General features: G+C 37.8%; 7 protein-coding genes, 1 long non-coding RNA gene and 1 other non-coding gene across 14 annotated transcripts; 2 read left to right on the forward strand and 7 right to left on the reverse strand.

The window, feature by feature from the left end:
* Nucleotides 1-4,884: 4,884 nt before the first annotated feature.
* On the reverse strand, nt 4,885-10,806 carry LOC5579108 (galectin-9). 2 transcript variants are annotated; one of them, XM_021849076.1, is made up of 8 exons: nt 10,602-10,806; nt 10,439-10,527; nt 9,802-10,169; nt 6,979-7,134; nt 6,025-6,098; nt 5,455-5,712; nt 5,214-5,387; nt 4,885-5,069 (listed from the first exon to the last, which is right to left on the reverse strand). In XM_021849076.1, exons 1-8 carry the CDS (start codon nt 10,626-10,628, stop codon nt 4,932-4,934), a joined length of 1,284 nt encoding a protein of 427 aa, XP_021704768.1. In that variant the 5' UTR covers nt 10,629-10,806; the 3' UTR covers nt 4,885-4,931. The 2 variants fall into 2 exon arrangements, with proteins under 2 accessions (XP_021704768.1, XP_001657305.2); XM_001657255.3 differs by having other exon boundaries at nt 5,053-5,069; nt 5,145-5,387; nt 10,602-10,804.
* An 8,788-nt stretch (nt 10,807-19,594) lies between these two features.
* LOC5579109 (dynamin-like 120 kDa protein, mitochondrial) lies at nt 19,595-35,187 on the reverse strand. 2 transcript variants are annotated; one of them, XM_001657256.2, is made up of 11 exons: nt 35,015-35,187; nt 32,700-33,127; nt 32,518-32,634; nt 28,560-28,604; nt 27,630-28,399; nt 27,301-27,575; nt 27,077-27,238; nt 26,829-27,016; nt 20,565-21,156; nt 20,222-20,511; nt 19,595-20,163 (listed from the first exon to the last, which is right to left on the reverse strand). In XM_001657256.2, the coding sequence occupies exons 1-11, from the start codon at nt 35,041-35,043 to the stop codon at nt 20,099-20,101; spliced, it is 2,961 nt and encodes a 986-aa protein (XP_001657306.2). In that variant the 5' UTR covers nt 35,044-35,187; the 3' UTR covers nt 19,595-20,098. The 2 variants fall into 2 exon arrangements, with proteins under 2 accessions (XP_001657306.2, XP_021709973.1); XM_021854281.1 differs by lacking the exon at nt 28,560-28,604.
* LOC110679495 lies at nt 31,049-32,020 on the reverse strand. Its single transcript, XR_002502529.1, has 2 exons — nt 31,270-32,020; nt 31,049-31,211 (listed from the first exon to the last, which is right to left on the reverse strand). It is a non-coding gene; the product is annotated as an uncharacterized LOC110679495 (long non-coding RNA).
* A 4,209-nt stretch (nt 35,188-39,396) lies between the features above and the next one.
* LOC5579110 (nucleolar MIF4G domain-containing protein 1 homolog) lies at nt 39,397-42,564 on the forward strand. The gene is made up of 3 exons (XM_001657257.2): nt 39,397-39,519; nt 39,588-41,483; nt 41,549-42,564. The coding sequence occupies exons 1-3, from the start codon at nt 39,509-39,511 to the stop codon at nt 42,501-42,503; spliced, it is 2,862 nt and encodes a 953-aa protein (XP_001657307.2). The 5' UTR covers nt 39,397-39,508; the 3' UTR covers nt 42,504-42,564.
* Nucleotides 42,565-56,450: 13,886 nt separating this feature from the next.
* Nucleotides 56,451-75,208, reverse strand: LOC5579111 (eukaryotic translation initiation factor 5A). Of its 3 annotated transcripts, none has more exons than XM_001657260.2 (4): nt 75,136-75,204; nt 62,368-62,755; nt 57,312-57,510; nt 56,451-57,190 (listed from the first exon to the last, which is right to left on the reverse strand). In XM_001657260.2, exons 2-4 carry the CDS (start codon nt 62,574-62,576, stop codon nt 57,116-57,118), a joined length of 483 nt encoding a protein of 160 aa, XP_001657310.1. In that variant the 5' UTR covers nt 62,577-62,755; nt 75,136-75,204; the 3' UTR covers nt 56,451-57,115. The 3 variants fall into 3 exon arrangements, with proteins under 3 accessions (XP_001657310.1, XP_001657309.1, XP_021709409.1); XM_001657259.2 differs by having other exon boundaries at nt 56,472-57,190; nt 75,074-75,208; XM_021853717.1 differs by lacking the exon at nt 75,136-75,204 and adding an exon at nt 75,099-75,134 and having other exon boundaries at nt 56,472-57,190.
* A 7,324-nt stretch (nt 75,209-82,532) lies between these two features.
* Nucleotides 82,533-85,624, forward strand: LOC5579113 (NF-kappa-B inhibitor-interacting Ras-like protein). Its single transcript, XM_021855581.1, has 3 exons — nt 82,533-82,805; nt 82,993-83,229; nt 84,668-85,624. The coding sequence occupies exons 1-3, from the start codon at nt 82,692-82,694 to the stop codon at nt 84,968-84,970; spliced, it is 654 nt and encodes a 217-aa protein (XP_021711273.1). The 5' UTR covers nt 82,533-82,691; the 3' UTR covers nt 84,971-85,624.
* LOC5579114 (dihydroceramide fatty acyl 2-hydroxylase FAH2) lies at nt 85,579-115,307 on the reverse strand. Of its 2 annotated transcripts, none has more exons than XM_001657263.2 (5): nt 115,147-115,307; nt 101,422-101,787; nt 95,473-96,001; nt 95,287-95,403; nt 85,579-85,841 (listed from the first exon to the last, which is right to left on the reverse strand). In XM_001657263.2, exons 2-5 carry the CDS (start codon nt 101,722-101,724, stop codon nt 85,756-85,758), a joined length of 1,035 nt encoding a protein of 344 aa, XP_001657313.2. In that variant the 5' UTR covers nt 101,725-101,787; nt 115,147-115,307; the 3' UTR covers nt 85,579-85,755. The 2 variants fall into 2 exon arrangements, with proteins under 2 accessions (XP_001657313.2, XP_021711272.1); XM_021855580.1 differs by lacking the exon at nt 115,147-115,307 and adding an exon at nt 114,739-114,880.
* Nucleotides 115,308-124,740: 9,433 nt separating this feature from the next.
* Nucleotides 124,741-126,623, reverse strand: LOC5579115. Its single transcript, XM_001657264.2, has 3 exons — nt 126,408-126,623; nt 125,463-125,643; nt 124,741-125,403 (listed from the first exon to the last, which is right to left on the reverse strand). The coding sequence occupies exons 1-3, from the start codon at nt 126,547-126,549 to the stop codon at nt 124,806-124,808; spliced, it is 921 nt and encodes a 306-aa protein (XP_001657314.2). The 5' UTR covers nt 126,550-126,623; the 3' UTR covers nt 124,741-124,805.
* Nucleotides 126,624-128,493: 1,870 nt separating this feature from the next.
* On the reverse strand, nt 128,494-128,565 carry Trnae-uuc. Its single transcript has one exon. It is a non-coding gene; the product is annotated as a tRNA-Glu (tRNA).
* Nucleotides 128,566-143,029: the final 14,464 nt, after the last annotated feature.

A 143,029-nucleotide genomic window follows, 5' to 3' on the forward strand; every position in this document is an offset into this window, starting at 1 on the left:
AATTCTAAAAAAACTACATAATTAACTCATTACTAATCACTGTTCCCATATTCTCTTTTTCTCTCCTTCTTATCTGTTGCATGAGTATGAGCATCACTTATATAATGCATAGAGTGTCTTGTTTCCCGGACTCAAAAAATCCCGGGATAAAAATCAAATGCTTCCAAAACGACAATAGAACGTCCGGAGCGGGTATTGAAGCTATGTTTAATTTCATAGAGCAGGTTCATAATAACCGAATCTGTTTTTAAAGGTTAAGTTGAATTATAATAGACAAAAACAATGCTGTCTTAGATTTCGTTCATCAATATTTCAGTGATCTTCAGTTGAAGTCAATGGGCATTAATTATAGTTAATTTGAAACGAAAATTAATCGTGATGCAAAAGGTATGAGCATAGGTGATACCAATCACTCTCAAATTTTACCATATCTTGTAAAATCTCCTTTTATAATCATGTAACTCTTTACATTGTTGTGTCATATGGAATCTTCATGCTTTTAAGTTATTGTAAGGACATCCACAGGAATGTAAATCCTGAAAAAGTGTAAGATACACCGGGTAAACTAAAACGGTTACCGGAAGATAAAATGGCGTCGATAAAATTTCAATATGATGAAAAATTCAACCACCAAAGCATTTGTTGCAAAAGAAACGCACCGTATAGAACTCTGCTATAATTTATTGAAAATTACAATACTGACAAACCCGAAAAAAAAAACAACTTCTAGCATAAGTGGCCTTAAACCTCAATGAAAACGCTTATTGAGTAAGTTGCAATAACAAAAATACATTATCAACAGTCACAAGAAAAACATGATGCTTGTTTTGCGCCATTTTTTGGAAATAATACAACAATATTTTCTAGTTCAACATGCTATTTCGGGATATCCCGGGATTTTTGAAAGTATCCCGCGATTCTGGAGTTTTTAGATCCCGGGATGTCCCTGGATTTTTGTCCCGAGATTCCCGCGACAAGACCCTCTAATAATGCATGAGCATGCACAATAAGAATAATTTCAGGATTGAAAGCAGTACACCCGATTCTGTTTTTGCACGGATTTTTTTTACACGGCCGTGCAAAAAAAGTTGCCAAACATTTTTTTCCGCCAAAACCTTATTTTTGCATGAAACGTCGAGAAATGTGATTACTTTTTTTGCACGGTTTTTGAAATTTTGAACTGAAAACTTTTTTTGCACGGTACGCATCCCCCGTGCAAAAACAGAATCGGGTGTACATGGATACCTGGATAGAATAGCTTCGAAAAGGGTGCTCAAAATATAATATTTCTGGTCAGGGAGGTATTGTCATCAAGGGTATGTAAAATTTTTCCATTATTAACACCTAGATCACACAAACAAATGAACTAATAATATCAAATATTTTTAAAATATTTTTATATAAATCAGCATCGTCAATCAGTGCAAAAACAGATAAAGTTTGTAAAGTTATCACCATCGATTGAATTGCGCTCTGTATAGTAATGTTCAATCATTCTCAAAATCTCCTAAAGCGTCGCATTGTGCCAATAGCAGCCCTTAGCATCACTCTCATATTGTTATTATTTTGTTGTTTATAAAATTTCTAGAAAGCGATCAGCATATTCTTTCTTACTTGTACAATGGCCGATCTATTTGGAATTTTAATAAGTCAAATCAAACTTCAAAACTCAAATTAAATTGCTTTCAGCACATTTACATTTTGCAGCATTAATCGCATTACTGTGTCAAGTCTTCTCCATTCCCTATACCCTACCCCAACCCTTCTTATCCTTTCCGATGGTGTTCAAGTGGTCCACATAGACTATTACGGCCTATACCTATCCCTTCCCCCGGCTTTGGACTGACTTGCGCTCTCATTGCCCCACCAAACGCAGCAAAATGAAAATTACAGAAAGTAGCAGTTCTAAGAACTTTATCGCTTGAGTTACTGATGCAGCAAATCAACAATCAGGAACACCGGTGATATATTTGGAAGTCCACCAAATACGTGGCTATGGTAGAACAAAATTTTCTGGTCTAACCCTTATTTCAATGGAAACAATGTAAATAAAGTTTGAGAGCAAAAGCCGATAAATTGTAAATCAAAGAGTTTTGAAATTCAAATATTTTGTATGTTAGATTCAGTGAAACAAAACAAAAAAAAAGTTTATTTAAAAATTATTATAATATCACATGGAAATCATTAACCAAATCAATTATTGTCATCTGAATTTCACATGAAATTCATCGACAGAATCCCATAATTCATATATATTTATCACATCAAAATCCAATCAATACCATCTCGACACTGTTTATCTGATATATTGATGAACGTCATGTGAAAAACTACATGGAAAAAAAACTATAGGTGTTTTCAGATAAATCGGATATGATTCTTTTGTTCAGTGTACATGTTTGTTACACGTCTCTCTCTACGTGCAGTCCGCGTGATGTTAGCCGTCTCATCTGCTGGTGTGGTTAGCCGCCGCACGACGCTCATCAGCCGCCAGCCAATACATAATCATAGGCCTTTTCATGTGACAGATCCGTCTATGCATTTGTTTACATCGGTGGAGGACCGGTGCTAACACGGGCCTGTCATTTTCATAGAAGAACTGTCAAAGTGCTTCCCGATCAGCTGATTTGAGACGTCATGTGAATAGGCCTATTGCCAATCGGGTGGGTAATGCGTGTTACAATAATACACGCAGAGAAATATATTGTAAATGCAAACGAAATCTGTATAGATTCAACAAATTTTATTGTTGACTCACGGCTTATCGGCATTTTTTGTTGACTCAATGATAACTTCCATTTATTCCTACAAAATAAATTGTTGTTTCTAAAATTGTCTCAAATTAGCCAGCTGTCAGAAACAAAAAGAAATGCAATTGAAACAAAAATATAATTTGTTGATTCTAAAAACACCCCATATTGAAGTAACAAAGAATGTGTGTTGAAAGAAAAACCAACTATTGTTGTTTCTACAATTCTGTTCATTGATATTAACAAAGTATTTCATTGATTTAAAAATAATTTTTTATTAACATTCCTACTAATTCAATGCGCAAGCTTTACAGATTATATTTGATCATTGAGTTTGTGTTTCGAATTAATAGGTGTAAGATGATATAGTCCGGTACCAACGCCGCTGCACAACCGACCGGTCGAAACAAATTTAGGAAATTCTGAAATAAACTAAATTAAAATAATCAACTTGTCGATTGTTGTTTCATTAATCGATTGTTTTTCATTACCTATAGCTTTCCTTCCTTTCGCATTTACACCAACAGTGGATAGTAAAATCATTTTTTTTTCATATGATTACTAAAATAATATTGTATTTAAATTAAACTACGACGGAAAATGTATACTCACCAAAGGTATTAAAATTGACATCTACCGAATATCCCATCAACACTTCTTTTTCAACTTTAAACAAAATTTAATTTTTGCCTCTAACTTCTCTGTTTATTTCTCAAATACAAAATGGCGACAAGAAAAAAAAAATTGATTCAACAAAATGATATTGTTGAAACAACAATTGTCATTTGTTGAAATGAAAATCGAGCATCAATATTTCATTCGGCACAGAGTTTTGTTGTTTCAAAAATATGCCGGATTAGAAACAATCCACCAGATGGGTTGATTCAATTCAAACAAGAATTGTTGGTTCTAATAGGCGCGTTCTTAGATTCAACCCTGCAATATTGTTCTGCGTGTAGGGTGTACGGCGATAGGGTGATGACCGTTAAGATATTCTCAAACGTTCGCTCTGTGCGCGAACAGTTCTTTCATTTTATCCGTACTGAAAGAAAATACTCGCTTTAAGCATCGCTATCTCGATGCCTTCTTTTTAGTCGAATATTACAAATATGCAGTTGCAGGCATTAAAGTTGTATCACAGACAATACCTACACTGAGATTAAATCTCCATTATATTTTATGTGCGAAGATCAGATAGAACGACTTCTAGTGTCTCTAATTTTGATCTATGTGCAACATTTGAATACTATTAGCTTCCAATAAAATTTACTGCCTCTTCTTATATTATCCACATGCTCTGCAGTGTAATGTCAATGTCACACATTTCAGATTTGAATGCATACAATTATATTTCAACACGTGGGACGAACGTGGATCAACGCGTTGCAACTATCGGTTTTCAGTTTCCAAAGATCTTGTACTTAAAATGTTATTTTATGAATTTTGATCATATAAACAGGAAGTGGATGCAGAACATCGTCTAAAATGGCAACGACGCATGGATATTCATAAAGCTGTAAGTTCACATTTACAACTGAAAACAAAACTCTAAAAAATCTTTCTTCTGGTTAGCGGCCAGCGGAAGGTTTCGGGAAACGAACGCTATAACCACAACTGGCCCACACCCGGATGCAAGCGATATTTTCGGGCAGACAGCAAATCGACAACGAAAACTACAAACCTGAAAATGACGCCACAAAAACGGATTCCATTGATCGTTGGTTCAGCAGTAGACATCTTTTTCAGATTTGAAGTCAAACTAATATTTAAATACACTTTAGTCAACAATATATAAATCGTTTCAAAGAAAACTTAATATTTTTGTTTATTTTTCTTTTTTTGATTATTAGAAAAGGCTAAACAAAACAAAACAGTTCAAAAGCGCGTCATTTGTTTACCATTTGTGAACGCACATAAAATATAAATGCAAGATCATATAAATTAAACTGCATCTACCCTTCTCTTGTAGTTGCATTGCACATAAAAATTAAGGGTAACAGATTTCCTGGTTCTATCTGCGATATCAATATAATTTATGTGCAAAGCTTGATTGCAAAAATCTATGTGTGCTGCACATAAAAACTAGAGTGGGATTATTCTCAGTGTACTGTAAAAAATAATCAAAGATACCTAATACGATACTATCCATCTCCATAGTTTTATTAAATAATCATAATTCCTTTAATCACTATCACTGCTGCTACTACTACTACTGCTTCCACGGCGGCGGAGTCCCTTGCCGATTGCATATCCACCGAGGCCCAGCATTCCAGCTCCAGCTGCATATTTCATTAATTTTTTAGACTTTTTGGCCTTTTTCTGTAAGCAAAATGCAGAGAGAAAACATGTGAAAAAAAATCTCTTTCGTACTAAAATAAGCCTCATCTACACTACAGAAGCTTAGTTCGAATTACAAAGCGCTTAGCCAAACTTTGAAGCTTTTTCCTTTTTGACGTCACGTACGGGAAGCTTATGCATCAGAACGGCGGTCGTTCCAGCTGCCAAAGCTGTGGCTGCAATCCCTGTACCGGGCCCGAGAATGCCACCTGAAGGCGGTCTCTGCTGCTGTGGAGGGTTGTTATACTGTTGACCGGATAGCTGAGGGTAAGCTACAGAAGTAAACTGCGAACCATAAGGCTGTGGAAATGGTTTCAATGGATGAATAGGCACTACACGATGCAATGTGGACTATGTAGGATCATACCTGTTGCGATGGATAAGCAGCTGGTTGAGATGGATAGGATGGAAGGTTGCTGGGCACTTGCTGCATCGGTGGTTGCTGTGGATAGGACGGCGTGGTGGTTGTCTTACCGTAGATAGCATCATGCAAGAAGTTTTTCGTTTGCTGTATTCCACTGATGACCGAATCTTTCACAGTGGTTTTCGGTTGATTGATAGAAGTCGTCGTGGCCTGCATACTACTGACCATCGATGATGTAGGGGGCGCTGTCGGTTGCGATGACTAGGCGGTAGATAGGAGGAGGTATACATGGAAAGCGATTAGGACAAATACGAACATTGCAAAAGCGATTCTACTTCCACCATGTGCGAGTTTCTATTCCACGGTACACATGAGCATGCATTTAAGAATTTTGAATTTCGTGCCGATTTAACATAAATTGTACGCAGATTTGGGTTATAGCAAACTATTATATTAACACGTTAGTGAATAGGATACACAATAGTTAGATTATAGTGCAGATGGTAATTAGTCACATCAGTGCTAGAAGGATTACATTTTCTCTAGCTTGGCTTTTAGTTCTTCAGTAAATACCGAGTAAGGGGTTGCTGGTGGGTAGCTTGGTTGATGCGGATAGCCCCCGAATGGTGGAACATAAGGTGGAGCTCCTAATTTGGAAACGGAAGATATTAAAAAAAAAACTTCTCTGAATTTTCTTGTTCAGATTTTGTGAAAATGGATACTACTGGCAGATGTGAATATTTTATTTTATTCCATTTATTTTATCCATACGCAAAATACTGTTTATATACCATCTAGCTTTCCTCAAGACTTCCATTTCTGAGGATGATAATAAATATATTGCGCATTTCTTTCACCACTGGACTATCGCAGAAGTTTTTACAATCGCGGAAATGCTAATAGAAGTGCGCAATTGCATCAAATCGGGTAGGTGTCTTCGGGGGACTTATTCTTCGTAAATCAAAGAATAAGTGCTCTGAAGACACCAACAGGTTTCAATGCAATCCCGTACATTTATTCACACTTTCGCACTTATGAGGCCGCACTTTGCAGTCCAGTGGTGAAAAAAATACACAATATAACCTAGTTTATCCAAATGGGTAAACGTAGTATACGCCTTAAGAGAAGGCCCTTATGCCTTCTATTTCTAGTTCAACCATTTGGATAAACGTTGTTTAGGGTTTAAGGGCCGATTTCTTCACCTACGCTTAAGTCGTAAACCACGTTTCCCAATATAGTTAAACTATGTTCCAGGCTTAAGCGTTATATAAGAAACCGCTTATAAGTGGAGGTTAAGAAATCGACCGATGCATTTGTCCCAAAAAAAAAAAAAAAAAACATTGTAAAATATTCACATCCGTGACTTATAAGGAATCTTTTTTTTCATATATCGTCTGAGCAGTACCTAGACGACGTTTCAGCTGGATGTTGTTTTTGATTGTGTAATTACGTGTACATATGTGTGTGTGCTGCGCATCGTAGGTACCTACTAGAACAGTTTCATGAACAGAGTTCGTCTGATTCTACCTGGATAGTGGCCGGTGTTGCCAATGGGATAGCCTGGTGTCGGAGTGTACGGCGGAGGCGGGGGCATTGGTGGCGGTGTCGGTACGAATCCAATCTGACTTCCTGACAAGTTCGGTGGATAGGCTGGGGGTACATATGGTGGCGGTTGAGGACCCACTGGAAAGAAGGAGCACAATATTGTGAACATTTGTGCTTATTCTGCGCGGCGTGTGAGGTGAGACGAGTCGAATGAGGTGACAATTGTCGACTAGCTCCCATTTGATTAACATTAGTCTTCTCACGTCATTCGCGGTGAGAGCGACTCGTCTCGACTCACACGCCGCGCAGAATAAGCATAATTTTGTATTTTGTATACTAAATTTTTACTTTACAACTACATTAAAAAAAAAAACACTGAAAAAACATGACTAATTTCCTCAGCTTTGGGTCGACCAAAATTTTAAATCAATCAATACATACGAATCAAGAATAACTCTTTGCATTTCAAATGAAACATAGAGAGCTCCAATTGGACGTGTAGTCACAGAGATATGGACAGAACACTTTTGTATGTTTTTAGGGGGTGAACCCAAACTATTGCACGGGAGTGTACGATGATAATTTATGCCCAGGAAAGCCAAGGAAATTTTCCATTATGGAAAGATACTAGGCCGATCGGGAATCGAACCCAAACACCTTCAGCATGGCTTTGCTTTGTAGCTGCGGACTCTAATCACCCGGCTAAGGAAAGCCCCACTATTCATGGTTCCATTGATCAAACTTTGTGGTTTCAGCTTAATTTATCATAACTAGATTATGACTTCCTGATCTTAGAATAATTTCTGACAAAATTGAACAATGCGTTGAAAGAAAACTTGTCAAAAATTTAGCATGAAGATTTGTACAGTTATGACTAAATAAAAGAGACCTTCCAATGGAGATGTGTGTCGACTACCTTCCAATGGAGATGGGTGTCGACTACCTGGAAAAACCTGGAAAGTCAGGGAATTCGATTTTTGACCGGGAAAGTCAGGGAATTTCACTAAAGGTCAGGGAAAAATATTCAATACTACAACATCATCACAAGTTGATTGAGAAGATGCTTTTATGCATATGAGAGTGAGCTGTATTTTACTAGGGAAAGTGTACCAGTTATGGCCATAGTGGTTCCCTAATTGGCCATATGCAAAATTTGGATAACTTTTACATTTTTAATTTTTTCGAATGTTTTAACATCAAGCTTTATCCTTTATTTTACTGCAAAAACACAAAAGATTTCTCAAAATGTGAAGGTATTCAAAATATCACGTATGGCGAAATAGGAAACCCACTATGGCCATAACTGGTACACCTACCCTGCCTATACTTATTCTTAGAATCCAAAATTTTCTGTAATGAAAAGCATCAACAGTGCTCTCAGAACAATATCTTCAAAGTTGGCGTAGCTTGCTTTATTAATATTTAGTTCTAAAGTTTGCTAGATCAAATCATTGTCTCCTGTTCAAAATCTTGTGGAAAAAAAGGAATCCACTTCATCAAATCATGTAAACCTTTACAAGTTTGCCCAAAACATCCAAGTTAAACTGATATAACGAAACATAGAGAACAACCAATGAAGATTCTCGTATTTAGGTGAAGATGAAAACTGTATATCAAAATTTCAAGAGCACAAATCTGCAAGACATAATTCCTGATTTTTTTTATCATGTCGTTTCTGGAAACAATAAAAATAATACCGCAACGTGCTCTAATATTAATATTTGTCCCATCCAGGGAGACTTACGGCTTCGGCACCATTCGACTATTATCGGCAACCAAATTTCAAACGCCAAATACACAGTATTTTTCAATCAAAACACATCAGAGAAAAGTTCAGATGATTCTTTGTTCTGCCCGCTTCCCGCTGGCGAGATTTCCGAGGTTAAACAAACGATATCGCCGGAGATGTCATCAATTCAAATGAGCACGCCTCAAAATGCGACTGATTTGGAGCTGCCGAAGAGATTCACCAGCAGTTGTTATGGGAAAGTTGCCGAAGAGAGTGAGGCTGCCGACAATAGTCACACTGACAAGGGATGTTCGTAGAGTTGTAAAAACGTTTCCAAAATCATTTTGACAAGTCTTTCGGTGTGAATCGATAGAGGATTGAGCAACGCATAAATGTAAATAGACAAACACGGAATTTGTCTGCTGATGTCCGAGAAAATTCCAAAAGAAGCACGGCATCGGCTTAAGCTGCCGAGAATACGTAAGTTCCCCTATTTCAATTTTGATTTTTCAATTTCAATTTTCCAGGATTTTATGTGAATATCGTGAATTCCAAGCGTTACTTCAGGATTTTTTTTTTCAGGAGTATACTTACAAATATGCCCAGTTTGTTTTTTGTTCTGAAAATATACAGGAAATTCTCCAAAAAATATGAAGATCGTCCAAGATATCTGGAATGTGGTGATAGATTTTTTGAAGATGTCTTTAAATTTTAACGATAAAACTGGGTTATCGTTTTGGATGGTTGCTAATAAATGAATGATGAATTCTTGAGGCTTAATTTGTATAATTGAACCTTAATTTATATGCAAGTTACAAGAACAAGACTAATATTATTAGTAATATTTTCATTTTTCATCATTGTTCATATGGACTACATGGCCCAGATATGCGTCTGTGTAATTCTAGGCAACAATATAGCTGCCTGTTTTCAATGGCAATGATGCACATGGGATGATTCATCGAGGCAAGTTCAAGGTTTATTTTGTGCAATGAGTGATTAAAAGCACTATTGCGTAACTAAAAGCGCAATTTCAAAATAACTGTCTATCAATCTAATATTATATAGGCACTTACCCGATCCGGCAGTCCCTGGATACGGTGGCACGGATCCAGCCGTGTCCATTTCCGTCGTAATCGAATGGATCACACAGCCACCGCTGATCGAAACGTATCTGGCCGAATGCACCGGCAGACGATGATTGAACATACAGAAATGCACTCCGTTGATTGCGATCTTGTACTGATTCACCTCGACCAGCACCAACACGTCGAACGACTGGCCATAGCTGATGGGGCAGCCGCCGTAACGTTCCTCAGCGCCCCACACCTGGTTTTGGAGCGTGTTACGAACGATCGCCGCCTCATTGGGCCGAATGCTGATGTGCAACGTGACGTCATCGCGTGGATTCAGGGCAGCTCCAGTTTGTATATTGATCTGGCACCTGTAGGAAGATACAAGTTTAGACGACAACGGAAGAAGTCAGAGCCGATGAACGAATGCAATATCAGTTGTCTATATCATTAACTGATACGTTATCAATTTAAAGCTTGAGATAAGCATCGTTTTTCACGATAAAATGGCAAAAATACCCTTTAAAGAAAATTTACGTTGTGCAAATATGAGACATGATTCATAGCACTATTTTCGCATCAGTTAAAAGTTTATGACGTGTTCTCTATCGCATGGATCATATAATGCATTAGTTCTCACCGTTCTCCATGATTGTTGATAATGCCTTTGATCCGCACCATCGATCCATGACGGAGGCCACCCGGTACAAGGCCCAAAAATGGAACTACCTACAAAACGAGATGCGTTCAATATAGTGCCTTTAGAAGGCAAGCCGTCACGATCAATAAACGATTGCACTTACGGGTGAATAGACTGGTACTGTTGCCATTGCGAGTCTTGCCGCTAGTTGATCGACCAAGAAAAAATTCCAACGGTTTCGGGGGGCCACGGTTGTCTGGATTGTTGTTACTGAAGTCCACCTACCACCACCTAATTGGTGCGTGCTCTAAAACTGTACTGCCGAGCAGAGTGTTCAGCGCTACGTAGGTATAGGAACCTGTCGATACCAGATATGCTATGCACACACAGCTGCTATCAGTCGATGAATGTTGTAATGATAACGATGAACGTAAAGTTCATGAGCTGTGTCAGCCATAATGTATCTAATGTATAGCTCTAGTCTAGGGTATGTGGCCTTATCCAGGCCTTGCTTACATTTTATATTTATTAAAAAAGTTGCCTTTTTTATGTTTAGGTTTTTAGGAAGGAAGATGCAGTCAGTGACAAAAGTTGTATTTCCATACAAAAAGCCTAAGATCGGAGCTCTGTATCTCAATTACTGGTAGTCCGAATTGGTTGAAATTTGAATGTAAAAACTTAAATAAAATATCTTCATTGAATTTATTACATTGCATTTATTTTTCGGTTCCAGAGGGTTGTTCAAAACGAAAAGTAAGCAACCCAAAGCTATTTTATTTTAACTTCTGAAAGCTAACAACTCTGCCATCCATAACTTACCCTTTTCGAATTGATTAAAAAAATCTCTTAGTAACTTACTTTTGTCTTAGAACAACCATTTTACATTCTTTGAAAAATGATTGCAATGAAATTAAATCACTTCAGAAAAAATCAGGTTATTTGTAGTTTGTCATCTCAGACTATTCGAACTGAGATACAGTGCTCCAGACTTGGGCATTTTGTATGGAAAATACTAGTAATCCTTTATAAGAGAGATTCGCGGAAGTTGACATTTCTGTCAAAGTGTGAGCCAATCGAGCAGCGAGAGCTGTCAAAATGTGAGCCAAACGAACATGCGTTATGTTTGTTTTGAACTTTTCTTGAAGAGTAATGTAATCCGCTTGAAATTATTTCGATAAAGGTAATTTTGCATGAAGCAAAAAAATGAAATATTTTTATTTTTAAAATTATTCTCAATGCGATTTTTAGTTGTTGATTTTTTCGGCTGTTTATTAGGTTGGATGTGGCTCAAAGATCTATAACGAAACAAAATACACTTTTTAGCAATAAGGAAGTCATGTCCGTGTTACAATATTATTCTCGACGCCAAGCAAAATTAGCACTGCTGGTCTGTTGCCAAATCATTCCATTTTACTTCCGCTTATCTCTCTATAAAGGATCACTAGGAAATACATACATTTCGGAAAAATATGGTAAAACTTTAAGGCCTTTTGGTGCGTCATCACAAAATGGCTTTTTCTAAAATCATTAACATATCGTTATGATAGTATTGGTATTTGCAGCATCGATGAAATATAACTGCTCATCACCTGATTTTATGAATAATTTATACGAAAAATGCTTCAGGTGGTATTTCAATATTTAATAAACACAATCAGATACAGAATTATCAATTTAGCGACAATACTGTGCATTGCGCGGTTATTTATCGCGACGGCGATCTTGAAAACTTCTTAAAACGCATGTAGATCGCCGCAGGTACTTCAAATCGTTTTGGTGTTTTCTGCGCGATTACTCCTGATTGTGCAAGGCATGATCGCGCAGAGGACACCAAAACGATTTAAAGTACCTGCGACGATCTACACGCCTTTTTTAAGACAGTCGGCGCGAGAATTGTTCGCGCCACGCATAATAAGGTGTGGCCCACTTGGAATTGAAACAAAAATCTTTGGTTCTTACAACGACTCTAGTGGACCAATTTAGAAGCTGAACCGTCCATAACATTAATAACATCACACGATTTTTTTCGCAGCTTTACTGAGAAATTCAACATGGAAGAAGAGAGAAGAGAAATAATTGTGCACAAAAATTTGAAAAAAAAACCGCTTGATCAGGACTAGACATTGTAAAAGAGTTAGGTTTTTCAATAAATACTGTGTGGCTCGTACTGAATAAGTACGAAGTAACTATTTTGATAGATCGCAAGCCACGAAGGTAGCGTTGGGCAGTTACTGTGCACCGTCAGCTGTGGATTAAAGTCAGGACCATTGATTTAAATTCAAACATTTCAGACCGCGATTCGCCAAAAAAGTTTGGTGCTGCTGTGCAGTGCCGTGCAATGGATTCGACTTCAGATATTGAAGCTCAGATCATACCATGTCTTCAGACAACCAAATAGGGAACAAAATTGAAGAAATGTGGCAAAATTCCGTGCCATGAAGTTGTTTGATGAAATGTTGACGAAATTTAAGGATTTTTTCATGATAGGTGATACCCACGTAATTGACCCCAACTCAGGCTAATTAAGATATTTTGGGCTATTACGGCGGAAGCTAAGAGCGAATTAAAGTATCACCAAAACATCGACGAACTGGGATGAACTTGTCAAAAATATTTATGAAAATAGTGTACGCAAAATAATTAACCTATTCCGGGAAAAGTCCGACTATTTCATGTAAAAGGGGATGAATTTTTTTTGTTATTTTTCCTTTGAAGCTTACAATAAATGCAACATTTGAGTTAAATAGAATTCATTTTTGTTGAATTATATCCAAATTATTCCAATTGGGTATGTTTCAATTCTAAACGGGCCACACCGTATACAGTGCTGTTCTGAATTATAGCAGCGCATGTCGATTTTCATACAAAATGCTCAACTTTAACATGCTGTTGTTTTGTTCCCTTTCAAGCAATCGAGTTGAAATTTTCTCCACAGAACTACAAATATGCCCAATTTTGTAAACACAAAATTTAAAAATTTTCTAAGCCCCTGCCGGAAAGTGAGATACTAGGTGAAATTGTTCGAAAAAATAGCAGTTTTAAAAATTTGAATTTCGGCTTGACATTATAGTTTTAAATTGTATATCACTTACCATTGGAACAATCTCCTCCTACTTATCAAACCTACACCTAAACCGAAAATCTTTAAAATATTTGTAGAAGAAAAATTTTTAAATGAAAAACTGCTATTTTTTCGAAAAATTTCACCTAGTGTCTCACTTTTCGGCAGGGACTTAGAAAAAACTGAAAATTTTGTAGTTACAAAATTGATCATATATGTAGTTCTGTGGAGAAAATTTCAGCTCGATTGCTTGAAAGGGAACAAAACTACAGCATGTCAAAGTTGAGCATTTTGTATGATAATCGACATGCGCTGCTATTATTCAGAACAGCACTGTACATGAGGTTTATATTCTCAAAAGAATCTCCGATCTTATGCCGCATTTCATTGCCTCACACAACCACACTTGTAAATAGAAGGTGCTTATCTTTTCCATTGTAATTTAGCAGCAAGCATTTGTGTTTTACATGTCATATTGCGTTCCTTAAAGGAACGCATTTCAAACGGGAATCAAATATTTATAAAGTTTTATTAATCGCAACACTGAAAACTATTATGGCGGTGATTTTCACTTGCTGCAAATCGACCCCGCCGCACACTGAGACATGTCTGTGTTCATAGTCTAAATTTTTTTTCCGTTCGGCCTAGAAAGGTTGGGCAATGCATAGAAACTTGAAACTCATACGCTATTTGTTTGCGATTGTCTCAAATCACAAAAACCATCTCTACGAAGCATAAAATCATACCAAGTGTTTATCAATTTGGACCACCCAAAATCATGAAAAACTCTACAGTGCGATGCGTCGGGACGCGTTTATCGTGTGTGCACAATCATCGCGATCGTTGAGCACAGTGATGTCAAAGTTGCTATCTGTAAAATCATGTGAATCATGTGAATTGATCACAAAAATCATTAAAATTTTATTAAATCAGTGATCTTGTGATGAACAACTATTTCCAAAATGATAAGTTTCTATAATATGCAGCAAATGTTCCGAAAACATTCATATAACAACTGGTAGAAAAATCTGTCACCTGGCAACACCGTCATCTCCTGCAAACATGAAACGTGCCGGTGCATAACAAAAATATGTGATAAATCCAATAAAAAACAGAGAAATTCTGTTGCCCTTCATTAAATCACAATGTTTTCTTTTAATATGTACGGTTGAAGAGTAGATTTTGATTTCCAATACTCGTCAATCTACCAATTTTCCCATGTGTTTACATAAAAATATGCTTAACACAAATGTTCTTCTTCTTTCTGGCGTTACGTCCCGACTGGGACAAAGCCTGTTTCTCATGAGCACTTCCACAGTTATTAACTGAGAGCTTTCTTTGCCGACAACACAAATGTTATATTTTTTGTTTGTTTGTTTGGAAAATGCACATGGAAAGGCAACACTACGACTATTACATCAATGATGATTCTGATGAGTTACACGCCGCTTCACCTTAACTGAGAGCTTTCTTTGCCAAAGTTGCCATTTTCGCATCCGTACATAGTGTGGTAGATACGATGATACTCTATGGCCAAGGAAGTCAAGGAAATTTCCATTACGGACGGATCCTGGACCGACCGGGAATCGAACCCAGACACTTTCAGCATGGCTTTGCTTTGTAGCCGTGGACTCTACTTAACCACTCGGCACGCTATGTCTAAACCAGCAGATTATGTAGATCGAATACCTCGGATTTTTTCACGCTACAGATCCGTGTTTGGTTTATTATTTCATAATCGGAAGGTTTTAAAATATTCCACCGGAGAAATTTTTTCCATACATTTTGTATGGGCTGAAATGCGTAAGAAAACGTGATTTTTATGGGCTGTATATGGAAAAATAGCTTATAAGTAACCCCAATACTGAACTCTAACGGAAAAAAATCCGAGGTACAATTTACAATTAACAAATCTTGATGTTTTAAGTGTGCTGTCCTTAGTGCTATTGCCTGAAAATGTCTCCTCGGGACCAACGGCTTTACTTCCCTTTATCGACGCGCCGGTTCATGGTCGTGTAAGATAAAAACTACATAATGTCGTGGATTATCGATTCTAATCCGCATATTTTAACGTGGCCGAGGATTCATACAATAGTTGACCTCTTTATTTGGTGCACTATTCATGCATTAAAGCCCAAGAAACAAATGTCGAAATTGAAAAAGCAGATTTCTCCATAGTTATTGGCAAACGAATAAAAATAATTAATACACAGCTCCAAATAAAATTGCTGTTTCTTTTCATGTCTATTTTCGTTTGACGAATATTACGGACAAACTGCTTTTTCAGTTTTGAAATTTGCTCGATTTTCAGTTGGACCTTAAGGTAAAGATGAATCGTATCCAAAATGCCAATATTAAAGAGTACCTGTTGAGGCTGAAAACTTGCTGGTGGTGTTTAATCGATTAAGTTTTCAGTTCAAACGGATGTTCGGTTCTCCAGATTTGTGCTCTTGAAAATTTGAGGTTTGGCTTCAATTCAGCTTCAGCTTTAAGTCTCTAGCTATACATAGCGAATTGTGTGAAACTGAAGAGTAGAGGGCGGTGCGGAATAACTCAACCAAAGCTCGAGGTTGAAGAACAGCGCGCTTCGACGGTGAGATATTCATTGCAAGTGTTTAAATGAAACCCGACTTTAGTACTATACCATTGATTTCCGCTAGAGTTTGTATCCTGATAGATACGCGTATTTCAACTTCAATTGAAATACCATCTTCAGTGTTGTGTACTAGACTAGAGTTCAACGTTGGGGACCCATAATTAAAAATCAGCAAACATCTTATGTTACATTCCCAAAATTGTGACCCTTAAAACCTACGATGAAAGTTTGACCCTTCAGACAGGAGTATGGTTTAACATAGTCATACAGTCTTGAACAAAGTGTTTTGTTAGAAAAGACCATTACTAGCGGTGGAAACTTTGCTTCAATAGATGGCAGCTCATATCATCCTACCCTAACCCCGAGCACGTAACAGCTGCCGTTAATCGAGGCTATTCTACGAGTCGAGTAATGTGAGAAATCCCGGTCTCGTACAGCGATTGACACTACACGAGACCAAGTCGGGTTCACTTCACTTTACTCTGGCTACAGAGTACAATGTACACACCTTGCACGAGACCAAGTTCACTCACCTTACTCCACTCGTACTGCCACTATTTGCTTCGCTCTTCAATGATTAATGCGAAGCATAGAATAAACCTAAATGTATGTTTTCTGGAGGTTATATTTGGGCTTGTTCCATGAGTGGTCTTGTATACTATCCATAATCGCATAACTTTCCCATGTATTATATAGAAAATCTTTTAGAACATGGGGCAATCATGCGTACATGAGCAGTATAATGAGGAGACAATTTCGACTTCACTGAATCTACAAACAGTGTTGTGAAAAACTCAATTTCTCACAACTCACGCTTGAGATTTTTCATGTGTGAGTAGTCAATCATGCAACTCAGCAGTCAAAAAATCATGGATGAGTTGGCTCACCTTTTTAACTCATTGTCTCGTATTTCTACAGTTTACTCACACACGGCAATAATTTCTTGTTAGTCTGCTAAAATTATGTTAATCCTTTCTAACGTAAACAACAACATTCGGGTTTCACGAGTTTTTGCCGGGTTTTGCGACTGAATCATTTTTTACGGTTTGAGTTCATTGAGTTGATTTTGCATCAAAATCTCAGATTTGCGAAGCAGATCTCTAATGAGTTTGCTCTCGCGGGAGAGCGTATTGATTGAGATTTTGAGTGTGAGTCTATCAACACTGTCTACAAATATCATAAAAGTTATTAAAAACGTCACATATCCTTTGATTAATTGAAATCATATCAATGCTATATGCATCCATTGAAATGTATGTGAAAAATACATAATACTCATCAAAATACTCTGTCACATTCATTGGTCAATACTATAAATTGAATATGAACAGAAGCCATGTATGTTATCCGATAATGGTTATGTGATGTGCAGATGTGAAAATTTTGTTTTCTTGTACATCATTTTATTAAGATGGCGTATTTGATTAGTTGTTGGGGATCCTCGAAAGAATAGTTATAATCTTTTAGTGTTTTTGTACAAAGTTCATTATTAACAGAAGAAAAATGTACACTCTGAGAAGTAATCATGTTCAAGTCATTACCAAAAACATATAGCTTTTTCACATAACTCTTATTTACAAATCGCTTTTCACATAACTCTTATTTACAAATCGTATAGATAGAGTTCATTATGGATATCACATACCTTTCAAGCATAAAGACGATGGATATGGAATCCAATGGAAGTTGGTATCATAGACAAAATCATATACATTTCGTCCAAAACTAATATAGATAATAATTGATTCTTTAATAAAACTGAAATGGTTTTCAAATGGCATTTACTACAAGATTATTTGAAATAAATTTTCAAAAATAAAAATACGTTCACGTACTACATTTTAAAATTATTTATTTAAGATAATATTAGAATAACCGAAAAAGATTTATTAGTTGGAATGGTTTTAGAAGGGCCAAGTACTTCTCCAGTCTTCAATTTTTTTATCATTCGGGTATTTGGATCCACTACCTGTAAAGCCATCTCACAGTAACTACTGGAACTTGAATAAAAGGGATTTTTGTTGTAGCATGGTCGGTATATAAATCTAAAACAATAAAACCATGTTAACACAATTTAAGCTCAAAACTAACTGCCGAATAAAATAACTCACCTATATCTATAGATATCGTCGAGCAGAACTTCATCAAGTTCTCAGTTGTATAGAATTAGAAGCTCAATTCTTCAACGAGAAGTAAATAATGGTTCCACATTCTAAAATATATACATAAAACTATATAATTATTGAAAAACTGATATTTACCCGCTTACCTTAAAAAACTTACCTTTCGTCGCAAATCCTTTATCTGCTAGCGAAATGAATGCAGTGGCCGCCATCGTGTCACTAAATATAAACACAGATTTTTTCACAATAGAAAATCATATACCATGTATCTGATTTTTCGATGATTTAATGGATAAACGATGTCCAATAAGTTATATGTGAAATTCCAACGATTTCCATATTGTTATTATTTAAACCTCATTGTACCTTCATATAGTCTTTATTGGGTGTTAATGAAACCTATCAAATATGAATTCTGATGCGTGTATATGATTTCCCAGATAAATATAATCGGATTAATTGGCTCAGTGTAAGTTTAATGTATATATTCAAAATAATCAAATGTTAATTCATTGTTTGAATTTAAAATTTGCAGGAGGAACATCATCAGATAATCTCAGTCTTCTTCAAGATAATGAATCATGGGAGAAAGAAGCAGAGTTGTAATCGGTACACGATACAAAACAATATTTTGTTGTTAATATGTGGAAGTCGAGCTCATCGGACAATAGACGAAGCGATATTTCAAGTTAAAATAATATTTAATGATGCATTGAGCTATCACACAATGAAATTATATAGAGCATATTATTACTTTCGATTAATGCGTCTGGAGCCGGCCTTCTGATACCCATCTTCGTTATCATTTGCAAAAAGATGAATGAACGCAGATAATGTATTGAATAAATAATTTAAAAAGGAAATTTTATGTTTCGTCTATTTCAGTAGAATAAAACCCTCAATGTAAACTATACCCCATTAAAATTCATTAAACGATCATATAAAAGTCGCGAAGAAAATTAATAAGTTTCATCTGAATTTCGCATGGGATTCATTAACAAAATCCAATAACTCACATATGTATTTCTAATCAATGATATGTGTTTTGTCTGATGAATCTGATCATAATCAAATAGCGAATATTCATGTCGTAAACTGATGAACGTTATGTGAAAAACCACATGGAAAAAAACTATATGTGTTTGCAAATAAATCTGACATGAAAACTTGGCTCAATTAATTGAATTAAGGGAATCATCGGGTAAATCAAACGGGTACTTATCACATTCGGATCGAGTTCTGTCATCTCGCTACGAGACGAGATTCCTCTTCACTCGCATCGAAGATTACCAGAAACCTAAATTTTAGGTTTTAAAAACCGTTACAGAATTCGACCAATAAAAAGATTTTTCGGAAAAAGTAATCACTGGCTAACATTTTCGATTCAATGCAAATTTTATTCCAATTCAGCCTAACGGTTTGAAATACCTCGCTCGTTACACTAGCTTAAATCACAAGACAAAATGTTACGATCTAATAAGGAGTCTGATTCGTGTCTAACAGGACTATGCTGCTGCACCAATTCGAAGTAAAAGGAAATAAAAGATACAATTCAAATCAAATACATTTTGAAGGAACATTTCGAAAACAATTTGAAGCTACAATAATGATAAATAGCTTAGGCTGGAATCGCATGCTAGCAGTAATGGACAACATTATTAGGGATGCATTTGGATGTAGGTGATCTAATTAAGTAGTTTTAGAGAATTTTTCCTCACGATGAAACTAAGGGTACTTTGGAAGGTACTTTGTTTCCTAATAAACGATTCGCTTCTTTTTCGTTTGTGTAGGATGAATGCTTCTAAAGCAGCGTGCGTTCTTATTCCGGTATCCGTCTCCGCGATGGACTAGATGCATTTTTTACGATTTGGCTCTCGTGATTACTTTTCTTGGTTAAGCGCATTGATAAACTCTTCCAGTTTCTCCTGAATATGTCGTACTCGAACTGAAAAGAGGAAATTATTAGAATTAAAATCATCGAATCGAAACGAGAGATTACTCACTAAGTTCCTCTGCTAACGTGACACGCTTTCCAGTTAGCAGCTGTTGCTTCTTCTCGTCGTCTTCGCCATATTCGTCCAACACTTCCTTGATTTCTTTGTCCAACCGGCGGGCTTCTCGATTGATCACCTGCTGCCGCAGGGCATTGGCAGTCACTTTGATCACCTGTTGGATGCGCCAGAACAGCACCACATCGCTGCAGTTTATTTCGCAATCGGAACCCTGCTGGGTGTAAAGGTAGTATGCTTTACGGCAGTCGTACGCTCGGTTGAGGGCTTGCTTGAGGAAGTGCCTGCGATGGTAAATATGTTAAAAGGTGAAGAATTCAAAAATTCACAGACTTACCTTCTATAGATGGGATACCAGGTTTCACGGATATAGTCCGTCTCGACTTCAACGTTGTTACGTTGAAGGTTTTTCCGCACCGTCGTCAGTTCGTCGTAGCTAAGTGTGGGCGAATGTTTTGAGTCACTACCGAGAATTTTGTCGAGTTCACTTTTAACGTGTTTCCGCTTGTTCTGATCTTCAGTGGACGAGCGCCAATGGAGCCACTTTTGAGTCGTTGTCGGTCCGAACATTTCACTAATTGTTTGCTCTGTGTGCTGAAGCTTCTCCTTGACAGAGCTCTCGAAGAACCGCACGGCCTGGTCCCACTCGTTCTTATCGTGCACGCTTCGGTCTTCTAGAGTATTTAGTTGAATGACTCGCAGCATATCAATGGCTTTGTCTTCCCAAGAGTGGCGGCGAATGGCTTCATCGATGACTGCGCTCTTCAGATTGTCGTACAGATCATCGTGATCGGGCGTTTTTCGAGCCACCTCCATCAGGTGCTGGAACTCTTTCTGTAGGGCTTCCCATCCGGCTTCTACAGACTTGGCGGGTAGAGCTTGTTCGGCCCACTGGCGCAACTTGATGTCCACCATAGTGTTGAAGGAATCTGAGTAAAACAATACATTCGTAAATTATTTTTCATTCTTAAGAATGTGTTTCTGGCAGTGAATCAAATTGTCATCAAAGGAGACGAAAAACAAACAACAAAGCAAGTCGCTCACAACCCGTTTATCCATACTTTTGCGGATTGGGATACAATTAGAAGCAAAATTGTCATGACAATCACAGGGCACAACATTGTTGCAACCTTTTCAACTCGTGATTAATCAATTATTTTAAACACAAAATCAAATTTTTGTTATGCATGCTGTTTGATAGTGTGCCAATGTTTACCAACGCAGAGAAAGTTCTCGAAAACTGCAATTCGAAGCCCAGAAAATCGCTGCACACGTGGAGATCGATCTTCGTCATATTCTGTTCAAGTGGTGATAAACTGATGTTGCGGAATAAAATTGTTGCAACAAGAATAGGAGATGACAATTTCTTAGTTGCTGGGTGTTGTGTGACAATTTATTCACTGGTTTCTGGTATACTGAATATAAGAATATTTTTGTTGACAGTTTACGATAATGACTTTATTTTTGCTGCTCTTTCTCCCAGCGATCATGTATTTTGTCTTGCTGGTAAATCCAATACACGCAATTTTGATCACATTATTCGTATATGTTAGGTCTGTTTAACTATGGTCAATCTGATTTCCGATGCAATCATGTTCTCTTCATTCAACAAGATCTCGAAATGCTCTTTCTACCCTATCTTTTACCTGTCAACAAGTTACCTTCACAATCAAAGCAGATGACATTTCGTAAAATTGTCGCATGTCTTCCTTCATTCATTTATTAAGTTACAATTAAACAGATAACACTGAATCAAAAATTTCACGCTACAATACTCGGTTCGTGGCCGTATACCTCCATCCTCGGCTCTGGCCTACGCTCGCCAAACCGCTGTGCGCTATATCCGCTCACCTAGCTGGCTGCGCTCCACGCCTTCTTGTACCAACCGGATCCGAAGCGAACACCATCTTTGCAGGGTCGCTGTCCGCAAGAATGGGGAAATTTACTCACTCACCCGAACGCCACCGATAAAAAATAGCAAAAAATCTGCTGCTACCGAACATTCAGTGATAGCTGAACCGTACTGGGTGGAGTGTAGCATGGAAGCGTAGAAACCGATTGTTTTTTTTTTCCTTATATTTATTTGAAAGGCACTCTATGCTCGTGGCCACACAGATACAGATCTATTTTCAACTAATTTATATTTAGGGGAATGTGGGGCAAGATGAGCACCCGGGGCAAGATGGAGACCCCCAGTTTGTGTCGTTCCTGCCGATTTTTTTCAATAAATTATTTGCGGTTCTGATGAATATCATTAAGTTGATATGATGGCCATAAATTTCTGCTAATAAATCAACAGCACAACGTAAATATTGTTAAAAATACATAGAAGTCCAAAAATTTACCTTGTCATATAGGATTTGTTCATTTAAAAGTGATATTTTTGTTGCGTAAACAAATTAATTCACACGTTTTTGGCCGTATAGTTATAGAACAATCTTCTGTAGATAATCACGAGCAAAACTTTTATCAAACTTAAAAAAATATTTCAATTGTTTTGATTATATTAATAAATTTACACCCTTGGGGCAAGATGAGCACCATGTTCAAAATTAAGTAAAAGTGTGAAATTATAGAACTACATTTAGCTGTGGGCTTGACTTACGGTATCTTCTTTGCACAAAACAATTTTTATATAAACAAACAACAAATTTAATCGTTTTTTAAGTAAAATCTTAGCAATTTATGAAGTTATTTATTTCCTGATAAAAGTTTCAAAAACTAAGCTAGTTGAAGATAAATATTATCAGATATTAAAGATAATATCTTGTGATATTGTATTTAGCAAATTGCATCTTTTTATGGGGGTACCCATCTTGCCCCGCAGTTTTTTTTTGACCAATGATAAAAAAGCTATTTTTTAAAACTTTCAATGGTTGGAGGTCAAAGTAATAATGTAAAAGTTAAGGATGGTTACCAATTTTACCAAAATAAGAACGTTTAAGTAGGCTTAAATCTCGCTTATCCTTAGGGTGCTCATCTTGCCCCGCCTGACCCTACATCTACTTTCATTCTCTTCTACTCTCACACCGAGTAGGTAGGATAGTGCTCTGCTGTTATTCCCGTTATTCCAATCAAATTCCATATAAGCCATAGTCCAATGCTCTTGCGGTGGTTTGTTTTGCCGCGTTCCTGATTCGTTTGAGGCTAGCTGCCTGTGAAGAGGGTCAGTTTGTCTCAGTCACCATCTGATACTGACGGAGGATGGATGTGCTCCCCAAAGCACGATCCTCCGTGCGGCATTTTCTGATGGCTGGACGGATTTTTAATGGAGGGGCTGGGAATCAAACCCATGACCTTCCGCTTATGAAGCGAAAGCGTAACCTCAAGGCTACGGACCCCCCGTTAAACCGATTGTGTAAAAGCGAGAATCGGAAGATTATGCTTAAAGAAACAGCTTTCTAGCTCCCGACTATGCGTGGAAGCGAGTGAGGGAAACGCAATAACTGGCATTCTTGCAACATGCCCGGCCCATCGTATCCTCCCAGCTTTGGCTACCTTCTGGATACTGGGTTCGCCGTAGAAATGGGCGAGCTCGTGGTTCATCCTTCGCCGCCACACACCGTTTCCTGGACGCCGCCGAAGATCGTCCTAAGCACCCGGCGTTCGAAGACTCCAAGTGCGTGTCCTCGAGCATTATCCACGTGCCATGCCCGTAGAGAACTACCGGTTTTATAAGCGTCTTGTACATGGTACATTTAGTGCGGGGGTGCATCTTTTTTTACCGCAGCTTCTTGTGGAGGCCATAGTGGCCCGACTTTCGCTGATGATGCGCCTCCGTATTTCACGGCTAACGTTATTATCAGCTGTCACCTAGGATCGAGAGCAGACGAACTCGAACGTATCCCGGTCTATCGTAACACTGCTACCTAGGCGAGCCCTGTCGCGCTCTGTTCCACATACTAGCATGTACTACTTTACTTGGACGCATTCACCACCAGTCCAACTTTTGCTGTCTCGCGTTTCAGGCAGGTCGACAGGTCTGCTACCTTTTCAGATGTTCGGCCGACAATGTCCATATCATCCGCGAAGCAAACAAATTGACTGGATCTCGTGAAAATCGTACCCTGGCTGTTAAGCCCGACTGTCCGCATAACACCTTCTAGCCCAATATTGAACAACAGGCACGAAAGTCCATCACCTTGTCGTAGTCCCCGCGCGGGATTCATAGAATCTTTTTCTTCTTCTTGGCATTAGGTCCTCACTAGAGGATCAAAAATGTCGAGCGTAGGTCGAGTAGTGAAATGAAAAAGCGCCGCGGATCGTTAGTAGTGCTTGATCTATTGATCGAGTCGCTTGCTCTTGCGGGGGCGAGTGATGAACACTTGTTCGGGGTACAATGCGTTTTTCCAATTATATCGCGAATCCGATTAGGCATGATTAATCATGGATCGCATCACCAACCATTGGTGACTCCCAGATCTTTACCTTATTTCACTAACCCAATATCCTTTCAATGACAACTGTGGAGATGCAGAGGTATACTCGGTTTCTAATAACAACGGTTTTCTAACTAACATTCCTTCCCTTCCCCGATGACCGTAAGGACGTGGCCGGCGCCGTTATTGACTTTTAAAATTTGAGCTCTCGATTTGTGCACATTAAAGAATGGTAAGCTAATCCCAAGCCCCATTCATAAATTCCCTGTGCAACTTCGATTGTTCTGGTCAATCACGGAGTAGCAACTACGAATTGTACGGTCATCTATTCTCATGCTCATGCTTATGCTCTTGGCATTAGGTCCTCACTGGGACAGAGCCTGCTTCTCAGCTTAGTGGTCTATGAGCACTTCCACAGTTATTAACTGAGAGCTTGCTTTGCCAATGTTGTGATTTTCGCATTCGTATATCGTGTGACAGGTACTATGATACTTTATGCCCAGGGGAGTCAAGGAAATTTACATTACAAAAAGGTCCTGGACCGACCGGGGATCGAACCCAGACACCTTCAGCATGGTTTTGCTTTTTAGCCGCGGACTTTACCCACTTGGCTAAGGAAGGTCCATAGAATGTTCGCCTGAAATCTTCCACAACCTTATGAGCTTCCCGGGAAAGCTGTTCTCGTCCATACCTCTACGCGGTTGATACTATCATATGCTGCCTTGAAGTAAAGTTCTGGTCCGTTGTCGATCGGCCGCCAACGAAACCGGCTGAATAACTTCCAACGAACTCGTTTTCTACAGGTGACAGACGACAAAAGATGATCTGATCTAAAATTTTGTAGGCCGCGATTAGGATGGTAATCGCTCGAAAGTTCACACAATCTAACTTGTCGCCATTCTTGTAGATGGGGCATATTACCCCTTCCTTCAACTCCTCCGGTAGCTGTTTTGTTTCCCAGATTGTGCCTATTAATCGGGGCAGACAAATGGCCAGCCTCTCCGGCTCTATCTTTATAAGTTCAGCTCCGATACCATCCTTACCAGCAGCCTAATTGTTCTTGAGCTGTTAAATGGCATTCTTAACTTCTTTCAAAGTGGAGATGGTTGATTTCCATCGTCCGCAGTACCGACGAAGGCATTTACTCCGTTGTCTTGGCCTTCATTGCCTGTGCTCTCAGAGCCATTCAGCTGTTCATCGAAGTGCTGCTTCCACCTTTCGATCACCTCATGTTCGTCCGTCAAGATGCTCCCGTCCTTATACCTGCACTTCTCAGCTCTCGGCACGAAGCCATTACCATTGTACGTGGTCAGAGTCGATGTTAGTTCCACGATAGTTCCTGACGCATATAATGTCGGAGAAGTGCCGTCCATCAATCAGAACGTGGTTGAGTTGTGATTCTGTCTGCTGTGGTGACCTCCAGGTGTATCGATATGGAAGGCTGTGCTGGAAGTAGGTGCTACGAATGGCCATATTCTTGGAGGCGGCGAAGTCAATTAGTCGTAAGCCGTTTTCGTTCGTCAGCCGGCGGGCGCTGAACTTTCCAATAGTCGGTATGAACTCCTCCTCCTGGCCAACCTGAGCGTTAAGATCTCCTATGATGATTTTGACGTCGTGGCTTGGGCAGCTGTCGTACTCGCGTTGGAGCTGCACGTAAAAAGCGTTTTTATCATCATTAGTGCTTCCTGAGTGAGGACTGTGCACGTTTATTATGCTGAAGTTGAAGAACCGGCCTTTGGTCCTCAACTTGCACATTCTCTCATTGATCGGTCATCATCCGATCACGCGCCTTTGTATATGACCCATCACTATAAAAGCTGTTCCTAGCTCGTGTGTGTTGCCGCAGCTCTGGTGATGGTATGATTACCTCTAAACTTTTGCACCATTGATCCCTTCCAACACACCTCAGTATGCGTATGCTCCCGATAAGGTTGAAAGATTTACAACTCCACGTACCGAGCTTCCAATCGCTAGTCCCTTTACGACCCTATGGTCTTTGCCAATTGACCCGGTTCTTCGTTGATCATTCGTTGCCTGATTTTTTACGGCTGACTTACTGCTGCGCTCACCGCTCCGTGAATATACCTACTCCCACAGATTGTTGAGGATCAGTCGTCTACGTTGAATCCCATTATCCATTCATCAAGCTTGCTGTGGTACTTGATAGTTACACCCGCTGTGAATGCGTTATGACCAAATGTCATAAAATAAATCAAACTTACTTGTTGAACCGGACTGTGCCGCTGGCAGATATACGTTCTCGAACACATAGTTCGACAACTTTTCCCAAAGCTTATCGTTGAGCAATTCTTCCCACTTTTTCGCAGACACCTGTGAAAGATTCACCACCTCGTCCAGCACTTCGCCTTTAGCTTTTTCAAAGAGTTCATCTCGGCCAGATTCACGTAGTCTGCGTAAAAAAGCAATCATGAGGAATAAATCATTCGAATCCGTTCAAATCTAAACCTACCTCGGGAAATTGTTCTTCCACTCCGTTTCCAAATTAAAACGAGTAGCTTTGAATGCGTCGGCCTGTTGTTCGATAGTTTCCCGAACCATTTTCCAGAAGCGATCGGCCACTGCGAGACTGAGGTTGCGCGTTGTGACCTGGTGCGACATCGTGACACCACTTCTACAAAAGAACATCAAAGTCGTCAAGTTTTCATATCACCTGTTTTCCCAAATGCAACCTACTGGAACAATTTGGAGTTTTTGAAGAATTTCTCCTCGTACTCGCGGATGGTTTCGATCGAATCGTCCTTTCGACCGCGACCGGTAACGACGGCAAAGTAACCGAGAGCCTTCATAGGGAACAACTTTCCGGACAAGATTTTCCTGATTCGATTCGGATCAGCCAAATCCTCGGCCATGTCGACCTTGGTCAGGACGAATATCGTCCGCTTGCCCAACGGATCGCATTGCGATACCAAATCCGTCACATTACTACGCTCGGCGTCCACGGAACCATCCTGTAATATCAAAATTTCGCGTAAAAGTTTCTAAATCGGTCAGACTATACAAACCTGAATGCACAGAATAATCGCATTGGGATTGCTCATGTAGTGCTCAGTCATGTGCTTTATCGAGTCTTTGGTGTCGGCAGCCATGTCCACCGTCTGCGTAGAAATGATACCCGGTAGATCGACCAGAACCATCCGCTGCAATCCGGGCCCCTTCACGGTCATCGAAATCACGTCCATACTAACGGTTTTTCCACCGCGCACGGAATTCCGCATCCTAATTTCCACATCACGCCGTAAATCGGCCAGGTCGCTTTCCCTGGTGAGATCGTATTCTCGATCTGAGTCACGGAATTGGGCCACGTGGTAGGGGCCTTCCGATAGTGTTACCTTCACTGGTGCTCGAGTCATCATTTCGCCACTGCCTCGGGGGAAAATCCGAGCTTGTGCTATAGCTTCCAAAACCGAAGTCTTGCCACTGCTTTGATCACCAACCACCACAACTCGTGGTAGATGATCCGCTGTGCTGTAGCTGGTATCATATCCCGACAATTCATCTAGCACTTCTGAGTACATGTCAATGAGCGATTTTTTGATGCGCTTCTTCTGCGGCTGCTTGCGGTTAGTCTTTAGGATCAGGTATTGCTGCCGAAGATCGCGGTTCTCTTTCTCCAGCTTTTCGATCTCCCGCTGATATTTAAGCTGCACGTTCATGATTTCCGTTTGGAGCGCATCGACCTGCGACTGGAGTGTATCTACACGCCTTCGGCTTTCCTCCGCCGACAGACTCTTAGCATTCACAGTATTCTTGCTGCGAAGTTCTTCTTTGGTAGCTAGAATGTGGAAACGTTAAAATAGTTAATACAGTGAGAGTGATCGATAGTCATATTCTTTTGGATTCAAGAATGACTAAATCACTACAGGAGAAAGATGGACAGATGGTCGAATAGATAGTGAATTTTGTACGCGATTTGTTTTTTTTTTATGCATTACCTCCGTAAAGATCTGATATGAGTTCAGATAGATTCTGGAAGGAACCTAGAGACCAAAAGAAAAGAAATAAAAGTTGGCTTGGTTAAATATGTTGTGCGACTCGTCGTGGCTAGGCTTCGTGGTTTATTGAATAGAATCGATTTCGAATTTGCTAGAAAAATATTTAACACATCTACTTCACGTAAAGTTAGTTTAATCATTCTTGAATGGCCCAAAACCCCAACCAGCAACGACGATGCTAAAAATACTTGAGCAGTAGCGTGGCCCATAATGATTAAACTACAAAATCTTTAGTTACACCATCGAATTTCTTCATTTGGACCTTCAGAAGCTGTGGAAATTTGAGCGTTATCCATCATATTTAAGGGGGAAGAAAGAGTTAAACGAGCTTGAAGTTTGTATGCAAAATAATGATTAAACTTATGAGAAAACGGTTTTAATTACACATTCGACTATAGGTGGCACTATAGTCAATGAATGTATTTTATTATTGATTTAAAGATTCTCCAATCAATAGAGAAGAAACTGAAACAAACTGGAAGTATTTTCGTTAAGAAACAAAAAAGCATTCCCCTACAAAACTGTTACTAACTGAAACGCATTGAACAAGCGAAACAAACTAATTGAGTGACAAACCCTCAAACACTTTGAAAGGTATCACACTTTTCATACAAATATATATCACTCAAAAAAATCCAAACGTCATTGCTACGTGAAAAATCACGTAGATCAAATTCATTTTGCCTCCTCTTTACCTGACTAAGATAAAGATCACTAAGCCATTCATAACCATCAAATAGTAAATCGGTAATTGTTACTGAGGTTACCTATCGCACTTACGTGAAATTCACGTAGGTGCCTAAGTTCATTTTGACATCTGCATGTTGTATGTACATTTGGTGTTGAGCGCAAATCCTAAGATGGCGCCCGCTTGATTTTTGAGGAAATTCAGAAGCTGCTGAACTTTAAACCCTGTGTTAGATTGATTTCAAGGTAAATATGCTTTGAATACCGAAGAATCCCTGCATTACTTCATATTTTATACCTGATTTATAACCTCTATCAATTATAGCACGCGAAGGCGAAGGCTGCAACAAAACAGAACAAATTCGCAACATTTGGGAAACAGGATTCACAATGCCCAGATTGAATATAAAAATATCACAATCTTTTAGGTCTGTTTACATTTTCCAATTGGGAATTAGTTTTCTAGCCTATTAGAGATAAGGTTCGTCTTTATTCCAGTTAAATTTAATGCAAAACCATCTAGGTCCTATTGAAACGCTTCGTAAAGGCTACCAGAAAATCCACGTAGCTCTTACGTGTAGCGCCGGTGGAATGGACGAAGTTCAAAAGTTCATGCGTTCATTCTGGGCTACCTATGATTAACGTAAGAGCTACGTGGAAAGTGCGATGGAAAAAAACCACGTATGTTTTCACGTAACAATGACGTTTGGATTATTTTGAGTGTATTTATTTTGAGATATCCTCTATGCCCGGATCATCAAGGTGGCCACCGAAATTCAGTTTTGAAATTCCCGAGTTTTTCCCGGTACGGTTCTCAATATTTCCCCGGCTTTAAATTGAGTTAAAAATTAAACCAATTCTCGAAAACTTATTCAAACAGACTCAAGTCAAAAAAGTATACAAACTTACTTTATCGATTCTACGTGTTTCGCAGACGAAATTCTACACATTTTGCTCTATACCAACTTGATTTTTCACTTTTAGAACGTTTACTTTCCGGAATTACAAAACGACGAAAGTAAGATTTTCAACTTTCGCTACCTAACCACTACTTTCGCCGCTCCGCTGTATGGAGAGACAAAGTGACTTAACCACGAATCAAAACAAAACACTACTTGAGCCGATTTTACACTGGTACAAAAACGTCGAAAGTAACTGAATAAATCGGCTTATCATTTTGTAATATTTTTTTGTGGGAAATAACAGGAACTCCCTAGTTTTTGAATGCGAGCTTATTGTATGCAAAATTTAAGCAATGTACACGGCGAAAAAATGTGAAAAAGGTGATTCATTTTAAAACAGTTTTAGAAGACAGGTTCTGATTCTTCTGAATTAATTTTCTCAAAACTGTATGGAAGTTACTTACGTCGATTTGAAAAAGTAATCGAGAATTCCTATTTACAGTATTTACACTCAAAATAATCCACACGTCACTGCTACGTGAAAACATACGTGGTTTTTTTTCCATCGCACTTTCCACGTAGCACTTACGTGAATCATAGGTAACACAGAATGAACGCATGAACTGATGAACTTCATCCGTTCCATCGGTGGTTTACGTAATAGCTACGTGAATTTACCGTAGTTAATACGAAGCCTTCCAATAGATCCTACATAATTGTGCAATAAAAGTTATTAACATATTTTAGTAGAAGCCACCTGTTCTGTATGGGTTTTGGGTAGTTTTTTTTTTTCTTCTATTTGGATAAAAGTGAAACGAACTAAAAAGGTGAAAACATTTATCACATTCAATCACTATCCAGTATCAGTTTATTCAACAAAGCTTAACAGTATGTAGGAGAATTAGAACACTACTGTTTGATTTCGTTTGCCCCAATAAGTGCTTTGATCTCAGAGGTCGTAGTACAAGCATCGGCGTTATGATACGGTTTCATTCGAATATTTCTGCAGAAATGTAAAACATAATTATTCGTAGAAATGGGGAATTAGAAAGATCACTTACAAACTCAAGTTTCCCATTTGACTAAACAATCCGTCCGGTACCAGAATCCAAAACTGTTTACAGTTAGCGAGTCGTATCTTGCTGCTTGAAGTTTCACAAAACACTGCCATAATTAATAACTGTTTCATTAATACGAGATTATTCGAATCTAAAGCATATTTACCTTGAAATCGATTGATTGAAACATTAAAATCCGAGAAATTTCTTGAAAAAAATGGCGGGTACTATCTGCCCATTTGAGCTCAACACAGAATGAACGCAAGGTGCAAATGTCAAAACTCGCGTCAGAATGAACTAAGTGCCTAGATGATTTTCACGTAAGTGTGATAGGATTACCACAGTGAAAATGACCGGCTCTCCATTTGATGTTTATTTATGGACCGGTGACTATTACATTAGTCAGGTAAAGTCAAGGTAGAATGAATTTGGATTGATCTACGTGATTTTTCACCTAGCAATGACGTTTGGATTATTTTGAGTGTAAGTTTTTCCTGAATGGCGCAATGATTGGTTTAAAATTTGCTGCTATAACAATTTGCAAAATTTCAATTGATAAAATATATTCTATATTACTTCGAACATCTTTCTAAAAATCTATCGTTCAATCATAAGCAATATTCAAAAACTAAAACCCGTTTTTTCGTTCAAATTCAACAAATCATAACTAAAATTGTTTCAGACAGGGAGTCGCATCTTATTCTTGACACTTTTGATTCACTTCGCCAGTGGGGTTTTTCGAAAGCTACTGAGCTCATATTTGGCCACAATATGCGTCGCATTAAAGTGCTTCTAATCGCAAAGTTTCAGACACCTCGGCCGAGATAAAATCCCCATGCCAAAGTGAATCATGGAAGTGCCCAAGTATCTAGCAAGTGTAGTTCAACACGCAGAACAATTTTGCTTAATTAAAATTAAAAATTCTATGATTTGAATCAAATATGTTTAGTTTATATCAGTTGAGCCAATCCAACGACCAAAATGACAACAAACTTCTAGTGTCCCTATACCCGGAGACTCTCTCCTACCCTACCTGGACAAACTGCAATTTGGCTTTTCCCTGGGGTGGAACGGGCGCGATTTTCTAACCCTCTCCCTCCTGATTCCGCACAAATTAACAAAGTAGCTTCTGGGGGTCTAAATGAACAAATTTGTGGGATTTTTTTTAAGTTAATTTTTTCATGTATATGGGCCACCTTATTGAGCTTGTCACCAACATGTTCTATGCATACATGAAGACGCTATACTTACTTTCAATTTGAGGGTTCTGTTGCGTTTCGGCCGCCTCAATGGCATTATCCAACCGTTTATCAAACCACTCGCGCCACTCGTTAATCTTGTTCTCACTCAGCTGTTTCAAACGTGGATCTGAAAACAACAAATTATTTTGTCAGCTTATTCAACATCATATTTACAATACCTCGAAAACTCACCGATTTCGATGGAATCTTTGACCGAGTCCTTGACGGCTAGCAAACTTTTGGTGAACTGGCCCCATTTGTCATTATCGGGCAGTACCTCCTCGAGCCACTTCATGTCCGGCAGTCCATCCTTCCACTCTTCGTAACGCTTGTTCAATGTCACTCCACCGCCTATCGCTCCACCGAGAACCAGATAGCGCAGCTTTAGCACCCCTCGCAGGACACGACCGACCAGCATTCCGTATCCCCGCGAAGACTGATAGTACTGGTAGCCTCCGAACTTAGGTCCGCGCAGGAACTCCTGATAGTAGAAATTCTGACGGCGCTGGCTGCCCCCGGAACTCCGGCCGCTACCGTTTCCATTGTACGTAAATCCGGAGAAGTTCACACGACTCAGAGCGTACACTGTTGGTCGGATGTGTTTGAACCGCGGGTCAATGCTGAAACAGCGTTCAAAATTAATATTCTAAATTAATTAACTCATTACGCGTGGTAGAGATGTTCAATATACCTTCAAGAGTTCAACCAGGATTTTTTTTTGTTAAGAATATCCCCAAAGATTACTCAAGAGACTCTGCCATGAATGTCTTCAGGAATTATTCCAAATATTTCAAAATAAATTTCTCACGAAAACAATGGAGTTCATCCAGTGATTCTTCAACCGATTTCGATAGGTTTTCATCCAAGATTTTCGTTCAAGATATTTTCATGAGCTCAAGCAATAATTTCTCCAGAGATGACTACACTGATTTCTTAGGATTTCCTCCAGGAAGGTCGTTAAGTTTTTCCAAGATTTTAACCAAAAATTTCTCTAAAGATAATTACTCCAGAGAACCCTCCTATGATATGAGCAAGTGTAAGAAAGTGTCCGGAAAAAAACATTTTTAACGATTTTTTTTCAACTTGAATGAATTCTAGGAAATTTTCTTGAAATAACGTCTGTAGGGTTCTTTGGGAGATATGCTAAAGTCACTACTGGAAAAGTGGGTAGAAAACTAAATTTGATAAAAAAAACAGAGCTGTTAGCGGCCAAGCAGCAACATAATAGTGACTGTAGTGAATAATATAATCAAAATTATGACTAAAAGTGACTTTTATAGTACAAGGTGTTTGTCCAATGAAAACGAAAATTGATATTAAAATGTAGTTTGCACTAGTAATTTGAAATATTCATCAAACGTTATCCGTCAAGGCATTTCTTTTCAGAAGCATCACAAAGAGGCTAATATTTTAAAACTTTGTTTTTATTCAGCATCTAATCTAGGAATTTTGAAAAAAATGTGATAGAATTTCTGTTTCTGTTCCTGGTTAAAAATCATTGAAGACTTTCAAATACTGTGAGAGGAGATTAGCAAACAAATTTGTTCGAATAGCGTTTGGTTAGAGTTTCTGATAATCTGGCTCACCTTCCGAAGAAGTTTTCCGAAGCTCTTTCAAGAAGGTAGGTTGGAGATACCTTTTAATTTACTACTATTCAACACTTAGGTCAGAAATTCGTTCTGGCTCTCGTAGAAAAGTAAAAATAACACCCTCGGCCAGACTAATCAACTGAAAATCGTTTCTAAAATTTTGCTCAGGTCTCCCAAAGCCCCAACAAAAATGTATAAAGAATATTTCGTCTTTCTCTCTATCCAGAAAATGAATCGAAACTCTCAGGTTTTTGACCTTTTGATTTTCAAATCAACAAAGTGTGTCTTTAAAAAAAGTGTTGTCTTCCTGTTTGAATAGCTTACTCAGCCTATAATTTATTTTTATCATAATATTGCTTAGTGCTCATTTTTCTGACGCTACCAGCCCTGATAAAATCTCCGCAGGATATCCTGATCCCTGGAATAGCATTTAGCAAAATTTTCAATCCCTTTGTAAATCCCTGGTTAAATATTTTGGATCAGAATTCACTGCAAAGATAAGGGAAATAGTGACTGACTTTTGATCGAATTCCACTGAAAAAGGAAGAAACAAAGGCCAATAATTGACTTATTCGATTTGTATTTGGGATTATATGGGAATCCTTTCCATAGGTGATCCATCTTATCCACCCTTACCCTACGTTAAAAACTCTTTTTCTGCACGAAAAGCGTCACCCCGGTGCAACATTTCTCCATCCCCTCAAGGACAGCCCTACGCATCCACAAGCAAAGATAAAGCGAAGAAAATAATCAATAAACTTTTTACATAACATCATCTGATTTTCACCGATCGCTTTATGTGCTCTGTTGCAGTCGGCTGCGAAAACGAATGACGATCATCATCACTTTTCTCCGTACCTCAACTCGCTGACCGCAATGAAAGAAATCGCATTTTCCAGCGGAAAACGTTCATCTTACCTGGCTTTTCCACGCAATAACTGTGCCATCGTTGTTCCGGTACGGTTTCCTGCACTGATTGCACTAGTTGGGCATTATTTTCCAGCGAAAAAATGTAAAAATTCGACACCACAATCGCCGAACGATGTCGCGAACTTTTACCTCGGGCACTGACAGGATAGAGTGAAGCGATGAAAACCGCTGGCGTGACGCAAAGTTGACAACCAAAAAACGATGCAGAAGCGGCCAAGAGTGGTTTCTGCGTTCGTGTACATACACGTTACATGTCACCAACACTACTTAAAAATTGCTGGTTGAAAATATAAATAAAGATCAGCTGTTCCCAGCGAAATCAAATGGCAGTATTTTCAACCAGCAAATTTGCGCATGTGTTCGTGACACCGCTCGGCGAGAGCTCAAGTGGATTGCTATCGTGCAGGGGCAAAGGAAGTGAAGCACGATCACCAATTTCAAAGGGCCAATGATTAAAATGTATACATACTCAAGCCTGATTTGCTGCTGAACAGGAATCGCTATAGAAATTTCTCGCCGATTCCTTTCAGAAGTTTTCTACAGTGACTCCCGTTTGAACTGACACTTCTTTTCAACTGCGTACTGCGATCAGAAAAAAAGCGCTTCCTTGATCGATTCCTTGCAGAAATTTCCCATGCATCAAGATAGGCCAAGAAATTACTTGTCAGCAGCGAATCAGGCTTCAGAATTGAAAATAATCACCGAATAACTAAAGTTTGAGCGCATTAATGACTATCTTAGTAATTTATGACAATTTTATATCTGCTTCTCTTTCATTGTGCTGTGAATTTTTACACTAACCGTAATTTCTACTGGTTACTAGTTCAACGATGTTTCAACCAAGGCGAATTGACCAAGCCCATGGCACGGGACGACTTTTAGCGTAGTCAACATCTCCATGGTTTTACTCATTTTCAGGGAAATTTGAATTGAGAGTGCAATCAGAATGCGAAGTTTTGTTTAACGTTTATGATCCATAATCGAGCAAGTGTCACAATCAAATCACTGATTGCTTGCTTGGAGGCTTGCAGGATGCCTTTTAATGTTTGCTCTCCTTCCAAAACCATCGAAATGTTGAATGTGCTTCAACTTTTCGGCACATTATTAGCTGATTTACCAATATCAAAAATTGATAATCAAACCATAACAAACAATTAAACAAAACAATGGTCTTTATTTTCACAGTTCCTACAACTGACAGTGGGCGATATTAACTTATCGCCCGGGACATCCTGGCTACGGAGAACACTGTGTATCGATATATGGTTGTCATGGGCCTGGAATTGACAAATAGCATAAAAATTACCACCAAAGTAAAAAAGAGACAGAAAACTGTCATTAATTGCCAAAATTTCTGTGTAATTCTATGATTAACCGTGTTTCTGAGTGTCTCCTACCAATAAAAACCATAAAAACATACCACTCAACCAAAGTAACCTTCGAAGTTCATAAAAAAAACCTTGCTTCTTTTATTATAACAAATATTGATAAATGTCTTAAGGTGATTATAAAACGAAGCCAAACTTCGAATTTTCAAGTGCACAAGACGAGAGAATCTGACAACAGTTCGCGTTGAAAACCAATCAAATTGCTTGCATGCTGGTGGTGACCAACGGGATAGATTTTCAACGCGGAGTGCTGTTTGGTTCTCAAGTATTGTGCTCTTGTAAATTTGAGGTGTGGCTTCGTTCTATAATCACCTTAAGGCAAAGTAGTCCGTCATTCGTTTTGACAGCCATGTTGATTTTGCAGCTTGCAATTTCAAGTGATAAAACTCATTCATCATGAGTAATATGATTCAGAAAAGTATCACTACTTGCGATTAGGTATATGCAGAAAGTATGCTGATCCTTTTTCAGCTATGTCAGTGCAAAACCAAGTGATTTTCTTTAACTCGCAATCGTTGAACCAATGGGGCGATATTCAAAACTGAAAAGGCAATAGATGGCTCTTTTTCAATGGTAGTAAAAACGAAATCCTGAAGCAAAGAAAGCACCACGGAAGATAAACTAAACACAAAAAGTTATGTATTCACTTTACACTTGATTTCTAATCATTATTTTTTTGATCCGGTTTCCTAATTGCAAGCAATTTACGATTTTCATTATTTTTCATACGTTTTGACAGTTCTCCGACTACCATTCTTCCATGCGTTTGTGTTGAAAGTTTGAGAAATTTGAGAATCCAGCGTAGCGCGATCAGTGGGTGACATACAAACAACAGTGTCGTCGCTCGGCGGCCGGTAAGAGAAACTGAATGTTCGAAAGGTTGTTGTCTGTAATTTTTGCTGCTGGCGCCAACTGTTAGCGTTTGAGAACAAAATAAACAGTCATTACCCTATTAGCCACAATCATCGATGTCCAGTACAAATTTCAATGACGGCCTACTTTGCCTTAAGGCTGCTTGATAAAACTTAGTCTTTATAGTTTATATTGGCTTAAAAATGTATCATAGTACGTGCTAACATGTATAAAGCATGCCGATACTGTTTCAGATGTGTCAGTGCAAAACCAACTGATTTTCTTTGATTCGAAATTGTGAGGTGAATTAGCAACAATCATCAACGACGCGTACAGATTTCAATGACGGCCCGCTTCGCTTTAAGAATACCTTATAAAAAATAATCATTATAATTCTAACAAATTTCATAAAATATATTCATCAAAAGTGCAAAAAAAATAATCAGGAATCGATCAGAGAACCTTGAGATAACCACCCGGATAAAAAAATACAATACAAAAACAATATAACGTATTGTAACAGTACCATTCAATATATTGGAAATACAATACAGTATATTGCAAAATGACAATACAATTACAGTACAATATATTGTTTTGAACAGTTCACTGTATGGTATATGAGATTTTTGCAATATAATGTATGGGTTGTTAAGTATATTGATACGATACTACCGATAATACCGGGTACCCCCGTTGGTTTGACCACATTTAATCTGAACACTTTTTAATTTGTTCCCCGCTAATTTGCACGTCGTTCAGATTAAAAATGGTTCAAACGTCATTTAGCTCATGGAACGGAGTAAAGTGAAATGGAACGCTGTGAAACGGAACGCAAAATCAAAACAAAACAGCGAAAGAGGTTACCAGAAACACGATTCTAGGGTGACTAGATGTTCAAATTAAAAATGAACCCCGATGGTTTGCATGAGGTACCGTTCAAATTAGCGGGGGTGCACGGTATAGATATTTTCTCATACATACATTTTGAAAATACAATACGATATATTGTTCATGTATTGTCTTCATAAGCAATTTGTGAATTATTGTACAATACAAAAACAATTCAACGAACTGTATTCCAATTAGTGGCGAAATGTATAGTATTCCCGCATAGCAAAATATAGTTTGTCTTATTTTAAGGACAATAAACATCTTGTAACGGTTACGGTTAATGTATCATAAATAGTTGCTTTTATGTATAACTATATGGATTTCAAAACAGCTCACCATTTCAAACAGTATGAGTAACCCATACCAATCAGTAACAATATATGATACTGCTCGGATATTGTTAAATGATATGGGAATGGATTCAAGCAAGATATGGTGGAAATATACCACCACCATTCGGCAAACGTACAGAAGAGACATCATCAGTTACACCCTCCCGCTGTTTAACCCACCCCACCTTACATTCTTTTGTGTACTTTGTTCTTTCTCTCATTCTTCTTTGCTCTTCGTTCCATGCTACTAGCATAGGAATCCTCCCAAGCTATTCATATGCTTATTCGGGTTCATAGTAATCAGTCATTGTAACCTATTCAAGGGCCAAAAATCGCATGCATAAAATATATTTCGTCAAATATCATCTAAAGGATTGAAGATATCGCAATTTTGAGGTGATTTTTTGCCCTTAAGGGTCCTAAAATCACCAAAACAAGCTGAAAAGCATACCAAAAGTTTTCAGAGTTCACTAAAATGGAAAAACTGCACATACGCCCTTTGCGCCACCTCTAAACCTTCACCAAAAATTCTCATTTTTTCACAGGATGTTATTTTGGGACCGATGATCATTTTCCACTTTGTAAATCCTGACTACGGAAGATTTTTGGAAATAAGCCCCACCCTATTGTCTCCCCCTGGTGATAATATCATTCACGCAGTTGAAAACCGGAATTTTAAACACTCGAAAAACGGATTTTCTTCAACCCTTTGCGTTGGATCTACGTCGGGCAAAGTGCGCTGTGTAGTCCACCAGATCCGCTGTCCCAGGGCACTATGCCCGATAAATAAAATAATAAAACGCGTAACGGGTGCACAATGTGCATCTTTCCTGTAATAGTACGTGAAACACGTTGTTGTTGTCCCTCTGGCTCGCTAGGTTGTCATTTTCAAGCACGTGTTTTTTTCTATTATCTGTTATGGTCTCATTTTCGTAGTGATTACTACAGAAGCAATTTGGTAGTGTTGTAACTTCCTCTAATTTTGCAAGAAAAACATATTTAAAAGATTGTTAACCATGAAAATAAGGTAATTAATACGCTTAACATTTGTACTAATCACTATCATTAACATTTGTGATGTATCTTCACGTAAAGACCACAGAAACACGTCCGTCTGGGATTCTCGGGCAAATCAAAGCAGCAGCGCCGAACGAATCAGCCGAAGACACGGAAGGAAATCCGCAAGGAAAAGCGCCAACAGAAGAAAATCAACAGGTTCAATTACCACAGCCGGAAACGGAAAGATCGCTTTCCACAGGAAGAAGATCGTGCAGAAAATAGTAAACGTGATGCCGACAGCGAAGAAGAAGATGACATCGACGATGAGGAAATTGAGTCCGATTTTGAAGACGAGATTGAAGAAACGGGAATGAGTAAAAAGAGTGTTCAGCAGCCCATGAGTCAGTTGGAGAAGGAACGTCAAGAGGAATTAAAGGAACTAAAAAGCTATGAACATGGATTGAAGGATAAACGAATTGAACAACTCGAGGCTGCGAATGAGGAGGATGATATGGTTATCAAAAAATACGAGAAACTCCTGAAGATCAATAGGCGAAAGAACAAGCAAGGAGTACCGAAAAGTTTCAATGATGGATTGGATTATGCGTTGGAGCTTTGCTCGGAGGAAAACATTAAGAAAATGTACGAAGCGGCGAAGGAGGCAGCTGACATGAATGAACAATCGGAAGATGAGTTTGCAGATGACGTGCAGGAAGTTCTGGGAAAGAAGGCTAAGGAAGCTAAGGTCGAAAATAATATTTCCAAAAAGGGAAAGAAGTCTCGGCAGGAGAAGGAGAAGCAGCGAATGGAAAAGTTGAAGGAAATCGAAAAAAAGTATCAAGGAGATGACGAGTTGGACAGCTTAGGTGGATATGACTCCGAAATGGAGATCGAATTGGATGAAAATGCAGAGGATGATTTTTCTGATAACGACGAGCTGTATGAATCGAATGACGATGAAATAAGTGAAGATATGTCCATTGAAGAAGATGATGAAGAGGAACCTGTTGCTAAAAAGCAAAAGAAAAGTAAATCCAAAAAGGTAACATTTCAAGAAGAAGATAACTCTTCCAAACTAAAGAAAAAGCAAAAGAAACATGAACCAGAACCTGAACCGGAAGAGGATTCAGAGTTTGACGAGGACGTTTTTGGCGGTGATGACAGCGAAGAAGATGGATTGGATGATCTATTGGAAGGAATTCATTCGGAAGGTGAAAATGACGATGAAGATCACGAGGAGAAAGAACAGACATCCGATGGGAAAAGTAAAGAAAAGGCAGAAGTTTGGGAAGATATCTATGGTCGAAAACGAGATAAAAGTGGTAATGTAATCAAAGAAGATTCCGGCAGTGGAAAGTACGTTCCTCCTCATCTGAGAGCTCGCATGGAAGCCGAAAATGGCGGCGATGCAAAACGTCAGGAGAAATTGATGAGACTCAAGCGGCAACTGAAGGGACAAATCAATCGACTAGCGGAAACTAATGTTCACAGGATTTCAATCGAGCTCGATAACTTGTACATGCAAAATGCGCGATTCGATATGAACAACACGCTGACGAATTTGATATTGGAAGCGATAGTGTCTAACAGTCTATCGCCTGAGAGAATGGTGTTGGAACATACGCTTTTGGTTACTATCCTGCACGCAAACGTCGGTTCGGAGGTGGGTTCTCACTTTTTGGAAACGGTTGTAGAGCGGTTCAACAGTCTTGTCAAGCAAATCGACGCCTTCGATGTCGAAGACAAGACGCTGGACAATTGCGTGTTGATTCTGTGTCACCTGTACACGTTCCAAATTTTCAAGAACAAACTTATGTACGACATCATTGATCGGCTGCTTTGCAATTTCAACGAAAAAGCGGTGGAATGTATACTGCTGGTGTTGAGATCTATTGGTTTCGTACTGCGAAAGGATGATCCTCTTGCGCTGAAGGAAATGATTCAGAAGGCACAGAAAAAGGCAGCCGAAGCTCCAGCTGAATTGAAGAATGAGTAAGATTTCATCGGCTCTAAACTGTAAACAAAAGTTCTAAAATACTATTCAATTTTTTTTTCAGCACCCGTGTTAAGTTTATGCTGGATACGCTTTTGGCGGTTAAGAACAACAACATGAATAAGATTCCCCAATATGATCCTACCCTGGTGGAACATTTCCGTAAAATATTGAAGGGTATGATCACAAGCGGAAAGTACGTCAGCACGATTAATATTGGTTTGGACGATTTGCTCAACGTTGACGAACGAGGCAAATGGTGGTTAGTTGGGTCTGCTTGGCATGGCAAAAAGGACGGCAAAGATGCAGCTTCTGGCAATAACTCAACAGGAGGAAACGCTGGTGGTTTCAGTCAGCAATTGTTGGAATTGGCACGAAAACAGCGAATGAACACTGATGATAAGCGTAACATTTTCTGTGCTATTATGAGTGCAGAAGACTATTTGGATGCATTCGACAAAATCCTGCGTCTGTCCATCAAGGACCAACGAGTGATGGCTACAGTTATACTGCACTGTTGTCTATCAGAGAAAGATTATAACCCGTACTACAGTATACTTTCGCAAAAGTTCTGCGAATATGATCGTCGCTATCAGTTGGCCATCCAATATGCCATTTGGGATCGTCTGAAGGAAATTCATACCCTGAAGCCATCTCCATCGAGGAACATAGCGAAATTGCTAACGTATTTGATAAGTGAAGGGGGTTTGGCTTTGTCTGTCCTTAAAGTGATCGAATTTGCCGAAATCGATAAGGTAACCCTACGAGTGGTACGGCAGATCATGTTGGGCATATTGCTCTTGGAGGATGAGAACAAATGTCTGCAGGTGTTTAACAGGATTGCTCCCAGTTTCAAGCTGAAGGGCTTCAAAGACAGTTTGCGTTTATTTTTGCATCATTTTCTGCTGAAAGGAAGTGACAAGTCGAGTGTTCCAGAGGAGCAACTACAACTGCTGCAGCAGCGAATTCGAATGGCCGATCGGATGCTGGATACTTCGGAATCGCGGGTGCAGTTCTAGGTATGGTAGATAGAATGTAATTATCTAATTAAATGCTTAATATTTGAAGATTCCACTGTGTGTTATATTGTTGGTAGGATGGAAAGAAATTTGCACACGGGAAAAAATCTGAGGTAATATTTACTATTGTAGCTGACCACGCCCATTCTCAAAATTACACATTCTACAGAAATTGTTGCAGACGCTGCAATAAACGATTTTAAAAATAACAGACATATAGGAAAATCCATTGCAACAGAAAAACCCTTTGTTCAGAAAAACGTAGCGATTGTAAAATCATTAGGATGAAAAGAATTTCTACCTCTTAAGGCCTTTTGGTGCGTCATCACAAAATGGCTTCTTCAAAAATCATTATCATATTGTTATGATAGTATTGGTATTTGCAACATCGATGAAATATAACTGCTTATCACCTGATTTAATGGATAATTTATGCGAAGAAAAATACTTCAGGTTGTATTTCAATATTTAATCACCACTCTCAGATACAGCATTATCAATTTAGCGACAATATACATGAGATTTATATTCTCAAAAAAATCTCCGATTTTATGCCTCATTTCATTGCCTCACACAACTACACTTGTAAATAGAAGGTGCTTACCTTTTCCATTGTAATTCTGCAGCAAACATTTGTGTTTCGCATTTCATATTGCGTTCACTACACTTCCACTAAACAAATCTTTCATTCACTTTCCTTAAAGGAACACATTTCAAACGGGAATCAAATATTTATAAAGTTTTATCAACCGCAACACTCAAAACTATTATGGCCGTGGTTTTCACTTGCTGTGAATCGACGCCGCCACCGCACACTGAGACATGCCTGTGTTTATAGTCTAAAATATCCAACTTTTTTTCTGTTGTATTAATTTTCACTGCGGAAAGGTTGGGCAAAGTATAGAAACTTGAAACTCATACGTTGTTTGTTTTTCGATTCTCTCAAATTACAAAAACCATCTCTACGAAGCATAAAATCATACCAAGAGTTTATCAATTTGGACTACCCAAAATAATTGAAAAGCTCCACAGTGCGGTGCGTCGGGATGCGTCGGGACGCGTCTATCGTGTGTGCACAATCATCGCGATCGTTAAGCGCAGTGATGTCGAAGTTGCTATCTGTAAAATAATAGCATTTAATGTGAATTGATCACAAAAATCATTAAAATTTTATTAAATCAGTGATCTTGTAGCTTAGCTTAGCTTAGACTGACTACACATATCAATGGTTGCTATTCCGTAATTGACCGAAGTCAGTGAAAATGCACAAAGAATCAACTAGAAGTTCGGCTGGGATTGGCCATAATCTTCTTCAGTGTACATAATTCAGTGCCTCTATTTATACAGGGTCAATAACGGCGCCGGCCACGTCCTTGCAGTCAGGTGGGATTGGGGGAAGGAATGTTAGTGTGTAACCTTTGCTTTTTGGAGACCGTGTTTGCCTCTGCATCTCCACAAAGGTTACTGGGAGGGATGTTTGTTAATGGGGAGGATCGTTGGGTCATAGGATTCACTTTGATAAGCGATTAGACCATGATAAACAATGATTTGTGAGATATATACATGCTTATACGTAAATATAATATTTTCATTTGATATGAACAATTTCTATGTAGAGGAAAATTATGCCGACACTTGAGGTGACGAACCATTCAAAGTTTGTTGAACAAATACCTAAATGTAACATTCCTACAGCTGTCAGGACGAAAGCATGTGTTATTATATTTTACTCATTTGAAAAGAAACAAAAAATTGGTTGGGACATCATAGAACACTCTTATTCTTATGCCGACACTTACAGTGGCGAACCATCCAAAGTTTGTTGAATAAAGTGAACCTTTCGCAAGTCTACACTTGTAGTGTCGAACCATTCAAAGTTTTTTTTAATTACAAAAATAAAGGTATATAAGAGGTGTTCTGAAAAAAAAGTTAAACATAAAAAAATCCTGAATCAGAGTTTGTGTCGACACTCACAGTGACGAACCATCCATAGTTTGTTGAAAAATCATATTTACATCCCACCATTGTAACGATTGAATGTGCAGTCATACATATTTTATAGATTAGAAATAGTAGCATGAAACGAGCTCACCAATTGATCCGTTATCCTTGACTGAGCAGCCACAATCCACTTTCGGCTTCACTCGTTTGCTCGGCTATAAAAAAGCACTCAGGAAAAAAAATAAGCGCGCGACCCAAAAAGAATTAAAAAAAAAACTGTTCGGGCTTTCTTGACGCACTGCCCAGTACCCCGAATGCAACGTTACCCCGAATGACACATTACCCCGAAAACCATTACCCCGAATGGTAAATTACCCCGAAAACCAGTTCCCCTAATACGACACTTCCCCGAAAATCTGTGATGCACTTCAAGAAATTCTTCAAGGCAGCTTGCGAATTTGAGCCTGAAAGTTTTCGGCTTAGTAACTACTACTATTCCTATTAGTGATTTTTTATTCTTTCAATCATTGGCTGTTCTTTCGAGGTTGTATAATGGCAGTGTAAAAATTTTAATCAATTATTTTCTCTTCATTGAGTTATAGGCTGTTCTTACGAGTTGTACCGTTTGGGTTGAAGTTTGACAAAATTGTCTTGAGCGAAATTCAAAGTTGACAGTGACTTCAAAAACTAAATGAAAATAAGCCCCTGGATTACTTGTCTGTATTACATCTTGTCAATATTACAATTTCCAACAAGAGATTTGTCCTTCTTTTAGTTATCGGCTATTCTTTTGGAAGTTGCACTAGCACAGTGATTGTTGGCATCATAATTATTGACGCTTTCAACAGTGATTTTTTCTTCTTTTATCATAGGCTATTCTTTAGCGATGTGCTTTTGAAATAGTGGTCAGTTTAATAACAGTTAACATTTTCATCTGACATTTTTCAAACCATAGTCTAATGACATTTTAGAATATGTTGAACTCGCATTGCCTCCAGCAATATAAAAATATAATTATACATTACCAAATAATATAACGCTTTTGAAAGAGGGTGGGAAAGGTCTCTAATATTAACATGTCAGCATTATCATCAGCTCGAAAAATGATTTATTGCTGTGAACACAATCATTCGCACAAAATCAAGTACATGCCTGTGAGTAAAATTTGGGTTCTCACTTGGCTCATGAAGAATAGCTGTTGAATAAAAGAATAATAAATCTTTGATAACATGAAGAACATGAATTCGAATGAAAATCAAAATTCTATGAAATAGGTATATGGGATTCATTTGTCGGATCTTCAATTTTTCGTGCCAAGAAAATCGGGGTTATGGTCCATTCGGGGGAAATGGTATTTCGGGGTAACGGAACTATTCGGGGTAATGGATTTCGGGGTATTGGTTTTCGGGGTACTTGACCATTCGGGGTAATTGACTTTCGGGGTGATGGTTTTCGGGGGTAATGTATCGGGGAAATGTATTAGGATCCCCAAGGAGCAAGCGTCAAGGTGCGAAGGATCAAACAGAACTAACCGATCGCGGCACTTTTTCAGTTACTCCAACCGAACTCACCGATCACGCCACTTTTTCACTTACTAGACCAACGCGCGACATGTTTGATCCTGCCCTCGTCGCTCGCCCCGGCAAAAGCAAGTGTCAAGGTCGAAAGATCAAACAGAACTCTTTATTAAATCAGTTGATCTTGTGATGCAAAACTATTTTCAAATGATAAGTTTTTATAATGTTGCAGCAAATGTTCCGAAAAAAACATATAACAATTGCTAGACAAATCTTCACGAATCACCTGGCAACACTGCCATCCCTTGCAAACATAAACCGTACCGATGCATAACAAAAATATGCGATAAATCCAATTAAAAACAGAGAAATTCCGTTGCCCTTCATAAAATTGTAATGTTTTCTTTTGATATGTACGATTGAAGAGTTGATTTTGATATCCAATACTCGTCAATCTACTAAATTTCCCATGTGTTTACATAAAAATATGCTTAACACAAATGTTATATTTTTTGTTTATTTGTTTTGAAAATATACATGGAAAGGCGACACTACTACTATTACATCAATGATGATTCTAATGATTCTTTGAGTTACACGCCACTTCATCTTAATGAGCGTGGCCAAAATCCCCGAGCAATAAAATCATCCCTCAAATCAGGCAACGCACGCATCTCGGTTTTAAACAAAAGAGTAATTATCTATTCCATGCGCAAGGGTAGTTTGAAAGAGAGAAACCCAAAAGGTAGAATAATAAAACATAGACAGTAGCCGAGAAGGGCGCCGCGACCGAGAGGGCCAACCGTTTGGGTGCTCAGGTAACCGTAGGTAAATTTAGTTGTAAGTAATTTCTTGTATATATATGCCATACATTTTTGAAAATATATGGTCATTCATAGTTTAGCGTCCAAGATCACACGCTGTAGTTTCTATTCGTTGGCTTTCTCGACAATACCTTGGTCGAACTCACATCCAAACGCTTCGTTTTCAGTACTGTCTTAGAATTTTAGAATAGCTTTTCGAATGAGTGGAAGGACAGCCAAAGATCAAGCTTTACTTGAAATCATTGCCATTTTACCAGACCCTTTAACCCCGGAGCCCACAGAAATCATTTTCATCCACCTGATTTCGACTATAGGTTATCATTTTTTTTTTCTTTTTTAGTAGGCTTGTAAATAGTAGTTAGAATAACAAATTTTATCTAAGTTGATGAAAAAAAAACGAATTTATTGTGTTAGTACTATACCATTTAATTCCACTAGAGTTTGTATCTTTTGACAGATACGCGTATTTCGACCTCAACTGTAAGGCTGTCTTCAGTGTCGTGTACTAGACTCGACACTGAAGACGGCCTTACAGTTGAGGTCGAAATACGCGTATCTGTCAAAGGATACAAACTCTAGTGGAATTAAATGGTATAGAACTAAATTCGGTTTTTTCATCTATATATAGGTATTCTACTAAACAGCTCGAAGATTTATTATAAATTTTATTTTTTAAAACTACCAGAGTCTGTAAGGCCTAATAATACTACTAGGGTAAAACCAAATCAGAAGCATAACCTTTGAAACAAAAAAAAAAACTCGGTGGTCAACCTTTTAAAATGTAATGCAAAAAAAAATACATTCTCAAATTGCCGATATTGTATGATGCTACAAGATGAATTAAGAGATTATAGCAAGTATGTGGTGAACACATTAGGGAATATCACACGATTAACTCCTTAGTACACATTTGTTAGCCCTGAAAAAGGCCGATTAAATTGTTAGATTCGAGTAACACGGGCACATTTTGATGGCGCACATTATAAATTTTGACGAAGAATCACGGCGATTTTATTGCGGTTTTTCTGCATGCACAGTTTTATTAGCGTGTCTAAACGGTTCTATCCCGCTATGCCGAAAGGGACCTAATGGCCGATAGTTCTAATGAATCGTTAGGTCGAATGGGTAATTAACAGGGATAGGTTAAGATAATTTACATCACCTATAAGCCGCCGGATGAAAGTTCAGGTGGAATGGATTGTTAGTTGTTAGATCAGGATACTCTGCATTACCTAGAACCCTACAATAATCACTGTGAAATCAATCTATATAGAACAGCCTTTGATCAAAAGAAGGAAAAAACATTGATGAATGTCTTCAATTAATGTTTGAATCCTCTGAGTATCCAGTGGATACGAGTAACTGACACTGAAGAAAACTGCAAGTGGTAGTCGAAATACGCGTATCTGTCAAAGATAAGGAGCGGAATTAAAAGGTATACTTCATCTCCATCTACTTTTAAGTTTTTCTATTGATGAATGTGTTAGCCATTTGAAATAGTTGCCAAATTCAAGTTGCCGAGTCAGAATCGAATGAGCATTGTACGATGAAAAGTATTCTTAGTATTCTTATGATCACTCAAACACTTGTTGTACCCTATCTCAGCAATCATTCTCCTGCTTGTTTCGTAAAAGACTATGTTGGCATTATACCGGGCAAGCGCTTGCTGTCCGAACTCGCTGCCGCTCGTCGGACCTAAAAATGGAAAAACATCCTCTGTTTGCATTATACCGGGCAAACGCCTGGATTTGCTGTTTGCATGACACCGAATAGATGCTATTCGTGATCAAACGTCAACATCCTACCGCAAAATCGCTAGTGTTTGGAGGTGATTTTAACCTCCAAATTGCTAAATAACCTCCAAATCATCACCTCCAAGTTAGTTCTAATAACCTCCGTTATATGAAATATGGTGGCGCGTCGATCGTCGCAAGTTTATCGTTAAACAGTCAATACACACCCTTCGGATATCAGAGACTTCGGCGGCCTTCTGCCGCCTCAGTTCCTTTATCCTCAATACGGCTTCGCCGCATGTAAATTTTACACTGTTTACTGACATGACTGCATTTAACTAAGTATGGACTTGTTCTTTTCATATCCAACCTTTATTCTTTAGGTGATTCGGCCTTCTGTGCATTCGGCCTTTTGTGGTAGGCTAGAATGTATGGGGCTCTACACAAAAATCTTCCTGTCTCTTTCACTCTACCATGAAATTTGTAAACAACAAGGCCAGTAAAAGTCAAAATCCCATACAAAATCAAAACAGTGCAGAGCCCTATTCGGCCTTTTGTGATAATCCCGGATAGAGTACTTCGAAACGTTACTGAATGATAGAGTGTGGCATCTCTGCATCTTCATTCACCCATTCTGCTATCAATATATCAACACAGAAGGTATCTTACAATTCACTTGTAGACATCGTCTGCTAAATTTCTTCTCACGCAACATTGTTGCATGAATCCTCCAGAGCAAGCACTCTTTGCTTTGCCAAGAATACGAAACCTTCTTTCTAGCAAAACAATAAATTACAAAACACACTTGACATTCTTCTGCTTCGACCAACATCTGGTAAAAGTAGAACAATGCTGAGTCTCTTTTCACCCTTACTCAATTTACAAACATTACCGTTACGTCTATGCCTCTTCCGCACAACGTGCGTAACAGACGACGCAACGTTTAATATTTATGACCACTTGAAACCCGAAGCAACGAATTGTTAAATCATCGCCTAGTACATGTTTTCAAAACCTTTTTCTTCGTTCACGTAAGCTCCAAACTTCTCTGATAAATTCTAGACATAAGCAAACTTATATGTATAGGTTAAGCAAACTAAACTATGTAACTTTATAAAAAAAACATTTGAAATGAAATATACGAGAGTTTCTTACATCAGACACCATCGAGACCAGTGCTTTCTCCGAAAGTACACTCGCCACAAGAGCATCGGAGAACAGAATAAACATCGAGAACGATGGTCGAGCTGTGGAGCCTCCATCACTAAATGAGGTTGAGAAGGCGATTAAGGAGCTGAAGAACAAGGCTGCTGGGAAGGATGAGCACGGTAGTAGCAGCTGCATTAGACTGGCCCAGCTCAGTATGGGAGAAAAATAAAGTTGTATGATTCCACGGGGCACCCCCCAGGATTATTTCTTGGGGTTAGAGGAAGCCTTTCTGAAAAATTCAGCTCATTTGGTCGTTCCATGAGCTGGCGCATTGGAATTGAAATTAATATGGGATTTTAAGCTCAAACATATGAGCAACAGCACATCATCTACTGTTTGGTTCAGGAAAATTGATGATCGCGTTCAATTGGACCCAGAATGTCAAAAACACTACTTGATGTAATAGCGAAGAATATTGTAAAAGATTGTACCATGATCAAAATTAATAAAGTTGGTGTTTTAACCATCTGAAGTATATCATGCAATACTGCTTGTATTTCTTCAACATAGCTTTGAGGTAGCCACTAAGCGCATCATAGCCACCTATGACGCTGGGTGAGCTGAGGCACATGTTGCATGCATATAAGTGACTGTACAGGAGTGCTGATCTAAGCCTAACTTTCAACAACTAAAAGAGTAATGAAAATGAGATTAAATCCAGATACAACCTTCTGCAATTATGTTCATTAGGGTATCAACTAGTGTATTTGTCATTTTGGGCTTATTTGATCGCGAAAAATTAGTATACGGAACGAAACAGTGACATAGGATCAATTTTCTATATATCTGAGACGAATATCCCATACAAACTTCAAATCGAATGCGCCAGCTGGTGGAGCAACCAATTGAGTTGAAATTTTGAGAGAGCGTTTTTCTTACCCTAAGGCTCATATCTAGGGGGTGCCCCGTTGAGTTTTACAACTTTTTTGTTTAAGGGCCAGTCTAAGCTGCATGAAATAAGAACTGCCTGCTAGCTGGATGAATGACCCCATCTATCCTCTCTTCAAAAAGGCTCCTCAATTCGACGTTCAAATTATGTTCAACAGATTGAGACCCCTTGAAGAGTCCTTCGTCGGCGAATACCAAGCTGGTTTTTGTGAGGGCTGGTCGACGTCGGATCAAATGTTTACCCTGCGACAGATCCTCGATAAATTCCAGGAGTACAACTACACGCAGAACAATATTGCAGGGTTGAATCTAAGAACGCGCCTATTAGAACCAACAATTCTTGTTTGAATTGAATCAACCCATCTGGTGGATTGTTTCTAATCCGGCATATTTTTGAAACAACAAAACTCTGTGCCGAATGAAATATTGATGCTCGATTTTCATTTCAACAAATGACAATTGTTGTTTCAACAATATCATTTTGTTGAATCAATTTTTTTTTTCTTGTCGCCATTTTGTATTTGAGAAATAAACAGAGAAGTTAGAGGCAAAAATTAAATTTTGTTTAAAGTTGAAAAAGAAGTGTTGATGGGATATTCGGTAGATGTCAATTTTAATACCTTTGGTGAGTATACATTTTCCGTCGTAGTTTAATTTAAATACAATATTATTTTAGTAATCATATGAAAAAAAAATGATTTTACTATCCACTGTTGGTGTAAATGCGAAAGGAAGGAAAGCTATAGGTAATGAAAAACAATCGATTAATGAAACAACAATCGACAAGTTGATTATTTTAATTTAGTTTATTTCAGAATTTCCTAAATTTGTTTCGACCGGTCGGTTGTGCAGCGGCGTTGGTACCGGACTATATCATCTTACACCTATTAATTCGAAACACAAACTCAATGATCAAATATAATCTGTAAAGCTTGCGCATTGAATTAGTAGGAATGTTAATAAAAAATTATTTTTAAATCAATGAAATACTTTGTTAATATCAATGAACAGAATTGTAGAAACAACAATAGTTGGTTTTTCTTTCAACACACATTCTTTGTTACTTCAATATGGGGTGTTTTTAGAATCAACAAATTATATTTTTGTTTCAATTGCATTTCTTTTTGTTTCTGACAGCTGGCTAATTTGAGACAATTTTAGAAACAACAATTTATTTTGTAGGAATAAATGGAAGTTATCATTGAGTCAACAAAAAATGCCGATAAGCCGTGAGTCAACAATAAAATTTGTTGAATCTATACAGATTTCGTTTGCATTTACAATATATTTCTCTGCGTGTAGCGCACTCACCATCTGTTCATTGGTTTCAAGGCGACGATAGTGAAAAGAAACATCAATGATGAAACATTTCTAGATTAGTTTTTGGAGATACGTCCCCAATATTGCAGAGAAATCTGGAGAATAATTCCTAAAGCATTTCCTCGAAGAATCTGTTAAATTCCTGTAGAACCTGTAAAATAATTGCGTAAGAGTCACTCTGGAGCCTATAGAATTTTGCACCAGAGTCCACCACAAGTAGAGAATGTAAAAAGTGGCTTCATGAAAAGCACAATTTTGGTTAAATAAGAGATTTTAGGAACCTTCAATGAAACTGTTTAGAGATTTGCATCAAAACATCGTGATGCTACCATATTTCGCTCACTGTCACTGTACTGTGGGTACTTTACGGTAGTGACAAAGTATCTGTAAAGAGACCTGCTGCCAGTCCTGACTTTAGGGTAGGTGTACCAATAAATAGTCAAATCCAACTAAAAATCCTGCTGTTTATTCAGGGTGTCTACTCGTTTACCGAAATGAAATTCCCTGATATTTCCAGGTTTTTTCCAGGTTTTATAACTTAGTTCCAGGTTCAAGAAATACTTTAATTTGATATGACTAAAACAAACTAATGCCAATTTTAAAAATTGTTTTAAAGTGTATTCACTCTTCTAGACATTATAAAACAATGTGCTAACAATATTAAAGCTTAATTCGAATATTCATGTGAATTGTATTTAATAATGATGGTGTTTTTTTATTTTGTTTTTATAATTTCTGTCTATAATCGTGTTTAGAAAACGGATAATAAAGTTTCCGTTTAATCAAATCCGACCTTTATAATATTTACAAATGTGGTAATTTAGGTAAATGATTAATTGATTGCATTTCATTCGAAAACTTTCAAGAGCTCTGAATGAACCATGGTTGTAAAAAAATAAATCGGTTTTTCCGAAATCGAATATTTTCCAATAATTTTAGAAATTGTTCATGAAGCATGGCTGGTAGGGACTGAGTGTTTTGAAAATAGAAAATTCAGAAACCTCTTGCTTGAAAAAAGAGACCTAACAATAATCAAAAAACAAATCGAAACCTAACAGGAACTAGGAGAAAAGAGTTTGATTTTTTATGGAATCAGACCTGACATTTCTCCGAGAATATTTTTTTGTTTGAACTTCCTCGAGATATTACGACAAATAATAGTGTTTGTATTACTGCTTTTTCAATGATTTTCTCAAAGAATTTCATCAGAAATAATCTCAGGTATTTGCCCAAAGATCCAAATATAACTCTGAAGATTTCTTCAAATTAGATAAATGGATAGATATTTTAATTTGAGAGATTTGATTTTTTCTCCAGGAGTTCATTTAGTAATTATTTCCCATAAAATCACTTCAAGAATTTTCCTAAAGTATTTCGCTAAGAATTTTATTTTGGATATCTTAAATAACAACCTGAATTTTTCCAAAAATAAATCACAGGAATTACCTCGAAGATTCCATCAGGTATTACTTCATATATAATTTCAGATATTTTTCAAGAAAATCTCTAGTCCCCAAGGTTTTTTTTTCGGTGACTTTCCCATCGGTTTCCTAGAACATCGTCCAAGGCTCCCGTTTTAAACATGTTGCAATTCTTCTTTCTGGCGTTACGTCCCCACTGGGACAGAGCCTGCTTCTCAGCTTAGTGTTCTTATGAGCACTTCCACAGTTATTAACTGAGAGCTTACTATGCCAATGACCATTTTTGCATGCTTATATCGTGTGGCAGGTACGATGATACTTTATGCCCTGGGAAGTCGAGAAAATTTCCAACCCGAAAAGATCCTCCGGTGGGATTCGAACCCACGACCCTCAGCTTGGCCTTGCTGAATAGCTGCGCGTTTACCGCTACGCTATCTGGGCCCACATGTTGCAATATTCAACCTGAAATGCCTTCAGGGATTTCTCAGGATTTCCTACATAATTGTCCTTCAGAATTTCTTTAAGATTTTGACTACGAATTTCTCTAAGGATATCTTGAGAAATTACTCCAGAGATAGCTTCTAAGATTTCTTTGGAAATTACAGTAACAAGAAATCCAGGAAATTCTAGTATCAGTAACTCCTCCTGTAAAATCAAGAGATTTCTCAATAAAGTTTTCACAGATTTTGCCCAGCATTCTACCATAAGTTTTTCGTGACGAATTTCCAAAGCAAATATTAGAGTAACCTCTAAAAAACTTGTGTAAGTTCTTAAGTCATTCTTGATAAAAAAGGATTTTTAGAAAAACTCTTGACAAAATTTAAGAGTAATTGCTAAAATTATTGAAAAAAAACAGATCAATTTTCAATCTCTGTGATGCAACTCCTTGAAAAACGAAATCGCTGAGAAATTGGTAGGAATGATCTAAGGATTTCTTGGAAAAATAGTTGTAGTAGTAACTAAAGTGGAATCTTAGATGAACTTTTGAGAATTCTATGGTATTTTTTATTTGATTCATTGAGGAATGTTTGGGACAACTGTAATCCTTGGTTGAAATGCAGAGGAAATTCCAAAAATAAATAATTGAGTCACTGAACCACGAAACACAGGTCGAATTTGAAATGTTTCTAATAGATTTACTGATTAATTACTCGAGGATTTTTTGCAACAATTCTTTGGAGTGAATGTGGACATAATGGCGTAGAAATTCTTAAAAAAAAAACTGAAAGCTTATGAATCAACCTTTGCGGGCTTCTTGAAAGATATTCTGTGGGAATCTTTGGAAGATCTGATAGAGTTACAGCTGGAAAATTCGGTTGAAGAATTATTGAAAAAATATCTCGAGGAAGTCCTAGAATAGTCTTTGGAAAAAAAATTTAAGTAATCTCTAAGGAAATGCCTGGAGGTAGTAACGTTGAATTGCTCGAGGATGTCCTGAATTAAATTCTGGTGACATTTCCTTAAGCATCCTTTGAAAAATTGCTGGTAGAATTGGTAGAGGAATCTCTTGAAGAATTCCTGGAGAGAATCCTGCGTTAGTCCCTGAAAGTATTCCAGATGAAATATCTGGAGAAAACACAAGGAAAATTCTTGGAATGTTTTCTCTAGAAATATGTGAAGAATTTCTAAAAGAATTAGTTGAATAGTCTCGTAACAGGCTTTGAAAGTTTCTCGAGGCCTTATAGAATATTGCATCAGAATTCACTACGAGCAAGATAGGGAAAAAGATCCTTTAGAGACCATATTGGTTAAAATAGGGACCTTTCATCATAAATAGAGACTTATTAGAGATTTGAATAAAAATAGAGACCAAGTATATGAAAAAAAACCCTGCCCCCAGCCCTAGATATGTGTATCCAATACTGATCAAATATACCTGAAGATATTTGATGTTTAGATAAGGCGATAAAGTTCCATATCTGAAAAGATCCTCACTGAATAACTTAAGTAACGTTATGATAGTGGCGTAGCCGGATATTTTTTATTGAAGAGAGTATTCTGGAAAGTAATGGTAATCTCTGGATTTTGACGCAAAAATTCTTTTGAAGTGAACATATTCTACCATGACTAACTGCCTCAAAATATTTTCCCTGATTGTAATTCAAATTCCCTGAGAATTCCAGGTTTTTTCCAGGTTGAATAAAATTCCCTGATAATTCCAGGTTTTCCAGGTTTTTCCAGGTAGTAGACACCCTGTGCTGTTTATTGTGCGTCACATAAATTTCCATAAACGCGCATTAGCCCAAAATTCCACGCGACGAATGGTTCAGGAAAGGAACTGCCGCGTTTGATGCACTACCTACACCGCAATGTCATCTCCCATAAGAATAAAGTAAAAAAGGAGCAAAACCGCGATTGTTCCTTTCCTCCTTGGAACGTTGCGTGTCCTTTTGGGCAAATATGCTAAAATATAGGTGAATATCACTAGCTTCAAGGCGCAAGCGTAACTCTTGATATTTTTTTTATGAAGAATAGATCAAAAGCTTTCGTGGACATGTTCGACATTTTCCCTGTATTTAGTTCAACAAGAAATGTGTCTCTTAGAATTGACACAATAGCGCTACTATAGGTGCAAGGGAGCCTAAATTTTAATCTAAACTATTTGATTCATTTGGAAAAACGAGCCATGAATCAACGGTACTTGAATAAACAGCTACTGTGAAAATTTGTAACGGTTTACACCTTACCCTACTCCAAAATCGAGATCTTTCCTTGTAGTGCCGCCGCAGTATGCCAATTGGGATTTCTGTTCCGATAATATTAGCTTTTGTTAGAAAATTAAATATTTTATTCAACATAAGCTTGCTGGATTTCAATTTTGTAAGCGGTCAATCTGGTTCTTGTCCACTGGAATCGGATGTTTCTCAGCCATCAACTTTCCGTTGCGCTTCGCCGTTTCCTCTCGGCTCGGCACCAGTGTCTGGTCTTGCTCTAGCTCTCGCCGCCTCTCACGGATGAATTTCTTTAGATATTGATTCGATTGTTCGGGGGTTTTGTTTCATTAAATTATTATAATATTTTTATTATATTATATTGGTTTTCTCCTCCTTTAAATTTATTATAATAATTAATGTGTGTTTCGATTTTTCTTGCCTTTTTTGTTGATTTTTTTTTCTTGAATTTGTTGTAGCATTGTACAAAAAAGGGGGAACCTGTGCTTCTCCACTCTAGTGTTCATTACACAACTTATGAAACACCATCACTCATTGATCTGTCCCTTTTCTCTCTCTCGCTTTCTTTCTGTCTCTCCTCCCTCCCGGCATGGATTTGTTTGTCGCTGTTTTCGCCTTAGCTCTGCTATCCTCGGTCTTCTTCTTTTCCACTATTGGTTTTTGAGTTTATAGTTTTGCTGCTGCTGCTGCTGCTGAATATGGTCTTTTGTTCTACCTCAGTTAATTACTTTTACCAGAAAGTATTAATTTATTAATTTTCTTTTCTTTTAATTTGTAATAATAGCTGTTTATACTAATAAGATGCAACTGTATGTGTTTGTGTTCGTTCTTTATTTAACCGTTTTGTGTTTGTGTAAGTGTTGGTGTGTACAGAAGAAGGGGAGGAACACGTTTTGCTTGCACTAGAGTATCTGTGTTCTCTCTCCGGTATCCGGCTGTTGTTACTGTAGTAGAATGCGAATGTTGTGGTTCTTGCTGTAGGAGTAGTAGCAACGCGTATAGAACTGTTTGGATTGTTGCTGAATTGTGTGTTTTTAACGGTTGGTGTGTGATTCGCGGGATGTTATAATAAGCAACGGGCGAGGTATTAGTTTTTATCAGCAGCAGTGTTGTTCTTGATGGCAATCACAGTTTCTTCGCCGCATGATTTAAGAACGGTACACTGGGGGAAAGAAGGAGAATATAAATTTGCATGAGTTCGGTGCAACACGAATGTAATCCTATCAAAGGACTTCTCCACAATTAGAAGTGAATCTTCTTAGGCAATGAAAGTCGATACTTACAACTAACTCCTTGCCGGAATCGAATTCAGAACGCAATTGAGTTCCCAAGTCACCATCTGGAATCTTAAGATCTTCACGTAAATCGCCGTTGTCATTCAGGAGAACTAAAAATCCATCATCGATGTCAGTGAGCTGGTAGTCTTCGCGCTTAACGTGTGGGACGTCCATGTTGTGAGTGGATGGGCAAATATCTTCGTATCTGTGAGGGATGATAACGTTAGAGATTAGAATCGAAATTCTGGTTGCGATCATTCAGTAAGGCTAGGGAGAAGTCACAGAATACGTGATGAACGTGGCCATTTGAAGCTCAGATGAAGTCCATTATTTGTGATTTATAGGGGGCGAGCCAATTTTGCTCTAAAACTGGATCAAAAAAAAAAAAAAAAGAAATAGAAACTAAGATGTTTTATTTTGTATCCAGTAATGTCTTCAGCGAATTATTTGTTCCAATATGAACTAATGCCCAAAAATTATTTATATGTGCCAGAACATCTACCAAGCGTATCCAATGGCCTTTTTTCTCATTCCATTAACATTCCACAATACTCGTAACACCTATGAAAGGTCGTAGAGTTCTCTGCATCTTTCTTAACCCGTATAGGCCTGAGTGAAAACAAAAATACTGAAACCCTCACCGCTCAGAGAATTCTTAACGGATTCAAATATTTTTTTGGCTATTCACTGGCCCACATATCTAGTTTCTAGAAGTGGCCAGAGGAACTCGGAAATATTCCTGTGGCCGGAGTTATTCCGGTGGATCACTGGGTCAAGTCGGGTAAAAGAGGGCTATTTTTTGGGACATGCCAAGTTACCTTTATTTATTTGCAACGGCAATCATTTTAATTTGCATAAATCATTAAGATCTGATATTCAACATTATAAATGAAGTGTTTTGCATCGTTTAAAATATACCGGATGCAGCCATTCGGACATAATGTCCGGAAGAACCGGCTATATTATTGTTGGATACTAAACCGTTTCAATTCTCGAAAAGTAGAAAACAAACATAATTGTGCACTAAAATGCATTCCTATAAGCTTGGCACAGTTGTTCAGATACAAATTGGCCACTTTATCGTAAGTTTGAGGCGTCCCGGGACCCGAAAATGGTCATTTGTAGGATTAATCAAATGCAAAACTCATAGTTATCCCATTCAATCGTTTCTCATAAGGTTTATACTGATGCAATTTTCCTAAAATTCCGTTATTTAATGGCCACATTATCCGTGACTTGATATTTGCCTACTTCCAGGGGCATAAACGCACAGTAACTGCCTCACCCTACCTGACCCAGAGATCCACCCGAATAACTCCGACCACAGGAATATTTCCGCGTTCCTCTGTCCACTTATAGAAACTAGATATGTGTGCCAGTACACTGACAAAAAATTATTTGTATCCATTAAGAATTAGCTGAGCGGTGAGGGTTTTAGAATTTTTGCTTTCACTCAGGCCTATACGGGTTAAGTAGGTGTTCACTGGTGGATGAGTCGGTTGTTTCTTCAGCTTGTTAGCGTCTTTCTCAGCGACTTTGGTCTTCTTAAGCGTTTTTACTGCTGGAGCCAAGGCGGCAACTTCGACGGCGGTTTCAGTCATCTTGATTCTCACTAGTTGGAAATTGTTCTACACGTTAAATCAAACCCAAGTAGGTGTTCAATTAATCATTCCTTTCCATTCCTCAGCATTCACAAGGACGTGGCCAGGACAGCTCTCGATCGTTTGTGAAGGCGTGAATCTTGTCTAAGAGTCAAGGGTTGATCCCAAATCTTTGACTTTGGTAACGGACGAGAAGATCTCGGAATCCAAAGATGGCCGGCACAATGGACTTCTCCCCTACTCACGTTTCAAAGGCACAAAACTGGAAAAATAGTTGGCAAACGTTCCTGATCTTCTTATTTTAAGCTTTCTGCTAGTGCACAAAGCCAAAATAAAAAGAGCACTGTTGTGGGATACTTTCTTCGCGAGATTTGTGCCTTTGAAGTTTTAGTGAAACGCGAAAAAGTCGACACTTGTAGTGACGAACCATTCATAGCTTGTTTGAAAATAAAATAAAAGCAACTTATAGCAACGATAAAAATGAATTGTCATAAGCATGAAACGATCTCACCAGTACTTCATCCTCTGCTGAACACGAAGCCTTTTGCACATGATCAACACGAACCGAACACGATTGCTCTTGACTCCGTTGCGCGACCCACCGGAACATGCAACCGAATCAAAAGACCATGCACTATTGTCGATTTTTTTTCCGCACTCGAATGACGCGAACCGAACACGATTTGTTTTGATTCCGTCGCGCGTTCCATCGGAACACGCAACCAAATCAAAAGACCACGCACTCTGCTCTGGCCTTTGCAAAGCACTGGGCAAACCAACGAAGCCACCGAAAACACACTCCGAGCGCGCGAAAATGAGTCGGACTGCTTGGGTCTTCGCAAAGCACTGGGCAAACGAACGAAGCCAGCCACATAAAATCTCTATGAAAATTTCTAAAAGATTTACTGAAAAATCGCCGTAGAAACTCTTAGAGACGATTCAATCGGGATTTCTAGACCTCCTCCGCCTCGTCACGCTTTTTTCAATACTTAGCACTGTCACACTTTCGTGGACCCCCTCTCTCCCCAAAATGATGGACATAATTTTTGAATTTTCCCTAAGGGAACTATTTTATAAGTCGAGTCGATCAAAAGTGACTAGTCTGGAGTCACTGTCAACTAAAAACTCTGCTCAACGTGGCTGTCACTTTTTATGACTGCAATACTATGGAAGTCGAAGTTCAGTTTTCAGCTCGAACCGTTGTCTGGTTGTTTAGATTTGTGCTCTTGCATATTCACCTTAAAATTGTTCTGCAAAAAATTCAAATGGAAAAGATCGATTTGAGGTTTATTATGTCAAGTTTGTAATGACTTCCTTCAACATTCGATTAATGAAGCTTAAACAAAAAGCATCGTCGGAAGGCTAAATTTTCAACCTTAATTTTACTGAATCAAAGTAATTCTAGAACGGCAATCTTTTTTTTACGATTTATGGGAGTGATAAACAAAAAAAAAACTTGAAATAATTATAAAAAATGGAGGGCTTTCCGTAATCTTAAACAGGGATTCTCCATAAATTCTGGACAAGATTTTCATGGATAAGATGGAAAGGATTCTTTTAGAATCATCAACAGGATTCCATACCTCTAGATAGGATTTTTATCGAATACAATACGCTATTTTCAAAAATTCTAGCTAAGATTAGAATAAAATCCTAGACAGAATTCTGTAAGGTTTCAAGGTATAATTTCGCAATGAATATAATGCGAAATATGAAGAAATCCTATGCACAATTCTTGTAAAATCATGAACAGAATTATTACTTAATTCTTACTAAGATTTTCGCAAAAGTTTCTCATTTAGGGCCACAAGCCTCCAAATCTTATGCTAGATTTCGAGTAATACTAGGTGCGATTTTAGGTAGAATTCTGAATGTGATTTCTATGGAGTCCTGGGCATTATTTTCACAGGTTCAAAACATTCTTGAGTAGAATCTCTATAACATTCTGCGTAAGATTATTGTATTATTTCCTCTCGATATCCATGCTTGTGATAGTAATCCTGTCACATAGAGCGATAACTTCTGAACAAATCGAGTGACAGAGCCTTGTCAAGTGATTTTTTTAATCGACAGTAACTCCAGCCGAGTTGGGTTGATCAAACTTAAAAAAGGACCCTTATTTTGATCGTCAATGACTACAGACGAGTCGCATGAATCTGCTTGATTTATATAAAAGGCCACTTAAAAAAATATGGTTGAGTTTTATAAAAAAAAGCTTAAGAAACCTTTTTAAGCGTCCTTTGAGAAACGGCTGGCGAAAGTTCTGGACAAATTCATGGAAGAATTGATGGAGAAATCTTAAGAGCTATTTCTGGAGTTTTCCAGAGGAACTTTTGTAGAAACCATTAGGAAAAAATCCTGAAGCTCTTTATCGAGAAACCTGAAAGGCAATTCCTGAAAACCCGTGAAAAGAGACCTGCTACCCGCCTGGAAGACAAATCACTTTTTGCATAGATTTCCAATTAGGTAGGTATATATATTTGTGCACTGCATCAAATTTTTAATAAAAAAAGCAGATTTAAATAATGTTCATTCGCTAATTTTAACTAGGGAACATTCAGGGATAAATTTTCGTACAGTTGTTAATAGTTCACAAATTTGGGTTTTGCGCTTTATTGTGTTATCCGTATAATATCTGTAGAAGATATGTACAAACATGTGACCACTTTTACTTCAGATCACACATTTCCAAAAATACTTCTAGTGTTGCTTTGTGCACAATTCTGCATTGATCTGGGAATGGAATGTCCTCAGATCGTTAGGAATAGAATGTGCATTTTCTTTTGCGGCCATGTAAACGTCGAGAGAAAAGTTTTTCCACAACTTTTTACGGAAACTATCGCATTTGACATACTGTCGCTTGAGGTAATGGTTGGCCTTACGTACCAAAAAGTACTTAAAGCCGGGGAGCCGAACACCTCGACAAACAAACCAACCGTTCCTTTACCAAATGGGATACTCTCGTGACAAAAATTGTAGAAGATAAGTACAAACATGTGACCACTTTCACATCAGGTCACACATTTCCAAAAATACTTCTATAATTGCTCTGCGCACGATTCTGCATTGATCTGGGAATGGACTGTCCTCAGACCTTTAGTATAGAATGTGCACTCTCTTATGTGGTCGGTAAGTCTTCCTGGAAACTATTCCAGTTAGCACATAGCCGTTTGACGTATAGACGTAAGGTTGGCCTCACATTGCCGAGAGGTAGTGAACGTCGTATACCCAAACGATACTTCGCTAAACAGGATAATCCCGTGAGTTTGATAATAAACTGTAGAAGATATGTACAAACATGTGACCACTTTCACATCAGATCACACATTTCCAAAAATACTTCTATAGTTACTCTGTGCACGATTCTGCGATGGTCCGGGAACGGAAAATCCTCAGACTTTTTAGGATAGAATGTGCACCCGCTCGTAAGCTTAAAAGGTGACGTAGAATGTAATACTTACTTCTTGCCGGTGAAAATGTCGATGCCAACCAGATGTACCTTGGCGTGTCCGTGTTTGCCGGTCTTGGAGGTGGACATTTCGACGATTTTGCATGGACGAGACTTGAGCATAACGTGACCATTTTTACGGAGCGCCGAACACTGCATCGGGAAGGTGGCGGACGCACCGGAATCTCCGGCCTCGAAGTGGGTATCCTCCATTTCGGCCATTGCTGCTGTTGGTTTTCTTCTTTTCTTGGATCAACCAAACGAAAATTAACGAAGAAGTGCGCGGTGTAGCGTTCTTCTCTACTGGATGACGACGGTACAACGATTTATACCAACAGGACCTGCTGTATAAATGCGGATCTTATCGGCGGTGTGTGACGATCTCGAAGATCTTGCCTACGCTGCTCGCGGAAAATGAGGAAGAGAAAAGATTCGATTAGAATCAGATATTTTTGGCTCAAGATTGCTGTATAGAAAATGCAAAACTACGATTAACTGTCGGTGCATACTGGAAGCTGGAACGTACTCTGTCGGAAGCTGGAAGCACTAAGATTGGATGACGAAACTTCAATGTATGACATTATGAACCCGGTTGCGCTCGACGTCGACGACAAACTGAATCTAGGCCAAACGTATTCCACCCGGTTTAAATGGGGGCAGGGCTATGCAGAATCAATTTTCCGAGAAAAGGAAACGCTTTTGCAAATTTGCAGTTTAGTAACGGAATGGGATTCGACTATTCATAACCATTCACTCAGAAAGAGTTCAATGATGCAGCAAGGCAAGCCGCACAACCGATCAACGGGGTGCAGTATGTATTGCCATTGTGCACGTTTCGCAATTCTCCGCGACGCGATGGAATGGGCGTCACGAGAATATTTATTGATTGTTACAGTAGATATTAAACGTTATTTATAGATGTCATTAAGGGGGATGGCTCTCTGATTAAACGTTGCAATATCGACGGTTGTGGCATTGACCTTGGCATTGAAGCTGTATCTCGTTTTTTAGTAGTTTCAATCACGATCAATGTCCACACTTTGAAATCAAAGATGTCGTGCTCTCTCTTGAAAATAATTCCAACAGATTCAATGCCACATCACAAGTACTCGAGTTTCTTCTCACACGTCAACAGAACTGAATCCTGATTACTCAACACGTTAAAACACACCGCACGAACGCCTATCAGCTGGATAGCCTTAAAGCAGCAATGCCGCAATGTGACTGGTGAGAACCTCTCGTTATCTATGGCTCAGCGTTGGTTGGTTGGTGATAACAAAAGCCGGCTGCCGGCTACCTTCCACTGATAAGAACTGACGTTGTCGTCGTCCGACGCGATATTGATATCGCTGACCACACACGAAAGGAAAATTTGGAAGAAATAACGGAAAGTAAAAAATACTAGTTCGTTGCGGGTCTAGGTAATTTGGCATGGAAGACATTTGACATAACGGACATGATATATTTTGAAAGTAGACGTTATAGGGGTAGTCGGGGCGGTTTGGCCAATGGGGTGGGATGAGCACTCCTTGAAAACTGCATAAATTCTTTAAATTTCATCTGAAATAACATGCAACCCAAAAGCTTATAAGAAAATAAAGCAATAGGCATGTTATAAGTCAGTGTTCGAAACTCAAATAAAAATAAATAAATGATGTTCGAAAAAACTGCCCATATTGCCCCGAATGGCTCTTTTAAATTTCATCATTTCAGAATGTTGATGTTTGACTGGTAGAATGTTCCTAAAAAAATATATCTTCTTGCATGGAGTGTTTATAAATACTAATAACATTCAAGTGTAGTTACAAAATAATTGAATTTTTAGATTATATGAGATTATTTTGCAATCAAAAATGGGGTGCTCATATCACCCCATCAGTAAAAAATCGACTCGAAAAATGACAAATTTTGAATAATCAATCATTCATCCGTAAACTTTATTAGATAAAAGAAATCATGCGGATCTAGTGTGCTCATCTAAAAATTGTTGGAAATCCTGAAAACATTCGAAAAGTTCATAATATTTTCAGCACTTTTATCGACTTTACCTTAAGGTGGCCAAACTGCCCCACTTTCCCCTACCTACACTGGCATAATCGCTGTTTACTGGATTTCCTATTAGCATGGGACAATTATGCGTTTATGGTTAGTGCCCACTATTATAAGTCATTTCCATGTAGAACAGAGTAACTAATAATCATGGCTAAGGGACGATTCAAATATGACGTCAATCGTTTTTTTGAGATTTCTAGACCCCCCTCCCCCCTCTGTCACGTTTTTTCCAATACCTACTACACGTACTGTCACACTTTCGTAGACCCCCCCTCCCCCTAACGATGGACGTCATTTTTGGATGATCCCTAAGTGACCTATAATAGTGAGAGCAGTGTAACTTTGTGTATGCCAGACGGCCTTATGCCAAAAGGTCCGGTCCCCTACAATGCCCCATGACACCTTGGACAAAGCTAAGACATAGTTCATTCGTCGGAAATTCTCCCGGGCATAAATTATCGATTTGGCATTTTGTTCGATTGGATGAAACTGCCGATCTAGCGCGATATCAAGCACATTCTGGTAGAAAGAAGAACCTTCATGTTGTTAGTGACGACAAAGTAAGCAACAAATTCATTCGAACGCTATAAATAGGCTCACAAAATCTGAAGAAAGCGAAAGAAAAAAAAGAGCTCCCGCGACAAAACACGATGCTAATCGAATGGAAAGATTTCGGCTGCATAGGCGCCGCAACCCACCCAAGGCGGCCTTTTTTTTTTGGTCGATTCAAGGTACTATTTTGAGACGCCTTACACTTCGATTGTTTTACTGACTCATTGACATGTGCGAGCGCTGGACACAATATGATGTCACTTCGGTCGGCTAACGCTCTGGATGGCAGCATGGCGAAATCGGAAACCACGTGACCAGTTCTCGAGCGGACATTGACCTAGTAAAATTAATGGTATGCAAAGTCGTAGTAGTGGTGCGACATGCAATGAAAGGTATATTCGCAAGTCGGCAGACCCGCTTTCTGGGTGCGAACGATGATCGACTGATTGTTGCGACTATCAATTAGATGGGACTCTAATTGTTACCTGGCTTATTGATTGCGCGTTTAGAACATCTATTCTGGATTCACAACGTGCTTGAAAAAAGGAAAATCCTTCTAGAGCTGGGAACTGTCTATGACAACATATCTTCTCAGCATGACAACAAAGACAAATGATTGTCCTTAATATTACCTCCTCACCATTGATTTTGTTCCTTAGTTGTAGACGATCTTTGCAAACACGCTGGACTCTGCGGACGACATTTCCAAAAAATGTGTACCGTCAAACGGGGTAACTTGCAACAATTTTAAACTTCAAAGCTATCTGGATGAAAAATTTGAGGATTCAGATGAGACAAAAACCATCTAGTATCCTAATCGACACGGGAAGAATACTACGCGGTATTAATTTTATCAGTATTTGGTATTCTGGGATCAGGAGAGACGAAAATATACATTTTTCAGGCTACCCCTGATGTGGGGTAACATGCAACACACAGGGCTACACTATTGAAAACTTAACCTGTATCGTGTTATTATGATCATTTAATAATTTTCTGCAGTAAAATATGACGATAATTAGAAACAGGTACTGTACTCTTAGCAAACTAATTATTATTGGTTGAATTATGATTATTAAACCAATTTGATTGAAAACTTCATTTGTATTGGATAGGGTGTCCACACGGGGAAATTCTAGCATATCATAAGTCTTGAAAGTAATTGGAAAGCCATTGAAACGATTTAATGCAACTTTTCTACAAATACAATTGTACTTTAGGTTATGCTTCACATAACTTATTGTTTACACAAATTAAAATAAAAGCGACGTATCTCATATTGATATGTATGTTTTAAAATATTCTCTGTTGGAGCTCTGAAACAATTTTTATCGTACTTCATGCAGAAAGTTCCCAATGGCAGATCTGCAAGTTAGTTTTCATACATATTTTCATTTTTTTTTTTATTATTCACGAAGAAAATAAATCTAAATCTAATAATAATGCGATTCATGTAAATTTTTCAATATATAGTACCAAACGTGTATTGAATTAATTGCGGTACAAAAATGTAATGTTACTGAACAAATTTATGTTCAATTTTGCCGATTCATGTGTTTTCGATGGTAAACGGCAAAAAATATCAAGAAGAAATTCCGGTGAACAATTTCTTCAACTACAGGAGTCTCTTAAAAATATTGAAGAATTTATTTCGGTCATGATTTTTTTCCTAGAAATTAATTTAGAATCCATAGGAATATTATTGAAATACTTCAAACAATGTTAAGGGATCACATAGACACTTTTTACAAAATGTATTCATTTTTTCTTAAAATTCTTCACCATGATTCTTTACAGGTAATTTATGTTAGTTAATTTTTAGAATTTCGATGTGATTTTTTTAATTCAAACAACCGTTCTTCCCAGAAATTTATATAAATATTTTTAACGGAATGAATTGTGGAATTGAATAACGCGCTAATAATAAGTATTCAGATGTTCATTTTAATGTGTCGTGCCTCCAACAATCCTCGATTTAACTATATTAAGAATGAGTATTCAGTGAGTATCTTCCAAGTACTTTTTTTGGGGGTTTGTGCAAACGTACGAACTTCATGTACACTCACAGAACGCGACACGAGAACGGACATAACACATATTGTTCTCACAAACAATTAAAATAGGATTCAAATTCTCATTTTTATTCTACCGGTTTCGAACTCGATCTCGGGCCCATCTACGGGAAGATGGCCGACTAACCTTCCAAGTAATCTTACTAACTATCAAAGGATTATCGACCAGATTCCTTCAAATTAAATTCCTGAAAGTTCTGCTTCCATGGATTTTATGGATTCACAAAGATATCTTAGATAATGATCTTCATAATTTTTGGAGAATTTCCTGTATATTCTCAGAACAAAAAACAAACTGGATCTGTAAGTAAGCTCCGGGATAAAATCCTGAAGTAACGCTTGGAATTCACGATATTTTCATAAAATCCTGGAAAATTGAAATAGACAGCAAAATGGACAAATATCAATATTAGAGCACTTTGCGGTACTATCTTTATTGTTTCCAGAAACGACATGATAAAAAAATCAGGAATTATGTCTTGCAGATTTGTGCTCTTGAGATTTTGAGATACGGTTTTCATCTTCACCTAAATACGAGAATCTTCATTGGTTATTCTCTATATTTCGTTTTATCAGTTTAACTTGGATATTTTGGACAAACTTGTAAAGATTGACATGATTTGATTAAATGGATTCCATTTTTTCCTCAAGATTTGGAGATAAGACAATGATTTGATCTAGCAAACTTTAGAACTAAATATTAATAAAGCAAGCTACGCAAACTTTGAAGAAATTGTTCAGAGAGCACTGTTGATGCTTTTCATTTCAGAAAATTTTGGATTCTAAGATTAAGTATATGTAGTAAAGTATAGCTCACTCTCATATGCGTAAAAGCATCATCTCAATCAACTTGTTTGATGTTGTAGTATTGAATATTTTCCCCTGACCTTTAGTGAAATTCCCTGACTTTCCAGGTCAAAAATCGAATTCCCTGACATTCCCTGACTTTCCAGGTTTTTCCAGATAGTCGACACCCTGCTGATGCTTCTATGAGCCTTTTCGAGCTAGATTTCGGATTTTTAATTTGATCAAAATAAAAAAAAAACGATCAACTGATGGAGCATACACTTCGTAGTTGCTACTCCGTGATCAATCAGAATAGTGATATTGCACAGAGAACCACTCAGATGAAGCTTGGGTTTTAGCTTTTTTCCATCTTCAATGTACAATCCCACAACCCTTGATATTTTTCGATTGATAACGGCGCCGGCCACGTCCTTATGTCCACCGGGGAGAGTAGGGAAGTTAATTAGTTAGCTGTAGTTACTAGAAAACCGGAGAATCTCCTGCATTTCCCACAGCTACCTTGGAGGTAGGAGTGTTTTGTTAGTGATGGATGAGGTATTCGACCGTATGGATACCACTGTGGTAAGCGGTTAAGTCGATATATTCAATTCTAGCGATAGATAGAACTGATGATGTTTGCGCCATAATGACGCAGAGAGATAGAGAAAGACAGCTATTAAAAAGAGTGTTACAACAAATGAGTGAAAGGGACGGGCCTGGGATTGAACCCATGACCTTCTGCTTGCGAAGCAAAAGCGATAGCCATTAGACCACCAACCCCGTCTCTCTAGATTTTGGATTTTTAATTTGAAAATACAAACTTGTATTCTCCGGTTAGATCAAGATCCTCCTTTAACTTCCAGAGTAAAGTCCTTATTGTTCATGAAGGCATCTTCAGTAACGTTAACTCAAGAGCGGTCGTACATTCAGCCATCGCCAGCATTATCTCACTCGAGCTGTTTATGTGAAGCGAGGTTTTTTCTTGGTGCGTGTACTCCACGCATGCATTGATCATGGGTTAAAAATCGTTTTTATAATGTCTGAAACTCGCCATACGATTTGTAATAGTGCTGCAGATGACCTAAGAATTCTAAGTTTGATTGGAACGCTGAGTTCTAAGGGGCACTTGGAACAAGTACAGTAGTTTCTCGATTTTATCACTGCTCGCTTTAGTATCACTTTCGATTTCAGCACGCTTTTCTGTTCGATTTTATCACGCCACAATAATTTGTGAATTACATACATTTTATATTGAAAAATAATACAAAACAACCAACATATATCTATTTCACCCATCTCTCACGTGTCTTTCATTTCATTCGCTCTATATCTGCAACATAAAGCTCAAAGTTGGATTAAATTATATGGCGGAAAAAACATTTTCATATTTTCATATTCATTTGAATAGAACAAAGCTGCCGAACATACAACAAATTACCCTACTTCTACCCAACGAGTAATTTTGTTTTAAGGTCATGGTGCGTAAAACAACAAAAATTGCTCGCAGTGTACCTGAATGCAGATATTCATCTTCTTTTTGGCACTACATTCAGACTATAACGAAGTCTGCTGCTCTGCTCACTTTTCTATTCGTATGCCATGTGTCAATCACGCAGATACCGCATGCTCAAGTCATGGTAATTTCCAGCCCAAAAGGATCATGGATCGTAAATGAAATTGAATCCAGATACTTTTAGCATGGTTTTGCTGTATAACCGAGGACTTCTCCACATCATTAAGGAAAGAAGCAATCACAGCGAAAGATAACTGAATTCGTGAAATTGGACGTTGTCATTGCTTTGTGCTTCGATATTCAGATTCAGTGACATTCTATCGATGCAGGGATTGCTTTTTCAACTGTGATGTCAATGAGGCCAACGCCACCAGTCGTGTTCCTCCTTTCATGTTAATTTAACGATTATCATCACCCACCACTTGTAACTAGCTGGAGAACACCTGTTGAAATCGCTTCTCGAATCACTTGCTATAAAACTAATACTAGCCAATGGCTCCCATCGCGATTGGCAACAGAAGCACGTGCGCCAAAGCTAAGTCTAACGAAAATCAAGCATTGAAGACTGCTGGCTGACCGGTAACCGACAACCACTTGTCATGTGCGCAAAAAAATGCGTGGCTCGCGAAGTTTCGTCACCCGGGATCGAAAATCTCCAGGATGTGCAACCATTAACGTGGATCGGCGAGTTTGGAATGAGTCAATTGCAACCAGAACCTCGTTCCAGTCCGGTGGAAGCGAGAAAAAAGTGCAATCTAGGCTAAAAATAGCTCAAAACTCCATTCGGAACGGAAGGCAGGCAAACCCACATCGGCTCGGTCGACTATGACGATGATGTCTTTTGCTTGCTTCTCCCATCGACCTTCCAGCCGGCAACACTGGTTATATTAAAAACATGTACGAATAACGGAGAGGCAACAGCAGCGGCATATAGGTGGCAGTCTGCCAATTTTTTGATTCCTTTTGTACACACGTTTTCTGATGTATTGTGCATCCAAGTATTATGTTAGGGTGGTCCAAAATGATATCTACAAATGATATGTTGTAGTTTAGTTATGGTGACGTTGTACAAAACATAATCATCAACATAACAATTTTCTTATGATTACACCTCGAATTTCCAATTTCCGGTATTTTTCCAAAAAGTGTCGATTACGAGTTTTTTCTGAAGATATCCATCCCACAGATGCATCAGTAAAAGAAACAGTTTCCTATTATGAATCAAATGTAGCCATATTATGAATCAGAACACTTCAACAGCAATTTATCTTCAAGGTGAATGAAAGGAATATGAGCGAAAGCATGCGTTTTGATGATTATTTTGGAATCACTTTATTATTGATTCATAATTGTGGTATTGCTTTGATTACTCCAAAAGTTATGAATCTAGGCATCTATGAATATGTTTGACATCAGGGCTGTACACTTTAATTTCCTTGAAAGTATTTTCAGTCTCCAGATGGACTCCAGCTCGATTTTCAATTGAAATTCTACTGCTTCGTTTCAAGCCGACAAACATTCATCACAACAAACGTAGTTTTTCCTTTCTTTCGTGCTGCTTGTGCATCGCGCATCATAATCAGAGCCTCACCGCAGCGAGCTGGTCTTCCAATCGGTAGCCTCAAACCTTAGGAGCTGATTAATTCAAATGAACAACGTGGAGCTTGTTCAGATGGGTTTAATCATGAACTTTTATCCCTTCGATATATTCAGAGCTGTGCGATAAACAGACTCTTATGAAGTGCAGCGGATCATGATTGTTAAAGAGAGCAATTAGTGAGAGATACTCTCATTTTTCTCAGAATTCAACCCTTCCTTCATGGTTTAAGGCAATAAGCAAACAAGAGGATGCTACCAAATCCATGAAAGATGAAAAAGATACTCACAGAGTATACGTGTTGGCAAAAATTAGCCCACCCTAATTATCACTAGAGAATGATGAGTACGTGCATGGGGTGGTGAACCTAACGCCCTGGCTGCAGTTAAGAGATCCGTTTGCCTCGTCATCACGCCCCTAATAGGGCTGGTAGCGACTGAGTGTCTTAAAAATCTTTAGAGGCCATCATGCTTGAAAAAACGAGACAGAACTGGCGCCAAAACGAGGCCAATAAGAAACCAAATAGAGACCATAAAATAAGAGTCTTTGTTTTTTTTTTTCAGGAAAGCCGGCCAGCAATTGAAATTGCGACAAGTATTACTCGTGATTGCAGATCAGCTGCGATACTTGCTCTGATTTCAGAAAACAAAAAATAAATCCTCCGGAATTGTTGCGCAGATTTTTTTTAAGATTTCAAGATTCCTTCAGAATAGACCAAGGGGATTTCATCTGAAAAATTTCTTCAGATACTTCCAGAAATTACTTCAACTATCTTGAATTTAAGGAATTTCTCCAGAAAATCTTTGATAAATTCCTATAGGAAGTACTCGAAGAATTCATATAGGAATGTTTTCAGATATGTCTCCTAGAAATTGCCAGTGATTATTTAAAAAAAATGTTCGGAATACTGGAGACATTTCTAAAACAAATCCTATAGTAATCTCTGAAGAAGCTGCTGTGTAAATTCCTGATCAACTCATAAATGATTTCTGAAAGAATCTTGTCATTCCTGAGGAAGTCATGGTGGATTGTAGAAAAACATCGAACGTAATCCCTGAGTGAAACTTCAAATGCAAATTGGAAGAATCAATGGAGATTTAATTTGAAAAAAATACTCGCAACATATTTTGAGGAACTGCACGAGTCATTCATTGGCGAAATGTTAATGAATTCCTAGAAAAAAAATATGGAAGAGCCTTTCTGAGAGCATGGGCAGTGCCAGGCAGAGGAATACAAGAATTCCAGGGTTTCCTGGAAAAATCCCTTAACAAGTTTCTTCAAGAACTTCAAAATCTTTGAGGGTTTTTGTGTAAGAACTTGAGTAAACGGTACAGAATTAGTGGAGAATGATCTGAAGAAAATCCGGGAATAGTATCTGGGAAAATTATCAAAGTAATTGCTGAGGAAATTACTGGAAATGGTTTTGTTGGAAGAAAACAACAAGAAACTGGACAGGAAAAGAGTTATTCCTCTGAGATTCTTACCAAAAAATACACTAAAAATATTCTGAACATATTTTTAGGAATTCCTGTATGCATTTTTCATTATTTTCTCCAGGAATTAACAAATTATAAAACATGCCTAAAGCTTGCTTCAGATGGTCGGTGTTCAGACAGACCGGACTAGATGAATTTTTGGAGCTCTGAAGATATGTTAAGAACTCCATAAATTCTTATTTCTCCGATGCAACTTTGATACAGATGTATCATCAAATAGGTAAGTTCCATTATTGCAACGAATAACGCGAATATTTATAAATTTCGAATGCCTGAGATACGTTTTCCGGAAACCATAAAAAAGCATTTGGTCCAGTCTGTCTGAACACCGACCAGATAACACTCACATTTCTTCTGGAGTTCATTTAGTGATTTTTACAAACTTTCCATGAGCTTTGTTTTAGATACCTTCAAGAATTCAACCTCAGAGATTCCGTTGGAATTTTCTCCAAAGATTTTTTCAACAAAAAATTCAAGAAAATCTACCATTATCTTCTCAAGACTTCCACCAAGATACACGTTCAGAACATCCTCAAGAATTCAGGCATTATTTTCTCCAGAAATTTGCTACGTTTTTCAAATTGTAGTTGAGGATTTCTGTAAGATTTTAACATGGATTTTAACCACAAATTTAGTTACTAATATTCTTTCAGGAATTATTCCAGAAATTCTATAAGAAATTTCCCCAGGAAGTCTTCAAAGATTTTTTCGAAGGGTTGCTTCAAAAAAAAAAAAAAAAAAAAAAATGCCTGGGATTATTTTATCAGTACTTAATTGATTTTCTTTTATTCCGGTAGGTATTTCAGAAGGAAATTTTAATCACATTTCATGAAACTTGATTAAGCTTCAAAATAATCCTTGACGAACTTCCGGTTCTCTGAAAGTACTCATGGACTCATGGAGGAATAGTGGAGATAATTGAAAATACTATCAATCAAATTTCTGGATAATATCCTATAGCAATTCCTTGCGAACTATCGGACGGTATCCCTGAACAATGATGAATGATGGGAGGTATCATTGGAATAATTACAGTAGTATTTGATGGTGTGGCCATAAAACTTTTACTTGAGAAATTGTTTGGAAGAACTGCAGGATGCAATGCTGGGAACTTCATAAAGAATCCCAAGTCGAATTTATTGAAGAATCCTTGGAAGAGTATTTCTTCTAATAATCCCTAGATGAACTTTTGGAGTAATTCCGGGAGTAAATATTGATGACTTCTTGAAAGAATCCATATGAAATTGCCTGCTAGGAGAGCTGGATAAATTAGCATAGGAAGTTTTGTAGACCTTTGTGGAAAAATCCCTCAACGAATTTCTTCAGAAACTTAGGAATGATTCGGTATTAATTTTCTTAGAAAAACTCCTATCAGAAGGCCGGCTCCAAAAGCAACGTGCCCCACCATCAGTTGGGAGATTTACATCTCAGTAATCCTTGTGGAAATTACAGTAGGAAGATTCATTGGAGTACTCAAGGATGTACCGGTGCAAATTTTGAAGTAATTCTCCTAAGCATTCCTTGGAGCACCGCTGGAACGATTTCTGGAAGAAATCACTAGAGGAATTTCTGGATGGACCTCTGGAAGTCCCTGATAGCATAACAGGATAAATCTCTCTTGGAATCTCTAAAGTTCCTGAAGCATTTTTATCGAGGGAGACTAAATTACTGAAGATCTCTGAAAGCTACTATGGAACCAGACCAAGTCAAAAGAGACCTGCTACCAGCCCTGCAACCGCTTCTCTCGTACAGGTAGGTGTAAACACTCGAAATTCCTTCGCGTAAGGAACCGCAGACAGCAGACTGCAACCCACGCGGAGATCTGGCATAATTTTAACATCCAACCGGAACCGAACACCGAGAACCGGCCGGAGGTCTTCGACAATAAGCATCCGGAGATCTGATTTTTCCTTCCCGTGTATGTACGCTTGGCCGAATCGAAAGGAAGCAGAAGCCACGTCGACGGAATCCGTCCGCCTCTTCCTATCAAGAGGATGGAACTTCTTCCTTGCAATTAGCACTGGAAACGTGTTTTTCTCGTCGCGCCGCTTCGGAAGCGGTTTCTTTTTCTTCTTTAGTCTGCTGTTTCGTAGGTTTTATTCTGCTTTACATCGGTCCTTTGGGAAACACCAAAACGCGTTGTAAATATCAATGTAAATTTGCACATTCCTTAAAATAGTATCCTGTCGCTCCGGATGCAAGTCCTTTCAGAAATGTAACGTTCAATTTCGGAGAAATATCTTCCAAAAAACAATCCGACCTATCTTCACCGAAAAACACCAGAGCTATTAAAAAACCGATAGTCAATCGGCCAGTAAGTCACCTCCAGCGGGGTCAGAAATTTTCGCACACAGCACAGCAACAGCAATGAATGTAGGTTCAAGCTCTTCCAGAGTATAGGCCGATGGCACTTTTCATTCCCTGCTATGGTCATTCGTCGCCTGATATGCTTGCGTCCCCCTCAAGTCAGCCCACAAAATCTTCACATTCGCTCACCGCTGCCGATACCCATCCAAAGAGAATCGACTAGCACCTTCACTGGTAAGCCAAACTTTTCCGGAATTTTCACAAAATAACACCGCCTCCAGGGGTAACTTCCAGCATTTCCTCGAATGTCCGCACCAGTCGCTTCCGGCAGCACCGACAATTACCGTTTAGCACCACAATTTACAGCACTTTTTCACTTCACTAGCGGCAGAAAACCCCAACTCACATGTGGAGATCAAAATGGTCACGGACAAAAGAAGATCGCAACTATGGCGTTAGGTTGCGGAAATACATCGCTCGGCGAGGTGTGACCGAAAGGCAGCAACTGATGGCTCCCGTACGCGCGAAAGAGACGCACAAAGTACAAGCGATGACAGACCGGCTGTCAAAGTTTGCGTTTCGGATGTGCGACGTGTCAACGGGGTTTCCGGTACGAGATAGGGCGGCCAGATTGATCTAGTACTTCCATGCGCCTGGAACTAGACCTGTCGCTTGTGTGCTTTAAGGCGGAGGGGCCCATTCACAAATTTCATAACGCTGAGGAATAGAGGTAATAACACAGACAAACAGACGTCACACTCTCATCACTGTCCATCGATCACCTTTTTAACGGTCGAATCAAAAATATGGTAGGTGGCCAATCCGCCACCCGCAGCGCTCGCATCATTTTTGTTCGTGTTTGACGTTTACACACTACCGCCATACTCCTCGTGACTATGATTTTGATCGGGATTTGTTCTAAGTGTTACGTCTGTTTGTCTGTGGTAATAAACTATGGATCATGCACGAGTTCACTATTTGACGTTTAAGCGGTGCCGTGTTATCTACGTGACCATGGCAACAAGTGAATTCGGCACCGCTCAAACGTCAAATTCATGAACTCGTGCACAGGTCCATAGAGGAAGAATGTCGCTGGCGTCGCTGCAGGAACATCTTTTGCTGGCGGAGATAGGCGGGGCTATAAATGTCAACGCGAAAAAGTATGCAGTTTGACACTTATATACCCGACATGTTTCTGAGCGAGAACAAAGGGAACAGCAGCGACATTCGTCCTCTACACGGTGGTTTGCGAATACCCTTTAATGGGTAAAAATTTACCCATTCTCAAATAGCACACACTTCTGTCAAAAAATGGGTGAATTCAGAAATGAAAAACGGGTAAATAAACACCCATTATAGTTTAGCTACTGCAGATTAAAAATGGGTATTTAAAAACTCATTTATGGGTGAAAAAATAGTTAAAGAAAATATTCCATAGATGCAGCTGTGTTGTGCGCAGTTCCGAAGACTAAATATAATTTTGCTTCCTTTAGTTCAACTTTCCTTTTTTTTGTAAATACAACGTTCAAAAAGAGGTAAGTTATCGGCTTATACAGCAATGTTTAATGAATTTATATTGATTTCAAACTACACATATATTTCAGTTTTTCCTGATGTTCCTGCTTCGGTTCCAGCCAGCAGCAGCAAAACTCACTCAACTGACAGAATGGAGGAGCTAAATAAATTTATGTTTCAATTCATTATATTTGTAACATAATGTTTCTTATTTTGTAATAAAAAAGTATTTATGTGGCAATTTTATTTTACACATATTTTACAACACATTAATAGAGTTGAGGTTATGATAATTTGCATTTCCCTTCTAAAAAATGGGTAAATTTTTACCCTTTTTGTACCGCAAGCGAGATTTACAAAAAGGGTAAAAATTTACCCATCATGTGGCAGAAACCGCGTTTACCCGTTAAAGAGTAAACCGTGTTTACTCTTTGAATGTGGAGAGGCACTTCTAGCGGAAATGGGTAAATTTTTACCCATTAAAGGGTATTCTCAAACAACCGTGTATAGTTTTCTATCTTTATTCGCTGAAGGGGGTGGGTGGGTGTCCAAACGCTGTTACGGCCCATACAAAAACTGAATAATAGCGTTACAAGGGGGTGAGTGAGTGTCCAAAATGACCAATTCCAGCGTTATGAAATATATGAATGAACCCGAGATGCATCGAAGCCACACCTCAAATCTTCAGCTTGAGCTATCCTGTTTTATACGCTGCTACCTTCACGGAGAAATCAGACTACCCAAAAAAAAAAGTTCTTTTTACTCAAATTTGGGTAAACTGCATTTAGTTTTTACCCACGGTTGGGTTGTTTTGCCTCTCTCGCAACAGCAATGTTGTCAAAAACAGAAAGAGAAGCACCGACCCATCGTCGAAGTTCAATGGAATACGCCAAATTTGGGTTCTAATCCCGGATAAAAACCATTAATGTGCAATATAACGTATTGGATACAATACAGCGTATTGTAATTGAATGTCGAAGCAACATTATTCTTGTTTGAATATACAATTCAAAAACAATACAATATATTGTAACAGAACACTGTATTGTTTTTAATTGATTTTATACCTTACAATTTTGGTCAAACTCCTATTTTCGCGTAAAACAACTGTTGCTTTTTTCTGCGTAGCTTGGCTGAAAGAAGTAAACAAAACAAGTTCAGAAAGCAAGAAATGTTGGGTGAAATATATTCAAAAAGTAAAAATAAGTAGTTTTGTAGAAGTCACTTGACATTAGCTGTAACGACGAATGCAACCATGATAAATATCTTTACTTCAAAGGAGTTAAAATTATTTTGCTACTGTTGGCACGAATATCCGGTAAGTTGGAGGACAATCCAGAAAAAAAAACAAATACTATGCTTTTCATCACTAATTGAAATACAGTTCGTTGAATTGTTTTTGTATTGTAAAATAATACACGAATTGCTAATCAAGACAATACATGAACAATATATCGTATTGTATTTTCAAAATGTATGTATGAGAAAAAATATATATTTGTATTGTTACGATACTTAACCACCCATACATTATATTGCCAAAATCTAATATACAATACAGTGAACTGTTCAAAACAATATATTGTACTGTAATTGTATTGTCATTGTACAATATACTGTATTGTATTTTCAATATATTGAATGGTACTGTTACAATACGCTATATTGTTTTTGTATTGTATTTTTTATCCGGGATGCCCACTCCGAAATGTCAGATAGGAACAACCCCAGTGTTAAAACTCAAAGCCCTGTGGTGTTTTTGTCTGTTAAGCGAACATCAAACTGATCTCAAGTGTCAAGGTTCATTTATGGATCCAATTTTTAAATAGACCATTTCAGTGAATTTTTTTTAATGGCTTATATGCTTTCTGTTAATTTACTAGACAAACTTTCCCAAGGAACACGTATGTTTTGAAGCCTCTAACTATTGAAAAACAATGAAAAACTGGCGGCACAACAGTACACCCCACGGTTCCCTACAATTTATTTCTCTCCAATTTTTATCAGACCCCTTTTTCTCCTATGATTTTTGTCTCCACGTTGTGGTGAATATTCGATCAGCTGATTTGGATCAATCATGACAGATACCGCCGTGGCTGGAATCAACAAAACCATCCCGGAGACCATCTTGGTGCTGCTGCTCGTCGTTAATGTTTTTAACTTCGGTTTCACCACCGGTATTCAAATATGTAGAAGAGATCCAGCCCGACGGAATCTTCCACGATAACGGCGGGTATCCTTTTCATCTCTATCACCGGTAACTGCTGTGGTGTGCTCCGTTTGGCTATGTGGCTCCTGCTTGTGGTTGGCTGAGGGTAGCGAAGAAATTTTCGCTGAAATCCGGAAGATCGCATCTTTCGAGATTGGTCATCATTCTGTTCAGATCCCTGCAGCTTCAATTGGAATCGAGTAATCGAAACACGGTGAAATTTTCCCCAGTTTGCCGCCGGGAGCAGAACCTTTTTCGAGGACTATCGCAGAGCATGGCAGAGGCTTCCGGCGGGAAGATGAAGGAGATATTTGTTGTGGTCGTGGAGGATTTTTCGGGGAGATTATGGTTCATATGGGTCATATGGTTTTGGAACATTTTGACGACACCAGTAGCAAATATCAAACGGTATTTGCTATCCGTTGTGTCAGATTTCTCCGTTTTGTCGTACAATGTTTAGATTTTACTCAGGTTGCGCAGATCATTGATACGTGCCACTAGTTTTCTCTTTTATTCTCCCGCAGTTCTTATGCAGCGCAAAGCGTGACGTCACTATTTACTCTATAAGAACAGCGGGAGAGTAAAAGAGAGAACTAGTGGCACGCATCAATGAACTGTGCCACCTGAGTAAATCCAGAACCTTGGTCGTCGCGTGCTTGTTTTGACATTTACATTTCGTTTTGTCTACAAACATTCAACGCAGGGGTGAGATTGGAAGTTGTGGAAATATCTTCACTTTATTCACCCACAGGGTTGAAACAACTGTGCCGCACTACTCAAAATGTGGTGAATTCTCAAGTTTTCAAAAATTCATAATGAAAACGGGAATGCATATAAATTAGATCTGAAAGCGTAAATAATCATAAAAAATAATCGTCTTTCGAAGAAAAATATAAAAATAGGGGGTAAGGTCTGACGGAAATGGTCTATTAAAGTTAAAATATGATATAGCCGTTATTTGAGCGGGAAAAATTGCTAAAGTAGCTGCAGTAACATGCTCTTTCGTGTTCTTAAATAGAAACAAGATTTCATTAAACATTTTAGGACCCTATTGAAGTGACATTTTGACGAAAAATGAATTGACCACATATTAGTTACTACGACCATCAGTCGTAGAATCGAGTACGTCTTTGCTCGAACCGTGTAATATATGGAGAACAGTTCGTTCTTACAGAGGCTCGAACAGTTCGCGCGAACTCTGAACCACAGACAAACAGACGTAACACTTAGAACAAATCCCGATCAAAATCATAGTCACGATGACATGTACGCCCAATGCTAAAATCGGTGTGTTTGGCCGATGGACCAACAGATGGCGGTAGTGCCTAAACGTCAAACGCGAACAAAAACGATGCGAGCGCTGCGGGTGGTGGATTGGCCACCTACCATATATTTGAATCGGCCGTTAAAAAGGTGGTCGATGGACATCGGTGAGAGTGTGACGTCTGTTTGTCTGTGTCTGAACGATTTTTTTCGAGCGAACGTTCGTGCATTGCGCGCACTGTGTAATCAAAGCTTTATACACTCCGAATATGGTTCGATTGGCTTATTCGGATCAAAATCCGAACACTGGTACAAAGTGTATAGAACATAGATGTTTATAAAGTTCAAAAAATCGATTCAATTTTGGCATAAAAAATCCAGCAAAATTCGGCATATTTTCTGAATCAATAAAAAAATGCAGTTATTCTAGTATTTCTATGATTGAACAATAGAGCTTAGTGACATTTGAACACACGTAGATTAGCATACGCTCGTCATACACAGTTTGTTTTTGTTTTCCTCAAAGAAACTTGCACACGTTTTCCAGACTCATCAAAATGCATATGGAAATATTACCCAATTTGGAAAATTTACATCCGGTTTTTGGGTGTTTTTCAAGACTGAGTGCATATTGTTTTCCTCTAAGGTTCACAACTACATCTACACTAGGGTACCCATACCATTGGGCGTGATAACTACTATAGATCGTTGCACGCCTGACCTAACCTCGAAACTTCATATAAAAATCAGAGGTTGTGTACAAGACACGACCGCATGACGTTAACTACGCCAAGTGATTTTTTGCATTTGAATTTTAGTCGATTTTCATAGTTGCAGCCTTCCTTTAGTTCAAACTTTAACATAATATCGTGACGGTCCCAACATTTTAGATTTTTAATTGACACCCAGTATATTGCCGTAAGACGTAGTATACGTCAACAGAAGAATGCGCGAAGAAGCAGAAATTGGTCTGCTTTTATAGTGCACTAGCCAACCCAAAGGAATCTTGGAAGACAATAGGAACGAGTTTTGTTGCGTAAGAAAGAGGTCGACATTTTCCCAATTTTCGACAGTCTATCGTCAAAAATCAAAAGTTTTCTCCATTTGAGTAAAATGTTGTATAAATTTCCAACCGATTGGTGGGAAGATATTGAAAATCTACCGATAAATGGCTGATTTATTAGTATTTAAAATCTTACATAATTTCGTGACGGTTGCAACATTTCAGATTTTCAATTGATACCCAGTATATTGCCGTAAGACGTAGTTAACGGCAAAAGAAGAATGCGCGAAGAAGCAGAAATTGGTCTGCTTTTATAGTGCACTAGCCATCCCAAAGGAATCGTGGAAGACAGTAGGAACGAGTTTGGTTGCGTGATAAAGAGGTCGACATTTTCCCAATTTTCGACAGTCTATCGTCAAAAATCAAAAGTTTTCTTCATTTGAGTAACATGTTGTATACATTTCCAACCGATTGGTGGGAAAATATTGAAAATCTACCGATAAATGGGTGAGTTATTAGGGTAACGTATATAACTTGGACATGCATATAATTTGGACAGGCTAGTTGTTGTATGCTCATTTACAATGAGATGATGAGGAATTTATGTACGGAAAATCATGTATTGCATTATTAATACACTATGCTACTTATTAATGATGACCATTTTCTTAACAATTACAAATTGGCTTCAAAAATATCAAAATTGTAAATTGTATCAACAGAACATCTGTGAAACCTACGAATGCAAGAGGATGTACGTTTCAAGAACATACATTAAACGCAATAATAGCGCTCAGAATAGGCATTCGTAAAAAGTTTAAAGGCGGCAATATGATAAAATATGTCTAAAATTGAAGTTAAGTTCATCTAAAATCTTAACATGAGTATATAAGCCATAAATCAGGTGGTGTCCAAATTAGATTACGGTTTTTGTTCAATTGATATAATTTGGCCATCTGATGAAACGCACCGCAATGTCGCATGCATGCATACTTGCAGGCGTATTTCGTGGATCTGATGATATTTGCTTGCATTAAATGAAATTATTGATTATCACTAATATACACATCCAATAAGCGAAAAAATGCCTAAGTCACATGTAGACTTTTAAAACATTATGATATGATCGTCTCTTTAAGAAACCATTGAATAGATATTGAGATAACGCCCCTGTCCAAATTATATGCACATGAGGGTGTCCAAAATGTATAATTGATGTCCGAAATGTATAACAGACAGGCCGCTAAAAACGCTATTTTGGCAGCTAATGCTACAGTTTGTAAGCTTTTTCTCTCGAGAAACTCAAAGCTCAATGATACATCAAGCATATAAGTATCATAACGTAATTAAATATTAGTATCTAAGGCAGTTAATCGATCGCCGATTCCAGACATATCCTTAGCCTGTCCAAAATACATAATTTACCCTAGTATTTAAAATCTTACATAATTTCGTGACGGTCGCAACATTTTAGATTTTCAATTGACACCCAGTATATTGCCGTAAGACGTAGTTAACGTCAAAAAATGTCAACAATTCCAGTAGTTAATTTCAACTCCACATAAAAAAAATCTAAACAATTCCAGCAGTGAGTGTCAAAGATCAGGACAGTCAATTGAGCGTGATGAAAGAGGGACAGAGAAGGAGAATTTTGCGTGGCGTGTTCAATCATTGAAGTACCAGAATAAGTTGACTGCAGAATTCGACTTCTCTGACGCAACACGCCAACTTGAGACACAAACCTTTCGGAAAAGCACCACGGGCTGACTCCGACTACAAAGTTTGCGTTTTATTAAATTATTGACAGTTCCTCTGACAGTTCGCATCTTTGTTGTAAACAACGGGAAAATTTTCTACTGATGCAGTTTACGGGTTTCCTGAGCGCTTTCGCAGCTTTAGTCAAGATAATTCACCAAAAATCCAATTAAAAGTCATGATAATTTTATAGTTTGCTGCCTGAACGTTTCGTAAAATGTTGACCTCAAAGATAAGCAAAGTGGGCAAGGTGGTAATTTGCGGTGCCAAAGGTGTCGGAAAGACCGCCATTCTGGAGCAATTGATCTACGGCAATGTTACCATCGAGTCGGTAAGTAGCCCTGCTGCAATGAGTAATTCACTCTGCGTAGCGGAAACTGGTGAATAACTGGACTTTCTCTAATTAATGTGCAATTTATGCCTGGGGATGGGAGTGCTTGCTTGGGTATTTACCGCTAGCGCTAGGTTGGAATTCATGAGTTTGATTAGGTTTGATGACGAAGATGTATGTTTTTCAGGAAATTCACAGCACAATTGAGGACACCTATGTAGCAAGTGTTGATACAGGAAAGGGCAGCCGAGATACGTTGAGGATCTACGACACTGCTGGCCTTCAGGGCAGTGTTCAACTGCCGAGACACTATCTGTCCTACCCGGATGCCTTCGTTTTAGTATACGACCCAAGTGATCCATCCAGCTTGGACATGCTCGGTGGAATCAAGAGTGATATCGATAAGTATAAAGATAAAAAAGAAGTGAGTCATACGGGTTTCGAGTTGCAGGGCTGGTAGCAGGTCTTTGTTTATAGACTTGGTCACTACATATCTATTTTGAAGCACGTATCAAAAAAATCTATTTTTAATGGAATGTCTTCAAAGTCTCTATTTTAACCAAAATGGTATCTGAAAGTCACTTTTTTCTTCATTGCGTTTGTAATGATTCCTGGTGCAAAATTCTAGAAACGAACACAATGTGCTCCGATCAAATGTATTTCTTTTCACATGAATATGTCATACTTGGGAGAACTGCATCGTTTTTTTTGCAATTGTGCGTTTTTGAAAGGTCTCGATTTCTTAAGTTTTTCATGCTAGGATAAATTTTATAGATTTCTTAGGAGTTTGTTCCACAGATTTTGGAGAAAATAAAATTACCGAAGACATTTTCCTAGAATTCCTTCGTCAATTATTACAGTTATTCTTCCAGCCATTTCCAAATGGATTCCTTCGGGAATAAATACACGGTTAATCCCAGAAGTAGAACAAAATCAAAACTACTTTTTGTAAAGGGTGGCGACAACACATTTGCAGTAAAATTAATTACCTATCTGTTATGAACGAAGTGCCCGTTCTCTGTTAACCCACATCACAACGTTCCAAAAAAAAGATAAATAAACTACTAAATCTCTAATCATTTCTGAAAAATCGCCCTGGCATTACTTCGGAGACATCCCAGGAAGAATGTCTAGAAAAATTCTTCGAAGGTTTCCTTGGGAAATTTCGCATAGAATTTCTGGAGTTTCGGAATTCCTTTTGGTAATTCTACAAATATAACAGATTGACTTCTTGAAGGTCCCTTAAACGAAGTTCTTAAGGTGAAACACCTCGGAATCCAAAAATGGCCGTCACAATGGCCGACTTGTGCCCCTACTCACGTTTTCAAAGGCACTAAACTGGAGAAATAGTTGGCAAATGTTTCTGATTTTCTGATGCTAGTGCACAAAGCCAAAATAAACAGTTCACTGTGCTTGGATGTTTTCTTCGCGAGATTTGTGACTTCGAAGTTTCAGTGCAATCTGAAAAGTTGATTCCAAACTGTATCACCTTAAAGGAAGTCCGTAAATCTTCGGAGTAATATCTGAAGGAAACTTGGCAAATTGATGAAAAATATGAAAAATCATACACTTAGGAATCTAATTTTTTCTTTAAGTTCTTGTTAGGTTTCTTGTTTGGTCTCTTTTTGATATCTGTTTGTTTTTTAGGCAAAAGGTCCTGAAGGTCCTATTTTCAACACACTTAAAAGCGGTTTTTTTCACCACCGCTTAGGCCTTAAACCTAGTTTAACCATATGGGTAAACTTGGTTTACGGCTTAAGCGAAAGTGAAGAAATCGGCCCTTAGTCGCTAGTCGCTACCAGCCCTGTAGTTGAAAACGGGTTCGTGAATCATCACCGTTTTTTTTGCAATCTTTGTTTCAGATATTCATAATCGTGATAGCAAATATGCGGTCTCGGCAGACCCGCTCGGCCGGATCATCCCCGATCAATTCCTCTCAGCATTATCAGCTGAACAACGATGCAATCGAATCGAATCTCACGCGGGCCAACAATTGGTGCGCTCGTGAGAGGATCAAACACTATACCGTCAATGCAATGGAACGGGCTTCGCTGTACGAACCATTCGTGCAGTTGGCCAGCCGATTGTATCCTCCTCAGACAAAGAGTAGCTTCCCACAGCTTCGTCAACTGACACAGAAAACCTCCAAAGTAGACAACAGTTAGTGAAATGTTCTGTGCATTTTTATACTAGGAACCAAAAATTGCTTGAGTTGGAGTCGACATGGCGCGACTCTTGCCTGCTCGAGACTAAAACGGTCTGAACGAGCCTATTGGGCTGTTCTTAGTGATTGTACGTTGCAATTATTACTAGAGTATTATAGTTTCTTTCCTTTTATGTTCAGGGAACCCGTTAGACTGCACTTTATTGTAATGGAGTTTTAAAAATTATTTAAAAGAAGAAGCACCATTCTCATTAGGGCGGCGCAAGGCCTCGGCATCCTCGAATTAGAACGCTAAGTTCAATGGGCATTTACAACGCCCGGCGAGTTGTACTTAGTAGTTGAGAAGGTTTGATGGATAAGCGATACTTTGATTCGTGACAAATCGTGTGTTATGAATAGGAGAAGGCTACGTCATTTGTGTACCCTCTTTTATCCGTTTAGGTTCATTTTTAAGTATTAGTTCATTACGCACCCAGTTTATAAGCATTCTGCTTCCTATTAGTCATCTATCGAAACGTGCATCTCCTGAAAACGTACTTACTAGAATTAAGGCTCGGAAAAGTAAAGTTAGGATTAGTTGATATCAAATAGTAAGGAAAGCAAACCCAATAGAAACGAAATACATTTATTTTGCTTTACAACATTTTGATTGCAATAAAGTATTTTTTTTTTCTTGTTGAAAAATCTAAGACTAGTTTTAACTGCTTAAGTAGGTAAGTACTTGATATTACTTAATTTGGTGCTGCTGCATGACTTGAACAGAAAGGGTTCAAATTGCTTCCTTGTCTACCATTTGAGAAGATATTTTAGCTTCCGCAGAAGAATCGGTGTGCCGAATATCTTGTCCCACATGGTGCTGCTGATGCCGAAGCCTGTAAAGAGTGATTTGAGAAAAAAAAAGTATTATATTATTTTCTTAATTAATGATAACGAACTGTCGATAAATTACAACACGATTCTAATATTACTATGATTTAAACCTTCACTTGTTATTTTATATTTCGATCCATTGGCGGATCCTGCATCAAGTTCAAAGCTTTTGTATTTTAGAACTAAAGTAATCATAGAAGCAGCTTGTAATTTTACTAAAGATAATTGTTGCAAATTATTTGTAGTTTTTTAAACAGATTGAAAAAGAGTAAAAACAGAAATGTATCATACCCCATTAAACATTTGACAGTTCAACAGCCGACTAAATTGGTTGAATAATCGGTCGATTGTTGCACCGACGCTTATGGAAGATTAACACAGGGATCAACCGAATATCACCCGATTTAATAGGGTGGGCCGACGCAATCCTACTAAATCCAAGCAAGTTGACCTACTAAACATCAGATTTTCTCGGTCACCCGATTTAATCTAGCGATTAGTCAGTTGATCGCTGTGTTAAACTTCCATAAGCGTCGGTGCAACAATCGACCGATTATTCAACCAATTTAGTCGGCTGTTGAACTGTCAAATGTTTAATGGGTATTTAAATCGCCTAACATTATGCAAATCGCAGACCCCGCAATTCTAGAAGCTCACACACGGTAAGAATTGTTTACTCAGATACAAAGTAACGATGGCACAATAATTGTTATGCTAAGGGAACATTCAAAAATTATGTCCATCTTTTGGGGGACGGGGCCGGGTTATCTTCAAAAGTGGTAAACATCAGTGAAAGTCAGGGAATTTAATTTTCAAAATTGAATAGGCATTTTGAGTATAGGTCGATAGGTTGTCTGAAGTTTATGTAAGAAATCTGGGGTTCACGTCTATCTGGCTTGGGAGGCTTACAAAATGTTGGAATTACGATAAAAAAACATATTTCGGGGGAGTTAATGGAATACCGGGTTTAAATTTTCTGAAAATCTTTGGAATTTCGATGGCTGGGCTGGATTCCCGAGGAAATCTTTGAGATTCTGTCATGTACCTTCTGCAGGAATTGAATCCTGAGAAAATTGAGAGAATCGCTCTCTGTAACTATCATAACATGCTGCACATTATGAGAGACTGTTTATCGTATACTGCTACAACTTTGATCAGATTGGGGGGGATAGTAGTGCATGATAAAACCCCTCTAAACATGCTCCAAGCCTGGGTACATTATTACTATTGGAAGTTCGTGGATTGTTTATCGTGCCATTAAAGAAAAATACCTATCCCCAACGGTAAACAAGCGAGAAAAATGGATTGTATCATCGCTCTCTCTTTTGGGGCTCTCGCTCGCTGCTTCCATTTATCAGACTTGTTACACCTTGCGATCCAATGACGATCGTGTACCGCAACAGATGGGATGTTTTTCTTTGCCTGCTTCGATCGTGCTAATTCTGCAATGCCTGACCTTCTGAATGCCGGTAGGAATCTTTGGAATACCAACGGAGTTTTTTGCGATACCCGTAGAAATCCTTGGGATTTAGGTTGGGATCCTGGGGCTCTGAAGAGGGTCCTCATTAAATTCAAACATAACCCAATCAATAAGGACGTTTTTTTCTACAAATCTCAAGGTTCCCACCTGAAGTTAAATATTCCCATAAGATTGTCAGTATGCTTATGTCCGGGGACGTCCCTGGTGTAGTGATTAGAATACACGCCTCTCACGCCGAGGACCTGGGATCGAATCTCATCCCCGAGATAGTCACTTATGACGTTATACAGTGGGATTCCGTTTTTGGCAACAAAGTCGAAATTTTTAGTTGCCAAAAATGGAACCGTGCCAAAATCGGAATCCATGTTTTAATTTCACAAATATTATTTGTTTGTCGTTACATCATCAATATGGCACCAAAAGATGGATGCGAAATTCCTCGGCCCGCAAGCCGCATAAGCACCCAAGATCTATAACTGTGGACCGTAAGCTAAGCTTCTTATCACTTCAATTTGAAATGAGTTTTAATTGTGTTCTAGAAGATGAGCACACATGCAATGTTATAAATCATTCATATGAAACCAACAGAAATTCTCAAGATCCCTATATGAAACCCCAAGAGCCTGATATGAATCTTCAGGTATGGGGCCGTTCAAATATTACGTAACGCAACAGGGGGAGGGAGGGGGTCTTACATAGTGTTACGGTCCATACAAAAATTTAAAATTTTCCATACAAATGTTGTTACGTGGGGGTGGGAGGGGGTCTAAAAGTGACAAATTTTGCGGACTCTGAAGTTGCTTGCTAGGAATCAACAGGATCTTGCATAAAATTTTCAGGATCTTGTTTGTAAGTCAGATAAGAATTGACATCTATCCAAAAGCTTGCTAAAAGTTTTAAGGGAATTAGGAAAACTAACTAGATTACAACTAAAAATTTACGAATTATGCATTCTCAGGATCCCGCAAGAAACTACTAATGTCTAATAGAAATACCTAGATTACACCCCCCCCCCCCTCAAGAATCTGTTGACAATCTCAGAAGCCCACTATGAAAACATACAATCCGTAAAAATCTCCAGAATCCAGTAAAAAAAACTCCTAGATACAGTTAGCGATCACCAGGATCTCGTAAAGAACATTTGGATTTTTTCATAGGACCCGTATTCTTCATTTAAACCTTGATATGGTACGCACTATACTCCAGCCTGAGCGCCGTTGGTGTAGAATATTCGATCGTGTCTTAAAAAATCGAACATCATACAGAGTCTTTATCGTTTTAATCACACACTTTGCTGTCCTCGCTGAGATTTTTTTTAGTTTAGGATTTGTCATGGTGGCGCTATTAAAGGGCATATAGAAGGAGCTGGTAAGTCATTTATTTATTTAGCTATTGCCTAAGTTATGGAGTATAAGTTGACGCTTCTGAAACTTACTTGAATACGAATTTACTTGAAATACGCCACTCATTTTATGTATGAAGTTTTATAAAAAGCTAAGAGACACGGTTTGCTTGGCTTGCTTCTATTATTGCAGTATGATGTTAAATACGCAAGGGATGTAGTTTCACCACGAAGATTACAGCTGAAAAGGCGAGACAAAATATATGATTCAAACTCTGTGAGATTCATAGACTTCTTGATGCCCTAGTGTCAGTGCTTTGTTCAAACGAGCTGTTCAAAACCTGAAGAAAAAATATTTTTTATTGAGTGTATCATCTACCGGAAGACTACAGTGGGCTGGTCAAACAGCGTGAATGTCTGAGAAAAGATGTTGAAACCCTTGTTAAGATACTCGTAGAAATTAATAACCTCGTGAAACATTGCGAACGAACGACCATCTCGAATTAAAAAAGGGGATACGGGATCTCTAGATTGCCAATTATTGCACACCACCCAATTATTGCCCACTTGCCAATATTCGGGTGAATTTTGTTTACGTTTGCAAGCTGCGGGACCTAAGCTGGTTACGTAGTCCGTAGAAGGCCCTATTCGCAGCCGCAACACGTCTTTTCACTTCGCGGGAAACGTCGTTGTCACATGTCACAAGTGTTCCAAGATAAACAAATTCTTCAACAACTTCAAACGCATCCCCATCAAACACTACCTCAGCACCTACACCACTATGCCTGATTCTGTCTCTACCTGCAACCATGTACTTCGTTTTGGTAGAATTAATTGTCAGACCTATCCTTGCTGTCTCCCTCTTCAGAGGCGCGAAGGCCTCTTCCACTGACCTGCGATTGATTCCAATTAGGTCTATATCGTCCGCAAAGCCAAAAAGCATGTGCGATGTTGTGATAATAGTGCCATTTTTCTGCACGCCATATCTCCTAATAGCACCCTCGAGTGTAATGTTGAACAGTAAATTCGAAAGTGCGTCTCCCTGCTTCAATCCGTCTAACGTCACGAACGACGTTGACACCTCATCTGTGATCCGAACACTTGATTTCGAACCATTCAGCGTAGCACGTATCAGCCTAATTAGTTTCGCCGGAAAACCAGGTTCAGACATTATCTGACAAAGCTCATTTCTTTTCACTGAGTCGTACGCCGCCTTCAAATCAATAAACAGATGTGAGTCCGGAATTTATCTAGGATCATTCGCAAGCTAAAAATCTGGTCCGTTGTCGAAACACTCTTCTCATGTGAATTCTTCCCAGAATTCTTCAATGATAACAAAGTCTAAATCATGCTGAGAAGATCATTTAATTACTTTCAGAGCAACACTGATTTTTGCTGTCGAACATAGTAGCCTGGATTACTTTGATCTATTCTACCCGTCAGGAGCACCACTGTTGCATGCCGAGCTGTTGGTTAAGCATGCAAAATACAAACCCACTTTATGATTATGAACAGCAATTTATCCTGACGTTCAATCGAAATGTGGTCTTCGGCAAAGTTGTAGCTGAAAGGATTTCACACGAGAAGAGTTTGTTCACTTTTCTATAAAATATTATGACGACGAGATAGGGTAAATTATGTATTTTGGACAGGCTAAGGATTTGTCTGGAAACGGCGATCGATTAACTGCCTTAGATACTAATATTTTGTTACGTTATGATACTTATATGCTTAATGTATCATTATAATTTGAGTTTCTGGGGAGAAAAAGCTTACAAACTGTAGCATTAGCTGCCAAAATAGCGTTTTTAGCGGCCTGTCTGTTATACATTTCGGACATCAATTATACATTTTGGACACCCTCATGTGAATATAATTTGGACAGGGGCGTTATCTCAATATCTATTCAATAGTTTCTCAATAGAAAGGTCATATCATAATGTTTTACGAGTTTGCATGTGACTCATGCATTTTTTCGCTTATTGGATGTATATATTCGTGATAATCAATAATTTCATTTAATGCAAGCAAATATCATCAGATCCACGAAATACGCCTGCAAGTATGCATGCATGCGACATTCTAGTGCGTTTCATCAGATGGCCAAATTATATCAACTGAACAAAAACCGTAATGTATTTTGGACACCACCTGATTTATGGCTTATATACTCATGTTAAGATTTTAGATTAACTTAGCTTCAATTTTAGACATATTTTATCATATTGCACCCTTTAAACTTTTTATGAGTGCCAATTCTGAACGCTATTATTGCGTTTAATGTATGTTCTTGAATTGTACATCCTCTTGCATTCGTAGGTTTCACAGATGTTCTGTTGATACAATTTACAATTTTATTATTTTTGAAGCCAATTTGTAATTGTTATAAAAATAGTCATCATCAATAAGTAGCATTATGTATTAATAATGCAATACATGATTTTCCGTACATAAATTGCTTTTCATCTCATTGTAAATGAGAATAGGACGACCAGCCTGTCCAAATTATATGCATGTCCAAGTTATATACGTTACCCTAGAGGGCTGAACACAAAAGGTTGGCGTTCTCCATAGTAATCTCTATATAAACTTCAAATGGCGTGTGTACAGTCAAATTTCTTCACTTCAAACTTTGGGAGGATGCTATTTACCATAATAAAAATGATTTAAGCATAGGGGAGTCAAAATTTTAAAATTTGCGTCACTCTATTGACATGAATTGGTCGGCGTTAAGTCAGAGTGGACCAAGCGACATTTTTCAAATTTTGAGTAAAATGGGTTTAAAGTTTAACGCTCTGTAATTTTTGATGTCGTTTAAATTTTGGATCAACATTTCAACACATCTTTATGTTAATTCCAAGCAATATAATGTGAAGTGATAATCATGAAAAATCATAATCCAAACCTCTGATAGAATGTCGAAAAATCTGACGAATCTCTTGAAATGTTTTTCATTTCCTCGCATTCCTCAGCGCGCTGGTCATTTTCGCTATTATGGTAATCAACACTTGGTCCACTCTGGCTGCACACTTTTATCGTTTTTTTTTATTATCATCCAAAGTAAATTTGTAACATATCTCTCGCAATTTACAGTATTCATCAAATCTGATCAAAGTGAAACGGACGTAAGGTAATTTCGCATCTAATGAGAAAATAATCCAATTTTCCCAAGTTTTGTACTTGGTCCCCTCTGACTTAACGCCGACCAATTGAAACTAAAATGTTAATGCTAAACACTAATGAATACTGCATCCAGCTACGAGTAGATTGTTTCTCTTTAAAAAGTTCAAAACCATGTACTTAAAGCGAAACTAAACTATCATTTGCAGCGCAATTCAAGTAGCACTCAAATTGTAACATCATGAGCCAAATTTCTCCCGCCATAAAATACCTAGCTTCTACCAAAGCCAAATCTGAATGGATTTCAATTTTTTTCAACGAAAACGGAGATTTATTTTATGGTTGCATAAACATTAGTTTTTCTTTGTAAATATGAAAGCGTTCAATAATTGGCGCACCACCAGCAGCTGTAGTCTTATTTACTGGCTATGAATTACGCCTCGAGATATGCAATGCCCAACTGACAGAACAAAATGCAGTTTTGTACTCCTACTGGGTGTTTCTTTGATAAAATCATTATTTCATCGAATTATCATGCAAACTAATTTGTTAACTTTGTTGTTTGGAATGTTAAATAACGCCGTCTTCAATTACATTAGCAAGTCAACTTCACGCAAAAAGCAAAATTAAACTTGTGTGCAATATTGTAAAGTATGCATTAATAGGATGCGGGTGTTCCCGAAGTGTGCAATAATTGGGTTTTGGCAAAGGTTTATGAATGTGGAAAAAAATCAATCAAATCAATTAAAAGTCACAACAATTGATGGGAAATCAGATTGTTGAATATATGCGCTGCTTCCTTAACCGCGCAATAATTGTCAATTTAACCTAGTTGGTGCGATTAAGGAGATTATCGACAAAAATTGAGCCCGGAATAAGATAAACGTGAAGTTGACATGCTTTTCAATTGAATAAAACATAAATAAATTGACACAACGATAAATACAAACAAATAATTGTTTTAATGGTATTTAAAAATCGGGGCCTTCCTTAGCCGAGTGGTTAGAGTCCGCGGCTACAAAGCAAAGCCATGCTGAAGGTGTCTGGGTTCGATTCCCGGTCGGTCCAGGATCTTTTCGTAATGGAAATTACCTTGACTTCCCTGGACATAGAGTATAATCGTACCTGCCACACGTTATAGGAATGCGAAAATGGCAACTTAGGCAAAGAAAGCTCTCAGTTAATAACTGTGGAAGTGCTCATAAGAACACTAAGCTGAGAAGTAGGCTGTGTCTCAGTGAGGACGTGATGTCAAGAAGAAGAAGAAGAAGGTATTTAAAAATGCTGCCAAAAATGGATCCATTTTGTTGCCTAAATCGGGGGGTGCCAAAAATGGAGCATGCCAAAAACGGAATTCCACTGTAGTGACGACTTCCTTCGGAAGAGAAGTACAGCCGTTGGTCCCCAGATGTAGTAGCCATGGGCTAAAAATCTCGTTAATAAAGAAAGAAAATAAAACATCAAGATGTCCTCATTGACATTCCTAAGAATTCCACTTCAATTCTCGGATATCCATACTATGGATAATTCCAGAAATTATAAGATTCACACCAGAAACACAGGAATACCACAGGGATCGCAATACTTTCATCAGCATTCCAGGGAATTATATCAGGAACCATCCAACATCTAGTATATACTGTAATACTAAATGCTCTCATTTATCTTATGCGATTTTCCCTCTTCAAGGGACCTCATATTTCCTCCAATCTTCCTTTTGACCGATGGCTCAAATCTCTTCATTGGCCGGAAACGTGCCCCTGGAGCCGGCCATCTAATACCTGAAATCATTTTTGATATATCACGGTTGATATATCGTGAATTGGCATTTGTCTTCAAATGTGTGGCTACTGATTAGCCGGAGATCAACCAAATTGAAGAAGACACAGCCTAAGAAAAATAACATTTTTTCATGTCTGAAGAATCGAATTATTAGTCTCTAATAAATTTGGGGTTGCTGAATTGTATTCCACTCTCATAAATGTTCCAGCACCGTAATCCGGGGTATCATTGATCAGCGGGGTAACATTGATCGGAATGACTCATCTCGTAAAAAGTTCGTATCATCATTTATTGATGGAACATTTCCAATTCACAAATGGTGCTTCTCTTTCTTATATTCATAAGCTAATGTAAGTGATTATTTTTGCGAAAATTGCGTTTACATTATGCGTAAATTTGTCAACTTTTCGAAACAATGATTTCAATGGGTAAGGATGACACTACCGAAGATTCATGTCTCACATATGTTCTGCAAACGATATGAGCAAGGAAAATGAGGTTCTTACTAAAAATGGTATTGCCGAAAACGATTCCGTTGTCAAAACTTTCATAGACATGCTCAATTAGGCAACATAAACGAATTACTGTAAAGAATATAGAATTCCCTTAGTACATTGGCTACCTTTAGGCGTATTCCGTGATTCGAAGTGTTTTTAATTTTAAAATAACTCGAAAAGTAGTGTTTGATCTTCAAAAAGTGTTTGACCTTCATATTCGGCTTTGGGGCCATGATTTAAGTAAGTAACGATATTTTCAATATTACCGTACATTGTTTACATAGGTGATCAATGTTACCCTTTATCAGCTAAATCAAAAAATAACTTAAAACATTTTTTTAAACATGCTTAAATCTTTCAAAAAACAAAATGCAGTATATAGTCACGAGCTATGGGTGGCAGTACTTGTTTTAAAAATATAAAATTTGAAACATTTGCATTTTCAAACGAAATATTTAAGAAATATAAAAAAAAAAAATGATCAATGCTACTCCGGATTACGGTACTTACTTTCGTTCAAAGGTCGCCAAAGTTATATCACAGACAAAAAGACATAACACTCAAATTATTTTCATCACTCAGCAGAATAGCGCCCAATTCAATATTTGGTAGTTGTCCGACGGGCCAGTCGTGGCGCTCGGATCGCTTTTGCTCGAGTTTGACGTTTGCTCACTACCGCCATCTAGTTCGCGGTTGGCCAAATGAAATATTTTTAGCATTGGGCGAAAATAATCACGTGCCTATGTTTTAATTTGATAATTGTTCTAGCGGTTACGTCTGTTTCTCTATAATTGTATAAAACACTGGTTTTAACAATGTTTATATGAAATTAAAAGATTAATCTATCTGATATTTTAGTTATCTAATCCAGCAAGCATGGAAAACAGGACTTCAACTTCCATGTAGGATAGGATTCGGTTTGAATAGCACGACTTCGATCAAATCGTTTTTTTTTTCAACATAGTATGAAATAGTAAATTCTGAATTTTCAACAGCCAATATCTCAAGAACTTGACGTGCTATAATATTGAAAAGAAAGACTGATGGTTCTGCAACGTTAAATTAACGAATTGAGGTTTTATGATACTTTAGATGAAAAATTATTCCGCAATGTAATGCTTAAGTCGACATTTTACTGTACATGGTTGCAGATGAATACAGAAGCTGTAACACTACAGGTAGGTTATACGTAATGTGAATGAAAAACTATCAAAATGGCAACTTACCCAGATCATGATGCACGAAGTGATGCTGATAATGGTATCGCTTCATATGATACAAGTGACCACCATTCGGGCTTCCGTAGTGAATGTAGTAGTGAATCATGTCGTACGCGAGGTATCCTATTTTGATTAAATGATTAGATAGGTCTATCAAACCAAAAATGAACTTAAATTTGTCCGCTCACGTACCAATCAATCCACCGGCCAGCATCAGCTGTGGGTAGGGAAGCAGTAATCGCACCGGTTGGTAGAAGAATGTGGCCAGCAGCACTGCTGGAACCGGTGGGAATACCAATCGATACGGATCGAACGGCACTTTGTGATGAAGTCCATGCAGCAAAAAATGGAACACGTGCAGGAATCGATTATTCTTCGGGTCCAGATGGAACACCCATCGGTGCAGGGAATACTCTAGCAGGGTCCAAATCAGCACTCCGAAACATAGACAACCGAGAATGATCGGCGAGAGATGGTCTCCGAGGGTCAGTTCATCGGGTCGTTTGGACAGGTTGTATTTTACGCCCAGGTGAATGATGTAGCCGATGGCTGGGATCCAAAATGCGGGCACTAACCACCAGGGGGTTTTGGTGAGGTTCTCCAGTAAAGCTGGTCCAAAAAGGCGCAATTCTCGGTCAACCGGTTTATTGACCCAGTCCACGTAGTGTTTGCCGAGCGTTGGTATCTGAACCAGCATGGGTTTGTTCCAATTCACGAGGTGCTGTATAGGGGATAAACATTTTGGAACGGTATAGTAGGCAAATAATTTAGGAAAGTCGTTAGATGTGGGCAGGTGATTCAGCCTAACGAAACCATACGTTTAGACAAATAATTGAAAAGGACGGAACAATAACTGCAATCCAAGATTAATTATGTTTATCTCCTAGCACATTATAATTAAAGCTGTCATTGAAGGATGGGAAATATTTGACTAACAACGGCTAAAAGTCTCGATAATAAAGATAATAATAATAATATTTGACTTAGAATGCAATGGTGGAAAATGAAAAAAAAGATTAATCAGAAAAAAGCTCTCAGTTATAATAAATATAGAACTTCTTCTTTTTTCGGGGATGAACCAGCCTCGGGCTAAATTTCCCCATAATAAAGAGCCAATTAATTAATAAACTTCTTCTTCTTCTTCCTAAATAGCCCAGGGAAGTGGTTCACCTAGAGTGAATTTATAGTAGAAAAAAGTAGAAGTAGAAAAAAGGTAGATTTTGTATGAAAATTGACAGGAAAATGAATGACATGTTCATCCACTTCTCCTGGCCTATGGTATAGTACTGAATTGGGGTTTTCATTTATTCAGAGCTATTCCACAAAACAGCTCGAAGATTGACTGCCATTACAAAGGTTGAACCGCCCTTTTCACACGTTAGTTAAGAAATAATGTGTCACCTTGCGTAATTCACTTTTTAGATTCCGTTATCTATTTGCATAACCAAACCGACCGGTGACTTTGTGATAAGATAAGCCTAGTTTGACTAACGGCTGTATTGATTGATTGAGGAAGAGAGGACACATACGGTGATTTTATTATGTTCATGACGTATGCCCATAATCATAGACAATCAGACGTAACGCAATACTCTGATAATTTCCGATCGATACGCTTTTAATCATTTGAACGACATTTAGTTAACCCAGTGTTAAATTATTTTAGAGATGACGATTTCAATCGTATTCGTTTGAGTTATTATTATCAGAGATAAAATTTGCGGCTTTCATGTTCTATTACTCAATTGTAGAAGAACAAATATAGGTCTCAGTTCTAAGAATAGACAAATATTCATCATCAGATCTAGTACGACCATTTTATTAAAAATTTGATGACGATTTTACTTTTCTCCCATATACTTTTTTATTGACTTTTTGTAGATAAACACCAAGCATAAATCACGCATGTTCTAGAATTAGAGTGAATGCAACATAATCGATTTCTCTTAATTGATCCCCCTTTTGCGAATAAAGGTGACAAGATGCAAGTTTCTTAGCACTTTTTCACTTGAGGACGCTAGTCAGCGATGCAATCTTGCATCATGAGGTGGAAACATGCCAACAAACTTACATATTGTCAGCTTCATTCACAGAAGAGAGGATCGATAAAGAGAAATCGATCATGTTACTGTGGCCCTAATTCTAGCACACGCTTGATTGAATGAGCGTAGTTTATTAAGTAAATATACATAAAACTAGTGCCCCAGATAGCCGTAGCGGTAAACGTGCAGCTATTCAGCAAGACCAAGCTGAGGGTCGTGGGTTCGAATCCCACCGGTCGAGGATCTTTTCGGGTTGGAAATTTTCTCGACTTCCCAGGGCATAGAGTATCTTCGTACCTGCCACACGATATACACATGCAAAAATGGTCATTGGCATAGTAAGCTCTCAGTTAATAACTGTGGAAGTGCTCATAAGAAAACTAAGCTCAGAAGCAGGCTCTGTCCCAGTGGGGACGTAACGCCACCTCCGAAGAGGACCGTCTGTCGAGTTATGTTTGCCCGGCAAGAAACCCAACCTCAGGGCGGGTTTGTTTTATAAGAGTCCAAATGGCAATTTAGGGAACGATACAGAAAACTCAAAGGTATAGTGGATCGAGATTTGTCAGTTATAGAGGTCGCCTTAAGCGATTCTCAAAAAATAGTTGATGCTGACCGTCATTCTACCGACACAAAAAGACACCACTCACGAGTATCATCACTGGAAGAACTCACTAATTCAAATTTCCCTGTCCGCTTCAGACACGTGAGTGGAGAGACTGATTTCCCAGGCAGTCTACCCTGGCGTACAAAAAAAAAAAACAGAAAAAAACAGGTAGAACGACGCGAAACGTGAGAAATCTCGAAGACCAAAAAAAAAAACTGTTACAGGGAAAGCACTAACATATTACAAAATTACATTTGGTTGTGAACAGCAAAAACATTTAGAAATTTATTCAAATTTGATAACCTAGGTTTTTATTCATAATTGTGTGTTCCTTTCTTCTTCATTCTTCTTCCTACTTTCCCTAATGTGTGTGCGGATTTCTAATCTGATTCTATCGACATTTATCGATCATCTTCTTCTTTCCGAGCTCGGTTAGTTTGGTTTGGCTTGTACTCACGGACCCTTTTAGATGCTGCGATGAATGCCGCCGGCAAAGCAGAAGAGCCGGACGAAGAATGCGACGGCAAAGCAGGATTCCGGATTTAGCGCATATCGACGATGGTGGTATTGCGACTACCACCCCAAATACAGCAACGAACTGCGACTTTTTGGAATTACTAAATGAAGAAGCGTCGCACGCCGGAAATTACATGTGTCGTTGACGGATGACGCAGTTGACGACGGTGGGGATCGTCGGGGGCTTCACACGTGGCCTGTCCACGCTAATAGAAATTGGTGATGGCCGTTCTGTTGGAACGGTTTGTTCCCTTCCGGCTTTCCCCTCAAACCGGGACTTTTGAGCGCTGAAGCGTGGGGTCGAGAGCAGCATTTAGCGCGTAGATGCGGTGTGCCGAGCTTGGGCCGTAGATCGCTAGACTTCGATCCTAAATAAAAAGCCGTCGAACGGCTTTTCAAACGACGATCCTTATCAACTACGAATGAGAACCAATAGAAGCGCTATCTCTTTCGCTACCATTCCATCTGAATGACCTGTATCGTTACGTCTATTTTTGGACTCTATTTATAACGATCGTTAACGTTCGGGCTTGAACTTTGAACCTTAGGCTTATTCGTGTTTCGTGGTGTAGTGTGTAAGGCGACAGGGACTTTTATTTGATATAGTATTCGTAGAAGGCGACTTGTATGCAAGTTTTGTATGCGGTTTTGGAAAAGTGCATTTCATTTTGAACGATGATATTGAATATCGCATATATTTAAGTGAACTATTGAATTTGTTAATTTTGACATTGAAATAATATATGATTAAATGAAAAATAAATTAACACGAATAATAAATTAACATTGAAGAACATGAAAAAAAAACAATATAATCATATAACAATTTATGTACATCTATATTTATATTGAATAAATCTTTAAATAATATTTACAAAAAAGTGCCCATGCTACAATGGTCGAAAATTGATAAAATATTTAAGGTCGATATTTTTCATAAATTCTGTGCGAAATAGCCTAGAACCGTATTTTTTTGGACTTGGTTTGTACAGTCTACTCTCCCTTACTCGATATTGAAGGGACCATCGAGGTAGCCATGAAAACGAACTTTTACTATGGTTCTCTAACTCGATATCGAGATACGAAATATCGAGTAAGGGAGAGTGAACTGTAAAACAATGATGTTTCATACATAGTAAACTAGGTTTTAGATCCGCCAATATATCTACAAGATAAGATCTAGCCAATAAGATCTACAAATTAATATTTATTATTCACAGATTATTGAAAACTGCGTACTGAATATTTTGTTCGGGTTTAGCGCTTTGAATTGTATAGCGCGACAGTTATGCGTAGGCATACAGTAGCGGGACAGTTATGCGTAGGACAAATTCACTTGGATTGCTTTTCATGGGTTTAAACACTTTACATTTTTTTAACTCTTGAAAATGTTGATACAATATTTGCACACATCTTTGGGTTGCTTTCAAACAATCTGTTGTGAAGTGAGAAAAACTACTAATTGAACTTTAACGCTTCACTTCACTTTTACAAAATACAAAAATAAAATACTAAAAATCACTACAGTCGACTCTCCACTTCTCGATGCTGTACATCTCGATATCTCACCCAATGTCGATGATTTTCTCGGTCCCTTCATTCTGCACTGCATACATTTTCTCTCTCCATCTCGTTATCCTCCTTATCTCGATGTGTTTCTGTTGGTTTTTTTGTTCCCAATTTTCTCTCTATATGTCGATATGACCATTATTATCGATGGATACTAGATCAATGTTTTGGGATTCAAAACAAATTAGGAACGCGAAATGACATCTGATTGTTTATTATTTTCTTGGTAACGGAGTGGTTTTCAATCTAGTATTCATTAAAAATTTGTTCTTTGTTTCGATCTCTCCATATCTCGATGGTCCCTTCGATATCGAGTTGTGGAGAGGCGACTGTAGTAAGGTGAGCAAATTTAAGCTAAGTATGCTGTTTCACTCAAGAAAAGTAAACAAATTCCTTGACTGAATGATTCATGAAATCTCCTACAGAGAGCCCTGTTTGAAATGACATTTCTTCTCAACTGCGTACTACAAAAAGAAAAACCTGTGATCTCGCCCTAAAAGCTATCGGTAAGCAGGTGTGTAGCTTGTTGTTACTGAGCAGTTGTATGGATTTAGACGTTATTCAACAATGCTACGATGAAGAAAAGATCCTCCTTTATCTACCAGTGGTTATAGTTTTCGTTCGGTTCCATTCTTTTTCTTAGAAACAAAGAGCTACACACTCGGTTCCCAATGACTTTTAGGGCGAGAAATGTGATTTTGTGGACCATTTCTGGGAAGAAATTTTCCACGCATCAAGATAGGCGATTGCTTGTCTTGTCAGTAGCGAACCAGCCTTTAAGGTAATTATAGAACGAAGCCATACCTCAAATTTTCAAGAGCACAAGACTTGAGAACAAAACAGCGCTCCGAGTTGAAAATTCATCCCATTGGTCATCACCAGCAAGCAAGTAATTTGATTGATTTCCAACGCGAACTGTTGTCAGATTCTTCAGTCTTGTGCACTTACTATAGCTTGAAAACTAAAGATTTGTTGGATTAGGGCACTGAAGACCATAAATATTCAAATATGCGTTTAATCAGAGTGGAACAAGTGAAAATCTTAAGTACCGGCCTAAATATACTGGTTCAAAAACTAGGTTCTAGGATATTCCATACAGACACTATAAACTTCTATCGGACTCTGGAATCGACTTAGGAAAAATAAATGCAATTATCAATCGGTTTATTGCTTTTCGACACTTGGTCCACTCTGCACATATATTGTTGCAATTTCTAACCAACTATCTACATATGATAAATGGCCGGAAATCAGAACAGAAGCAGCGAATTATGGTAAGTTTATGAATTTCTATTGATAAATGAGAAGAAGACTCCTTCCATGTCGAAAAATCTGAGAAATCACTTGAAATGCCTTGCATTTTCTCTAATTCTTCAGTTGAAGCAGTTAGTTAGATATCAACTCACTCACCTCCATGCTGTCGTCGGTCGTCTGTGGAATGACTCCGTTGGCGTGTTTCGTTCCGTTAGCACCATGTTTGAGGCCATTGGATTTGCCATCGATTGCATTATTGTTTTTATCACAGATTTTGTACTCCTTCATAAGGTATTTTGCGGCCTCCGAGTGACCCGGTGCCTTCTCGAACCGTTCCTGCATGTCCTGTTGATGCAGACCTTTCAGTGTGTTAAGCCCTCCGGGGTGTTTGTGGGCAAAGTCAGACAAATCATAGACAGAGTCCTTGTAGCGGACCAGAAGTGGGTCGCCTTTTGTCATTTTTATGCTGGATTTGGTACCTACTAGAATTTAGCTGATCATGGGGTGTTTGCCATACGGGCTCTGTAAAACAATATAAAGACAAGAGGAATGTATTTAAAACATTTTGCATTTGTGGACTTTAAAGTTTCATTGCGGTTTTATAACTGATTTAAAGCCAAAAATGATCCTTCTACGATATTCTAAGGTCCCGTTAAATAAACTCAATTTCAAAACTATACATTTTGTTTCGGATCCTACACTCTTACTACTTTTCGATGCGCCTCTAAGCACCATGCAGTGTTGAACGATGCTATCATTAATATGAATCAATATTTGCTTGAACATTCAATCACATTGCAAACGCCAAGCGTGCCACGGCAGCAAATGGAAGTACAAATACTTGATGTGATTAGATATCCAATACTCAAAGTACAATTTCCCACAAAGGTTACTGCAGTTACGTATTGTGCGGCCTGGTATCCTAAGTGGAAATCTCCGTCATCCCGTCCGGTCTATTAGATTATTATCACTCCCTTAAACCACGGCGACAACGAAATTTTCCACCTCGAATTATTTGTCTACATAGAGCATGACCGTCCGTGCATTGACTGTTCACAAGAATACATCAATTGGATCCTAGTATCGATTTCAGCCATGATAAACAGCAAACATTGTCGACTATAAAAAGCACTATAGATCCAAAAGTAGGTAAATCGAATCAACCGCGAATCGCTGATATCCGGCTGGCAATGGCTGGTATGTAATTATTTACATGGAATCAATCATCCACCCGGAATCGGAATATGGATGGATTCTTGAGGCGGTTGCTATCAAATATTTATTAACTTGTTGTACCACACCGCATCGGATATGGGTTATTTTGCTATTTTAGTGGGAATGCAGGCTTCTAAGTGATTTCCAATCAAATAATTGCGTTGGAATTCTACATACTGTGCCCTTCTTCTAATTTTGTTGTCACATTTTTGTGCATTTTATTTTTGGAAAAGGGAAGGAAGATTGCATCGGATCGTCTCGTTGAATTTGATGCACTTATCTCTTGAGCTACATACCCTTCGAGTTCTTTTGAGTTGGATTTTTTTTGTCAACCAGCACATCCAACCATCAATTCATTCCATGTAGCGGACCTTCAATGAGCGAATCCCCACTGTACACAAACAGGTCGGAACAGTTTAGGAACATAACTATGGAAGAATTTTCCAAATCCTCTAGCCCGGTCTCAAGTTATTTAGTGACATCCAAACATTCCATTCCATTTTTATTTATATAGATTTAATAAGGATACAAATATTTCACCACTTTACTCGTCATAATTTTACCAGTTTAACAGCACACACAATTGATACAGGAAGTTATGAAGTGGTAACAAAATTACTAGAACGACTGAGTAATGTATTTTAACAGCCGATTATAAATTTCTAACAAACGCTGATAGACTTGATAGACGATTACTTGATCAAATTTGTCGGTGATAGCAGTTATCACTGAATTGCGAGATATTGACGGACTTAATTATTTGTACACTTAAAGTGGTTCAATTATAAGGAAAACTTGTTTGAATTTCCTCATTATTGCAATACAACGTACTAAATTTAGCAATTCAACGTACTAGAATTATTGATTTTCGAACTAACACCTTTTTACATCGTAACATTCATATTTTAATATACACTTCACTACGCATTTGCACATTTATACACTTTGTTTGAAAATGTTGTGGAAAAATATGAAGTTGGTGCAGTCCCATATTGGAAAATAAAGGCATAACAGTCTTTATATAAACATTGGATATTTAGCAACTGCAAAATTGGAATTATATTTAGTTCATATTTTTACTGATCAATATTCACAGAATGAGTATTCTGTGGGGTGGATCCAAAAGAATATGGAATTCAGAAATTCACTAGAGAATTATAAACATTTGTATGATAATGCAAACCTCAAACTTTGAGTGCTATTTTCTCAATGCCTACTAATGCTATATGGAATAGTTGGTCGGCGTTAAGTCAGAGTGGACCAAGTGACATTTTGAATATTTTGAGAAAAATGGGCTTAAAGTCTAACGCTTTGTAATTTTTGACCTCGTTCAAATTTCGGTTCAATATTTCTACACATCTTTATGTTACTTTCAAACCATATAATGGGAAGTGATAATCATGAAAAAAACATAATACAAACCTCTAATAGAACGATTTTTTGATGGACTATGTGCACTTGGTCCACCCTGACTGAACAAAAGATAACCGTTCAGTGATTTGGTGCACTCTGACTGAACAATTTCTAGGAAAATAACAACCATTTGATGCTTGCATGGTCAAACTGGGTGCATATCTTTAAGATAAACAGACTATCAACATCCTTCGACATCAGTATCGTAAATTATTTAATAATCCATAACCTCAATCCTGAAATCAGTGACATTATGATACAGTCGACTCTCCACATCTCGATGTTCTACATCTCGATATCTCTCCCTATGTCGATGAGTCCCATCAGTCTGCATACATTTTCACTCTCCATATCTCGATATCCTTCTTATCTCGATATCTCTATATCTCGATGTGTTTCTGTTCATTTTTCGTTCTCAATTTTCTCTCCGTAAGTCGGTATGACCAATATCGAAGGTTACTAGACTAAAGTTTTGAGATTCAAAACAAATTAGGAGCGCAAAATGACGTTTGTTTGTGTTTGTGTTTTCTTGGAAACGGAGTGTTTTTCAATCTAGTATTCATCAAAAATTTGTTCTTTGTATCGATCTCTCGCTATCTCGGTGGTCCCTTCGATATGGAGATGTGGAGAGGCGACTGTAGCTTGAAAATTCAAGTTTTGCTGAGTCAGGGCATTGAAGCCAGCAATATTCTAATATTCGTTCAGTCAGAGTGGACCAAGTGAATATCTTGAGTCCCGGCCAAAATATACTAGTCCAATGAGCGGGTTCTAGGACATTCCATTCAGACACAAAAAATTTCAAAATTCAAGTTTTGCAGAGTCAGGGCATTGAAGCCAGCAATATTCTAATATTTGTTCAGTCAGAGTGGACCAAGTGAATATCTTGAGTCCCGGCCAAAATATACTAGTCCAATGAGCGGGTTCTAGGACATTGCATTCAGACACTATAGAACTACTGAAAGCTTCTATCGGACTCAGAAATCGATTCAAAAAACGAAATAATCAATCAGTTTATTACTTTTTGACACTTGGTTCGCTCGGTCTGCACAGAAAGTGTGGCAATTTCTAACCACCCATCCAAATGTGGTGAACGGTCAAAAATCAAAATCCAATGTATCAAATTTAGTAATATTTACGAATTTCTATTGATGGATGAGAAGATGAATCATTCGATGTGAAACAATTCGATAAATCACATGAAATGTCTTTCATTTCCTCGCATTCAACAGCGCGCTGATCATTTTCGCTGTTATGGTAATAAGCACTTGGTCCACTCTTACTGCATATTTTTATTGATTTTTATTGATCATCCAAAGTAATTTTTCTACATTTCTCTTGCAGTTTACAACATTCATCAAACCTGATCAAAGTGATATGGAGGTAAGGTGATTCGCATCAAATGAACCCAAATTTCCCAAGTTTAGTACTTGGTCCACTCTGACTTAACGCCGACCAGTTATGCCTTTATGGGCAGTGCTGTAGTCATAGAAAAACAGACGTAATATTTTTGTATTTTGACATGGCGACGTGGTTAACGAGTTGCATTTGATGATTTTATATCTCTTGCTTTCTTTGTGTCTCTCCTTGCCCTGGTAGAGTAACGGTCGTATTTTGGACCCCCTAAGAAAGTGATTTTAGTTTTTTGTCCCAATTAATTAATTGCACAGCGTAATCAAGTCAAAGAACATGCCAAAATGTAGGGAAAAACTTCCTCTACGAGATAAAAATGCCCATACGGTCATGTAGGGTTCAAAAAACGTCGAAAATAATCAAATTGTGAAGCACTGTTTTTCATTATTTTGGACACACCAATACATTTTGGACCCTCAAAGTATATATTTTGACGGCTTCGATTTCTGTGTGTAACGTGTTGTAACGGTTGCATGGATGGACCGATTAAATTAAATTAATTTCAGATAAAATAAACACATTTTCTATGTACAAATCGTTGATGCTAGTGCGGAATAGTTGTATCTTTCCAAATGGCATGCGAATTGAGTTGGCCTTTCGATTTAAACTGGTAAATTTGCAGGGTAAACCCCAGGGGGTCTAAAATATATAGGGGTCCAAAATATATTGGTTACCCTATGCATTTATTTGTCGTGGTTTGCGTTTTAGCTCTGCTATCTCCGATCGTGACAAATTTACAATCATAACATGATTTCAATCGAATAAAAATCATTTCATGTTCTCTAAAACTGATTTAGGTCAATCAATCATTTTTTCATTCGTTAGCCGAAGCACTTCTTGCACTTAATATATGCGAAATTGTGTGTCTTATTCAGCATATGAGCTGCGCTATTTTTAAAGTGATCAGTGAATTCGTATAATTACACTTCAATAACTTAATTTTACATAAATGATTGAAGAGATTGATTAAAGTCATAGACACAAGATCATCTCAATTCACATAAACTGTCATCCCTAAGTGAAATTTGCTGAGGGATGAGACATGAACGATTTCCATATGAATTTTGAATTTTGGTCCCAGGGCACCAGAAATTTTGAAAACTTGGATTTAATTTGTAACGTAAATTCAGAATATACCACATATCCTAGGGGCCCAGATAGCCGTAGCGGTAAATGCGCAGCTATTCAGCATGACCAAGCTGAGGGTCGTGGGTTCGAATCCCACCGGTCGAGGATCTTTTCGGGTTGGAAATTTTCTCGACTTCCCAGGGCATAGAGTATCTTCGTACCTGCCACACGATATACACATGCAAAAATGATCATTGGCATAGTTCAGTGCGCATCGTACCTTCGTGCTGTGCGTACACGAATTCTCTCTGCTCTTGGAAGTTTTCTTAAAAACTACCTAAAGCAATAAAACAGTACTTTTCAGTGCTACAAAAACAGTACTTTTCAGTGCTAAAATTAAAAACGGTACTTTTCAGTGCTACTAAAACAGTACTTTTCAGTACTATTTTTCTACTATTGATCCCTTTACGATCCTTGTTTGGACCCGTGCCTTCGATTTTTCGTTGGACCCGTTGGCGAAAGCTAGCGGTGGTAATCCTTCTTGGACACCGTCTTGGGAAAAAACCTTTCGAAGGTCACGTCTTCTTTCGTTTATTAATTAAACATGGTATCAACAACAAACAAAAGGAAGGGTGAATCTCTGAATTCACTACTCCCTTCCAAAAAAGTGGGTTTTAAAACTGTCACTACACGTGGCAAGAATGGAAGAAAGGACGTTTCTCCGGAATGCGAACTTTCTTCCAAGGGTGAAATGAATAATTGTATAGAAATGAGCAATCAGTTCGATGCTCTAGACAAATTTTCCGAACACCAAATCGAAGCAGCCTCTAGCCCAGGCTCTTTGATTCAAGTGAGGAAGCAAAGAGTGCCGCCTATCGTGGTCAGTTGTTCCGAATTTGCGGGATTTAGGCAGGAGATCTTGAACTCCATTAGGGGAATCAAGGTTTCCTTCCAAATCGCAAAGAAAGGAGACTGTCGCGTTTTGCCGGAAACTCTTAAAGATCGTGAGCTTCTTCTCAAACATCTTGAAGAGAAGAAGCACAAATTTTTTACTTATGACGACAAAACTGAACGTTTGTTCAAAGTTGTCTTGAAAGGTCTCTCAAGTGACTATAAATCACCTGAAGAGATCAAAAATGGAATAAATGATTTACTTGGATTTTCCCCAGTCCAAGTAATCATTATGAAAAAGAGAACCCAATCTGGCATTGTTCGGAAAGGGCTTTCTCAAGAATTTTATTTAGTTCACTTTAACAAAAAAGAACTAAATAATATTAAAGCTTTAGAAAAAGCAAAACTTTTGTTTGATGTCCGTGTGACATGGGAACATTTCCAGAAACCTGGAGGAAATTACCAGAACCCCACTCAGTGCCGTCGGTGCCAAAAGTGGGGTCATGGTACAAAAAATTGTCGCATGGATGCTAAATGCATGATTTGCGGAGGTTCTTCTCACGCCAAAGACGTCTGTCCAGTGAAGGAAGATACCACCAAATTCATATGTTGTAATTGCGGGGCTAACCATAAGTCCAATTTTTGGAATTGTCCTTCACGCAAAAAGGTCATTGAGGCACGTGCCAGGCAGATGAAAGATAATATCCGTTACGATAACGGTCGTTTCCGGAATTTGCCTGGTAGAGTATCGAACAATGCTCATTTTTCAGTTAACGATCGCTTGATCATGAATCATACCCATCATAATCATTCTCATTCACAAACTAATTTTAATCCGTCGGGTAGCCGTTCGAATCTTTCAATTTCGAATGTATCTACCCACGGTAAATCCTTTGCCGATATCGTAGCAGGAAATTCGAACTCCTCCCCTGTTCGATCCATGGGTACCCATTCTACTTGTTTCAAATCAAATGGAAAAAACCCTACCGCCACAGGTAACTCCGCTTCTTCGTCTACCGGAAATTCCAATGGGAAATCACATGACATGTCTGCCTCTGATTTTAATTTTCTAACTGAACAATTGAATCTAATGATTGATGCAATGTTCAAAGCCACCACTATGACTGAAGCAGTCCAAGTAGGTGTAAAATTTACAAATCAAATTGTTATTGGATTACGTTTTTCTAATGGATCCAAATAATAATTTAAATATTTTAAATTGGAATGCTCGTTCTCTGAATGGTAAAGAGGACGAGCTGTTTAATTTTCTTACGGTTAATAACGTGCATGTAGCAGTTATTACCGAAACGTATTTAAAACCTGGATCTAAACTCAAAAGAGATCCTAACTTTTTTGTTTATCGTAACGATCGACTTGATGGGGCATGTGGGGGAGTTGCAATCATCATTCATAGGCGTATAAAACATCAACTGTTTTCATCATTTGAAACTAAAGTTTTTGAAACTTTAGGTGTTTCTGTTGAAACACAGTTTGGTAAATATACTTTCATAACTGCCTATTTGCCTTATCAATGCTCTGGGCAGCAAGTTAATTTGCTCCAAACTGACTTGCGTAAATTGACTCGCAATGAGTCAAAATTTTTTGTCATTGGTGACTTTAATGCCAAACATCGGTCATGGAATAATTCTCAAAGTAATTCCAACGGCAGAATTTTATTTGATGAGTGCTCTTCAGGATATTTCTCAATTCAATACCCTGATAGCCCCACATGTTTTTCCTCTTCTAGAAATCCATCTACGATTGATTTGGTCTTAACCGACTCTAGTCATCTTTGTAGCCAATTGATTACTCATGCTGATTTTGATTCTGATCATGTCCCTGTTACATTTCAAATATCCCAAGAAGCGATTCTCAATCCTATCAGCTCCACTTTCAATTATTTACTATCCGACTGGAATATATATAAAACGTATGTTGACTCCAATCTTGATGTTAACATTTCTTTAGAAACTAAACTTGATATTGACAATGCTCTTGAAACTTTAACAAATTCCATTGTTGAAGCCCGGAGCATTGCAATTCCAAAATGTGAAGTAAAATTTGAATCCGTGATTATAGACGATGATCTTAAACTCTTGATCCGTCTTAAAAACGTGAGGAGAAGGCAATTTCAACGCACTCGCGATCCTGCTATGAAAATTATATGGCAGGATTTGCAGAAAGAAATCAAGAAACGTTTTGCTCAATTAAGAAACAAAAATTTTGAAAATAAAATTTCTCAATTGGACCCTGGCTCTAAGCCCTTTTGGAAATTATCGAAAATCTTGAAAAAACCTCAGAAGCCAATACCGGCATTGAAAGAGGAAAACAAATTATTACTAACTAATTGCGAAAAAGCTCAAAAACTTGCTATGCAGTTTGAAAGTGCGCACAATTTTAATTTAGGACTTACTAGTCCAATTGAAAATGAAGTTACTCAGGAGTTCGAAAATATTCTCAATCAAGAGAACGTTTTCGAAAATGCCTGGGAGACTGGTTTGGAAGAAGTGAGAACTATTATTAAAAAATTCAAAAACATGAAAGCTCCTGGCGATGATGGAATTTTCTACATCCTCACCAAGAAACTTCCAGAAAGTAGCTTATCATATTTAGTTGATATATTTAACAAATGTTTTCAATTAGCATATTTTCCTGACAAATGGAAAAATGCTAAGGTTGTTCCAATTTTAAAAACAGACAAAAATCCTGCAGAAGCTTCTAGCTATCGTCCAATCAGTTTGCTTTCCTCCATCAGTAAACTTTTTGAAAAGGTTATTTTGAACAGAATGATGGCCCACATCAACGAAAATTCAATTTTTGCCAATGAACAGTTCGGATTCCGCCATGGACATTCGACCACTCATCAACTTCTACGTGTAACAAATTTGATCCGTTCCAACAAATCTGAAGGCTATTCTACTGGTCTTGCTCTTCTAGACATAGAAAAAGCATTCGACAGTGTTTGGCATGAAGGTTTGATTGTAAAATTGAAAAACTTTAATTTTCCAACATACATTGTTAGAATAATTCAAAGTTATCTGTCAAATCGTACACTTCAGGTTAATTATCAGAACTCCAGATCTGAAAGACTTCCTGTAAGAGCTGGTGTTCCTCAAGGCAGCATTTTGGGACCAATATTATACAATATTTTCACATCTGACTTACCTGAGTTACCTCAGGGATGTCAAAAATCTTTGTTTGCGGATGACACAGGCCTCTCCGCCAAAGGACGAAGCCTGCGTGTCATCTGTAGTCGATTGCAAAAAAGTTTGGATATTTTTTCTTCATACTTGCAAAAATGGAAGATTTCTCCTAATGCTTCCAAAACTCAACTAATAATATTCCCACATAAACCAAAAGCTCTTTATTTGAAACCTTCAAGTAGACATGTTGTCACGATGAGAGGGGTTCCAATAAATTGGTCAGATGAAGTTAAGTATCTAGGGCTCATGCTAGATAAGAATTTAACTTTCAAAAATCACATTGAGGGCATTCAAGCCAAATGTAATAAATATGTAAAATGTCTCTATCCCCTTATTAATAGAAAATCAAAACTTTGTCTTAAGAACAAGCTGTTGATATTCAAACAAATTTTCAGGCCAGCCATGTTGTATGCTGTACCAATATGGACTAGCTGTTGTAATACCAGGAAGAAAGCTCTGCAGAGAATTCAAAATAAAATTTTGAAAATGATTCTGAGGCTTCCTCCCTGGTATAGTACCAATGAGTTACATAGAATATCCAATGTTGAAACATTGGAACAAATGTCAAATACAATCATTAATAATTTCAGGCAAAAATCGTTACAATCTTCTATTGCCACGATTAATGCGTTATATGTTTAGGTTAAGTTAGGTTAAGTATATTAAAAAACATTTTTTTTCTCTTATAAGCAGGTGAAATCAACTCACCTGTAAAAAACTGAACTGCTACGGCAAATGAAATGTAATATGTTGTTAACAAAATTTTAATAAAATCTTAAATTTGTTTTACCAAATTAGGATGATAGTGTTGTCAAATAACACAGAACACCTAGATATAAGAAATGAATGTAATGTTTGGAATGATACTAATAAAGAAATTTTAATTAATAATTAATCATTGGCATAGTTAAGCTCTCAGTTAATAACTGTGGAAGTGCTCATAAGAACACTAAGCTGAGGAGCAGGCGACGTAACGCCAGAAAAAGAGGAAGAAGAACCACATATCCCTAAATAATCCAATTCAATCTCAATGGTACCCAGGTGACCAATAAGCATTGTTATGAGCAGTATATGGGCCATTAAACGGCTTTTCAGTGCCTACTAGCTTCATGAAACACTTTCAAATGATTATAGGCATTGTGACCCGCAGGAACTGACATTGGCAGTATATAAGTAGGGTAGATGTTCCAAAAGTGGAGATACTAAGTACGATTCAACTTCATTTAACTGCTTAAAACTCAAGAAGCTCAATGAAGGTATATATCGTCCCCTTAATGCTACAACTAGATAATTCGAAATTTGAAATTTTTGACTTCAATATGCCAAAACATTTTTATTAATTAGATCTGTAAAATACCTACAGCTCATAAGCGTGTGATTCAAAATACATAAGTTAAAGTTTATTTTTCAACCATATCCTCTGCGATTAACCGTCACCTTGTAAAACGGTCATATTTTCAAAGTGGCACATCCCAAAATTTTGATTTTCGAGTTATCTAGTTGTAGCATTAAGGGGACGATATTTTTGTTGTAACAGGAAGTAAAGGACATTTACTTAACGAGAAAAATCATCTCATCATAGTAACAAAAGGCAGTGAAAAATGATGCCTCCATCTTTGGTACACTGTTCGTTTAGTTGCGGTATATTTTGTCTTCTTAATTTTGAGATATCCGTTGTTTTCTTATGGAATCCTCCATTATAGGAACACTTTACTGTTGGCTATGATTCGAACTATGATTTGAACATACAAACGTCAATATTTAGCGAGAGTCATGGGAAACAACGCAGGGAAAGATGTTTAAATAAGTTCAAGTTCTCGATCTTATTTCCGAAATAAAAGGATTTCGTGACACGAAAGACTATTTATATCTCGTTCAACGAAAGAGTTCCGTAAATGGACATGAAAAGGTTAATTGTTGAGACTGTTGGGATCAATATCATTCTTCGAAATCTCATTAGTTATGCATGATCTATAACAGCCATATCATTATTTGAGCTCATACATATTGACGTGACTTCCAAGCACAGCCCAAAAAATTGAAAACTGTTTCCAGGGCCTTCCTCCTATGATTGCTTAGAAAAATATATATAAGTTTTTTCGGACCCATTGACCTACTCAGATGTTCACATTGCTTTCCCTAAAACAGTGAATCAGGGGTCATCCAAGCAAAGTTGGGTAACAAAAATATAACAATCCTGTGTTATTCGATAACAAGCATTTGATAACTCAGTTTGTTTTCTTTTTGGTCGAATAAGCAGGCAATATAACAGACGTGTAACAAAGGTTTATACTAAAGATATCATATTAATATCTAATTGTGTTATTATTTGAAACACATTTATAACAATTTTTTTTATACATCCAATTAATATCTCATTATGTTATTAGCTAAGAAGATCAAATTATGATAACAAACATTTGACGTCATTCGCTTATTGATGACATCGTCGATCTGACAGCTCAAAATTCGTTGATAATAAGAGTCTCCATATTGATAACAAAAAATAACAAAATGAATTCATGATGTATATCTTGCTATCGCTATGTTATGTGGTTGTTATTCAACTTTGCTCGGACAGTTAATCATTTTTCGCGTAGTTTTTTGAATACTACATTCTCGTTGTCGGGAACTGTGCTTATAATTTCGAATCTTTTCGTTGCAAACAGAAGAAGGTAAAATTCATAATTTTTGCAGCGAATTTAAGTGTCCCTTTCCAGTTTCATGCAAACTTCCTTTCACAATAAAATCACATGTATGATAGAGATTAATTTGTTTATGTAATAAATTGTAAAGAGAGTCATAGGCCTATGTGGCCTTATTAAAACAACAACAATAGAAATTTATAAATGAAAAAAAAAAAAAAAAATTAAACCTTTACCCATCATACTCTCTATTTTATTTGATCAATGAAGAAAAGTCTATCTATTACTATAAAGGATTTATAGCGATTTTCAAATAAAAACCACTTCAAATGTGCAAATATTCGTGATTTTCTTGGCCTATATTGTTCTAGCACTCACTATGTATATATTTTCAAAATACAAAACATTGCTGAACATACCAAGATAATATCTTCATTTTTTCTATGAGTTATTTATTGTAAAAATTCACGTTTTTACACTGAAATATTTCAGATAGTTGCAAACATTTTTATAAACATTTGAAAGGCTAACAACTACACTATATGATGCAAGTAGACTCATCCGTGTCTTCACGTGTCTTTGTCAATTTTCTACCAGTTGAAAATTTTAATATTTTTATTTTTTATGTATTGATTATGCGAAATTGAGCACTATTATAACTATAGTTCATTAACACGCATCATTCAAAGATCTAAATGCTATCAGTACACACTTTGCCAAGTAAGCAAATATCTGGCTACGCATAATATTTGCAATAGAATAGAATGGTCGATCATATTCAAATAACATTGGTTCGTGTTGAAGGTATTGTTAATAACTGAATACAAGAATACAATAGCCAACATATGTTTGTATAAATCGAAGAATTTTAGGAGATCCATTAATTTTGGCATGGAGTTGTTGCTAAGGTTGTTCATAATATGATACCAAAACAGAGGAACAGTGGTAATGAATCGAGATTGTGCATATTTTCTCGGTGTATTCTTGTCCTGACCGAGATTGGAACCCAGCCCCCTTCGAAAACGCTTTGCTTCATAGCAAGACACCATATGCAAAGAATATTGGTTTGTGTTGAAAGTATCGTTATCAACGGAATTCAAGGTTTCCGAGTCCAAGCATGATGATGAGTTCCATTGTAATTCATCGCCGATTTTCATTTATATTGGAGTAATCAATTTGAGAAGGAATTAAAGAATAGTGTCCATAGGTACCAACTTGTAACGTATTTGATGGGGGTTGGCGAAGCTCAAATGCAATTTGTTCCGATCAAATGCACTTATTTTCACATAAGTATGTCATATGTCAATATGGGTGAACTGCGTCAATTTTATTTGCAATTGTGCGTTTTTGAAAAGTCTCGCCCCCCAACTACGTCACAAGTTGGCGCCTATGATAGTGTCACATACTTTTTTTCTGTAACGATATACCGAACAGAAACAGAGAAACTCTTTTGGTGAAAACTCGCACCGGAAGTTTTAAACCGATTATGGTTATTTCAACAATCGTAGTTATTCCCGTGAGGCTGAACTGATTAGCACTATTTCGTTGTTATTTAAAACAACTGTACACTGTGTATAGAAATGGTTCTTCCTTCCTGTTGGCGATGAAGCGCAATCGAGAAGACGTACTTGAACTCATTAACACCTGTGTGATACAATTGCACTGTAGCACTTGTTCCTGGAAACGTTAAATCTCCGTCGAAGAAGTAACGCTAATGAAGGTTCATATCCATCTGAAGCCCAAGATTAGTAACATCCTTCACTGCATTTTATGGCACTTGTAATCGCTGTCCGTTAGGTGCCGATAGGACCGATTCGAATCAATGTCATTACACATGTAGTAGTCCTGTCCACTGATAAGATTGGCCGTGGTGAAATTGCCCCAACTGAAATTAACGTCGATATCAGTTGCAAAATCACGCATGTCGCCGGAATTCACCTGACTCATTCGTTTCAAAATTGCACCTTATGTAAGCGCAATTTGTTTCAATCACTTTTGGAGCTGATTTTCGACTGACACCATCCAATAAAACTTACTAATAGAACAAGTGTGACGAAGTTCTTCTGCTACTTTGACAGCGCCCGTTAAATCTACGGTTATGCACCACGCGCCCGCTCCGAGAGTTCTAACAACCCAACGTAAATGTTAACGGCCCGGAGTTTGAATCAGAACTGCGGTAGGCACTGAACTGTCGTGCCCCGTATATTCCCGTTTGACGAGGACTAACATCACCATAATCACAAATAAGGCACACGCAGAGAGGCAGGTGGAATAAGTACCTTACATAGATAATATGCTACAGTTTGTGGCTGGACGGGATGACAGGGAGTCACAGACGGCTTAAGGCGTGGTGAGGATTGCACTGCTGTTTGTTTCATAGGCATGCGTGAAATTTTTCGGAAAGGGACAACGATTCCAATATCACACAGGCTGACTGATACAGACTGATAATGGACGTTTATGAAAATGCTGAACTTGTGACGCCTGTACTGACGTACACCTGTGATGTACACTGCCGTGCAAAAGTTTGGGATGAGCCCTTCAAAAACATACAATAGTGTTTTGTTCATATCTTTGTAGTTATACGTTAAATTGGAACTTCGAAAGGCAATGAGTTAACATTTCTTCGTATGAATTTTAACGTCTTTGTGAATTTAGAATTCTTAATTTTAACTTAAAATTGTGTAGTTTTTTTAAAATGCCCTAATTCTAAAGCCTTAATTCTTTACTCTCTGATTGGCACCTGCAAACATTTGTAGAACAGATTTTGAAACTATTTAAAGTCAACAAAATGGGAGTTCAAGTAATTGTGCAAAAGTTTTGGGTCACCTTTTAGTATGGTATATCGTGCAAAACTTCGGGTCACTGAAACTTACTTGAAATTCTGTAAAATCACATACCAGCTATTTAAGTTCCATTATTTAATATAAAATAAGCGATCGACTTTTGAAATTGGTTTAAAAATGGTAAAGATATCAACAAAAATGATTTGCATGCATCGAAGGCAAAGCCGTAGAGTTGCCTCATGGCGACCTTGGCGAACCCCCATTTGTGCGCCCCTAGTCATGTGTGAGCATATCTCCGGTTTTTTTGTATCTTTCAACAAGTGTGCGTTAATCATTCCAAAAAATGATCTAGAAGGATTCTTTGAGAAATTCATTGAATCAAAGACATCATCTTAATCTTTGAAATGTATCATGTATTTACCACAATTAAAAAACAGCAATAAATTTTTGGTTTCTTCATAATGAAAACTTTCCGAACATTATTGGATGTCATTGAAAAGTTTTTGGAGAAATTCCTGTAAGAAGCTTCTAAATTTTAGGGTGTGATTAAAAATATACATGCAGAAATTACTGACAAATTTCGTTGTGAATTTTAGTAACAGGCATTGAATTAAAAAAATGTGTATGTTTGTAAGCTGAAAAAATTGTTTCAGAATTGTTGTATCCAGTGTTGACAAGACTTATTCCCCGAAATCCGAATTGTGAAGCCATGAGCTGTTATAACTGTGCGTTGTATTCCTGAGATGGAGGGGGAGGTGATTGGGCTTGAGTGTTGCACATAAGATCCGACAGTTTCGATCTCGGTGGGCCGCAATTCAAGTTTCGGTGAAATGATTCGCACTCACTCACTCACTCATTTCATTTCACCGAAACTTGAATTGTGCCTCTCTGGGATCAAAATTGCTCTTGAAAATTTGAAGTTTGGCTTCGGTTTATCTTCACCTTAAGAGGAAAATAACCATCATCGTTTTACATATTTTCAAACCCAGTTTTTTTTGCTCAAAATCGAAGCAATACTCAAGAAAATCTATCATTGCATTGCACTGGCTATCTGAAATACGATGATAGATTTTCATATGGATCAATTGAAATTTGAACGAAAAAACTGGTTTTTAATTTTTGATGATTGCTGATGATTGAATGATGGATTCTTGAGCCGTAATAAGACATGTAATTACAGAGATACCTATGGACAAAACACTGTTGTATATTTTTTGAGGGTGATCCCAAACTTTTACACGGGAGTGTATTTACCGTGCACATTCAATTTCACACGTAGAAGTTTATTCTAGCCCCTTCGAGCATTTTTAACCAATAGGTGAGTAAAACTAAATTCTTCTGAGTACGCGCGACTCTCCAGGGAAATACGAGAAACGAGAATCTCGCAGCTTGCGTTTTCTACAGTAATGATGACTATTCGATGGGGTGCTCGTTATTCCTGACGGGCCGGTTCGAGGTTAGGTGCACGAGGAATGCAAAGCCTGGGTTTACTTTTTGTCATCATCGTTCTATTACTCAACTGATAAGATAGGCGGCCCTCATCGGCGGACTAGTGGATAGTGGTTGATTTTAGAAGTGACATTTTTTTTTCGGTTGAGCCCATTGATTGGAAGGGTGACTAAGGAGGTACCCACTGTAGGGAGCAGCGACGTGCGGCATATTTGTCTGATGATAACGATTGCAGTTGTGTTGAGCTTGGTGTGATGCGTGAGAAAAATCTCTGCTTGGATTACTTGGAGTGTGATCGAATCTTTCTTGTCTACTTTACAACTAGTATTTTAGAATTTTTTCAAGAAGTTTTCTGAAGAGAGAAGAAGAAACTCTGTTGAAACACTTGAAGTTATTGCTTGAGTTATTTCGAAAGAAGAATATTCTGGAGTTATGATCCAACCCTATTAGTTTTGAACCGGTAGGCAAAACTGAATGTGAGAACCGTTGTATTATAACTTTCGATTTAATAAAATAATCAATGTAGCTTTGAGCTGCGCCAAACTAACGCTGCTGCGAGATTTTTTGCTGCCCTAATAACCTATTTAAACAAACAATTGCAACTTCTCCAAAACTAAACAAAATGTATTGTTATGCTGCGTTCATTGTATTCAAGTTGCGTTTCAATGTTCACTAGTCACCACTTAAGAAGATTATTTCCCGTTGCGCGAAAGTTGCTCTCAACGAACACGTCGTAAAATATTGTAAAATATTGTCATTGACATGCGAGATGACTTTATAGAAAAGTATAAATGCAATACTTGACAGACCGCTTTTTTATAAGAAAAGTAATATCTCAAATAACCAAACACTTTTCTATAATGCACTTACTCCACGCTAGTGTTCATTCTTTATATTACATTACTGTAGTACCCCAACTCCTTTGTAAGTTTTTTTATGTAATGTCAATAATGCAGAAACAATTCGCATTGTAATATAGCACTTTTTGGTGTCCGATCCTTTCAAATCTGTCATGTTACGATCACAGCTCATTATCTTATCTTGTGCAAGATTCGAACAATAATATATTCCAACAACCTTATTGCCTAAATATTCGTCGTTCCAACTCACGGAAGAGTTTCCTGCGGCTTTGATGCTCATATTTCAGTTCAGTTGATAACGATATTGAAACATATAAGCACAGACAAACGGTCAAATCACTGGCATTGTTTTCATTATATTCAGCCGATGAATCAACATTTTAGGTGGCTAACGGATCTGATTGAGTTTGGTATTTACTACCGTTATATAATTACTGTTTAATTAAAACCAATGTTGAAAATATGTTTGTGAATAAATCTTCGATCCTATAAAAAAACGAATTTTGTGCTATACCATTTAATTTCACTAGAGTTTGTATCCTTTGCCCTATACGCGTATTCAGACCTCAACCGTCTTCAAGTTCAGTGTCGTGTACTAGACTCTGATATTTTTGTGAATATGCAACAAACTGGTACAAATCATACTCATCTTTCTCCAAAATGTAAAGATTAGAAAAGGTGTAACATGTTTGACACATGTATGAAATAATTAAAGAAGATCAGACATGTGTTTGAAAAATGGACTGACAAAATCGGGCCATACTGTATCTAAACGTTGTATCTGTTAAATCTGTCTGTCTGTGATATGAATTCAACGTTGACCCATCATTCGCATGCGAACCAAACCGTATTGGTGAAACAGTATAAGGGATAGTCTCAGGGCGCTCGACTGGACGTTAATTAATTTTGCATGTCCCTGTGGTATAAGAATACTTAGTCGAGCCGGTAGCTGCAATGGCAAGGGCTTGATAATAGTGGGTTACTTACATCATAAAAAAGATTACTCTACGTTTGAATGATTGAAAAGATGCTTGAATCCATCCAGTATATGCTGTTCAGAATGGTACACTCATGTGCAACTTAAATGTACAATATTTTGCAATTCTTTTGATTGTTTGTAGTTATATTTTTCATGCAGCGTCTTAGAGCATTATGGCTGGATGGATTCGGCTTTCAACATCATAACAAAAACTAATTACGGGTTATTGTTAAACCGTATCAGTTTTAAGTGATTATATTCAAGTTGTTACGGTGAACATATAGTTGTTGAAGATCATCAGTTTTGAGTTTGTTCCCGCAGAAAAACACGGAAGTGCACAGTTGATGTCACTTAAATTGCTTGTTTAATTGGTTGCAGATCATAATTTTAGATTGGAGCAACATGAAACAACTGTGGTGTGGGATGGCGTGTTCTAATGTTTATTGTATAAAAGCACGTTAAATTAGTTCAATACAAATAGAGAGCTGAAATGATCATGTTTGATTGACATGATCGTTTTCTTATTTTTCTTTATTTATTTTTCAAACCTTTCAACAGTTCATACTTGTAGTTTGAGCTTCTATCAAGCAAATTTACTCGAAATTCAATCGAGTTATACGTATTATGAAAGCGATTGTAACTTTTTTTGTCCACAGTGAAATGTTTGGCAAAATCTTGCGCATTTTCTGCAGGACCCCAGTAGAATTTAGTCATTCTCAGAGGAATTCAGAGGATGCCTTTGTAATCGACAACCAGCAGAATCTCTCTAGATTATGAGAAGAATAATGGTCTTACTACGGACTTCTGAGATTCTTAGTGGTATTCTTAGATTCTTGAGCATTACTACTTGGGGTTCTTCTGTTTCTGTTCGGAATGAACCACTGCGACCAGTTTTCTTTGATCTTTTGTAGTATACCCGTGTCCTTTGTTTAGTGCATGTCGTTCTACTCCATTACTATTGAGAAATAATGAAGTAGTCGTTTTTTATACAAATATCATTCTTTACCATTTTGCATAGAGCCTCTTTGGAAAAAGATACCGCTATTTATACCTTTTGGAGAAAACAGTTTGTTACCATTAAACTCTCAAAAGCGCGCCCCTTAATCAGGTTCGGCCACTAAGCTGGTTGAATGATACTGATTTTGACCATACATCGGTACTCTAGCGTATCAAATTAATGCTTCTACTTTTAAGGTTCAAAGTCGTTTTTTGAAACTGTGAACAGGTTTCATCGCATGAGACACTTAGATTCCTTGAAACAAAAAGCTTATTTTAGAAGTTAAGAGGTCTGCTACTCCACTGATTCGGAATCGTTTCCCTCCTAGATATCGAAAGATAAACTCTTGAACTTGGAAAGAAATTGTCTCATGCGTTGAAACCAACCTCAGATGCTGATTGAGCCATTTTTCCACTTCGACCTCCTCATCATCTAGGACAAATAGGTGGGTCTTAGTGGCTTGTTACTCTCTTATACTCTTCCGACCGTAACTTATAAGTATTCACAAGAAAAGATACAGCAAGAGTACAATTTGGTAGATCTTACCCCGTAACGCACCTCGAAAAGGTGATCTACCCGCGTTATGGGGTTACTAACGATATACCAGCGAGTGTAAGCGGGATCCTAAGAATTCCAAGTGTGATCCACGAGTTTCTTAACTGGATTCAAGATTCCTTGATTGTTGATTTTTAACGATATCAAGACAATTTTTAGCGGAATATTGTCAAATTATGTCCGGGATTTCAAATAATCTGGGAGTTCATGAGTTTACAAAGGAATCTGATACTGATTCGAATGATGAACAGTCTGTTTGTGTGTTCTATGACAAAACTTCATGGTCCGTATTTATTGATCTCGAGGGCCACATGCGGCTTGCGTGGCCCAGGTTGAGCACCACTGCGCTAGAGGGTGTCAAGCGAAGAGCCGGGTTAACAACTGAGATACGATTTTCATAAGCTCCAGTCAATTCATTTGCTTCGCTGATGACATACCACACAGGGAGGCAGGTATAGCGTATTGATTTAAAAACATTTTCTAAGTTCCTAAGAATAGAATAGGAATCATTGATTTTTCCCAGTGTTCCTTTAGAAGACAGTCGCCTATAGTCGCTTTAGTGGCTTTTTACGGCCGTTTTGCTATAAATCTTTGCAAAATATTTTTGACGTGAAGGTCAGGAACAATAAATCTAACCATTAATTCACTGCACGATTTTGTTAAAAATATGATCGTAAGATATGGCTATATTTTATTAAATGAAAAAAAGAATAAGAACTTTTTTACGTCAATATGCTTCGATCTATTCTTTAAAGGAGAAATATGAAAGTTTTGTTAAAATACCATTTAAATTTGTGTTTTGCCTACGTCTTTAAGCTATAATAAATAGAAAAATATGAGTTTTAGTAGAATTTGTACGAATATTTGTTCTTAGCTATGCGACTATTGATACACCGACCCTATCAATAAAAAACATCTGAATATTTTTTTCAGTTTTTAAGTTTGCGAAAAAAAACATTTAAAAAAGTATTCATTATAAATTTCCAGTTGATTTGAGTTGTATAAACAGATTTATACTGTTTATGTTCAACCTCAGTTTGACATTCAGAACTATGCGGGGTGCCATTGGGCCTAAGTGGTATCGTTAAGTACCCCTTTCGAAACATCTTATGGCTAGTGAAAACGTCAAAAAACTAATTTATGATTATATAATAATTATTTTGAATGTATTCTTGAAGTTTGATACTTTGTGTTTATTATTCTGCTATTAGTTTGCTGTAAACAATGTTGCTCAATGTCACCCCACATGACGGTACATCGTGCTCTCCTTAAGTCGATATTGCCATATCTAAATGACACATGTAGTATTCATTTATCTCCTTCCATTTAAAAATCCCTCTTATTAGGCGAAACTTAAACTGCTTCTTATTTGGGAATCAATAATGGCAAAAAGCAATCATGGTTGAGAAATATATAATTAAAAATATTAATAACTAGATGTCCCGGCAAACTTCGTCTTGCCATCAAGTAGGCTTTTGAAAAACGTTAAAGATCATCCCATACAAAATGACAGTTCCGTCCACTCTAGTTTTTCCGACTTTCCCGGTGAATATACTGTAATTTTTATACACACAAACACGTCGGAACCCTTGACGAACAAAACGGAGAAATTAGCATTCAAATCCGTTGACCCGTTCTCAAGCCATTTCGTGACATACAAACACCACTCTATTTTTATTTATATAGAAGATAGATGTACGCGCACAGCAACATCTAGCTACGAGTAAAAATACAGTTTTCTGGTAGGGGGTGACCCATTTCGCATAAAGACGTTTCACATAAGGACGTTTCGCATACGGACGTTTGGCATAATGGACATTTCGCATAAAACAGTTTCATACAAGAACAAGTAGAATTTAAAAGAACGTAGCTAAAAATATGTGGTAAATTTCAATTTAATTTCATGTTGATAAACTGAAATGTCAATGACAAATTGCTAATTTTTCAATCGAATGCACTTTAAATTTACGTTAAATTAAGCGTGATGCTCAAACAGTAGATAAATTTGATTTACTTTTACTATACTCTTCTGTTTGCGCTACATTGAAATTTAAATTTTTTTATCTGTGAAGGCATATAATTCTGATTATGCCAAATTTACATTATCCATACGTCCGTATGCGAAACGTCCTTATTCGAAACGTCTTTATACGAAATGTCCCACCCCCGTTCTGGTATTTGACCGTAGTTTTCAAAATACAGTCGAAAGTACAACATGTGCGTAAAAAGAATCCGTCCACGTAACATCGTGACATAGCGAAGTCGCTTAAAATTCTTCGTTCTCCACAGTTTTTTGAACGCTTGCAGGATAGACTGAATGTTGACCCGAAACCTGGATTTCGTGGGAAACAGAACAACAACTTTGAATTGCAGCGGAAAGCAGTGCTTAGGATAATTAAGGATATCCAAACCTGTTTCAAACCAAATTGTGCTTAAGGTTAAGGTTTGCTTATGTCTAAAAAGTTATGAAAGCAGCAAGGTATAAGAAATTCTGGATATTTAATAAAGTTCCGAACAGAAACGGAAACGGAAGCAGGAAGAAACTGCAAAAACGCGAGCTCGTAAGCTTACAAATTTCTAACTGCGCAGTTATGAATGACGAAATAAACGTTTAAGTAGACTCCTAACAGCTTCCAGATCTTGCATCAAAGCTAGAGCTTCAACGACGCAAGATTGACGATAATTACAGGCCATTTTTTAAATTTGCTAAAAATGACTTTGTTTGGTAAGCTGTATGTAGCTGTGGTATAAATAGCATGTTACAATTAATTAGTAAAAGTATACCAAAAAGTATCAGCAGAAATGACTCTTGTCATTCAATCAGAAGTCCATGCATTCTGTTTTATTCTGGCCTGAGCGTCATTCTATTTCGGAAAAGTGGTTCAGTGGTGATATTCAGAATACAGCATTAACATTGTACCAAAAGTCTGTGATCCCCAGAGATTTTGAACCACCGTAGAGCAAAATCACGCAAAAAACAAAAGAATGAACAAATAATGAGCAAGATTTTGCAAAAAAAGAGGGAAAACATTCCAAAATTTTAACTTATGCATTGGATCACACTAAAAGTTCGATGATTTGAATAATAATATTTTGGGTGAATGTTTCGTCAATTTATTCTTTTTTGTCATGAATTCAATTGGATATCGAAATAATTTCAAACAATTTTTTTCTGTGAGTTTTTGTTTGGCTAGTCATATTTTACCATTCTCAAAATAATTTTTTGTCAATTTTTTTTCCTCAAATGATTTTCAACAAATATATAGATAATGAACCTATTCAAAAAAATTATAAGTTGGTGGCCTCTTGAATATCGAATTATGGAAAGTTGACTGTATGTTGTTTGAAAGCCGCATTTCGAAGGAAACACATATGGAAAAGATATGCGAGAAACGACAGCTTAGTGATTTGGTGAAAATCTTAGATTCTCTGGGATTTTGTGAGAATTTTCTGTGTTCTTTCTCGAAAGTTATAATAAGGTAAACATTACTTATACTTGGCAATTGGATTGAATGGATAAATTGATGTGAAGTTTGCGAAAAAGTTACACGTCTGCTCGGTGAGAATCAAACTCACGACTCCCTGTGAGTTCGATTCTCACCGAGAAGACGTTTAATTTTATTTCGCAAACTTCACATTGAATCCAATTGCAAAGTATATGTAATGCATGACGTAATGTTTATTTTTTCGGTATTTGTTAAACTTCCACGCGGCTGATTAGCCGTCAGCCACGTATCATAATTAATTAAGTAAAATAAGTGGCAATTATTTATCTGCCTATGAACTGAAGGACAATTGTATGAACATCTTTTTGACAGTGAAAATGTCTTGTCCTTTCAAACAGTCAAGACTGTGTACTGTTAACTAAATAGAGTAAGATTGCGATCACTTAAGATGCAAATTTATCTATAGTCTAATGGGTATTAAAAGCAAAATATGAATTTATTATGCGACAAGTAAGCTGTTTTGGTGATATTGTTTATGTAAATTCAAAACTATTGATATTTAAGTACAAGTATTATATTTTTTCTTATATTTCTCCAGTACCCTTATCAACCGGAAACCAGACTCATTTCTTGGATTTCTTTTTATCCTTCACCTCATCTTCACTCTCGCTGTCGCTTTCGGACGAGGAATGTGAACGCTTCTTTGCGCTGGATTTTTCCAGCTTTGTACAGTATGCCTTTAATTTATCGACATTGGGACTGTACGCCCAGTAAATCATTTCCAGATGTACTTTCGTTGGCTTCCCATCCGAGTCAAACAACTTTTCGCCGTTTTGCTTGACCGTTTCCTTCAATTTAAGCAACTTTTTGTTGCGAACGATATCCCAACTGGTGCTGTCGTCATCTTTCGGAAACTTCGTACGCAAATGCTTGTAGTTTCCTTTGGCTACCTTGTCGTAACATTCGAAAAACTCAGCAGCCAAGGCGTCGGACGGTTTATCCGAGAGATTCTTGATTAGGTCCAGCGAAAGGTAGGCCATGTTTTGCTTAGATCGCTCTTCACGATCGAAGGTTTCCAAGAAATCTTCGAATGTTTCCATCGCCTCCTTGATGGATTTGATTTTGTCTTCATTCTTAGTGGATGGCAGCACACGCTTGGCACTGCCCAATAGACCTTTGATAGCCAGTTTTTGATAGTCAGGATCGCGACCCTTTAAAATTCTACGCAAAATGGAAAATTAACGTTGAGTTTGAAATCTGGGTAGAATTATAATACTTACTTCAAGGTCTTCTCGGCTGCTTCCTTATCCTTGAAGCCAAGGCCGGCCACGGTTTCAACCTTTTCCTCTGACTCTTTCGGTTTGGCATTTTTCGTACTGCTGTTGGAGTTTTCTTCGATCCAGTTTTCGAACACCTCAATCGCTTCTTTGATGTTCTTGACCTTCTCCTCCGCTTTCGTCACTAAAATAGAGCAGAATGATTAGTTTCGAAGAAAACAAGTTTGCGGTGCCTTGAACTTGAAAAGTGTGTACGTGCATTTTGGATCAGCGGATTCAAAGCAATAAATAACAAATTGTGTTCCCAAAACCGTTCGTCCATGACCCACGTGTTTCCCGGCGATGATTGCGCGTTGGGCTCTTTCTCTTTGCAAACGAACTGGAGAGGAACATTTAGTGAGCGACGCCTATTTTGATTGGTCAAAGTTTGTAAACACAACAAGCGGTGGGTAAACGAGCCGGCGTATCGTTTGCTTGTAGACGGCGCGGTCTTCGCTACGACAGGCCGGACGCGTCATCGAATCTCGTACTCGTCACCAACATCACCGCACCAAATGGGCGATGTAGATGCGTGAATTTAAAAATAGAGATTACTTCACAAACATAATGTACAAATTATGCACAAAACCGGATAGAAGGGTTGACACAATTTGGAAACGAGGATTGCCTACGGTTTCGGGTTATTTAAATACACCAAAAACTAAAATAATATAGCAGAATTCAGGAATGCAGATTGCACATTAATTATTGAATATTAGGTTAGTCTATTATTTATATTTAATAGTTCATGAAGACTTATTTTATCCTTGAAGAAATATAACTGTGGATACTCTGTTTAACGAGTTCACTATTCAAAATTCTATTGTTATCTGATGATCTCATCACAAGCTATTATATGCACAAAGTAAGCTGGAATACCAAAAAACTATCAACCAAAATCATACTTACAAGTCAACACACGTTTAGCTCGTCCCAGAAGGCCACGAACCGTCAGGACCTGGTACTTGTGATCTTCGCTTTTGAGCAGCTCCAGCGACTCCTCAGCCTTGGCCTTGTCTTTGAAACCATACTTGGACTCTTCTTTGGACATTTTGTTCGGCAGTTACAACACAGTGCGATCCTTCACTTAGTGCAGTTGGCGATCAACTGAGGCAGATTTAGTGAATAATATGTCGGGTCGTATCAAACAGTCACCACACATCAAGCTGTAGGGTAACTGGGATTAATACGCCCACCCCGACAAAAGTGTCACTTCGATATTTAACGAATAAGATTCAATATAGAATTTGAAATACGCCCTTATTCAGTTCGATCTTTTCTTAATCTCATAAAATATTGTGAAATGATTTTCGCTCCAAAATGCACAAGTTTTGTGAACACGTCGTGGCGGTATTCTAATTTTTCGGAGTGTTTTTGTATGGTAATTTTTCACATAGTTTGGCCGTATTTCCTAATCCGTTTATATTTGAGCATGGCTATCAGCCATAAAAATATGCTCTTGATCAAGACAAGCATTTTGGTTAACATTTTGATAACCTACGAACGATCCTTATTCTTGTTTTGGTTATATAAACACTTCAGTGCTCGCGCTGTTTTATTTTGTACACAATTAGGGAGAAACCCCTTACTCTTTGTACATAGCATCAGCGCGGTGCTTGAGGGTCGCGCGATTAAACTAGTTAAACTAGTCTTATCTTAACTTAACTAGTCTAAACTAGTCTTTTTAAAGATTTGGCAGCGTTCATTTATTAGGTAACGATAAATGAATGATCAAAAATAAGAACAAATCTGAGATATTCATTTTTTAACGACTGCCCATTTCTGGTCAATATGCCCCACCGTCATGGGAGGGACGAAATGACCCATCTATTCCCAAACAGTGTTTTAGCGTTTCTTAGCATATAAAAATTGTCTAAGGAGAAAAGTGGTTCTGATGGCCGCACGGATTGTTATCATGCCCATTTTATCCAAATTCCCCATTTATATTTAATTTTGATAAAATTTCTCACATTATATGCAGGGAAACTGTGTATAAGCTATTGGAAAAAGGTTTTTAAGAAGATAAGAATATAAAGATGTGAATGCAGAAAGAGGACCTGACCATTTCACCCAAATTCCCCATTTTTCATAAAAGTTAACGCATTAAATGAAGGGAAACCGTTTATTATCTGTTGACATAACGTGTTCTGAGCGATAATAGCCTAGAGAAGAGAGTGCAAGAATTAAAACTGACCGTACGGATCGATATCAAGCTAATTTCATCCGAATCCCCGAATTTATCAGGTTCTTGATAGGTATTCTTATTTTATATGCGGGGAAGCATAAGCGTTTCTTAGCATTTTTTAGCTTGCATAAGTACCTAGTTGATAACCCTGAGGCATATAAAACCCTATGTTGTTGGGCATACTATCCATTTGTCATGGGGCGTACTATTTGTTTGTTGGGCATATTATACTGAAGCTGGGGCATATCGTACGGCTCTTTTGAAAGTGATTTTGATAAAAAAACATTTACATTGTAAATAACTAGTAAGATAATAAACCACTTGCTGTAGTTTTTACATAAGATATAGTAGTTGTGCCTTCAATGTTTTGGTACATCATTGAATTTGGAGGCTGTTTCACCTCAAAGGGGCATATTATAAAGGGTTACCCTATTATAATAGGCAGCTGTTAGGCTAGCGTTCGGTATATCAACACTTTGCTCCGTTGAGTAGATGCAAATTTTTGTTTTTGTCGATTTCACTGGGCTCTGACTGTGTGTATGCCGAGTCCGAGTGAAACCAGTGAGAGAAAAAGAGAACTTTGCGAAAGCTTTCTTGTGGGAACGTGATTTGAAGCGCTGCGAGCGCGATGGGCATTCCGATGCGTGATGTCACTGATAGATTTAGACAAGTGTGAACACAATGTAGTGGAATGGAAATTGAGAAAGTTATGGTATGTCATCAGTCTTATTAGTTACATACAAATAATTTAGTAATGATTTCTTAGACGTTGATTCCCATGGTACGGTTGAAATATAAAATGCAAAATATTTCCCATACCGGGAATCGAACCCGGGCCTTCTGGGTGAAAGCCAGATATCCTAGCCACTAGACCATATGGGATATGCGTAATGATGGTGTTTATTGCATTTTGTTGGTATTTTGAGTAAATTATTGCATTTTTTCCATAGTCTTCGATTTTTGTCCAACAACATATTTAAAACTCAGATAACGGACATTGCGACCAGTTTTCATTTCTACACTCATTTGTTTAGATTCTTGTCACTTAGAAATGTTATTTCAATTGGTCATAATAAGTTTTCTTAGACATAGCACGTGAAATACTTTACAAATCTGATTGAAATAGGAAATGTGGGTAAAATGAGCATTTCAACAATCCGTTCGCTGAGTTTAAATTACTGCACTCACTTTTTTGACTGTAATTGTTTAGATCAGTGGCGCGGGAAGTGCGTAGGACAGGTAGGACATGTACAACGTACAAAAACACCTGGCTAGGACAGTCAACGAATTGTCCTACCCACGATTCAATAATAAAAAAAAAAACAAGATAAGCAGAAAGCTTGGAAAATGAATCAAACTATCTATCATGTTTTCAATATACCGTGACCGCCTCTAACTCTGCGCATTTTCACCAAAATCCACCAAAATCTGGTAAAATACTTAAATTTTCGTTCAAAATTAATTTAACATACAAACTTGATCAACGTCGTACATATTCTTATGGAGTATGGAAGACATGATAATGTTTTTCAATGCATTCTCATGCCTTGTAAAGCGTGATTTTGTCAGTGCATGACCACCAAATTTTCTGGCCGGTTAGAAGAACGATATGAGGGATTCCACGGAGGCATGCAAGTCGATTCTGATCGACCATTTCAAAAATATCTGAAACTTTGCACAGTTTTTCAGTTCCATCTAAATCGTCATTTTCCGATATCAAATCTTCAAGTTGAGTCACGACTAACTTTTCAAAAGGGTGTATGTGAAAATGGTTCAAAAATATTCAAAAAGCTGCACAGCAAAAACGGTTTTTTTGCATTAAAAAACATCATTTTTGTCACAAAAACTCAAATATCTCAAAACCCTATCGGAATACCAAATAATTTTTTGAGGGAAAACGGTCTATTATATTAGCTATCTACCATAAAAATTTGGTGATGGTAAGCCAATAAACAAAAAAGTTATGACATTTCAAATATTTCACAAATTTGACACTTAGTGAAAAAAAAAAATTTTTTTCATTGTTAATTTTTTTAGGACCGCAGTTTGTTGCTGAATTTTTTGTTAAGGGTACCACATGAGGTTAACAAGTTGTTTTCATGATATTTTATTTAATTATTCATAACTATTATAGCATCTATTAGAAAGTTAGACGCGATCCAGTGTTGTGATCTAAAGTCTTGATAGTGCCATATTTTTTATTGTACGTAACTGAAGAAAAATTCTCTCAATAGTGTTGAAACCTTTTGATAAAAGAAACCTATAAGAAATCTAATATTGAAGACAAAAGCTACAAAAAAAGTTTTCTATACAGGTATACGACTAGTTTACCTGCAAAAAGTTTACCTCGTAGAGAACAAGGCGGGTCTATACCCAGGTGATCTAGTATACGTAAAGCAGGTCGGTTTTCTCGGCGCTGGTTTTCTCCACAAAGTTAAAATCTGATTACACCTGGGTATAGTCCCGCCTTGGTAGAGAATAGACTTTGTTAATCATATTTGGGAGAAAGCGAGTAACTTCAACAACATAAAAAACATGATAGGTACATACCATGAACATACTCACGAAAAAGCTAAAAATATACTACCACTATGGTTATAAAAGATTTAATTGTAAAATTTTTCTTCAGCCAAGCAAACGACACCAAACTAGTCAGTAAAAACTTAAAAGTGATTTTGTTTATTAAAATCTAACGAGCAACATGAGTAGTCGCTTTCTCAACTGTTGCAGGCCGTTTGCAGAAAAAAAGTGTTCGAAAGAGCTACGAAATCTCACCGAAAGCACCATAGATAAACTGAAAGCGGCTGGTTATGCTCCAATGTCTACATTGAATACAAATTTACGCATTTGTACGTCCTGCCGTTTAAACGTTGACAAACGGGCAATCTGTACATCATCGGTGGATCAGGTTGCAGGAAGTTCGAAAACAACAACAACTGAGGAATTACTAGATGCACCGACAACAACTGAGGAGTTACCAGAAGTACCAAGTGCAGATAGTCTTGCCACGGTACCATCAGCGACATCTGTTTCAACAAATCAATCAGAAGATGAGTGCATCCAGAAGGTCAACATCGAACGCTTCAACGAAGGGATAGCTGGAATAAAAGTGACTCCGGAATAAAAGTGATATTGTAAAAAAAGTTGAATAACAATAAATAAATAAATAAGTATTAATAAAATGTTTTCATGATCTCATAACGCATACCCAAATCCAAAACTTTTAAAGTTTATATATAACATTTAGAAACTCATCGATCATACTCTAAAAAAAAACATCCTGGTAAAAACAAATTTATTTTCGTGTAATCTGTTAATTCATTTTAATTTATACATATATACATATACATATAATATTTATACATATACATAATATTTATACATATAATAAACATAATACTAATGAATACATGAAAACGACTTGTTTAATTCACGCAAGGCCCTTAACGATAAAATCAGCAACAAACTGCGGTTCCCGTAATAATTCACACCGAAAAAAAAAAATTTTTTCTACTTAATGTGAAAATTGTGACATGTTTGAAATGTCATAACTTTTTTGTTTATTGGTTTACCATCACCAAATTTTTATGGTAGATAGCTAATATAATGGACCGTTTTTCCTCAAAAAATTACGTTGGTATTCCGATAGGGTTTTGAGATATTTGAGTTTTTGTGTCAAAAATGATGTTTTTTAATGCAAAAAAAAATTTTTTTTTACTGTGTGTATTTTTTTTGGAATCTTTATTTAGTTGTCTAACTTTGTTTCTTTAGTTGTCTAACAATCGAACGAACCGTTTTTGCTGTGCAGCTTTTTGAATATTTTTGAACCATTTTCACATACACCCTTTTGAAAAGTTAGTCGTGTTTTAACTTGAAGATTTGATATCGGAAAATGACGATTTAGATGGAACTGGAAAACTGTGCAAAGTTTCAGCTCAATAGAAAAAAATGAATTAAAAAATTTACCAAATTTTGGTGCTGTTGCTTGGAATCACTCATATAGAATATCTATAGTGAAAATGATCGGAAACTAACTGTAATAATTGCTACAAGAAATTTCTTTCCCCGTTAGAAAACAAATGGAGCAATCCTCGGTGGCATTTCGGAATGAATCAATAGATGGTTTCTAAAAATTATACTGCTGACCTTGTATATGTTTTGGGACAAATTACTTTGACCTTACCTAGAAGAAATTCTTGAGATATTTATCTAGATTATTGTATCTTTTTCAATTTATTTATTTACTTATTTTAACCAACAATTTTGAAAGAGGGAAAAGCCCCTTTGAGTGATTTCCTTTCGAAATCTTTCTCAAAGAGGCATAAAACCTCTTTATCTTTTCAAATAACGTTACAAAACAAAAAGAAAACTAAAACTAAAGGCTCATACGGTAAAACAAAAACCATAACAGAGCCATATACTGCAATATAAGGTAGATTTGAGTGTGTATTGATATCTTGAAACATGGGATGAGGGAGGGGGATTACTATACATCATCTTGGTATCCAAACATTATCTTGATATCTGAAAATAAAAAAAAAATACAAAAAAAACGAGTATCAAACAATACATGAGATCTCAATTAAAAATCAGTCGTGAAAAAGAGCAAATAAAATTTTTACTACCTGGTGTATTCTTAAACCAAGGAAAGTGACTGACCTTAGGACAAATTGTGGACAATTCCTTTGTCGCTAGAATTCCAACAAATTTGCCTTTTGCTAATGGAATATTCTTTTAATTTGGGATAATATTCAGAAGAAGAAATGTAACGGTTATAAATAAGCCCCCGAGCAACACCAAATTTAGCCAATAAATCAGCCTGTTCATTACCATAAATTTTGCAATGGGAAGGGATCCATATTATTTTTATGATAAATTCCTGAGAGTGTAAGTCAAATTAAAGTTGTTTCAACATAAATAATATATAATGAGTTTTAAAATTGAAAGAAATGGTGTTCAAAGCATGAAGACAACTCAAGCTATCAGAACATACAATGTAAATATTTGGTGGACACTCCTTAATCAAGTTGCAAGCAAAGTATAAAGCGACTAATTCTGCTACGAAAAAAGAACAAGGAGCTTGCAATTTGAAAAAGTGAGCTGAGAACGTATTATATACTCCAAAACCCGCGATATCTTGAATTAATGAACCAATAAAATAAAATTGTGCAGGGGTAATTCCATCGAATTTACGCTCAAATAAGATATTGGCAAAATATATATATCTTTTTCAATGGAAGGCCACTAAAGTACTTATTTAAACTCTTTTCTATTTTTTAATAAAAAAAAACTTTTGAAGGACAACCGTTATTCAACAGGCTCTTTAAGATTTTTGTCTCAGATTCCCCGAGGTATCATAGGTAAATCATAGAGATTCTATTGAATACTCTCAGGGTCTATTACAAGGAACACTTCAGAAATTCTTCTGGAGGTTTCTATACTAATTCTTCCAACGATTTTTCAAAGGATGTTTAGAATAATTTCTCCATAATTTGCTCCAGGTAATCCTTGAGAACTCCAAAGCTACTGCCTCTTTTTTTTTTTTTATTTACTAAATAGTTTATTAGGCTCATTGGAAGACCTTAACGGAGCCGATTTTTCATGTTAGTTGTTTACAATCTATTTACACATAGTATTTTTGTTAGTTTTTTGCACAAAATGAACAAAAATGGTGTATTATTATTATAAGAACAGTTCACAGTTGAATTTTTGACTTTTTGATGAAGTTATTAACGATTTGCATATAGATGATATCCATATTTCCCAAAACATCTCTGATGGGTTGCGGAGCTCGATTTTCTCGTTCCAATTGTTGTAACAGGGATGGTCTTGTCTCTTCGAATTTCTCACATTGCCAAATAGTGTGATCAATGTCTTCGTAGCTCAGGGAACAATCGCAAAGGTTGGAGTTGACTATGTTTACTCTGAAAAGAGATGCTTTTAAAGTATAATGGTTCGATATTAGGCGAGACATATTTTTTACGAACAGTCTATTGCACTGTAATGTTGAAAACCAAGAAGAAAGACTAACTTTGGGTAGAATACTGTAACAGTGTCTACCTAGTTCACTATTAGACCAACTATCTTGCCAAGACGACAAAGCTGTCTGTCTTATGATTGCATAAAAATATATTGGCGTTTGGCAAGCCATGCCACGGTTTCCTTAATGTACAAAGCAATTAGACTTGTTTTCGTAGAAACTCGAATGTTTTTTAGACTTTCTATTGAGCTTAAGCTATCGGAGCAAATGAGGTATCTTTTGGGTGGAAGAGATTTGATATAATCTACTGTAAATTTTACAGCTAACATTTCCGCTTTATAGATTGAACACGGAAACTCTAGCTGGAAGCTTGCTTCGAAGTTACAATTGTAGACTCCGAATCCACAGTTATCAACTCCTGAAGAGCCATCCGTGAAAAACATCTCCTCTGCGTTAATGTTTGATAAATTCTCAAGGTATGCTTGTTTAGCTTGACATGGTAGTAACGGTTTTGGCAAATTCGCCAGATTTTGGACTAACGACGTATTGACGTCGATTTCAAATGGGCGTGCTGGCACTTCATAATCATAAAAATTATCCGAGCTAGGGGAAGTTGGCAACATAAGACATTCTCGGTACGATCGAAGGAAATTTGACTGTGGGTGTATTCTGAACAGTTCATCTAATTGGATCATCACTCTAGAAGATGTTATGTGACAATTGGCTAAATACCTGCAATTCAATTCTTCAGCGGAAGGACACCAGCTATCACTTCAACCGACTGAGTATGAGTAGAATTCAGCAAACCCAAGCATATCCTCAGGGACTTGAACTGAATCCGTTCGAGTTTGATGAAATGGGATTTAAGTCATGTGAAAAATGAATGAGCCGTATTCAATTACTGATAGGATAGTCGTTTTGTACAATTTTATCATATCCGACGGGTGAGCTCCCCACCATGTCCCTGCTATGGTACGTAGAAAGTTTATTCTTCGTTGACATTTTCGAACAACATATTGGACATGAATTCTCCAAGTACATTTTGAATCGAACCATAAACCGAGATATTTATAACAGAGGCTTTGGGTTATTCGAAGGTCATACAGATGTAACTGTAGTGGAGACAATGTTCGTTTATTCGAGAATACCACGATTTCCGTTTTTGAAGCAGAGAATTCCAATCCGAGGTTTTGTGCCCATATTGCGAGGTTATTTAAAGAGGTCTGAAGAGTTCCTTCCGAAAATTTAACATCTTTAGCAGTAGCCCATAAACATGCATCATCAGCGTATTGTACTAAAACACATCCGCTTTCAATGCTGCTATCTATATCACTAGTATAGAGATTGTAAAGCAGAGGGCTTAGAGAAGATCCTTGTGTTAATCCTAGACATGAGTTGCGGACATGTTTAACTTGAAAGTTCTGATAGAAATGCATAGTTTTCAGCGACAAGAGGTTGAACAAAAAATCAGCTAACTGAACTGGAACTCCAAGCTTGCATAGCTTGTGGCATAGAATGTCAATTAGCACTGAATCGTACGCCCCTTTTATATCAAGGAAAACTGCAGTCAATGCTTGTTTGGATCGAAATGCGATTTGAATATCAGTAGCTAATAATGCTTGGCAATCTCTTGTACTTTTTGCGTGGCGAAAACCATATTGCGTCGGAGAAAGTAGTTGATTTTTTTCAGCCCAAACTTCTAGTCTAACGAGGATCATTTTTTCGAGAATTTTACGAGTGCAGGATAGCAAACCTATTGGACGATACGACTGTGATATACCGGGGTCTTTACCAGCTTTGAGTATAGCAACAACCTTAATATTCCTCCAGGCTACTGGAATGGATTTGTTTTTGAAGATCCAGTTGTATGAACGAAGGAGGAGCTCTTTAGCAGGAGTAGGTAGATTTTTCAATAGAGAGAATTTGATTCCATCCATGCCAGGTGAAGAATTATTACACGATACGAGAGCGTTTTCTAAATCTGTGAAGCTAAAATCCTCTACTAGATCCATTGAAACCGTATCATTTTCAATGAATAACGGCGGTTGAGTAGACACAAAACAAGGGCTAACGTTTTCAGCAAACCGATCGATCCAACTCAAATCAAATTCTCGAATATCCGAAGGACTTGGATTAAAGTTCCTCAGCCTACGCGCTGTTTGCCATAAAATAGGCATGGCGGTATCTTTGGTCAGAGATTCTACGAACTGCTTCCAAAAATTACGTTTCTTATTTTTGAAAATCATTTTACTTTTGGCCTCTAACTTTTTATAATTCAAGAAATCTTGCATCAATCCAAACTTTCGGAACATTTTGAAGGCATCTGACCTCTGCTTGACAATATCAGTACACTCTTGGTCCCACCAAATTGTGGGAGCCTTAGTTTTGGAAAGTGACGAACGGATTGGCTTAGTTTGCGAGTTTTCGGCTGCCATCAAAATCAAGTTTGTTAGGAATCCGTGCAAATCCGGTTCCTGTACTGAAACGTTTTCAATTTCTGTTAAAATTGTCGAGGAGTATTTGGACCAATCAATATGTTTTGTCAGGTCATAGGGAACCACTAGTTCCCTTTTAGAGTTTGTACAAAATGATATGTGGATCGGCAGATGGTCACTACCAGCAGGGTCATCAACAACATCCCAGACACAACTTAAAGATAAATTCGATGAGCACAGTGAAAGGTCGACTCTACTGTTACAAGATGGAGGACAGGCTATCCGAGTTACTTTCCCTGTGTTTAACACTGATAGGCGAAATTCGTCTAATATGTCGTAGATCATATTAGCTCTACTGTCATCTTTATCCTCCCCCCACGCACAACCATGGGAGTTAAAATCTCCGAGTAGAAATACAGGATGAGAAAGTTTGCTGACTAACGTTCTTAAGACACTAGGTATCAATCTAGCTGATGGAGGAATATACAGGGAAGCGATTGAAAACACCATATTGTCAATCTCAATTTCAGCCGCAACCACTTCGATTGGATTAACATTTGGTAGATCTATACGACGAAATGAATAACAGTTCTTTATACCCAACATAACACCCCCTGCTCGGATATCTCGATCATTCCGAAGAATATTGTAGTTCTGTAGATAAAAATTCAAATCCGGAGTAAGAAATGTTTCCGAGAGCGCGAAACAATCAACATTTAGCTTAAGTAAAAAGCACCTTAGATTTGCTATTTTTTGCAGAATACTTCTGCAATTCCACTGGAATACGGAAAACTTCTGGTTTAGAAGTGAGTTAGCCATCGATAGATACTAACAGTCCAAGGAGTGGCCATGATGAAATCAGTTTTTTCAGAAGGATGTTCAATATGGGTGTCAGTTTCAGCAGGATGTCTGTCCAAGCCGGAGTTAGCTGAAATATCTCCGAAAATAGCTTAACTATCTGGGTAACTGTTAAACCTACAGCTGTAGAGGAGTTTTCTGTGGAGCTGGCCACTCCAGGGAGGTTTGGAAAATCGGATTCTTTGTATTGAAACTCAGGAGGTTTCCGGGAGGGTTGTGACAGACGAGAGGTGGATGGAAAATCAAGAAACGGTGGGTGCGAGCTAACGGATTGATGTTGTCGCGAAGCCAACGGTGCAACACATGGTTGATGATTGGAAGATTTGCTAGTTGGAACATTCATTACATTTTGAGACGACAGAATGGAATCTGGCTGATGATCGGAGGATTTGGTTCTCTTTGATTTTTTTGCTCGGGTTAACTTTTTGCGTTTCAAGGATTCCGAACGGCTACATACTGACTCATTTTCATCAATGTCTGACAGTTCACTGAGCGACGCATACGGGTTTTCATGACAGAAGTCAGAGTTAGGCAAATTACCGACTGTTTCAGCATAACTGAGTTTGGATTTTTGCCAGATTCGTGCTGTGGCAAATTGGGCACGTTTTTTGTAAGCAGAGCAATCGCGGTGCGATTCATGGCTCTTTTTACAATGGAGGCAGATGTTTTCTTGGATTGGACATGTGGCATCGTGATGAGATTTTCCACATTTCCCACAACGTGCTTTGTTCGCACAGAGTGGTTCCGTGTGGCCATACCGTTTGCATTTGTTGCAAAGCATAGGCTTCGGAGAATAGATTCGAACGGGGATCAAGACATTTCTGATTTCGAGAAAGTCCGGCAAGATTGTTCCTTCGAACGTCACCCGGATAGAATAGGAGGGCTTGAAAGATTTTCCATTTTCATCATCAGATGCAATGGCTAGCTGATTGCATTCCAAAACTGGAACCGAAGGGATACGAGGGTCTTTGAATTTGCCAACACCTTCATCCTTAAGGTACGACAGATCCATATCAGCCTGCTGAATCACGCCATCGATCTCCACTAAATTGCATGGAACATATACCCGATAGAGGCGAGACAAACGCTCATTAAGAGCAACATTATTTGCTTCTTCACGATTGGTCAGCACAACGCGGACCTTGCTGAAACCAATCTTTCGGACTTCTTTTACAGTCTTGAAATTACTGTAAAGCTCTGCAGAAATCAACAACACGTTAAGCGGTTTATCTTTTTGCCGGAGGAACACTTCATATGGACCTTTTGCTGATGCCGGATAGCAACGATGGCGGGAAGCAGTAGGCTGAGGGTCTGTGCCAATCAGTTGAGGATCGGCTACTGATGGATGATCGGAGGACATTTCTTCGAAGATTGGTGGCATCTGAGAGGAAGACCCCTCATTGCCAACCATATTTTGCTACCGAGACCAATCTCGTGCAACCAGTAATGGGTTGCGAAACAATGCGTTCCCACGACAATAAAAAGCACAATAGATACTTAGCTTTGAAATGAGTCCCTCGAATTGACCTTCACACAATAACACCGCACGGAGTTCGAAAGCAGAATAAAGGAAAAACACAACCGATTCGATCGAGAGTTGAAGAGCGACTCCCAGCTACTGCCTCTTGTAATTTCCTTGGGTAATACAGTCCACTCTCCCTAACTCTATATTGAAGGGACCATCGAGTTAGGGAGGTATCGATTTACAGAACACTAAACCAGTGCAACTGCGATCCGAGGGACCATCGAGTTAGTCGTGAAAACCAACTTTTACTATGGTTCTCTTACTCGATATCGAGATACGGAATATCGAGTAAGGGAGAGTTAACTGTAATTTGATTATTTTGCCAAAACTATTCTAGTATATCCTCCAGATATTTTTTCACTAATCCTTCAACCGAATTCTCCAGTCACTCCAGGAATCTTCCAAAGATTTCTACATAATTCCTTCCGAGGTAAGGTTTGTTCCAGAGATCTAAAATTCTTCAAGAAATTCTTCGAACAAATCTATTTATTTTCTAGGAATTTCTCCTGCATTTGATCCACTCCTGCGGTTTTCCAAACATTTCTTCAAATGTTTCTCGAAATCTTCTCTATCAATCTTCAAAAGTGTTCACACCAGCTAATACTATATACATTTTTAGAACCATCGAGATACGGAATATCGAGTAAGGGAGAGTTAACTGTAATTTGATTATTTTGCCAAAACTATTCTAGTATATTCTCCAGATATTTTTTCACTAATCCTTCAACCGAATTCTCCAGTCACTCCAGGAATCTTCCAAAGATTCCTACATAATTCCTTCCGAGGTAAGGTTTGTTCCAGAGATCTAAAATTCTTCAAGAAATTCTTCGAACAAATCTATTTATTTTCTAGGAATTTCTCCTGCATTTGATCCACTCCTGCGGTTTTCCAAACATTTCTTCAAATGTTTCTCGAAATCTTCTCTATCAATTTTCAAAAGTGTTCACACCAGCTTATACTATATACATTTTTAGAACCATTCCTCAACATTTTTTTTTGAGATTTTGTCAAATATTCTCCGAGAAATTTCTATACAAAATCTTGCGGATTACTATCCCGAGATAAGATTGGTTTATTTTTATTATCTTAGAAAATCATCTGAGAAATCTTCTAAAAATCCTCAAGAGTCCAGGAGTTATTTCAGAGATCCTAGATCATTAAGGGTGACTTCAAAACTTACACAAGCTTTATCATAGGTTACTTTAGGATTTTCTCTAGAAATAACTCAAGGATTTATTTTTAAGAAAACAAACTTCCTAACATTTCCCTGGAGACAAACTTTCACAACTTATGAAAAAACCGAATTTAGTACTATACCATTTAATTCCACTAGAGTTTGTATCCTTTGACAGATACGCGTATTTCGAGAGTTATGTCTGATCTTTCGACCTTGACGCTTGCTCCTACGGGGGCCAGCGACGAGGGCAGGATCAAACATGTCGCGCGTCGGTCTAGTAAGTGAAAAAGTGGCGTGATCGGTTAGTTCTTTTTGATCCTTTGACCTTGACGCTTGCTGCTGGGCAGTGCGTCAAGAAAGCCAAGTTTTTTTTCCTTTTCGGGTCGCGCGCCTTTTTTTTCTGAGTGCTTTTATATAGCCGAGCAAACGAGTGAGGCTGAGAGTGGATTGTGGCTGCACAGTGAAGGTTAAAGGATCAATTGGTGAGCTCGTTTCGTGCTACTATTTCTAATCTATAAAATATGTATGACTGCACATTTAATCGTTACAATTGTGGGACGTAAATATGAATTTTCAACAAACTATGAATTGTTCGTCACTGTGAGTGTTGACACAAACTCTGATTCATGAATTATTTATGTTTCACATTTTTTTTTATTTTCAGAACACCCCTTTTTACCTTTATTTTTGTAATTAAAAAAAAACTTTGAATGGTTCGACACTACAAGTGTAGACTTGCGAAAAGTTCACTTTATTCAACAAACTTTGGATGGTTCGCCACTGTAAGTGTCGGCATAAGAATAAGAGTGTTCTATGATGTTCCAACCAATCAAGTTTTTTGTTTCTTTTCAAATAACTAAAATATAATAACACATGCTTTCGTTCTGACAGCTGTAGGAATATTACATTTAGGTATTTGTTCAACAAACTTTGAATGGTTCGTCACCTCAAGTGTCGGCAGAATTTTCCTCTACATAGAAATAGTTCATATCAAATGAAAATATTATATTTTCAAATAAGCAAGTATATATCTCACAAATCATTATTTATCATGGTCTAATCGCTTATCAAAGTGAATCCTGTGACCCAACGATCCTTCCCATTAACAAACATCCCTCCCAGTAACCTTTGTGGAGATGCAGAGGCAAACACGGTCTCCAAATAGCAAAGGTTACACACTAACATTCCTTCCCCCAATCCCACCTGACTGCAAGGACGTGGCCGGCGCCGTTATTGACCCTGTATAAATAGAGGCACTGAATTATGCACATTGAAGAAGATTATGGCCAATCCCAGCCAAACTTCTAGTTGATTCTTTGTGCATTTTCACTGACTTCGGTCAATCACGGAATAGCAACCATTGATATGTGTAGTCAGTCTAAGCTAAGCTTTGACAGATACGCGTATTTCGACCTCAACTGTAAGGCCGTCTTCAGTGTCGTGTTCTAGATTAAATGGTATAGTACTAAATTCGTTTTTTTCATGTACTTATAGGTATTCTACTAAACAGCTCGAAGATTTATTATCAATTTCACAACTTACTTGAGAAACACTCTTGGCGTGCTGAAGAAATTACTGAATAAAATCTTGGAGGAGTTGGGACTTTCTGGAATTAGTTAGTTTTTAGGAGGAATTGGCCTCATGTTGATTCCTTTTAGATCTCTTTTAGTCGCTTAGTCGCTACCAGCCCTGTGAAGACGAAAAGCTTTCTTTTGGCAAAGACAGCGAAAGAGTGTCAGTGGTAAAAACACAGACAAACAGACGTCACACTCTCATCATTGTCCATCGACCACCTTTTTAACGGTCGATTCAAAAATATGGTAGATGGCCAATCCGCCACCCGCAGCGCTCGCATCGTTTTTGTTCACGTTTGACGTTTACACACCACCGCCATCTGTTGGCGCGTCGGCCAAATACACTAATTTTAGCATTGGGCGTACATGTCCTCGTGACTATGATTTGGATCGAGATTTGTTCTAAGTGTTACGTCTGTTTGTCTGTGGTTAATGCTTTATTGCTTGACAGCTATTGAAAATTGTTGAATAAAAGCAATGTTGCATCAATGGTGTTGATATGCAGTAGAATACGTGCAATGTTATAATGCTTGTGGTTACTTGGGATACCAGCCGTTGTCGTGGAAGATTTCGTCGTGCTGGATCTCTTCCACATATTTAAATACCGGTGGTGGAACTGAAGTTAAAAAATTGACGGCCAGCAGCAGCACCAAGATGGTTTTGTTGATTCCAGCCACGGTGGAAGTGGCGGATGAAAATATAAACAAAGGTATCTGTCATGATTGATCCGAATCAGCTGATCATAGGCCTATTCAAATGACGTCTCAAATCAGCTGTTCGGGAAGCACTTTGACATTTCTTCTATGAAAATAACAGGCCCGTGTTAGCACCGGTCCTCCACCGATGTAAACAAATGCATAGACAGATCTGTCACATGAAAAGGCCTACATATTCACCACAACGTGGAGACAAAAATCATAGGAGAAAAAGGGGTCCGATAAAAATCGTAGAGAAATAAATTGTAGGGAACCGTGGGGTGTACTGTCGTGCCACCAGTTTTTCATTGTTTTTAAATAGTTAGATTGAAGCCTCTAACATATGGGTTCCTTGGGAAAGTTTGTTCAGTAAATTAACAAAAAGCATATAAGCCATTAAAAATTTTTCACAGAAATGGTCTATTCGCGTCGAAGCCGAACGCCGCGGCTTAACATCGAGCGGCTACGGGACTCAGAAGTAGCCCAAGTAGCAGCAGTTGGAGGTGGCCCTGGGTTTATTCACATATTTCATAACGTTAAAAGTGGCCATTTTCGACACCCACCCACCCCCTCGTAACGCTTTTTGCATGAACATTTTACAAATTTTGTATGAGCCGTAACAGCACGAGGACACCCACCCACCCCCTTCAGCGTTATGAAATTTGTGAATGGGCCCCCTACCAAAGGAAGAGCAGCTTGGCGCCGCCACTCTTGAAGATGGCACCGCAACAGCAGCAACCGTAACAGCAGGACTAGGTCCAGCGGCACCGAATCAGAGAAACGACTGGTACACGCTAAGCCTGCTCAACGCAGCGCATGTGTAAAAACTACACAGAATGAGGCAACCAATGCAGGACTCTCTGGCTGAGTGAAAATTCTGTGTATGTCGCACTCATGCTGTGTGTAGCCGATGTGTTGGCCTTCGGCTGTGCGGGGATCGATGGAAATGGAACTGTCAATCTCTCCCGCGCGGCAGCAAACAGTTGGCCGTTGGTAAGATGGGGAGTTTTCAGGGATTTTTTCAGGTGAAAAGCCGGAAGATGGTCGTAAATGTGGAAGTTTTTCCCCATTTGCTTCCGCTTCGGCTATTCGAATGAAAAAA

Source organism: Aedes aegypti, chromosome 3, assembly GCF_002204515.2.
Source record: "Aedes aegypti strain LVP_AGWG chromosome 3, AaegL5.0 Primary Assembly, whole genome shotgun sequence".
In the NCBI taxonomy this organism is placed as follows: domain Eukaryota; kingdom Metazoa; phylum Arthropoda; class Insecta; order Diptera; family Culicidae; genus Aedes; species Aedes aegypti.

What these genes read in the sequence shown, in the direction of transcription:
- LOC5579108 (XM_021849076.1), bottom strand. Translation starts at nt 10,628, where the DNA reads ATGGCAACAGTACCAGTCTATTCACCC. An exon ending in CAACACCGGCCACTATCCAG is followed by an intron (nt 6,099 to 6,978) that starts GTAGAATCAGAC and finishes TTTCCAAATTAG; the next exon opens with GAGCTCCACCTTATGTTCCA. An exon ending in TTCTGATGCATAAGCTTCCC is followed by an intron (nt 5,070 to 5,213) that starts GTACGTGACGTC and finishes TTTTGCTTACAG; the next exon opens with AAAAAGGCCAAAAAGTCTAA.
- LOC5579109 (XM_001657256.2), bottom strand. Translation starts at nt 35,043, where the DNA reads ATGGCACAGTTATTGCGTGGAAAAGCCAG. An exon ending in CAAAGATTCCATCGAAATCG is followed by an intron (nt 32,635 to 32,699) that starts GTGAGTTTTCGA and finishes TGTTGTTTTCAG; the next exon opens with ATCCACGTTTGAAACAGCTG. An exon ending in ACAGAACCCTCAAATTGAAA is followed by an intron (nt 28,605 to 32,517) that starts GTAAGTATAGCG and finishes TTTGGTCTCTAG; the next exon opens with GTTCCTTCCAGAATCTATCT.
- LOC5579110 (XM_001657257.2), top strand. An exon ending in CCAGCTGAATTGAAGAATGA is followed by an intron (nt 41,484 to 41,548) that starts GTAAGATTTCAT and finishes TTTTTTTTTCAG; the next exon opens with CACCCGTGTTAAGTTTATGC.
- LOC5579111 (XM_001657260.2), bottom strand. Translation starts at nt 62,576, where the DNA reads ATGGCCGAAATGGAGGATACCCACTTCGAGGCCGGAGATTCCGGTGCG. An exon ending in GACATTTTCACCGGCAAGAA is followed by an intron (nt 57,511 to 62,367) that starts GTAAGTATTACA and finishes CATCCCTCACAG; the next exon opens with ATACGAAGATATTTGCCCAT. An exon ending in ATTCCGGCAAGGAGTTAGTT is followed by an intron (nt 57,191 to 57,311) that starts GTAAGTATCGAC and finishes TCTTTCCCCCAG; the next exon opens with TGTACCGTTCTTAAATCATG.
- LOC5579113 (XM_021855581.1), top strand. Translation starts at nt 82,692, where the DNA reads ATGTTGACCTCAAAGATAAGCAAAGTGGGCAAGGTGGTAATTTGCGGT. An exon ending in GCAATGTTACCATCGAGTCG is followed by an intron (nt 82,806 to 82,992) that starts GTAAGTAGCCCT and finishes TATGTTTTTCAG; the next exon opens with GAAATTCACAGCACAATTGA. An exon ending in AGTATAAAGATAAAAAAGAA is followed by an intron (nt 83,230 to 84,667) that starts GTGAGTCATACG and finishes TCTTTGTTTCAG; the next exon opens with ATATTCATAATCGTGATAGC.
- LOC5579114 (XM_001657263.2), bottom strand. Translation starts at nt 101,724, where the DNA reads ATGACAAAAGGCGACCCACTTCTGGTCCGCTACAAGGACTCTGTCTAT. An exon ending in CGACCGACGACAGCATGGAG is followed by an intron (nt 96,002 to 101,421) that starts GTGAGTGAGTTG and finishes TCCCCTATACAG; the next exon opens with CACCTCGTGAATTGGAACAA. An exon ending in CTTCGTGCATCATGATCTGG is followed by an intron (nt 85,842 to 95,286) that starts GTAAGTTGCCAT and finishes CACTCTTTACAG; the next exon opens with GCTTCGGCATCAGCAGCACC.
- LOC5579115 (XM_001657264.2), bottom strand. Translation starts at nt 126,549, where the DNA reads ATGTCCAAAGAAGAGTCCAAGTATGGTTTCAAAGACAAGGCCAAGGCT. An exon ending in AGCTAAACGTGTGTTGACTT is followed by an intron (nt 125,644 to 126,407) that starts GTAAGTATGATT and finishes GCTCTATTTTAG; the next exon opens with TGACGAAAGCGGAGGAGAAG. An exon ending in GCAGCCGAGAAGACCTTGAA is followed by an intron (nt 125,404 to 125,462) that starts GTAAGTATTATA and finishes CATTTTGCGTAG; the next exon opens with AATTTTAAAGGGTCGCGATC.